At 40.7% G+C, this 114762-nt stretch overlaps 8 protein-coding genes and 1 long non-coding RNA gene across 14 annotated transcripts; 6 read left to right on the top strand and 3 right to left on the bottom strand.

The window, feature by feature from the left end:
- Positions 1–8941: 8941 nt before the first annotated feature.
- On the bottom strand, positions 8942–9338 carry LOC309715611. The gene is made up of 2 exons (XR_014279247.1): positions 9185–9338; positions 8942–9104 (listed from the first exon to the last, which is right to left on the bottom strand). It is a non-coding gene; the product is annotated as an uncharacterized lncRNA (long non-coding RNA).
- Positions 9339–13807: 4469 nt separating this feature from the next.
- Positions 13808–16281, top strand: LOC309715593 (selenoprotein H-like). 2 transcript variants are annotated; one of them, XM_082548847.1, is made up of 5 exons: positions 13808–13891; positions 14228–14336; positions 14905–15047; positions 15605–15771; positions 15970–16281. In XM_082548847.1, the coding sequence occupies exons 1-4, from the start codon at positions 13876–13878 to the stop codon at positions 15760–15762; spliced, it is 426 nt and encodes a 141-aa protein (XP_082404973.1). In that variant the 5' UTR covers positions 13808–13875; the 3' UTR covers positions 15763–15771; positions 15970–16281. The 2 variants fall into 2 exon arrangements, with proteins under 2 accessions (XP_082404973.1, XP_082404974.1); XM_082548848.1 differs by having other exon boundaries at positions 15605–15762.
- Positions 16282–16928: 647 nt separating this feature from the next.
- LOC309715580 (selenoprotein H-like) lies at positions 16929–19408 on the top strand. Of its 2 annotated transcripts, none has more exons than XM_082548829.1 (5): positions 16929–17025; positions 18160–18286; positions 18585–18727; positions 18814–18930; positions 19146–19408. In XM_082548829.1, the coding sequence occupies exons 1-4, from the start codon at positions 17010–17012 to the stop codon at positions 18915–18917; spliced, it is 390 nt and encodes a 129-aa protein (XP_082404955.1). In that variant the 5' UTR covers positions 16929–17009; the 3' UTR covers positions 18918–18930; positions 19146–19408. The 2 variants fall into 2 exon arrangements, with proteins under 2 accessions (XP_082404955.1, XP_082404956.1); XM_082548830.1 differs by lacking the exon at positions 16929–17025 and adding an exon at positions 17134–17170.
- Positions 19409–21628: 2220 nt separating this feature from the next.
- On the top strand, positions 21629–27085 carry clp1 (cleavage factor polyribonucleotide kinase subunit 1). 2 transcript variants are annotated; one of them, XM_082550396.1, is made up of 6 exons: positions 21629–21867; positions 22701–23023; positions 23170–23277; positions 23370–23489; positions 25628–25765; positions 25882–27085. In XM_082550396.1, the coding sequence occupies exons 2-6, from the start codon at positions 22751–22753 to the stop codon at positions 26566–26568; spliced, it is 1326 nt and encodes a 441-aa protein (XP_082406522.1). In that variant the 5' UTR covers positions 21629–21867; positions 22701–22750; the 3' UTR covers positions 26569–27085. The 2 variants fall into 2 exon arrangements, with proteins under 2 accessions (XP_082406522.1, XP_082406521.1); XM_082550395.1 differs by having other exon boundaries at positions 21630–21867; positions 22749–23023.
- A 2421-nt stretch (positions 27086–29506) lies between these two features.
- zdhhc5b (zDHHC palmitoyltransferase 5b) lies at positions 29507–42795 on the top strand. Its single transcript, XM_082506361.1, has 12 exons — positions 29507–29647; positions 31520–33018; positions 33477–33598; positions 33782–33939; positions 34470–34642; positions 34789–34891; positions 35016–35107; positions 35366–35498; positions 38125–38233; positions 38394–38500; positions 39262–40187; positions 40627–42795. The coding sequence occupies exons 2-12, from the start codon at positions 32870–32872 to the stop codon at positions 40730–40732; spliced, it is 2178 nt and encodes a 725-aa protein (XP_082362487.1). The 5' UTR covers positions 29507–29647; positions 31520–32869; the 3' UTR covers positions 40733–42795.
- Positions 42014–47980, bottom strand: tmx2a (thioredoxin-related transmembrane protein 2a). Its single transcript, XM_082506395.1, has 8 exons — positions 47693–47980; positions 47484–47544; positions 46867–46980; positions 45751–45827; positions 45294–45400; positions 43740–43805; positions 43501–43630; positions 42014–43397 (listed from the first exon to the last, which is right to left on the bottom strand). Exons 1-8 carry the CDS (start codon positions 47879–47881, stop codon positions 43218–43220), a joined length of 924 nt encoding a protein of 307 aa, XP_082362521.1. The 5' UTR covers positions 47882–47980; the 3' UTR covers positions 42014–43217.
- pmf1 (polyamine modulated factor 1) lies at positions 47972–51153 on the top strand. Its single transcript, XM_082506432.1, has 5 exons — positions 47972–48273; positions 49391–49496; positions 49855–49955; positions 50300–50495; positions 50991–51153. Exons 1-5 carry the CDS (start codon positions 48062–48064, stop codon positions 51054–51056), a joined length of 681 nt encoding a protein of 226 aa, XP_082362558.1. The 5' UTR covers positions 47972–48061; the 3' UTR covers positions 51057–51153.
- Positions 51154–51233: 80 nt separating this feature from the next.
- On the top strand, positions 51234–55568 carry med19a (mediator complex subunit 19a). 2 transcript variants are annotated; one of them, XM_082506405.1, is made up of 6 exons: positions 51234–51588; positions 51972–52094; positions 53348–53481; positions 53639–53735; positions 53829–53923; positions 55393–55568. In XM_082506405.1, exons 1-6 carry the CDS (start codon positions 51363–51365, stop codon positions 55456–55458), a joined length of 741 nt encoding a protein of 246 aa, XP_082362531.1. In that variant the 5' UTR covers positions 51234–51362; the 3' UTR covers positions 55459–55568. The 2 variants fall into 2 exon arrangements, with proteins under 2 accessions (XP_082362531.1, XP_082362532.1); XM_082506406.1 differs by having other exon boundaries at positions 51234–51582.
- Positions 55569–55816: 248 nt separating this feature from the next.
- Positions 55817–78702, bottom strand: slc43a1a (solute carrier family 43 member 1a). 2 transcript variants are annotated; one of them, XM_082506380.1, is made up of 16 exons: positions 78386–78702; positions 73727–73839; positions 72902–73065; positions 72153–72345; positions 70407–70462; positions 69742–69818; positions 63373–63465; positions 62874–63007; positions 62654–62781; positions 61951–62097; positions 61816–61851; positions 61594–61729; positions 61272–61401; positions 61108–61181; positions 60338–60461; positions 55817–59202 (listed from the first exon to the last, which is right to left on the bottom strand). In XM_082506380.1, exons 3-16 carry the CDS (start codon positions 73053–73055, stop codon positions 59005–59007), a joined length of 1680 nt encoding a protein of 559 aa, XP_082362506.1. In that variant the 5' UTR covers positions 73056–73065; positions 73727–73839; positions 78386–78702; the 3' UTR covers positions 55817–59004. The 2 variants fall into 2 exon arrangements, with proteins under 2 accessions (XP_082362506.1, XP_082362505.1); XM_082506379.1 differs by lacking the exon at positions 73727–73839 and having other exon boundaries at positions 78386–78701.
- Positions 78703–114762: the final 36060 nt, after the last annotated feature.

Below are 114762 nucleotides of genomic sequence, written 5' to 3' on the forward strand. Positions count from 1 at the left end.
TTACATGACACCTGGTGTTACCTGTCCTCCTTTCTCCACAGGTGTGCCAATGCTGGCTCATTTCCCATTGAGAACTTGCGCAAAAGCACGTACAAAAAAAGGAAGAATCTCCCCTTACTGGAATAAAAATTCTAAATATCAGCTGTGAAAAAGTTTGTTCTTGATCTGAAAGGAAGTTAGATGAGAACATTGACACTACTCCCAGATAGCTCTGTGAAATAGCTTAGCTCAAAGACTGAAAAGAGGGGGAAAGGTGTGTAATAATTTAAAAAGTTTGAGGAATAAAACCTGCACTTTTTAAGATCACTAGTAAGAACATCATATCTGGTATGTTTGATTCTTAGAAACACTGTATAAATGTGTGTTTACTGCTTTACAGAGCGATATATGTCAGAGTATTTTTTTGACTAGGCCCAGGCACTTCCTGGAGTCTACTTGTTGCCTGGCAACTGCTCAGAGGCGAAAACTCAGTAAAAACTCAATAAAAAATATCAACGAGCAATTTTCACATGCTTTTACATTTATTTAAAACAAATAATAGTATTAAATTATAGAGCTTCAGAGATGCTGGTAGGTGGATTTTGTTACTGGGTCATTCGTGGAAAAATCCTCAGAGTCAGCAAATTTGTTTCTTTACTAAAACTTTATAGATCAATGCGAAATTTTACTTCATACCATGAATATTTTCAAATAAATTTAGAGGCCTCCAAAGTGTTAATAGGTGAGTCAGACCTTTGGTTACTTTTCAATTAACATTTTTGTTTTCCCCAGACTTTTTAGCTAACAGAATCAAAACTTGTAGAAATTGCAAATGAACCTGTACTTTTAAGCACTTTTACTACACCCATCATTACAAACACTTTTTTCTATGTATTAGTCCCTTATCTAACATTCAGACACTCACTCACAGATATACATCAAGAAACTTCAACATGTAGATTTGAGGAGCCAGGGATTGTTGTTCTGATATATAGATGTCCCTGTCTTCCTACACCTCCACAGCCATAAACCTTGAAAAATATTGGACTTACTTCTATGTAGCTTAAGAGCCTGTAACTAGGAACATTTTATACTGTTTAGGTAAGATTCTACGTGGCTTCATAAATTAAAGTTGTTGTAAAATATTGTAAATAAAAAATAAATCATTTGAGATTTATTACAAGGTTGTTGTTTTTAATTCAATAACCTACTAATAGGCAGAGGTAGGGTTGGGTATCGTCACTGATTTCTAGAATCGATTCGATTCCGATTCACAAGGTCCCGAATTTATTCGATTCGATTCGAATCGGGGAAATTTTGCCTCAGACAGTCATAAATATTATAATTCTGATCACTTATCAGTACATTTCTATATTTTTATATCTATAAAAAGAAAGCTGACACTTGTGAGACTTTATCAAAGGTGTAACCATCACAGCTGATTCCTTTGTGTCAAAGTAACTGAGGATAAAACACAGAAAAACACGAAGGCGGTTTGCTGGGTTTTTATAGCAGATGACCTTAAATACATTGTGCAGTCAAAAACGAAGTGAAGCAAAGCAAAGTTACAGAGGTTTGATTAGAGACACAGCTAAGCATTTTTGCAATTTTGCATAATTTTAAAAAGTTTAAATTTGTTCAGTATTGAACAGCAGAAATTAAGCTTTCTTGTCGGAAGTAAGTTAAAAAAAAACACACACACACACACAAACAAACAAACAAACAGTGGCCGACACCATAGACTGGTGGGTAATAAGTAGGAGTGGGTGACGAAGTTTATGTGAAAAAAGTAGTTTGGATCATCTTTGGCTGCTGGTTCAGTCAATATTGTTTGGAGAGAGATAAAAACCTGCAGCTTCAGAATCTAGTGCAAAAAGGAGGTAAACAAAAAGCGCCCGCTGACGCTTCAAAATCAGTGAGCTGTCGGCTTTCAGCGCCCACGGCGTGTCTGCGTCTGTGTACAGGCCGTCGGGTGAGAAAGGCGACATCTCACTGATTTGGATGCCTTGGGTCCGCGTTTTGTGTTTACGTCTTTGTGCAGAATCCGTGTACCTGCTCTCACTGACTGTTTTAGCTGTTTGGTGGTTGTAGAAATTTCGTGAGGTTTAACCTGAGATTCTGGCATTTCGGGCAAAATAAATTTATATTTAAAAATCGATTTAGGATTTTAATGAATCGATATCACGTTATCCAAGCCAGAATCGATTTTAATCGATAAATAGATAATCAAAACCCACCCCTAGGCAGAGGCAATGTGGATATTTCACCTTGTTTTGGTTTCTTGTTTGTTTTTTAGGTTAGTTAGCTAGCTAGCTAGTTAAGCTAAGCTAATTCATTGCCAATGTGACATGGAAGAAAAACAGGAAAAAGTTACAGTAAATATTTGTGTCTTCTATTTGTAAATGTCTGTGTAAGACTTAAATGCCTCTTAATATAATCAATTCATGTAATCATCATCTTTCATATTTAATCATGCAGCATATATTTATAAGAATTAAGTATGAGTGAAAAAAACATTATGTGGTATAAGAAAATACAAAAGGCCCTGTTTTAATGAGTTAGTGAGTTATATGTATTCACCGGTGCCTTTTTTCAGGTATGCCTTTTCAACTGCTTGTCTAATCAGTCAATCACATGACAGCAGTTCAGTGTATTAATGCATGTAGAGCTCACAAATCTGCAGCAACTATGTGATGCTGTCGTGCGAATATGCAGCAGAATCTCTGATGAATGTTTTTAGCACCTTGTTGAATTTATGTCACAAAGAATTAAGGCCTTTCTGAAGTACCTAATAAAATCACTGGTGAATGTATGTCTCATTAAAATTTGCTGTTGAATACTGAACTGAGAAGTAATACTTTATACTTTTGAATGCAAGAAAGAGAGAAAATAAGGATTTTTTGTAAGTTTAAGGGTTTTTTTTAAAACTCCATTTATAGAGTATTCATGTGTTTTCTTAATTACTTTCATTATTATAAGAAATGTCTCTGCTGTTATGTTCAAAGGAAATACATCTACAATATGTCTAGATGCAGTCAGTTACCAGGTCAGAAAGTATTTCACAGTATAACTGTGACAAAACTACTTTAAAGGCAGTTTTGAGCTTTGGTTATGTAAAAGGACTTTTTACTGTGTGTCACAGTTTCACGCTACTGTTAGAGGAGATGAGATAGCAGTATTAAATTACTCCCCTCAGCTTTTTCCTGCCACTGATAACCACCTGCAGAAAAACTTTCATCGTGACCAATGTAATTACCCTTCCCATATTCTCAAGTCCCAATTTCATGGCAGAACTGTGGGCGGTTGCCCTCCATGGCGGAAAGCAGCTGCCTGGGTGGTCATGGGACATATTTAGTGTTTTTCCGGTGCAGGAACCAAGCCATTAACAGCCAGAATTTCTCTGATCGTCAGACTTTGATGATGTGTGCCCACTCATTCTCCCCCAACTCTCTATCTAACTTCTGCTGCCTCTGCTTTTATTCCTCTCTTTTGTGTGTTTGCATCTTTTTAATTTGCTGTCACTCAGTCTTTGTCTGAAACCCATCGCTCCGGCACTTCTCTCTCCCTGACAGTATCCTCCACGTGGCTGTCTATGCTTGTCTTGAATAAGCCTGCGTGTTGGCCCGAATGAGTTGGCGTTTTAGTTTGCGTTTTGCCGTCGTGTTTGCTGACGTTCACCTTCACACGTGGTATTTGCAGAGGATGAACCGAGACTCACACCCTGACGTCAAAGGAGGCCGGAAGGAAATGAAATGTATGGGGGAAGAATTTCAGAAGGATGGAGCCGATTAATTTCCTCCCACTGCGTGCTGGATATTTACCCTGCAAAAGAATTCAGTCGAATGGTTGAGAGTGCAGGGCTGCAGTCAACAGGAAAGCAAACCTATCACATCCATAATTGACAAACATCATTTGCAGTGCTGCTACACAGCAGTGCCAGCTTCTATTAACCAGCACGTGAAAACCTGAGCCTGCTGGACAGCAAAGCCTTCCTCCTGAACAGAAAAGCAAGACTGAATGAATAAATCATTTTAAGTGGAAACAACGAAAGAGAGAGAGGCTGCCTATGAGTTCACACACTGAACATCAATGTTCCTACTGCCTGTGGGAGTTTCACTAGACGAAGAGCTGCCAAGCAGGAGGGAGTCAACTGGGAAACCTCCCAAACAATTACTAAATATCAAAAAAGAAAGCTTTCGATGAATTTTGAATTAAATATGTCTTCTTTTAACTTTTGCAGTTCTTTGAACAGTTGTCCATGTATTCGGGTTCCTGAGTCAAGTACCCAGTTCCAAGCTTTGGGCTTTTTAAAATAATGTTTCCTGATTGTGTTTCTTTGCATTTGGTTCTTCCCTCTAATTCTGTTCTTGGTTTTAGTTCATATTGTATTCCTTGCTTGGCTTATTTTCCCCTATCTGGTCAAATCCCATCTCTGTGTTTCATCTTATATCACTTTGTCAAGTTTAACTGCCCTCTCATTATCCCTGATTTATTCCTGCTGTGTCTCCCACTTATTTAACCCTCACCTCATTACCATGTGTGTAAACTGTTTACATCTTCCTCTGGTCCTTTGTCGCATCCTCGAACACTGCTGTGTGTTTCCTTGCTCCATGTTTCCTGAAGTTATGTGCTCCCTATCTATGTTACTGTACAAATAATATATTATTAACATAAAACTATGTTTCTAGAATATGTTTATTGGGGCTAAAACAAACAAACTATGCTTGTTCAGTCTTTTTTCTAAATTCTGCCTATAACTGATGCCTGTGGTGTCTCACATGTAACTATTGGGGGTTTTACAGTTTCTTTGGCTTTGTGGTGAGTTTGCTGACACGTCCACTGCTGGATGTTTTCCACTTGTGAATAATCTCTCTCACTGTTTTAAAATTGTTTGAAAATAGCATTAATGTGTCTTTCCCCTCCGTGATTTACCCCAGATTTCTATTGTTTTGTATTCCTGACTCCAGTGCTTCCTTCAATTTGTATGTTTGAGATTTTGAAAAAGCTCCTGCATCAAAGCGGTTTTTGAGTTCACATTTTTCCCTCTCCTCCATACTGGGTCGAAAAGCTGCTGCACAGCACATGATTTTACTTTAAAAAAAAGAAACAAACAAAACAAAAATACTACATAAGGTATAAAATCCATACTTTACTATAAATTCTTTCCCTTATCAAGTTCTGGATCATGGGTGCAAGAGGAGGAGTGCACCGCAAACAGGCTGCCAGTCCCATTAACACCAACAGAGAGAATGCACGAACTCCAACACAGAAATTTGAACCCAAGACCTTTTTGTTGATAACCTATACTAGCTTCTTGTGGATGTAAAATGTAAAGCATTGATAATTTTTTGTTAGACCCTGACCCTAACCCTTCAGAACTTGAGCACTATTACCTCAGCCAAGGCCGTAATAGTTCTGTCCTTAAAACACGACAGCTCCAAAAGTTTTGAACGAATTCTCATAAAATTTGTTGGGGTGTGGAATAGGGTCATGGAAAACATTCTATTAAAATTTGGTTTACATCCACCAAAGTTTTTAAAGACAACTTAATGAGTTAATGGTCAGAAATTGACAGAAAGCCTTATATTTTAGAAACTAAGGCTTCTGTATATAGCAGTTTATCAAAATATTTCTTACTGCGTTTTTATTGACAACATATATTCTAAATATCATGTTATTATGATTTTAAATAAAGTCAAACATTCATAAAATGTCTTTTATATTTAAAACTTTACTTGAAATTCTGCTGCCTTTGACTGTATTGGAAACATTCAGGTATTGCATACTGGTATATGGGTACTCCAAACGTCCAAATGTCATTTTATATTTGACCTCTGATCTCAGTTTTACATTTCGCATTTGTCGTTGTTTCAGGTTGACCCCAAAACGTGTTATATCTTTAAAGGGAGTATTACCTAGTTAGTTAGAAATATACTACACTATATTATTATAGAACAAGCTCAGGTTATTCGTGCCCAGTTATTTACAAATAAATATCTATTATCCATTATCGACTCCTACATAATGTTTGTGTAATCAAAGTAAACATCTCTCATGCTACTCTTGTCTGAGTTTCTTAGCTGAGGTCATAATTACACATTACCAGTATAGTTAAACGCACTCGAGTGTTACGGTAGCTAATCAGTAGGCTGCCCAACTATTATTAAGTATTATTTATTTTTGGAAAACAAACTTGTTTTCACTTTATGTATTTTTATGTATGTTGCTAAACATCAAAATAATTTTTTACTAAACAATGTAATGCATGCTACATATGTAGTATATCCACATAAAAAAAAGGCGGTTTCATAAATAAATTTAATAACAGTCACCGCAGGCACATTTTGGGACCAGGCCTTATGTTTGGCACCCCTGCTCTTAGTTTTCATTAAACTTGAAACAAAGAAACTACAGAGAATTTTTGTCACAGTAAAGCCCTGTGTGCAAAGATAGAACTGATAAGTCATTTTCGTTTCTGACTGACTGTATCGATTTGTTGAATATCTTAGGTTCATCAAAGTTGTACTGTCTGCGTTTTGCAGTATAAAGAGACAGACACAGATTAGTTAAGTGCCATAATAGAGCTTTGACAGCTGAAGAGGTTAGAAGTCAGAACAATAAGATGCAGCCATAAATAAGAATTGGATTCATGAATGAAACGTCAACCTTCTGGCACTGCTCCTCTGCTTGTGTGTGCATGCACAGAAATATCCATGAACATGCATGAGAATTTATGCGATGAGGCTTGCTGCCCTGTGCGTCCGGCCTTGCGTCACTTAGAAGCAAAAAGAGGAGAGCGGGGTGACGACAGGGCACATCTGTCTGAAGATCTGTCCACTCTTCTGAACATTTACGCAGACAGCTAAAAATATACTGCGACAGGCTGCATAGAGAGCCTGCTGGGAGCCAAAGAAGCACTCGAGATTTGATGCCTGCTTCTTTTTTTCCCTCTGCCTTTCTGATTCAGAAAGAGTGAAAGATGTCATCGTATGACAAAGACAACAAGAGTAAAACCCAAGAAGTGTGAGCCTTGAGTTTGTTGTAAGTAGGAGAACAAAAGCACAGTGATTAGATGAGCAGTTGTCGTGAGTCAATCACTCTGCCTCCCACTGGGAGCCTGTATAGCCCATTTTTTTTGGCACAGACGCAACTTGTGACGTCCTTTTGACAATTGCTTTATATGTGCCCAAAAATATGACTTCCAGAGCCACTGTGAGACACACTGCTATTCCGGTAACACCATATTTGCTCCTGACTTTGGAGTAGGCAAACACATCCGTCTGGTGCTCTGCAGGGTTTTTCTCTCACTTTTCTTCTTGTTTGTTTTGGATGCCGTCTCTCAGCCATCCCGCACGAGTCCACATTTGGGAATCGTACAAAACTATTAGAGAATATGGGACACGAGCCCCTGGGACCCGCATTCATCTGTCTCCCTGTTTACAGAGGATAACAGGAAGCGCTTTCTCTGGAAGAGCCAGAAAAGCGGATTTAATAAAAAACTTTGCAGGTTTTAGCAGAACGGGATGACGCAAATACAAGTCCAAAAAGTTAATCAACTTGGGTCCCAACACTTTATCTACGGCTCAGACAGCTCAGTAGGCTGAGCCAGAGATCTGTAGCCATAGATTAGTTATTTAAATTTGTTCATTGCATGAAACAATTTAAAAGCTTTTATTTAATTAAAAAAAAAAAACAGCAAATCTGTTACATGTCTTAAGCCTCTTTGTCTTATCCACTGAGCAACTAGGCCTGCTGAGCCGCTCATTGCACATTGTATGGATCATTGTACATAAACAATGCTCTAATGACCAGCCAACTGTAGAAGATGTACTATTTGAACAAAGTCCAAAAAACATCACAACTGAATTCAACCAGATTGCAGAAGATGTTTCACAGCTATCTCAGCTGACTTCCATTTTCTACACTGACATTATACTATTTATAGAGTGAATGATCATCATCATCTTAATTGTTAATTAGTCTATTACAGCTGATGTAAACCAACACTGACCATGGGCACCACAGATACTGTGCAGCAGTTCATTGCAGTTCTTTACAATAAATCCACCACAGTACGACAAGCTGACCTCTTTATCCCATACAAACTACCCAGGATTTTATACGTGACACTTGAATAACACAAAGTTAGTATATCTTTGTTTGTTTTGCAGAAATATCCAGTCTGTGATTGAAGTGATGACATCACACGCAAGCTTTAAATTTGCAGTTTATAAAGTATCACTGAACAGTTCTTACCTTTAAACCTAGCCTAACACTTGCACTCCTTCCCAAGTATAAATGCTACAGAGGAACCTTTAAGCATTTGTTTAAAAAAAAAAAAAAATGTAAGCAGTAGGAAGTTCAGATATTGTCACGTGGCCGGGTGGCCGGTGTTGTGCCAAAAAGTGATTGTCTGCCAAAAAGTGATTTCCAATGTTTCTGTGTATTTTTTATGTGTAATATCTTTATGTATGTTTGTAAACAGAATTCGGTGAACAGGGTTTACAAAGGGGTTAGACATAGAATTAAAAAAATATCTGTTTTTCAAGTATCTTTACAACTCTGTGTCATTGTACTTACATTATAACCAATTCGGTCCTTTATCCCCACTTAAAATATTTTTACAAAACTATTGTAATAATTGCTGCCATTTCTGCTGTCCTCTTGGCCAGCTTACTCTTACAAAAGACATTTTTAATGTTAATGATATTTTTTAACTGCATAAATAAAGGTTATATAAAAGTCAATGCCAAAAACTGATTGCAGCTTCTACCTTGTTACATGAATGTTGTTTGTGGCTCAAGATGACTTTCTATCATCCATAAGGGATGCATTTGACATATGTTTCACATATTATAGCCCAGCAAGTTACTTATAGCAGTTTAAATACGAGCAATCACTTTTTGGCACAACACCGGTACCGAACAGGACTCAGGTGCAGAAACCCAGAGCGGAGGCAGCAGATGATGCAACAATTTATTAGGTTTAAGTGCAAGAGAAAAACGTGGCAAAGACAAAAAAACAGCGAGACGTGGAGTCTTGGTGCGGCGTGGCCTGGGGAACGTGGCTATGGCGAGGGAATGAGGCCTGAGATGCGGAACGGAGCTGAGTGGGGAACAGTCACACTGAAGGAAGAGGATATAGGAGTTAGGTAGGTAGTGAAGGCAGCTCTGCAGTGGCCAGTTGTAAGAGCAGCAATTCTTACTTGCAGTTAGGGACCTGGAGTGTTGAGAGGGGGGTGATGAAGATCCAGGGGAGGCTGAGTGGCGTGGAAAAGCTGGCCTGAGATCCGGGGCTTCAGATGGAGTGTGATGGCAGGAGGGCAGGCAGGTGAGGCACAGAGAGATTTCCAGAATGATTACTAGTGATGGGACGTTCTGTATCGAGGCTTCGGAGCGTGTGTCGAGTAATGGAGGGGGCGTTTCCGCGAAGCGCGTATCGAGGCTTGCTTCATTTATGGGAGGAGCTGAAAATGATGACGTCCGAAGCCTCGCTGCCCGGCTGTACCACGTGACTGGTTCATGAAGTGGTTCGAACTTTGCCGCGAGATATGACAGCGATATAAACCCCTCAGACTTCATTCAAAAATGTGGGTGTTTGATGGAGAGTTGCGGTTAGTGAGAGTTTGGAGACCGTTTGGAGGTTTATGAGAGTGAGGAAAGTCAGGAGAGAATGGAGCCAGCTAAGAAGAGGAGGATGTCCTCCCCTGTGTGGGAACATTTTGATCTTATTCCTCCCAACAAGGTATGTAAATTTCTACAGAAGATGTATTTTCATGCAGTGGCGTGTCCAGCGGGGTGGCCTGGGGGGGCACAGGCCACCCCCCCAACCAGACTGGCCACCCCAGGTGCCACCCCAAAGGCAAAACAATAAAATTCAATCAAATATCAAATGTCCGATTATGTTTTCACGGTGAAGCTCAGATATCCGAGTGTAAGTGAATGCAGCATCCTTCTGCGCTATGTGCATCACGTTAGCAAAGGTAGGAGAGCCAAGCACAAAAGACACACTGCAGGAAACAATTTTTCGGTGAAAGAAAATGAGGACAGAATAAATGTCCCGGTAAGTAATATTAAGTTTGTTGAGTTTAGTAAACTTCGGTGAAATTAGAATACCAAGGAAAAAATTACACTTAAAGAATTATTGCAGCCGTGGAATATATCAGACAGTATGCTACTGAGGGCAGCTAACATAAGAGTTCTGAGTTATAAGATATAATCTAAGTCGTAACATTGCTGTATGGAGCTGCAGATTTGGTTGCAGGTTAACATAGCTGGACTGGCCATCGGGCATACCGGGCATATCCCCAGTGACTTATTTTTTATTTTTTTTTTGTAACGGCATGAACAATGAGAGGTGGTGGATTGGCCAGATGCAGGTCGATGTGTAAAAATAACTCAGTTGTTTGGTGGTGGCTATGGCGGGGCTTCCACAGAGGCCAGCAGGTGGATGAGGGAAGGGGAGGCAGGAGGAGAGACCCGAAGCAGCCGCCAGTCCGAGTGTCAGGTGAACTGAACTTCAGGTAAGAAGTTATGACCTGCAGTCTATCTGGGTCAGATATAAACCACGTTTAGGTGGAGTTTATTTTCGTTGTGCTGACTTTTTACTGTCAGTTACAATAACTCGTACTGCGTTCTAGCCAGCTTGACGGAGTTTTTATACAGCTGGGTGGGTGCTATGATGTTACTGATAGTGAACTTCTCTCATTCTCCCCCCTCCCTCTCCTGTTGCTACTTCAATCATGAAACTGATCAATGATCAGCTGATCGGCTCTCTTGTTTATCTCCCACTTTGCGCCAGAAAGGAAACCAGCAGATGTCGCGCTAAACAACAGCAGCACGTTTAAGCTTGATCAGCTGTTGTTAGAATTTATTTAATATTAATTTCTAGTATCAGCTGATGTTTGCTGGAGCCACAGCTGTAAAGCTGCTGGTCATGATGTCAGTTTGGATATGTGGTGAGAGGGAAACATGAAGATGAAACCAGGAGATGTCCTTACTGAATCATCAGAGCTGAACAGATGATGGAGAAACAGGTTTACCTTTTAGGTGACATGGATGAGTTGAAGGGAAGTTATGAACTGTTTCTGAGAGACAAATAACACCAGGATCCTTTTTTATGTAGCTGACAGCTGGTAACTGTGCAGGGGCGGGTCTAGGAAAGTTTTGCCAGGGGGGCAGGTAGGGCATTAACAGGGAGAGGGGGGCACAAAGAAATACCTTTCTTTCTTATTCTCATTTAAAATGTCTAGCTTTTATTAAATAATTATCTAAATCTTACAACCAAAGTTTTTATCTGATGTAAAATGTATAGAAATCATACATATACCAACAAGACGGTGTACATATGGAAAAGATATATATAAATTTTATAAAGTTTGTATCTGTCTTGTGTGAAACTTGTATGAAAAGCATACAAGAGTAAAAACAGATATAAGATCCCTTGAAAGATTATATAATGAATCTTGTATGTTTTGGATACTAAAACAACATATGAAAGTAATAAGAAAGTGGCCACTTTCATGAGTAAATCATGTAAGTTTTTACTATTTCTTTTCCATATGGGACTGTCACAACAGCATTTGTTTTCATTCAAAGGCTTTATGGCTTTAATACCTGGTGGGCCGGTCTGTAGTCAAAATGCCCGATTTTCTGTCCCAGTCCAGCCCTGCAGGTTATACTGGCAGTGTCACCATGCCAGCTGACTGTATTTCATCATCAGCCAGTGTTGTTCTTGATCAATATTACCAAAGTTTACCATAAGGCAGCATAGAAAGTATTTACTTGCTTTCAGGTTTCATTCAAATGTTAGTCTTTTCAGTTGTTTCCCCACTTTTTTCCTGTTTCAAAATCACCAGTTTGTGAGAAGATTATCTTCTTTTTTTTAACAGGCAGATAAAGTTTTACATTGGCATTGGCTAATTTGTCAATTGTTTGTTACAAATGTTCGTATTTTAATATTCAAAAATGTTTTTGCCCAAAACATATGTGCACTATATGTCAGTAAAAATACTATGCAAATATTGCTGTCCTTGAATACTGAGTAAACACTGACAAAGCACTGATTGTATCTCTTGTACTTTATCAACACAGTATCTAAAAACTTTGCACCATAGTGGTTAAAATCTCATTCGAATAAGAGTTAAAAGCGCATTCGGTTATTAGGTTTATAGGGTTATTGAATTATGGTTAACGGTTGGTAGGTCTGTGAAGGTTCTCAGTCATCCAGGTCATCGTAGTCAAAGGAGCTTGCAAGCTCCTTTGATTAACGGTTGGTAGAATTTTTTAAACTTTATCTGCCAATTACATCTGCCACCCATCTCCAAATCTGTGCCCCTACCTGGCCCCCCCAACAAAAATTTTCTAGACACGCCACTGTTTTCATGATACTGATGGTGCAATACAATTTATGTTGAGCTGTCTTGACTTTTGTACAAGGTGAAGTGTTTGCTATGTGCCAGGGAGCTGGGATATGACAACAACAACACCTCATCCATGCTTAGGCACTACAGAGCTTTGCATGAGAATAAGGGGGACACCGATTGTGGAGCAAGACCAGGTGAGCCATCAAATGCAATGATAATATAGGATGCAGTAATGTTACTAAATGATATAACAATATTATACAACTGTTATACGTGTGTGATATTTATATTTGTGCTTTATCTTTATTGTCTTTCCTCAGGAGAACAATCTCAAATAGATGAAGACCTGGTCAGCATGGTGATTGAGGACTCCCAGCTATTTAGCATTGTGGAGGACAAAGGATTCAAAAGATTTGTTAAATCATTAAATCCTAGCTATGTTCTCCCCACTAAAAAGGTCATAAAAGCAGTGAAAATTTAGTTTTTACAGAATAAAATGTGAACAGGCAGGACTGAGGCTCAAAGCCTCAGTGTGTAGCTGTCCATACCTCAACGTTACAAAAGCACAACTACTGTCCACACCCCAACCACACCTCACCTCACAGTAAATGATCATTTCCATTTCAAGCATTTCCAAATAATCATTTCCCATACTGCCACTATAAATATACACAGTATACTGCCATCACTACAATATAGATGTTTTACACACTCCTTTTGTTGTTGACATTTACAGGCTGTGTGCAAAATGCCACACTCTTCAAATTCATGCCAGCTATTATTTTTACGTCCAGTAGGTGTCCTGCTAGAGCAAATGAAGCTTCATGAAGCTTCGCGTTGGGGTGAACCAATTGGATGAAAAGCTTCAGTGCTTCATGGGGCTTCATCTGCCCATCACTAATGATTACTAGGTATCCTGAGTCCAGAGGTGGAGTGTGAGCCAAGGTGGATACAGCAACTGTAGCACAAGAGAGTCGTGTTAACAGGATGAATCACAGCAAGAACTTAACGTATACGGCCTGTTACCAACATGTGTTGATGACGAACTGGCAGTGAATGAACATCAGCGTGTGGTTTAAATCCCTCTGGCTTGATTGCCTGCAATAGGCTCCAGGTGTGCGGGAGCTGGAGTTGGCCCTGCCCAGGGGCGGATCCCAGGTCAGTTCAGGAGCCTTATGGAAATTCCAGCCACCCACCGCAGACCATGACAGATATTTTCTGTTATGGTGGCAAAGTGAGGACCTGCTGATTTACAATATGAGAAGCTATTACAGAGTGAGTAGAGATAAACTAAATAACACAATGACAGGCAACACAAAAGGGCTCAGACATTTTAGTGCACGTTTGAGGTTTGGATAATAATAATAATATTTAACACAATTTAGTGGGCTACACACTGAACTTAGAGGGTAAAACAAAGTATCGACCCTGTTGCACTAGTATCGAGCCGATGCCAGTACCAGCACTGGTATCAATACGATCAAAATTTGGGTCGATCCACCCACCTCTAGCTAAAAGCTTTTGTAACAGCGATGGCGCCGAAAGCAGGTAGGTGTGTGAATCCTAAATGCTACACTGCACCACTGAGATAAGTTTGTTTCCAGATCTTACACACACACTGCACGCTGTCTTATACAGTCTATAGCTACAGCAGCTGTCCGGTTTGGATTGGAATTTATCTGCGGAGTTAAAATCAGCAGGAGAAAGTTGGTCAAATGTTTACATTATGCGCTTTTTTTTACGTATTCACATGAAATGTCTGAGCATTTAATAATGTAGCAGGTTAAGTTCACTCCCCTGCCTTATCCAGCATTACATTCTGCAACACAATGCAAGCCCCTTTGTGTTATGAAACCATCACGTAACAGCACGTGCGCTGTTCAGGTCGTCGAGGGAGGAAGCGCAAAGCGGAGGCAGAGGAGCAGCAAACACCAGCAGGGAAGAAGAAGGAGCGAGCAGAGGAGGAAGGCAAAAGAGTGGTCATTGAACACTGGTGAATACACTAATCACATGATTATAAGCGGTGTAGTAAATACCCAGATCAACCACTGCTGTTGTCCACTCACTACTTATTATATGGTTTTATTCATTTTTAGTTTTTCCTTCTGAAATTTCAGTTTAAAAAAATCAGATGCTGTTGACTAGGTCATATAATCGTAAGACATTAATATAAATCCATTTTACAATATAAAAAACATCCATCCATTCTCTTCTGCTTATCCTTGTCAGGGTCGTGAGGTGTGTGGGTGCTTGATTGAAAAAGATTACTTTTAACAATGACAAATGCAACTGAGTATTTCATCTACAAAGTGGTACTTAAACAGTAAATTGTCTGTTTAGATTCTACAACAGTATTCTATGTTATGCAATTATTTTACGACTAATTCATAAATAAAGTAAAATCAAGTATAATTCTTTACTATAAAGAAAGAAAGTATTCTCTCTTTTGCATTCAAAGTTGTCCTTGGGCTTAGTACTTCCTTAAATGTACTTTTCTAATAAAAGCATCTTATCCGCCTGCACAGATGGCTACCTTATAGTTTACCTGTTGTTTCCTGCAGTAAAAGCTGACGAGTGTATAGGCATAATGCTGAGAAGGTGAAATCTGCCCTCCTGGCTGCCTGTCCTGCACTGCCTGTGATCCTCAACCCTGAGAAACCCCGCAAGAAGAGCTTCGAAATCACTCTTATGGATGGAGACAAAGGTTAGGAAGATGAAAAGGAAAATCCAAGATTAATCCACCCCTTTTAGTGTTGCACAGGGAAAATATTAATGTTTATAGTGGCGATTGTGGCTCAATAGTTGGGAGTTCGCCTTGTAATCGGAAGGTTGCCAGTTCGAGCCCCGGCTTGGACAGTAATGGTCGTTGTGTCCTTGGGCAAGACACTTCACCCGCTGCCTACTGGTGGTGGTCAGAGGGCCCGGTGGCGCCAGTGTCCGGCAGCCTCGCCTCTGTCAGTGCGCCCCAGGGTGGCTGTGGCTACAATGTAGCTTGCCATCACCAGTGTGTGAATGTGTGGATGACTGGATGTGTAAAGCGCTTTGGGGTCCTTAGGGACTAGTAAAGTGCTATATAAATACAGGCCATTTACCATATAGTAGCTATATCGACTGTACAGAAATTGTTAAGCATGTGATTTGGTTTTTCACTCACTCTGTATTATCACAGGACTTGCTTTGGATTGCCATGTTCACATCAAAAATATTTCCTACTTGCAGTCTTCTAAATGACATTGTTCCTCTTTTCTCTGATTCCAAAAGAAACATGCCTGTGGACTGGAATAAAGAAGGGTCCGCCTGCTAGGCTGAAGTTTCCTCAGCCTGATGTAGTAGTTGCTGCTCTACAGGAGGCTCTGAAAGTTGAGCGGATGCCAAAGTTTGTCAAAGCTGTTGCACAGAAAACATCAGCTACAGATTAAGTAAGAGATGTACGTTCCCCATAATTTAATCTGGCTGTCAGTTGAAACAGGTTGTAGATATTTCTTCTTTTATAATTATTTTATTTTGAGGCAAACATCCATCCATATTATTTGTGGAAAATCTCAGGCTACGCTGAGCTGTTGATGATGCTTTGCCTGTGTTTATCGGAAAGAACTGACTATTCCTGTCCAATGTTTATGTTTTAGCCCAGCGTTCAGGAGATGTGACCAGTGGAAGCACAAAATGATGAGGAGTGACCAAGGAGATGTTCTCAGTCCCTCCTCTGATGAGTCAAGTGCCAACTGTTGTCATCTTCTGGACACATGAGGTCATCTGGTGGAGCATAATGATGCTAATGATGTTTTTATATGTGTTTTGGTAAATTAGAGATTTTCTTTGTTACTTTTTAGATTTTTTACTTACTCTAGCCAAACACTTAATTGTTTTGTGCAAGTTAATTTTGCTGTGTTCAACTGGATGACTTGATACAACAATAAATCATGTTTTTTTTTTCTGTCCATCCACTTTCTTTATTATGGTCACAGGGGGTCTGAAGCCCATCCCAGTTGTCCTTGGTAGAGGCAGGGTACACCCTTCACAGATCGCCAATCTATTGCAGGGCTAAAATGGAGATACAATCAACCATTCATATTCACATTTATGCCTACAGCCAATTTAGAATCGCCAGTTAGTCTAATTAACTTAACCCAATGAATGTTTTTGGACTTTGGGAGGCTGGAGACTGCTCAATTCAAACACTGGACATTCTTTCTGCAAAGCAACAATGGTAACCATTACTGTGTTGCACTTTTGACCTTTTCCTAAATGTAAATCAGCAGGACCAAGATAAACACAAAAAATATGTTTAATTTACTCAGGCAGGAACACACATAACCCTTTAAATCAGGTAACACACGTTCACTGCTTTAACTTTATATGCTTAAGTGTGTTGCCACCATACAAACACCATGTATTCCTGTTCATGTATAGGTACATACAAAGATAATAAAAGAACACTTATGCTAATGCTGTATGTGTTTAACAAACGGTTTGCATTTTTACTTTAAATGCAGTTTTAGTTAAATTACAGTAATTATATTAACACATTAGAAATAATAACGATAGATCTCATTTTCATTCATGCTCAGAAAACTTCCTACTAATGGTTTCGCCCAGCCAAACTGAAACCCCCTTCCCAAATATATTGGTACAGTCGACATGCGCGCGCCAAAGTTTTGTAACAGCAATGGCGTCCAAAGCAGGTGGGTGTGTGTTATAGGAATGTAAACAATACCGTATTTTTTTTTTCTACAACAAAAGCTGTAACGGAGTTTGTCTGAGGAGGAAGACGGTTGTACCATTTTGATCCAGCGGTTATCATCTCCATGACTGTTTCAGCCTGTCTTTGTAGGTCATTTAGCTGAATGGCTACATGAACCGGAGCAAAGTAGTAACTGCGAAGATATTTACATTATTCACTTTCTAAACTCGTTAAATGTAGCAGGAGTCGGCGCGCTGACCTTTCTGACCATGTTTATTATGCAACGACTCATTAAATGGGTCATTATTATTACTATTCTGTTGGGTTATGAAACTTCTGAGCTTGCACGTGCCCGAGTCCTCCTCTACTCACTCTCCTCCCACCAAGGGCATGACAGGAGGAGTTGGAGCATTAGGCATTTATAAAACAGACTTCTTTACTTCATTTTATAAGGTTATACATTAAATATGACATGTAGCACAGCTGCATCCGAAATTATTTTGTACTCGAGTTCTGTGACAAACTGGCGATCACAGTGTAAACCCCATGTCGCCCTATTTAAGCTGGGAGTCTTACAGCCCAACTGCAATCCTGAACTGAATAAACAGAAGAAGATGGTGGATGGATGATTGCTTTATTTTTGGGCTTTTGTAAGACTCTACTAAGGCCAAAGACACCTCAGGCTAAATAAGTAGGTGGGTGGGCATAGGACCAGCATTCACCAGGAAGGGGCCTATGGTTTTATTTAACCATGGCAAGGGAAGCAACATGTGCCAGCTACTTGCAAAGGATCAAGTAAATCGATGAACTGCATGTATTTTTTCTTTTGGGAAACTGACTTCTTTTGCCTACATACTTCACTTGCACATTGTGCATCACTGGCCTTTTGATTGTGAATTTGAATTTCACTTTTTGACAAGCAGCCACTAAAGATACACCCTTGAGTCCTCAATTGTAGCTTCTTGTGCAGGCCACTGTCTCCTCTGTCTTATTGATGTTTTTAGAAATTTTTCATTCAGTATTGTGCGGCCTGATTGAATTCTGGGTCATGGACAAAAGGACAGAGGATAAATGAGATATGGAGGCACAAATTCAAGAAACAGCCAAACACAAAACTGCGCATGTGTGTTTGTAGGTCGTGGTGGGAAGAAGCGCAAAGCAGAAGTTCAAGCAGAGGAGGAGAAACCCTCAGTGGAGGAAAAGAAGGGCAGAGGAGAGGATGAAAGCAGCCAGGAAGGCCTCAGGGTGGTCATTGAACACTGGTAAAGAAAAAAAAATGTAATCACGTTATAATCAGTGGTGAAGGAAATGCTAATTGTGTTTATTTAAAGTGAGTAAATATAGCCCCCATTTTAAAATACTTAATTAAAAATCAAAATCAAAGTGTTTAAGTATCAGAAGTGAATGCATTGATTAGGTGGAAAAAAAACAATAGTTCTCATGAAATCTGTTTATATTATTATTGAACCAGAACCAAAATAGATAACATCACAGTTCACTGTGTAACTCAACTCTTAAAATCTGCAAAAAGATGTAATCTTGATGTGTCACTTCTGGCAGTAAAAGCTGACGAGTGTACGGGCGTAATGCTGAGGAGGTGAAATCCGCCCTCCTGGCTGCCCACCCTGAACTGACTGTGGTCCTCAACCCTGGGAAACCTCGCAGGAACAGCTTCGAGATCACTCTGCTGGACGGAGGCAAAGGTAAACAGGATTTACTCAGCAATGTGGATCTTTCATTGTAAAAAAAAGAAATGATACAAATGACATTTTCTTCCTGATTCCTAAAGAAACATCTCTGTGGACTGGAATAAAGAAAGGCCCACCTCGTAAGCTGAAGTTTCCACAGCCTGATGTGGTAGTTTCTACTCTGCAAGAGGCTCTGAAGGCTTAGACACCAAGTGAAGGTTTGGCAAAGCGGTTTGACTGAATAATGAATGCATAAAAAAACAGAAAATAAGAAAATCCAGCTTTACTTCTTATTCACAGTAAACTGGTAACTCATGTAGCTTTGTAAATAGAATCAAGTCAAAATGCCTTATGAATTGCAATGCAGCTGTTCAGTGAACAACAGTTGTGTATAAGTGTCTTTTTAACAAAACTTTTCCCATGTTATTTGCAGCCCAACATTCAGATGCAGCCAGTGGAAGCAAAAATGATGAGAAGTGACCAAGGAGACGTTCTCAGTCCCTCCTCTGATGAGCCATGCTCTAACTGCTGCCATCTTCTGGGTGCATGGTGACACCTAGTGGAGCTTAGTCGAGCCAAAGCATTTCTCTGACACATTACTGCTGTTTACTGTTGTGTTTCACAAACGTTCAGTTGTGGTTTTATGTCTGTTTTGTTTTTGGGGTTTTTTGATAAATAAAATCTTTTTTGGGGTAATTGTGTGTATTTTGTTACAACTATCCAAACACTCAGCTGTTATTATGGAAAGGTTTTCTTATTTTTATTCAGGAACCAAGTGTGGAGAAGAAAACTAGAGATACAATTTGTGTGTTGAAACACATTAATGCTCACATGCATTCAGAAAGTGTAGCAATGTTTTTGATTGACTCAATACTATAAAACCCCTATTAGCATTTATATTTTTATTAACAACATATTGCAACTCTTGGCAAATAAAGTACATGTTACTAATTGATAGGATTAATAGTTTTAAACAGCTGGCAAAGCACCTTGTATCATATTTTAGAAGGTTGTGCAATTACATTCACCTAAGTAATGGCCTTAATTAGTAACTTGAGGGCTCTGATCTTAGTCTTGTGCAAAAAAGTCATCTTCCAAACGTGATCGCAAATATTTGCTAAAAACGGTTGCTGGTATTTAAAAAGTTTTAAATCACTCGTTGGCCTTAAGAAATGAGTATATCAGAAGAACAGCTGAGGTTAAGCAGTTTGGAGACAAAGTTAGAGAGGAAAGGAGATGGTTAGAACATGTGCAATGGGTACATTGGATAAAGTATGTTCAATGTGGAGTTTCCAAACAGGAGGAAAGAGGAAGACCACAGAGAAGGTAGTGAAGGAAGACACGCAGAGGGTTTGCGTGACAACGGGGATAGAGTGAGTTGGAGACGCGATCCGTTGTGGCGACCCCAAAAGGAAGCAGCCGAAAGAGGAAGATTTGTTAATCTGTCTGTAATCTATAGTGATGGGACGTTCTGTATCGAGGCTTCGGAGCGTGTGTCGAGTAATGGAGGGGGCGTTTCCGCGAAGCGCGTATCGAGGCTTGCTTCATTTATGGGAGGAGCTGAAAATGATGACGTCCGAAGCCTCGCTGCCCGGCTGTACCACGTGACTGGTTCATGAAGTGGTTCGAACTTTGCCGCGAGATATGACAGCGATATAAACCCTCAGACTTCATTCAAAATGTGGGTGTTTGATGGAGAGTTGCTGTTAGAGAGAGTTTGGAGACCGTTTGGAGGTTTGTGAGAGTGAGGAGAGAAAGTCAGGAGAGAATGGAGCCAGCTAAGAAGAGGAGGATGTCCTCCCCTGTGTGGGAACATTTTGATTTTATTCCTCCCAACAAGGTATGTAAATTTCTACAGAAGATGTATTGTCATGATACTGATGGTGCAATACAATTTATGTTGAGCTGTCTTGACTTTTGTACAAGGTGAAGTGTTTGCTATGTGCCAGGGAGCTGGGATATAACAACAACACCTCATCCATGCTTAGGCACTACAGAGCTTTGCATGAGAATAAGAGGAACACCGATTGTGGAGCAAGACCAGGTGAGCCATCAAATGCAATGATAATATAGCATGCAGTAATGTTACTAAATGATATAACAATATTATACAACTGTTATAAGTTACGTGTGTGATATTTATATTTGTGCTTTGTCTTTATTGTCTTTCCTCAGGAGAACAATCTCAAATAGATGAAGACCTGGTCAGCATGGTGATTGAGGACTCACAGCCATTTAGCATTGTGGAGGACAAAGGATTCAAAAGATTTGTTAAATCATTAAATCCCAGCTATGTTCTCCCCACTAAAAAGGACGTAAAAGCAGTGAAAATTTAGTTTTTACAGAATAAAATGTGAACAGGCAGGACTGAGGCTCAAAGCCTCAGTGTGTAGCTGTCCATACCTCAACGTTACAAAAGCACAACTACTGTCCACACCCCAACCACACCTCACCTCACAGTAAATGATCATTTCCATTTCAAGCATTTCCAAATAATCATTTCCCATACTGCCACTATAAATATACACAGTATACTGCCATCACTACAATATAGATGTTTTACACACTCCTTTTGTTGTTGACATTTACAGGCTGTGTGCAAAATGCCACACTCTTCAAATTCATGCCAGCTATTATTTTTACGTCCAGTAGGTGTCCTGCTAGAGCAAATGAAGCTTCATGAAGCTTCGCGTTGGGGTGAACCAATTGGATGAAAAGCTTCAGTGCTTCATGGGGCTTCATCTGCCCATCACTAGTAATCTATAATCTGTCAAATGTCTCTTGTGTGAATGATATCAAGCCATTTTGATCCCCCCAAAACATTCCTGTCACAAGGTAGAAGCTACAATGAATTTCGTGTCATATGCCAAGCTAATATAAACAAGTCGCGTTGTGAGGACGTCACACAATGACACCGAAAACGCGATCGTCTGCCAAGTGTTTGCGAAATGTTGCTTTGTTTTGTTTTTGCCTTAAATATAAACAAGGATAGCAGACACACAAAAAGGATTCAAAGTCTTCCGTTTTTGGCAGACGAACATTTTGTTTGAATAATTGCCAGGATGTGACGTCATTGTCCCGCGACCAGGCAAGTCGACTCAACGGTTCCTCATGAGCACGGGACCGATTTCCTTCTACAATAAGTCTTGAAATTGGTGCGTAACTTTTATATATTACAAATTAATACGTTTTAGACTTTTGCTTGACGTTGCGAGAATCGTCTAGGCGGGTTTGTAAGCAGTGATTCGACCTTTGCTAATCTTAGAAAGGTCGAATTAGCCGTGGCTCCGCTAGCTGGTTTGTTGATTTAAGGGGTTTCCCTCTTAACTTTACTTGAACCCATCATTGTACGTAATCAGTTGTGTTTTTATAATTTGACTTATCCGTTTCACTTTACAGGTAGCCAAGATTAATTACGCCGCCGTGGTTTTAGGACAAAATCACTGAAGTGTGTTTCCATTTCAGAATATCGTGGGCCTTCTGCTGGAAGGGCTGGAGTTGTGTTGTATTTTATGATTGCTTTTAGCATCGTATATAGAAAACATTTTTCAGAGAATAAATATGTTGAAAATATATGGACCAACTTTGGAGCATAACATTTTTAGGGAAGTCGAAAATGGTCGAGCAGAAAATGTTCAAAAAATGACTCATGATCTCAGATTGACTAATCCTGCAGAGGGAAAACACCGATCACATCACAGTATTTAAACAATTCCATCTTTTACTCTGTGTGATTAAGTTTATCTTTTATGCATACAATGTTAAAACACCAAATTAAAAATAATGTGAGGGGTAATGCTAGAGTTACAATTAGTGTTATTAAAAAGTTGTAAAACTACAGTGGTTAGCTTGTGACTTTAAAATGCAAATACTTAATAAAGATCCATGTTAACACACTTTCCTTTAAGCATTGCTTTATTAGAGAAGCTATGTGGAATGTTTTGTTGTATTACTACGCTATGTATGCATGTAACTTTTTTCTTTTCAGCATGCTACTTCTGCCAAATTATTGCAACCTAAAGTTTCTCGTTGACAGTCATGGCAACAGAGGGGGTGGAAAAGACGAGTGAAGATGCTCCAGCAGCTGGAAAGGCCAGCACCAGGTATGACCTGGAAAAGGAGACTGAACTTCGCTTTGAGGTGGAGTCAGGGGAAGCAGCTGAACAAGTTGAGCTGGAGCTGCTCACAGGAATGGCTGAGGTGTTTGGCTCCGAGCTAAACCGAAACAAAAAGTATACATTTGGACCAGGCTCTAAGATTGCAGTTTTCACTTGGCAAGGCTGTAGTGTGAATCTTTATGGGAAGCCAGAGGTAAGCACGTGGATGAGAATACTTGCAGATTTAGGAGAGTTCAAATGTGTCTGTTGTGTTACATTTAGTCGCATCATTGTGTGTTTCACTTTGGGGGGAAAAAAGACAAAGCCACAAATACCATCATCTTGCTTTCATCACCGCAGGTTGCTTATGTGTCCAAGGATACGCCCATGCTGCTCTACCTAAACACACATGCAGCCCTTGAACAGATGAGAAAACAAGCAGAGCGTGACAATGAGAGGGGGCCAAGGGTATGTTTGAATGGGGAACTACTTCATATAGTAACTTATCAGATCCCATGAGTGCTTCTTGGATTAATGCTAAATTATAAATCGACCCTCAGGTGATGGTGGTGGGACCGACAGATGTTGGGAAGTCAACGGTGTGTCGGCTGCTTCTCAGCTATGCTGTGAGGGTTGGAAGGAGGCCAACATTTGTGGAACTGGATGTTGGACAGAGTGGGGTAAGATCAAGTGGAATTACCATTATAAATATCAAACAGTCGGCTGGTATTTAAAATATTGCATATCACAGCCTGCAGACTCAGCTGTCTTGATTTTGTGCAAAGTGATGCTAAAGCATGTACAGCATCTACTTTGTTTATTTAGCTTTATAGCTGTGATGATCCCCCTGTTGGTCTGCCCATGTGGCTTTTTCTGTTTTATCAGATGCACAAGTTCTGGAAAAAAAATCTTGACATCTGTTTTAATATCTGTACAAAGAAAAAGAACATTAGTCTTTCAGTTGTTTAGTCACTGGTGTTAATTCAAGTCATTGCAGTAAAGAACAAAGAATTCTACACAGGATTGAGAGCACTGAATTCCTCCTTTCATTTATTAAAGGGAAAAACTATCCAAACGTACCTGGTCCTGTGTGAAAAAAGTATTTGCCCCCTAAATCTAGTGACTGGTTATGCCATCATTTTCAGGAAAAAACTACAATCGGGTATTTGCGATATCTGGGAATAACTTTCAGATTACTTTGGAGGAATTGTGGACCACTTTTCTTTGCAGTAGTTTTAATTCAGCCACACTGGAGGGTTTCCAAGCATCTCAATTTGATTTAAGTCCAGGCTTTAAGTAGACCACACCAAAGTCTTCATTTTGTTTTCTTACGAGTCATTCAGAGGTGGACTTGGTGGCATGTTTTGGATCATTGTTATACTGCATAAGCTAAGTCCGCTTGAACTGATCGACACCCTCATTCAGGATTTTCTCATAGAGAGCATAGAGGTTCCATAAATTACAGCACCCTAGACTATCGTACTACCAGCACCATGTTTGCTGATTAAAATAGTTCCACTTTTCTCTCATTAGTCCACAAGTCTTGGGGATTATTAAGTTGTTTTTTGCCAAATGTGAGATGAGCCTTTGTGTTCTTTTTGGTTAGCAGTGGTTTTCTCATTTTAGCAGTGGTTTTCTCATTTTAGCAGTAGTTTTCTTATTTTAGCAGTGGTTTTCTCATTTTAGCAGGGGTTTTCTCATTTGATTTCTCCCATGGATGCCATTTTTGCCCAGACTTTCTTATTGTTAAGTCAAAAACACTGACCTTAACAGAGACAAATGAGGCCTGCAGTTCTTTAGATATTGTTCTGGGTTCTTTTGTGACCTCCTGGATGAGTCATCGATGCGCTCTTGAAGTAATTTTGGTTGGCCAGCCACTCCTGGCAAGGTTCACCAATATACCAAGTGTTCTCCATTTGTGGCTAATGGCTCTCACTGTGGTTTACTTTGCAGTCCCAAAGCCTTAAAAATGAATTTGACCCTTTCCAGACTCATAGAAGTCAGAGAGTTTGTTTCTCAACTGTTTCTTTAGATTGTAGCACAATGTATTTCTTTTAGCCCACTTCACATTGTCATACAGGATCTATATTTCTTGATTCAACAGGTCTTGTAGTAATCAGACCTGGGTGTGGCTAGTAAAATTGAGCTCAGGTTTCCAGAAAATGTGGTTAATCATAGTTGATGATTCAATAAGGGAGCAGATTACTTTTTCACACTGGTAAGTTTAGATAGCTTTTTCCCCTTAATAAATGAAATTGTCAATTTTTTTTTTCATTTACTCAGGTTACCTTTGTCTAATATTAAAATTTGTTTAATCTGAAACATGTAATTGTTTACAATTACAAGAAAAAATTGTCAATATACCAAGTATTTTTTTTAGGAATGGATCACCTAATAAGTATACTTATTGGAACAATAAGGGGATAGGTGTTCGTGCCTTTGTTGGTAATATAGCATATGAAGCAGTTTGGTCAAAGTTTGTAAATTACAGTATGTCTGTTAATAAAGTATCTGTGTTAGTCATTTGATTGCACTCTATGTTGACTGTAAAGATCTGAACAATGCTGAACAGGACATTTGTTTTATGTGGGACACAGACAAAGTGGCTTTCTTCATATGATGCAGCATGATTAGTGCTTCCACAGATGGTATCATGTATCTTGTTTTTTGTTGTTTTTTGGGGGGGTTGTTTGTTTGTTTGTTTTAATCTGCTTTGGGTTTTCTGTTTTTTTGTGGATAATCTAAAGACCTTAATTTTAATTTTAAAAAATGCAGTTGTTATCAGTTTGAGTAGTAAAAGAAAATTCTGCTCCTTCAGGTGTCTGTACCCGGCACAGTGTCAGCGCTCTGCATCGAGCGTCCAGCGGACGTGGAGGAGGGTTTCTCAGTCCAGGCTCCTTTGGTCTACCACTTTGGCTCTACTAGTCCAGGGACCAACATCAAACTTTACAACAAGGTAAAAAAAAGAATGAGTCTAGACCCTTCCTGACATAGTCTGGAGACAAAACTCTAAATTTTTCGTACGTTGTCTTTACCTGTTGAGCATTTAAATCTTTTTGTCACAACATGCAGCTGACATCGTGCCTGGCTGAGGTGTTTTCCCAGCGCTGTGAAGTTAACAGGAAAGCCAGTGTAGGAGGCTGCATCATCAACACCTGTGGCTGGGTGAAGGGCTCTGGATACCAGGCTCTGGTCCACTGTGCGTCAACCTTTCAGGTGGATGTGGTTCTGGTATTGGACCATGAAAGGCTCTACAATGAACTCAAAAGAGACCTCCCTCACTTTGTGCGGGTTGTGCTCCTACCCAAGTCCGGGGGAGTCGTGGAACGCTCCAAGGAGTGTCGGCGGGATACTCGGGATGAGAAGATCCGCGAGTATTTCTACGGCTTCCGTGGAGTCACCTTCTACCCCTTTTCTTACGAAGTGCGTTTCTCAGACGTTCGCATCTATAAAATTGGCGCTCCATCCATCCCGGACTCATGCCTGCCACTGGGAATGTCCCAGGATGACACACAGCTAAAACTGGTGCCTGTTACTCCAGGAAGAGACCTCACATACCACGTCCTAAGCGTGAGCAGTGCTGAAGACGGAGATGAAGGTGCTAGAAAGGGCATAGTGGAGAGTCCTGTGTGTGGCTTTATTGTGGTGACTCATGTAGATACTCAGACACAGGTGATGAAGGTGCTCTCCCCAGCACCTAGACCCCTGCCCAGGCATACTCTGCTCATCATGGACATTCGCTTCATGGATATGAAATGAAGCAGGCCCTCAGAGGAGAGGACTTGGATCGAAGACGTCCTGCTGGGTACCCTTTTTATTTTAAGGCTATCTTGTTTGTACTTTACAGAGAAAACATTTTAAGTGTTGAAATTCGGAATGCATCATTTTTTGTGGTTCATGTGAATCCAGTTTTCAGCCTGTTTCATACATTTTATGATTTAATTTCTACTTATTCAACAATAAGATGATGGGGAGCAGGGTTTTTTATACTGAAGATTTTTCGTCTCATTGCACAGAAGAGGGAATTAAATAAGAAAAAAACATTACTCTCTACACTAGCCGTTGGTCAATTTGTTGTGTTATCAATTTTAGCATGAGCTGGGAATTGGTGCATCCCTAATAGAAATTGAAAGCAGCTGTAAATTCTAGACCACACTGCACAGATGTCTGTAGAAAAGGATTTTTTTTTATCAAAGCAAAGATAAAATATTTTTCTTCATAATCTGTTTCATAGAGATTTTTTTCTCTTGAGTAATAAATTTTTTAAATGTAAAAAGTTGTGTGAGTTTGTTTTTAATTACACTATCTGACTATCTATCAGTATGTTTCCCTTACTAACAAACAATAATTTAATTATCTGCATACCCAATATGTAATGAGCTGAGGATGGAACACACTTAATGAACTTAATTCTAATCCAATCAAACCTGGGAATACTTTGCAGTTTTATAACCTTTCCTAAAGAAATTTAATGTTTTATTCAGTAGGTCTTCTGTTTTGACAAAAGAAAGGCAAATAATAATAACCTGTAGGCTTCATTAAAACACACACAGTACCAGCATGCTAGTGATTGTTTGGGAGCACTACACTAGCAGGTCATTTAATATTTGTTCTGTAAACACTTACCAGCTTACCAAACCATACCAGATGCTCTTTTAATTTTTTAGAGTAACAGCGTTTCTATGTATGACAACATGACTTATAAGCATACACAAAAACAACACTGTGTGATGCATAATACGTGCAAATATCTCAAACTAAGTATATAATAAATAAGTGCAGATATTTAAATGTAAGCACGTGGTTCAAAAAAATAATATTGGATAGATTTGTTGTCTTTGAATCTTTTCTTGCTAATATTTTGTGTTGTTTTTTTTGTTTTTTTTTTCTGAACCTTTTTGTTTTATTAAATTACTTAATTTTTCTTTTCTATTCCCTGCCTGCCATATGTAGTGTTTCTTTGCACCTACTTTATGCATGTCAGTGTTAACCATTTGTCATAACCAGCAGGGTGTGGATTAATCGTAGGTGGGTCTTTTGTGGAGGGTTGAGATGGCCATCTGGAACGTAGATTGTGAATTTTGTGGAAAAGAAACCGTGTAAAACCATTTCAAGTAGGTGTACCGTCAAAATATTTTCACAAACAGCTTATGGCAAATAAAACTCCTTATTAAAAAATATAGAAATCAGTATCTGGTGTGACTGCTGTTTTCTTTTTAAACAGCAGTTGTTCTCTTTGGTGTATAGCATTTTTTTCCCCTAAGGTATGTTCCAGGTGGGTTGTTTTAAGCATTTTCGGTGGATTTGCCACACTAATGTGAATTTAGGTTTTAAAGCTGTTTTCAAGCAAAACTGCCCTTTCTTTCTTTCTTGTTTGTGCTCCTTGCAGCTTCACTGTTACAGCTTTATTCCTCTCATTCATATGCATGTATTCTATCTTGCTTTGTTAACTTTCCTCTTCTCTCTCCAGGCTCTCTTCTATCTGCTTCATACTTTCACTACAGATCACAATGTTATCTGCAAACATTATAGTCCACAGATACTCCTGGCTTACCTCATATATCAAAATGTCCATCACAATTACAAACAAGAAGGGTCTCAGAGCAGATCCCTGATATAAACCCACCCCGACCATGAACCCAACCAACTGATTCACTAACTTTCCGCAAAGCTCTTAAACTCCTTCTATCATCTCAATACACTCTTTCACTGATAAGTATCTTTCCATCTCTATTCTTAACCATCCAAACTGCTGCACATCCTTTCCAGCTTAGTCTCCAGTCTCATAAGCATTTTCCTTTACCAACTAGCCACTAGGAACTCCTGTCTACTGTCTGTCTCCCACTTTTTCTTCGCTACCCTCTTCCATTTGTTGTGCCAAAAGTGATTGCGTGCCAAAAACTGATTTCCAGCGTTTCTGTGTATTTTTACGTGTAATATCTTTATGTATGTTGGTAAATAGACTTCGATGAACACTGTTTATATAAAAAAAATTATAGAATTAAAAATATAGAATTAAAAAATTATCTGTGTTTCAAGTATCTTTATAACTCTATTTTATTGTACTTACTTTATAACCAATCTGGTCCTGTATCCCCACTTAAAGTATTTTTACAGAACTATTGTAATATTTGCTGCTATTTCTGGAGTCCTCTTGGCCAACTTACATTTTTAATGTTAATGAGATTTTTTTTAACTGCATAAATAAAGGTTATATAAAAGTCACTGCCAAAAACTGATTGCGGCTTTACCTTCTTGCACGAATGTTGTTTGTGGCTCAAGATAACTTTATGTCATCCATGAGGGACGCATTTGACATATGTTTCACATATTATAGCCCAACAAGTTACTTAAAGCAGTTTAAATACGAGCAATCAGTTTTTGACAAATACCGGAAATCAGTTTTTGGTAGACGATCACTTTTTGGCACAACATTTTGAACACTTGCCAGTACTTCTTCATTCCACCATTCAAACGCAGCGCTTGTTTGTTTTGTTGCATACAAATAGTACCTTATTGTCTTTTAGAAAGTGTATGAAAGTACTCACATGTTCCTAGAACATAATACATAATCGTTTTAGGGTTAATCTATATAGAATTACTTCTAGTAACAAACAAACAAAAAAATACTGGCCCATCACGCACAGTGTTTTTCTTTTCCCAGAGTCGACGCCTTCCATGTCTGTGATTGGCTGGTTGCCCCACCTGAGGCCTGACGGGCTACTTCCGGGATTCCTACGTCGGCCTAGCAGGCGAGCTAAGTAGGTTGCTAGCGGCTAACTCAAGGAGGACCGAATCGACCCACACCCTACAAGCAACCTCGTGTGTTCATGATTAGGTGTGTGTTTTACCTCTTCTTTTTAGCCATTTTTCAGGTGAAATTCGCCACAGTTGTTTCGTCAGTTGTTAATGAAAATCTATTTGCTACTGTACAGCTCTCATGCTAGCCAGATAACTAATGTTAAGCTAACTCTTATAGCTGTGGTAAAGGATCGTACAGTGTCGCAAAAAAACTTTAGGCTAGGTAAAAAGCTCACTGTATGATTACCTACTCAGTATCTTGTGATTTCCAAGTATGGGTCGTGTTTTAATCGGTTTTTGTAGGTCGCATGGGCTACTACTTTCTCTGCGGCTTTTGGATTTAAAACAGTGGTGTGTGTATTTTTATGAGGTTCACGGTGTTGGCAGCTGATTATGATAACGTTAGCTGGTCTTGACTGAATCCTAGCACTGCCCTGGCCTGCTGTTTAACGGTTGGTATGTGTAACGTTTCATTTTGAGATGAAGTCAAAGTCTGTCTATGGGTGTAGATTTAAAGCAGACGGCAAAAATCAAGCGCGAGTATGTCACTGTTACAAGGAAAATGTATTAAATTTGCTTGACCGGTTGTAGCATGCGATGTGTAGATTGTTGCGGTGACATGATAAGCAATGCTCGACACGGAGATTTTAGGATTAACATGTATTACAGTGGTGGTGGTGGTGGGGGGGGGGGGGGGGGGTAGTTTTGGGGCAAGTGCGATTATTACCTACTGACACCTCTCTCTGCCATTTGTTAGTACGGATGGTTGTTGACGAGAGAGGTGTTTCCAAACGATCAGATTACACTGTTGCTTCGGATCCGTTTTCAGTGTACTCACAGACTAGTTTTTCTACAAGAGTTAAGGAGTATGAGCGTGATTGTGTGTGTGAAAGGCGTGCACCTTTTCCACAGATCGTTGTGTCTGTGTGTTGTTTTCAGTTTCCCTTCGTGGAAGGTATTTCCATCTGACAACCTGAGGTCACTGAGGTGGTGACGGGGTTATGGTGAAATACCCACACTGCTTAAGGCAAGCTTGTAGAGAAAGGAGGAACTTGGTCAGTGAGTCTGGTTTGTTGTGAAATCAAACTAAGACCTTTGGCCTGTGATTTAACAAGGAAATACATTGAAGGCTACCTGCAAAACATTGTAGTATACATGTTTTCAAACATATTTGGTAATTCTATATTCCACGCTTATGGTATGAGATGTATTATGCATTGGCAGTCAGAGATGCAAAGATTTAATTTGCCACCACATAGGACAAAGATAATAAATGTAATGCAAATATAGTGGTTATCAAAAACCCATTACTCTAATCCCGGGTTTCCAAAATGGTATTCCTAAAGGCAGGTAGGACTTCACTTCAGCATTGCAAGGGGGCTAATTCAGAATTAGGAATCAACCTAATCTCATCCTTATCTTTGGACTGTGTGAGGAAGGCAGAGTATCTGGAAAGAGCCCACACAGACACGGGGAGAACATTCAAACTCCACACAGAAAGGTCTCAAACTGGATTTGAACCCAGGACCTTCTTGTCATGAGGCGGAAGTCATCATAAATATTGTTCTAGCGACACAAAAAAATAATAAGATTTTAATTTGCCATATTTCTACAGGTCAGAGGGTCTGATTGATAGCAGGAGGGGCAAAAAGATTACTTTCTGTGTGATTCAAACTGCTAAATTGTAGTTGGCATGCTGTGTTCCAATGAAGCAAAATTGCAGATAGAAGTGCCTTGCTATATAGACTTTGTGGGACTATTAATGTAGGTGTACTGTGGGAACAAACTGGTTGGACACTACTGATCTGAACCAAGGGCTCATTAAAGCTTCAATTATTTGAAACAAATTCGTTCTGGTCCTGTCTTTGTTCTGCTCATTGAGTTTTTGTGTGATTTATTTTTCTTACAGGGTTGTCCAGCAACTTGCACAAAGAACCCAAGTGTGAAAGAAGAAAAGGAGCCAAAGATCTTTTTGGTTTTTTTTGGGGAGGTTTTGGTTTGTTTATTTGAGGGGGGAAAAGGTGTGAATTCCATCTAACCATGTGACATCCAAACTCTACGTGGCTTTCTTTAGGAGACGCAGTATGGGAAAAGAGCTCAACCTGCAGAGAATTTGGAGGTGGAAGACCCAATCCCAGCAAAAAGTGGTGACACCTCGGTGACATACACGGGACTTCCATGTGGAATGAGTTGGTTTTGTGCCCTTAATGACACAGACTGACAACAGGAGTCTCAGAAGATCCAGGGGACTCCACTTGGTTTTTTGAGTTATTTTCCTAGTAAATAAAAGGCTAGACATTTTTTTTTTTTTTTTTAAATGATTTTTATTTTCTTTTTAATAGCAGCTTTTTTTTGAAAACAAATCCCAGCTGGACTTTAGTTTGATGTTAAACGGCTTCCCACAACTGGTTTAAAACTGAATTTGTTTGTTTAGTTGTTTTCCCCTGTGGACTAAGTTTGAAATGCTGGAACTCTCCCTCCTGCCACTATCCTCAGTTTCTTCCACCCACCCAGTGCCTAAATAAGCCTTCTCGGGAGGATCACAGAAGTCATCAGCAGCTGCTGCGCTCAATCCTCTGCCTGTTCTCCTCCATGTGCTTCTGCTCTCGGCCTGTTGACTGTACACCCACTACCTCTTTAATTTTTCTGGTCTTTTCATTTTCACTGAGCGGGATAATCAGAACTGAAGCCCAGTGATGGAGCATTAATGTAAACCCTGAGCTGTTCCAGTGTTTTGTGCGTGAGTGCTGGTCCTTTCGCGTATATGCACAGCAGTGTTACGTTTGCACTGGTGCCAGGGAGTAACAGTAGAAGATTAGATTTATTTATATTGTTGCACCAAATACAGTTCCATTAAAGCCATACAAAAATATTTATGAATTACCTATACATATTTTTGTATCACACTGCTCTTGTATAGTTTTGCTTTTATAAGCTTCTATTAAGATTATGCACACAAATATTTACAACAAGCTGTACACAGCAGTTTGTATATTGCTATGTAAAAATAAATAAATCTGTTTTTAGTGATTATATTAGTACTGGGAGACATTTAGTTTCTGGACACAGAAAACCCCTAATGTTTCCCTTTATTTGCTGCTTTGCATAGTGTTGGTTTTCTTTTCCAGTCAGTAGCTATGGCCCCTCCTCCCAGACGAACGCCACATATGCCATTTTGACCTGGAAAGCACCCCTTTACAGCAGGTAGACAGTAGATAGCTACCTCTCTCTGTCTTCCTCCACCCTCTCTCTATCTCTGATGCCTGGCTTCAGCAGTGGGGGGGTTGGGGGAGGAGTAGGTGGCGTTGCTTCTGCTCCTCCCCGTCCATTTCGACCCAGCCGGTACGTCCCGGTGTCTGCAGCCACCACTTTCCTTGTCGGAGCCACAACGCTCTTCTTCTGCTTCACGTGAGTGTTTCTTGGTTTTGTTTCATATCAAACATGGGTTTTAAAGGGCCTACATGTGTGTACATACACATGTGTTTGTACATGCTGGAGCGATGTGTAAACATCCACATGCATTATGTTCAGTGTTAAAATAAGTAGGGTTTTTTTTTTTTTTTTTTTTGCTGTTCTTTTAATGTTTTTTCAAAGTAAGTTGACAGCTTTTCAGGAACATTTGTTCATAGTTTATCGCAGCCACACCTGTCACCTCCCCAACACAAACACAGTCTCCTATTTCTGCCACTGAGCAACTTCTGTGGGCAGTTGTTTAGCTTGCACATAAGCTTATAAGAAGTTGATGGTGGAGTGTGAAATGTTACTTGGTTACTTTTTTTCCTTTCCACATCTTACCACTAAGTGTGGGGATTGGTGGAAGCTTGTCTAACTGTAATTTTGTTTCCATCCTCCTTAACACTCTCCAGGTGCCCATGGTTGTCAGAGCATTTCTCCTCTGTCATTCCTATATATAATGCCGTAATCTTCCTCTTCACCCTCGCCAACTTCTGCATGGCCACTTTTATGGATCCTGGAATCTTTCCCAGAGGTGAACTTCTAGAAAGTAAAATGTCACGTCCTAATGATGCATGTGCAATACTTTTAAAGTACATGCAAAATAAGACTATTTGTTCGAATACTCACTGCCTATAAAGTAATTTAGAGAGACCGTGTGAGATGGTTATTAGGTGATTATGATACAAGTTTAATCTCAGGTTGTCTGTGTCTGCAGCGGAGGAAGATGAGGACAAAGAGGATGACTTCCGCGCTCCACTCTATAAGACAGTGGAGATCAAAGGCATCCAGGTGCGCATGAAGTGGTGCTCAACATGCCGCTTCTACCGACCACCGCGCTGCTCGCACTGCTCAGTGTGCGACAACTGTGTGGAGGTACATAATTATACATTTATCCCTGCTTAATAATGTTGACTGGGTATTCTTGTGGCTCTAAATTAGAAATGAATTGGTAGTATCATACAGCAATGAGTGAACTTCATTAAAAATTGTATAATGTTTTGTAATTATGTATGCTAAAAATCTTTTAATTAAAATTTCTGTTGTTGCCTTGGTTATGCTATTTCTTTTTAACCTATAAACTAAATGGTAGGGAAACACAATCTTGGAAATCTGATGTTTCCATGAGTTTAAGCACTTAATGTAATAAAATGACCTAAATGACTGTTATATATTCATGTTAAAATGTCTTTCAGTTTTAATAGCAAGTCCTAATTTCACAGTGGGCTTCTATACACTCCTGTGTGGTTTCACTACACAGCCTAGATCTGTCCTATTCTTAGTTTTCATGTGTGAGTGTGGGAGGTGGAAATTGTGTGGACATGCAATATGATGTACTGTAGTTGTTGCTTATTCTTATCGTTTCCCTCTGAGAGATATCTTTTAATCTTTTTATTTATTCTTAGGATTTTGATCACCACTGTCCTTGGGTGAACAACTGCATTGGTCGGAGGAATTATCGTTATTTCTTCCTATTCTTACTTTCTCTCACAACCCACATCATGAACGTATTTGGCTTTGGCTTGGTTTATGTCCTGCACCACCAACAGGAGTTGGACACGCCAGGTGCTGCTGTTACGTATCCTTTACTTGGCATAAGTCTGTCATAGAAATGCACAACACATTATGGAACTCTCAAACACAAAACACATCATTGGAATAGATTTTCCTGTGTCTTATGACAGGGGTTTTTCTTTTTGTGATTTCCTTGACAACCCCCACCAGTATGGGTGTGATGTGTGTGGCTGGCCTGTTTTTTGTCCCAGTCGCTGGTCTGACTGGGTTTCACATAGTGCTGGTGGCTCGCGGTCGAACCACAAATGAACAGGTACATACCAGAGGTGGTTGTGCAAATCACGGTCTGCATCACTGAGATAAGTCAGGCATGCTTTACACTGGTTAATGTGTTTTTGTTAGGTATGCAACTGTTTTATCTCGCTTCCTCTCCGTAGGTGACAGGGAAGTTTCGGGGAGGCGTTAACCCTTTCACCAACGGCTGCTTGAGGAATATTACCCATGTACTCTGCAGCTCCCAAGCCCCCAGGTCAGCAATCTTTCTTCTCTGCACTCATCTATTTACTCCCCCCCGTTTAACACTCAGCTCTGCAGTTATTCCTTTTCCACTACCTCTTTCTTTCCATTGCTCTCTTTCCCCTTCCACTTTTCCACCCTACTCTTTTATAGTTCATTCTGGTCTGTTGAGGTAATTAAATATCTAATGCAGACCTTTGGAGTGAGTGGGTGAGGTGTTGGTCAACAGAGCTGGGTTGTATCTTTTTGAATACGTGTGTGTGTGTTATAGATACATAGGTCGTTGGCGGGGCCGGCAGATGGTGGAAGTTCAGCCACCTTTTCTTAGACCTGCTCTCACTGAAGCTCAACTAGAAGCCAAGGTCTTGGACAACGGCATCCAGAATGACCGACATAGCACTAGGGTGAGTTATAATGAATTGAACAAACACATGCAGTCTGTACAGAGAAGTCTGGATATAAATGGCCTGATAAATGGCCTGTATTTGTATAGCGCTTTATAACAGCTCCACAGATATGCTATATGTCTATATTATTACTGTGGTATGAGTTTTAGAGAAGAGAAATCTGGTGCACAAAATATTTCATCAATTTTAATTTCATGTTTAAATATTAAAAGGTCAGAAGCAACACAAACTCTGGTTGTTAGCAGTCAGCTAATGTAGTTTATATTGGTGCTGCAGCTGCTGGAAAGTAGCAGCAGGTGTAGTTTTTCAGACCATACTATTAGTAGAGATTAAATAACTTAATAGTAGTCTTCTTCTTCTTTGTGTTTTGTCAGTATTTTCCAACAAGAGTGGTTCAAGAGTTGTTGATCACCACTAGCTGAAATGCATGTGAATGGTTTAGGGCTGCATTTCAGCTAGTGGTATTGGAGATTTTGTTATAATTAATGGAATTATGATTGCAGAAAAGAATTGCACGATATTGAGCCACATTGAGCTACTTGTGGAAAGCATCTTAATGGTAGTGGCTTTGTCTGTGATAGTACTCCCAAAAACACTGCAAATACAGTAAAAAATATCTGGATTTAAAAGGAAACAAAAAAACAGCAGTGTGATACTAGAGCTGGGCGATATGAGATTTTTTCATATCACGATATGTTTTTTTCATTTCAGGCGATAACGATATCTATCACGATATAAGCCAAATAACTATATTTGTAAGATTTAAATGTGCCGTTGCTCACAAGTAAAATGTGAAATAATCAGCAGCTTGTTTTTATTTAAATATTTATTTCCCATAATAAGTTCAACAGGGTAGATGTACTTAAGGAACATGAGACTTTTTCAGATAAATAAAGGCAAATATTGCAAACTACACAAAAGGCAGCCGCTAAAGCGTTTAAGTTTCAAAATAGAACAAACGAAACAGACTAAATTGTCAATTCCACTTAGAAACAAAATATTAATTCTAAAAATAAATCTTAGTTTGTTTTACAGAAGAACAGACAAAATTGATTAACTTTTGTCAATATCAAATAAACTGAGAACTAAAAGGAAATTCTCAATCTCTCCTTGTTGTATAGCTGAGCTTTTCAAACAGTTTTAACAGTTACTTTAGTCTGACAAAAGCCGAATGACGAATTAGCGCTTCCAGTCAGAGACTGAGGCTACGTCCACACGTACACGGGTATTTTTGAAAACGGAGATTTTCCGTTTTCGTTTTAAAAAATAATCCGTCCACACATAAAGGCAGAAATGAAGGAAAACGCTGCTATGAACATGCCAAAGCAGCAGGTGGCGCTAGATTCCTAACCGTGCAGAAATGTTGGCCAATCAGAAGTCTAGAAGCCTCGGTGGGAAAAAGTAAACAAAGCTGGGGCATAGAAGCAGAACCGAGTCGTATGTGTGGATGGACAGTAACTGTGTGTATATGTAAGCATTTAAACACTGCAGAGAGTAGAATTAACAGTATTGTAGAAATTCATTTCACCGAAACAATAACGTGGTGCACAGTGTGACGCATGCACCAGTTTATTGTATTTCCAGACTTGCTTTCGGCACAATTTACAGTGCACGCTACTCTGTTTTTTGTCAGACTTGAAATAGCCGAAATACCTTCACACTACGGAACTTCTATGGCTCTTCCGTTCGACAATCTCTCCGGCATTGGAACCATCATCTGTTTTCTCTTTGGTCACGCTCGGTTGATTTTTCTAGTCGGCACACTCATTTCCTCCATTACGCTTCCCAAACAAACACACGTGCGGCTTGGCACTTGTGCTGTACGTAACAAGTCACGCGACGTGACGCTGCGGCTGTGATTGGTTCGGCTCTGCGCTACTTAATTTGGATTGGCTGACCTGTTTTTTTTTTTTGTTTTGTTTTTTTTAAGAGGACAAGAGCGGCGAAGTCTATCGCGATAGTTTAGTTTCTCTATCGAGTAAAAGTTATATCGCGATACATATCGTTATCGTTCTATCGCCCAGCTCTATGTGATACTATGAGTCATGGATTGGTCTCCCCAAAGCCTGGAACACTCTACATGTGTTCGGGATGAGTGGGATCATCTTGACAGAGAACAGATCAAAATGCAGCTAACATGCAAAGAAGAGTCCTTCAAGAAGCCTGGAGAAGTGCTCCTGAAGACTACTTGAAGAACATAGTAGAAAGCTGCCTGTGTTGAAGAATAAAGGTCATTGTATCAAATATTAACTTGTTAGTATTACCATGTATCACCATCTATGTTGTGAAACTGCGTGTTTTGAGAGAGGTGTGTGTCTGTCGTGACTCAATAGCATGGAGGGCAAAACTCAGAACATTCAAGAGTTTGTGTGATGGAAGATGCTTTTTTTTAAAAATTAATTAATTATTTTACATTTTCCCCTCAGTCATTGGGTGTCAAACTTTCTTTTCTTTTTTTAATGTTTGGTTATGAGAAAAGATAATTCACTCCCACAGGATCCTGAAATTGTCTGCAACATTAATCAGATATCAAAACCTGGAAAACGTTACAGATGTAGCCCTCTGTTCCAGGCAGTCTGATTTCACTGAATGGCTTTTTGTTTTCGGTCCTCATCCTTTCCAGTCCAAGAGTAGTCTAGATCAGATGGAGAGCCAGTCAGCGGATGCAGAGGCTCCACCTCCTCCAAAGCCAGAGCTTCGTTACCCTGGCCTTCCCCGTGCTGACACAGAGGGTGAGATGCACATACAAATGCATAATTGAACCTAGGATTCCACTTTGTATGACAGAATATGCAGAGAGAGTTCTTAGCTTTTGTGTAAATAGATGAATATTTGTTTTCTAATCATAAACAGACCTTGTTCAAATGTCACTTTTGGTTTCTTGTCACTCAGAGAGCAGCTTGCTGACTGAAGCACCACCTACGCCATCAATGTATAAGTACCGGCCAACCTTCAACAGCCCAGGGAGAAACCACACTGCACTCACACATCCCAACAAGGTAGATCTTAGTTTACAGACACCTTAAAGTGCTCTGTGTAAACCATGTACGAAAAGGAAAAAATAGCTGAAGTTAATTACATTTAAAACGCAGACATAATCAAATCAAAATACCATCTGCACACAGCCTTGTTGATTTATACATAGCTTAATGAGGAAAAACTCACAGATGTGCTCAAGCTTAATGCGTGAAACAGGGGAAGCGTTGGTGGCTTATATGCCCTGCCCCTCTAAATCCTTAATGGTTAATACATGCCCCTTTTTTTTTTTTTTTTTTACTTTAAATTGTTCATTCAGTGGCCATCGGTTGATCAGTAAGTCTCAGTACGTGTGTATACCTGTATCCCTTTGGCTGTCTCTGTGTGTTTGAATGGATCTGTCCTTTTCCCCTGAGACTGCATTGACTGCAATGTATAGTTCATGTTCCATATGTTTTTGTATTTCCATTCATTTGTTGACACACACAGTCTTTGACATGCAGTGTTAGTGCTTGTTGAAACCAGTCAATATTCCCAATCCAGTAGTGTGATGATTGAGTAGCACACCGGTCAAGCATCCAGTTCTCCCCACCACTCTTTTATTTATTTTTTTCCCTGTTTAAAAATCTCTACAAAATTGCTTTCTGTTCTCTGCTTTCTATTCCCACGGCAAGGTGGTAATTTTCATCTTTCTCCCTCCCCTCTTTACTCCTGCTTTCATCTTCATCACACTTTTCCTTACCCTCTCCCCTTTGGTCTGTTTCTCCTCCTCTCTCCTCTTCAGATGATCCGTGGAGAGAGTCTTGACTCTCCATCTCCTTCCATCCTGCAGTCCAGCCGCCAACCTAGCTACCGCTCTGAGCCGAGCAGCTTGGATGGAACCACAGTGGTGGGGGGAGGTGTAGGGGTGCGCAGAGGGGGAGGGGAAAGGGGCGAGGGCCCCGGAGGCCCTGGCGGGACTGCTGGTGGGGTGTTAGGGGGCATGTCAGGTTACTCCCTGACTGGGCGCTCCTACACCTCCTACCCATCCTCTCTGGTTCTGTCCACTGGTGGCTCACACTCCTCCAGCCTGCGCTCAGCACACACTGCACATAACCCGCTGGCCACGCTCCATTCAGAGGGCACCACAGACACCAGCTACAAAAGCCTGGCCAATCAGACACCTCGGAATGGCAGCCTGTCCTATGATAGCCTGCTGACACCATCCGAGAGCCCAGAGTTCGAGTCAGCCGCCCACGAGCTGTCACCACAGAAGCCTCATGCTCCATTTCTCTCTTCAGCTGTAAGGGGCCAGACTGAGGTGGTGTCACCCAGTACTCCGCTGCAGGGCTACACGTCGCCCTTTCTCTCAGCTCAGATTGCCCAGCAGAGGGAGGGGCAGCTGCTCCAGGGCTCTGCCACTTTCTCCTCCCCCCACAAGGCCTACCTGCGTGCTGTCAGCCCTCCCCTTCCCTCCTCCGCTGGGCCACTTGAGACCCACCACCTGCTTCAGCATAACCAGGACTTCTCTTCCCGTCCCCCTCGTAACCCTTCCTCCTCATCCTCTTCTCCTGGGGCTCGATTGCTCGAGCCCCCTGTCTCCCCGCCTCCTCGTGGCCTCTCCCTAGGCAAGTCCCTGCCTTACAATATGGAGGCAGGGCCTCAGCACAAGCCTCGACTTGCAGGAGGAGGCGCTGTGCTGGGAGGGGGAGGAGGGCAACAGGCTACACAGTGAGTAGTGATCCGTCGCCAGATCCGTCAGCCTGCTACTCTTCTTCCTCCTTTTCCTACTACTCTTCCTTCCTGGTTTGTGTCAGCCCTCCTCTTCTTCCATGATCTGTGTGAGTCTTCCTTTTCCTCCTTCATGTTTTACTTACAGTCTTTACCTGTTTAGTGCTTGAATAGTAAACTGTGTCTGTGTAAGTCTTTTTGGTTTAGTTGTTGGAATGTGACATGTCTGCCCATGCTGCTGTGTTTTGCCTTGTAGCCTTTTGTGTCTTTCCCCTGTCCTCACTCAGTGTAGTTACCGAATGCCTTACAAGATCTCGTGTAAAGAAACTTCTGCGGTTAGTGCTTTATTTTCGAAAAAGAACCACTCACCTGCATCTCCCTCTCTTCTCTCTCCTCTACCCTGATGTGGCTCCTCCCCTCCCGATGGCTGTCCAATCAGATCCACCTCTCGCCCAGTCTTGGCTAATCACACCACATCCAAACCAGGGGGAGGGGTGAAGAAGGTAACCGGTGTCGGAGGGACCACATATGAGATATCAGTTTAAGTGACAAACATCCCACATGATCTGCCACAAGGATGGGAGAAAGTCACTGGACAACTTCCACTTGTCTTTTACCCGAGCTGGATATTATTCATGACTACAGGCTCCTGCTGCGCTGGACTAAGGGAGCAGGCCTGTTTGGTACTCACTTTATTATCTTTGTAATGCCACTGGCCAGTCTTATCTGCCAGCCTTTCAGATTTGAACAAACAATTAGCCACTTTGTGAGCCATAGACTGATGCGACTGTATCATCACAGCTGGGTACAGATTTGTCTATAGAGCACGCATAGCTAGTCAATGATTTGCCATTTTACTTTGGTACATTAGCACAGAGTACTGACAACAGTGTCTGACACTCATAGAAAGGATGGCCTTTATCCAGTGGATGTAAAACTTTAAGAGGGAGGATTTCGGACTGTTGACCAATAATAATGTCTGAACGGACCACACAATCTGTATATTGATAAGAATCATGGAGTAAAGAGTCCAATCTATAAAGACAGTATCATTTTAGTTTTATAAGTCTTTTTTTAAATATTGTTTTATATAAATGTATACAGATTATTATTGGGTGAAATTGTCAGGTATTGGAGATGACTATTGATAACGGTGGCAGTTATACTGTATGTAATTATTCATGAAAGCGATTTAAAAATCAGTTGCCTGTTGAGAAATGATGGCTGCATCAGCTATTCAAAGTTTTTGCTGGAGTTTTCACTGTCCAAAGAAGAAGATGATGATGATCCTTTGGTGGACACCTGAAGTGGCAAAAAATTACAGGTTGTTTTTTTTCTATTCTTTCTTAAAAGCCACAAAGAAATGTTAATTCTCACAATCGCAGCACAAGCATCTTTGTGGAATGTACGCTTGTAATGTTTATGCTAGAGACATTATGCAAAATCTGTTTGTAGCTTTAAGATCATCGTATGTCTTTTTGGTGTTTTTATTCTCTTTTCTTTCTGAGAGGTTTTTGTCTGTCAGTCAGTCAAGATGCTAGCAACCTTATACCTTTAACAGATGGCCAGCCAAATAGGAGCAGCGGGGAAGGGCTTATTTATTTCACCAGTGGAAAGAAACTTTGTAGTTCTGTACATGATTTCAAACCAGTCCCAGATAGTTTGTTTGTTTTTTTTTAAAGAGAAAATAGAAACTATGGTTATATTTCATTAAATTTTAATGCCATGCCACTGAATATGTAAGAGGGACTGGTTTGAAATTGGCCAGTGTGTTCGTTGGGGTTTGTTTATTTTCCTTGCCTTGAGACCATTCGTAGTGAAGCATGTTTTTATTTTTTCTAATTATTTTAATTTTTTTTACACTTTTCTTTAAGTATTTAGAATTTCTTGCTTCATTTGCTTTTTTTTTTTCTTGTTAAAAGGAACACTTCTCACTTTGATACCCACAGCCATGTTAAGAAAGGGATTAATCAGAAGAGGAGTGTGTTTGTTTTTCACGATTGGGCATTACAGAAAGCTTATTTATTTATTTTTTTTCTGTAAAGGCCCACAGCAGTGTTTGCAGAATGTTAAAGGGAACATGGCACATCATTTTGGGGGAGAAAGTACATGCTTGAAGCACACAAATATCACTGTTCAGTACGAGTTTTATACCCTACCAGGCTGTGTCTTCAGTGTGCATGTGACTCTTTAAAAAAAAACTTTCTTTTTCGGTTCATTGCTGCTTCTCTGGCGTGCATTCTTGTGAGATTATTGTCAAACGCCTATCCGGTTTCTGTGCGAGTGGCATCCAGAAAAAAAAAAAAAATCACAAATGGCACAAAGCAGCCGTCGTACAGAGAAATAAAGAGAACCTGTGTTGACTTTTTTTTTTCTTCCCGCTCTGGCCAAGGGATGGTGGCCACTGAACAACCTGAACCTATGTGAGTATAGCAAGTAACTTCTATGTGAGATAAAATATTGCTGTTGTTGGCTGTGATGAATGGAACGAGTTTCAACTATCTGTAATGAGAACATTTAAAAAAAAAAAAAATTCCAAAATGGCCTTATAAAGAATTTTTAAAAAGATGTCGTGTCAGAATAAAAAGGTCAAACTGTTGAAAGAGAATGTGTCTTGGATTTTATCATTGCACGCAGTCTTACTTTGTTTCACCTCAAGCTTTTACTTTGGCTTTTCTGACACAAAAGTACACAAACCAGTCAATAAATACAGGCAGCAAAAGAACCAATGACACGTTGACAAAAGTGGAAAAAAAATTAGCAAAAATCTTTTTTTGTTCGTCAATAACTTAGTGTAATAAAATGCTCCAAAATCGCTGCTGCTTCAATCTGCATCACACACAGATCGTTTAAATAAGATCAGCGGTTATGGGTATTTCCCCACAATAAAGACTTACAGTGTAGAGACTATTTCTTGTGGTAGTGGAGCCTGTTTTCTTCCCTTAAACTAAAAATATTTGGCTGTTACAATAAGGAAAGTAACAGAAATGTTAAGAGCAAAGCAAAGACTTGATGCAGCCCCTCTCCTCTTCACTGGTCTTTCTTGCTCTCTTTTGGCTGCTCCATATTGTCGGTGTCAGGAGGAAGCTCCTCGCCACCCTCTTGTGGCTGAGAGCCATTCTGCTCCTCTTCCTTCGAACCATGGCTTTTGTTCAGCTTCTTGGATTTCTGGAAGAGCTCGTTGAGGTTAAACTCTCGGATGATGTTCTCCTGTGGGTGATATAAAATGTATTTATACTGTCTGCATGTGTAAGCAAGCAGCATCTACTCAGGTCTTATTTCATGTGTTTTCTTACAATCTGAATAGACGTACCTCGTTCATGGTCCAAGATACAGCTCTACCTTTGCTGTCCACCATTGGACGCCTCATAACTTCCCGTCCTCCTCGAAAAAGCAGAACTGAAGGTAGCTGCTTGGCCAGAGGAGAAGTACTAACCCTGTACCTGTTCAGAAAGACAGTTAATACCAGTCAATAGAATTCTAGAAAGAATCGAGCAATACTGGATAATTAAAGACCATTTATTAAAGGCAAAAAAGCCCCCCAAAACTGACTTCTTTGAAACCTCTTCATAGCGACCAATGTCTATCTTCCCAAAGCGGAGTCCAGCACAGTTGTAGCTGCAGAATATAAAGGACGACACATGAGACATTTGAGACAAATATACAGCTGTTTCTCTAACATGAAGTAAATTACATTATCTTGCATTTGAAGTGACTCTACAACAGGGACACCAGCAACAATCAGGCATAATGTATCTGCAAGGGTATTGTTTCAAAATGTTAACTAACATCTTGGATCTTTTTTTTTTTTACTTAGTGTAATTTCTGTTTTCAAATAAGAAACCCTGACTGAGATTAAATATCATCTAGACTCTTCTTCTTTTCTATATCAGCACATAATTAAAAAATAATTTGGTCCTTAGCAAGTCTTAAAATTTAGGTAAATGTTACCTCATATGAACAATACCACATGACGTGTTTTACTGTGTCATTAACAAAAATGCAGAAGCAGTGTGTGATAAACTAAGCACATCCTTACAGCTTCCATAAGAAATTAAGAGGGTAAGTAGCAGTTGGGTAGCAGATCCATAAAAACAGATGTTTTGGCAGCTTTTCTGGTCCGAAGCGTTCAGGTGCGTATCAACACACACCTGTCTTTCCTGCTAAGGAAAGTCTTCACTCAGGGGCTGCTGCTTAGGACTGAACATGCAGTTTGCCCTTCGTGCCTCCCTCTTTGAACTTTTTGTTAAACCCTGTTCATAGTGTTGAACTTTGCTTGTTAACCTTGGTATATGGGTGAACTTAGTTTGATTGGAGTTTTGTGATGCGAATTTGCCTTAGTTAAACCTTAACTTTGACCCTCGTCTGTGTTATCGTATTATATGTTAACTGGTTGCACAGTGGCCTGCAGAATGCAGCCCTGTCGGTTTTCAGTTTGAATTTCTGCAATTAAACCTTTTCTTCATTTAGTTTCCTGTGTATGTATGCTTATGTATGTTATTCCTCCCTGTCCCCTAGCAGTGGGGGTCGTAACAGGCCATAACATGCATCGCCATGTCTGGAGACACCCAAACAAAGCTTATAAGCCACAAACACCTCAAAGCAACTGTCAAGCACGGTAGTGGAGTGCTGATGATTTGGGCTTGTTTTGCAGCCACAGGACTTGGATACTCCACTGAGTGGACCATGAACTCTTCCACATGTATACCCATCTCTCCAAAAAACTAAACTTGGTCAAAAAAAGGGTCTTGTAGCGGGACAATGATCCCAAGCACAGCAGCAAATCTACAACAGAATGACTGCAAAGTGTTCAAAGTGTTCCGATGGCCCAGTCGAATCCAGACCTCAATGCTGTGCATAACTGCCTCACTGCAAACCTCAATGAACTGAAGCAATGCTGTGAAGAACAGTTGTCCAAGCAAAATTCCTGCACAATTTTTATTAAGTATTTAATGACATGGTGTATTATGACACGTGTCTATCTGAAACTGTATTCAAATCATTTTAAACTTGGTAGGAACCAGGTGATTTAAAAAAAATTATGTTCTGAAATATTTAACCTTAGAAAACCTGAATGCGACTGAAGTAAAGAGTGTGATTTCTTACTTGAGAGAAAGGTTTGCAAAGATGGGAGCAAACGACTGACAATCAGAGGACCAGTTGGCGTAGAATTCAACGAGCCATGTGACACGACTGTCCCGCTGCAGCTCCTCCTAATGAGTGAAGAACACAAAGTTACACTCAAACCAACCCACCCCTCTGAGCAGGGCATGATCAGTTAGAGAGTTCACTTTTTTTTGGTATTTTAGTTTAGGAATTTTTAAATGTCAGACATACAATTAATATAATATCATATAACTGGATTTCAGTGTTTGATGGAAACTGCTCTAATTTCAAACAAAATGATTAATAGACTCAATCACTCCATGAACTTTCAAATAAAATAACACTCCCAACTGATTTAACTGTAAGTAATTCCCACCTCTTGTTTTTATCTATCATTACAAAGACCAGTGGCACTACTATACATGCAAATGGTCAGCTGATATCAGACAGGACTCACGTCGATGGTCTTGTCACTGAAGTACTTGATGTACTCTGGGCCCATGTAGAGAGGTGGCTGACAGGTCATGACAAATGCTGCAGAAAATACACAGATAAACAGACTGATGAGCTTAAAAAGGATAAAAACAATGTACATTTTACAGTTTATCCAGTGGTAGTCTCTGTTCACCTATGATACTTTGGTAAAAAACATTTTTATTTGTGTTTTTTCTTATTTAAGTTTTCTCATTTTATGTTTCCTTTCTTAAATTCTGCCATCTTGTCCTATGTTTTTATGTAATTTGATTATTTTAGGTGTACACTTTGGTCAACAGCTGTTTTTAAATGTGCTATAAAGATAAATTTGACTTTGAATGAATTCTTCTTTTGTTGGGGGGTGGGGGGTTGTAAAGGACACCGTTTTTATAAATTACACAATGGCACCACCTGTAGGCCAGTTAATAAAAAGTTCTGATTGCAGAAAGCTCAGAGAAGTTTCTAAACAGGGCTCAGATTGCTGCTTTACCAGGAGAACACTTCACAGAGAAGATGTGAAGCTTTTTCTTAAAATAAATACATAAATCTTTGCCAGATGAAAAATTCAGGACTTCAGAGTAAAAATACTCATTGCACCTCACCTGCATTGGAAAATAATCTAAATATATACAAGAAAACTGGTGATGTCACTTTTCTGTACAGTGATAACACCGACTTCCCACTGGATGGTATTCAGATGAAGAAAAATTTGTCAAAAGTGTGAGGACTTTTATCAGTGGAATGAGCTTCAAGTACATTAGATTAATGATCATTTTTTACAGCAGTAACAGAAATGGGAACTAATTGCTGTTGCACATTATGTCTCAGAAACACTGGCTCAAGGAGAAACCCCTTGATGAGCTTTAGATATCAGTACAAGGTGAATACAGAGGGCTGATTAATTTGGCATGTCAAAACAAAACAAAAGACCACTCCTATTCTCATTAACATATCTCTTTAACTAATGAATGAGTGCAGCATCACTGCCTTAAGACTGGGGATGGTTAATGCAGTAGAGTTGTGCTTTTCTAATTAAGAACCACTGGTAGACACAGTTTACACTACACAATTTTAAAGGTGGTTGTGACAGACCACTGACCGAGGCACAGTGCAAGGTAGAGGATGCCAAACCGAATGTCCATCCTGAAGAAGAGGATACAGTTGGCCACTTTGCTGAACATTAACAAGTTCCCAATGTGCTGCTCCACTGTGACTGAGGAAACAAAGAGCAGGGAACAATGAATGAACAGCAGAGGAACACCTTCATACTGTTGACCTTGCAGTGTGTAAGTGAACCCCTCCCACTCCCTTAATGTTTACACAACAAACCCAAAGTTTACAGTGAATCACTTTACAGATGTGTGTTCTCAGTAGAGTGGGGGTTCCTCTCAAATGGCTTATCAGATCAAGGAGTGGAAACAGTTAAACATCAGACTGTGTGGTTAAAGATTAACAGCAGCATGTAATAAAGACACAAACAAAGCGACCTTCCTGACTTTATCTAAAAAGTTAAGGTCAACAAATAAATCACAACATATCCCGGTGCTTCCTATGATTCACTGAGTGGTTTGGATCATTGGCCACATGGTTGATTGGGCCACTTTTTGTGATGTGACAGTTTATAGTGTAAACACACTTTCATCAGTAGGTTTACACATAAGACAGTGTGTGTGTGTGTGTGTGTGTGTGTGGGGGGGGGGGGGGTAGACTACTCACTAGCTCTCCTGTTCTTCATCATCACTATTGCACTGAGAAACATGAGGATCTCCAGCTCTCTCTGTAAAACAAAAGGAGCAAAATCATTAAAACAAACAAACAACAACTTTGTGTCAAGTTTATTTACTACTTCTATTTATTTCATATTTCAGAGGCTTAATTAGCCCCACCAAAGGTAACCGCAGCTCCCCCACCACCACTATGCTCACCCAGTCAAAGTCACAGGAGTTGCCGTCCTCGCGCTGGGTCACCAGGTGCTCGCAAAGACCTGGAGTCTTTCGCACCACCACGAAGGAGATGGTCAAGAGGAAGGACGTGATATAGTACGGCTTGAGCAGCCATTTGTAAATCTGAGGTAAGTGATACAAGAAAGCGCAGAGTCCCGTGAGTAAACCCATGCTGACGGAGAAGACGAACCACCGCGACAGAGTGTTGGAGGAGAAATGACAGCTGGAGCTGTTGAGCTACGGTGTTACAGTGCGCATGTGCCAAATGGGGGCGGCGGCGTCGTTTCTGGGTCCGGCGGCTCGCCGTAGATTTGGCGGGCGCTGCAAAACATAAACAGAGGCAGCTGAAAAATGGAGAAAAGTAAGTCAGCAACAGAAGTGCACAGTGCAGTTAAAACTGGTGCGGAAGATTCAGCTGAAAGCCAGGCTAATGAAGCGACAGGAGAAGCTTCCTCACAGATGCCGAATAAACCGACAGCGGAGGCGGAGGCTCGGTACAAGAGGATGAAGCTTTTTGACAAAGTCATGCAGAAGAGCCTGAACAGGTTTATCGAAGATGTCAGGTAACGTGTTGGGTGTTGTGTTTATTACCTTGTTTTTACGGTGAACTACACGTATGTCATGATATTACCTCTGCACGAAGGATATAAACAGGGGTGAGAGCTGGTTTGAACGTTTCTCATCAAATAGTTACAAAGGTGGTGGTCATTAAATAAACAGTAAACCAAGTGTGAAGATCTCATTATTAGAACACATACAGTCTTAATTTATCTCAAGTGAGCCAATAAAACTCCAGTATAATAACCTAGAATACCCCAAGAGTATATATAAGATATTTCCTCAATCTAGCCCTAAATTTAGGGGACTCATTGTGTCACAACACCGAGGCATTAAAAACAACATAAAACTTAATAGCTTAAAAACCCTGGAATAGCGAGATTAATTTTAAAAAGTAATACAATAAGGGACTTAAAAAGTAAAACTAACAACTAAGTGTGTTAAAAGCTTCATATTTAATGAACCTCAGCTTTAAAAAAACATTCGATGAACAGCTTACTTGCAGTTTGTGTAGTCTGTTGTCGTTTCTGGGGTAAAACAGAGGGAAGCTTGTTGGGAATTGTGCAAAATCATAGGGTTATTATTATTATTATTATTTTTAACAAATAAATAAAAATAAGGGATGGAGGTTGGGCTGTTTAAGAGCCCTAGCTTTTTTTTTTCATTTTACATTCTTTGTTATCTAGAAGACTACTTATGATCACTTATGATAAATATTGGACTTGAATTTGACATATTTCTTTTTAAGAAGTGTATCTTTCCCATACAGATTTTTTGTCCTTGCACATGTGAGATAGTGAGATAAATTGACAAAGGAATGATCCTGTGGCGTTTGTTAGCAAGAAATCTATAATACGATTATTCAGAACTCTGGTTTGGACAAATCTAACACTTCAGACAGGCACTCTGTTATGATTATTTTTTAAATGTATATTATTTTACTTACAGATGAAAACCAAACAATTCCACTGCCCTCCTGTCCTCCAAAAAAGAAGGCCTATCCAAACGTACTTTTAACATAGCAGTAGTGTCTTATAATGTTAATGATCTACTTATTCCTTAGCTATCATTTTCAGGAAAGGTCATAGTTTACTTTACTTTGTTCACACTGTTCTCTCACAGTTTTAACAGATTCGCCAGCATGTTTCGTCCACTGTACAGTAAGAACCCTCAGAGAATGGAGAGCATTCACAAGCAGTTCATAGAGGAGCTGCGGAGCACCATACAGGTCTGTAGCATTTTACATTAAAACCCTGTATTTAAAAACAAACAAATGGGAGGACTTCTGCCTCCTTTGCATTGTGTATTGCTTAGGCTGTATGTGTGGTACACCTTTTTTTTATACATTGTATATATGACATTTATTACATTTATGACATTTATTGTCAATTTCCTTGCTGATAGCAGTAAAATTAGTATTACAAATGCATTTTGTCATTCAACAGGACAAACCAAATAACTTTCCTGGGCAAAACCAACATTTGTATAGCTGTCCAAATACTCATTGTATGCCATATTCACTGATCTACTACTGGTCTTTATTTAAACTTGTTTACATAAAAGTTTGTGTTTTCCTTCTCATGAAGGAAGATATCAGCAGACTGATTGAAGAAGGCCAGCTAGAGTTAAAACTGAATGAGCTGGACAAACTAGAGAGAGCCACCAAGGACAGTCCAGACCCTGCATGGTCAGTAAACCGCTTTGAAAACACTTGAACTTCTGAAATCTTGAGTATTTAATTATATATGCTTTGTGCATTTTCTTACCAAACTGCTGAAATTCTCTCTTTTCTTATTTTTTATCTAATTAAATAGTGAAACGTAACTAAGTGGAAATATTTTTTCATTAAATGTACTAACTGTATATTTAAGAATTTCATTTAGTCAGTGAATCAGATTGAAAAGGTAACTTTGCATCTTGTATTATAGTTATATTGCCTTCCTTTACTATACTGCATATCACCACTGTGTTATTTCAGCTTTTTAACAATCAAAGCATTTTAATCCCTCATCATCTCAAATGTTGTCTTAGGCGACCAAGCGGGGTCCCTGAGCAGGACTTTTGCAGCTTTTTGATGCCGTACTATCAAAAGCAGGAGGCCTACATGCGACGGGAGCTGAAAAAGATTCAAGCAGAGAATTCTGCTCTAGCACAGAAGGTTCAGGGTGGAAGAGAGAGCATCAGTCAGACTGAACACCGAATTTCTGCTGCTGTTGATGAGTGGAAGGTGAGAGAGAGAGAGAGAGAGAGAGAGAGAGAGAGAGAGATAATTGGCAGAATAGATATGACTTGTCCATAATAAGATCCATGAAAAAACCATATTCAGCATCTTTGTACAGTACATTTATTTTGATGATCACATACAGTCTTTTTTTTAGCTGTTACATGTATATAGACCTTTTTTCTCATATTCTTACATTTGTGTGTATATACATCTTAGGTCCTTTTTTAAGATTTATTTGTTATATTATTATTAAAAGCGAGTCAATGCACTGAAAATGCATTCTAATGCGCACTAACTGATGATCTGAATAACAATAAAGTAGCTATTCTATTGTATTCTATGTTTCTATCATTCCTAATGAGGATGTTCAGTATATTTAGTCTCAGTGTAGCTTTAATGGTTTTATTTGGTAACTTGTTATAGAACTTTTCTACTTGTAACATAAATAAATTGAGTACTAATAGTTTTGTTATGTGTGTTCTTATCTCTCATTTTTAGGTATCAGTGACAGAGTTTGAAAGGCTGGCGTCATCTCTTTGCCCCGCTGATGTTTTTGATGTGTGATTTTCCAAATTACACAATATGTCCACTAACTTAATTGTACATAATGAGTTTGTTTGCTGTGCCTGTTTGTTTGAAAATAAACACGACGTTTTGGAAATTGTTAGTGATTATAGTCCTGTTTACACCGACAGTTACGGTACAGTGCGTGTTTGTTGCCTGCATTACGGTAAGTGGCCATGAAAAGAAGTGAGGAGCAGAGCGCTTGACACTCGAATTCACGGAGAACAGCTTCCTCGCAGATAGCAGGCCATAAGCTTGAAGAGCCCGGCATTTTCTTTCCATATAAATGTATTATTCAAGGTAGATATGACGGAAATGTTTTCAACTCTTTTCGGGTCAAATGAAGCTCAGGGACCACCTGGTTCTTCGTCTCTGGGTTTTGGACCGGGGAAGCCTCCACCGCCAATGCCGCAAAACCAAGTTGCCATGGCGGGTCAGATACCACCGCAGCTCGGGGATGAAGGGCCTGCTCTACGGAAGCCTGGAGCTATGAATGAACCTTTCTATTTACTGCGGGAGCTGCCTGGTACTGGTGAATTCTTGTAACTGTTGGGTGCTTCGTGTTTAATTTGTCCTTTATTTTTAAACTTTAGCCGAAATCTAAAGCTGCTTAAATAGTTTGTAAACAATACTAGCTCACGTAGGTTGACTAGCTGGTTGTGGGCTAACATTGAGTTAGCTGATTGTAGTTAGTAGCGATGTGTTTTTCAGTGAAGCGTTTATATTCAGTGGGTAACACAAATGCTGTAGATTTAACACCTTTTTGTGGCTTAAAAATATGTTGTGTAACTACGGTTATTATGGGAATGAACATCCCTGAAGTAGCCCAGGTTCCCTTTGGAAATGGCCATCTATTTCACAAACATTTATGTACAGATTGGTTACAAATGATATGAATTTGGTGTGTGTGCTTAGTGGGGAACGAGTTAACGGGAAACACCAACCTCATCACGCACTACAACCTGGAGCACGCTTACAATAAGTTCTGCGGGAAGAAGGTGAAGGAGAAGCTCAGCAACTTTCTGCCAGAGTTACCAGGTGGGTGCTACAGTCACAGATGTGGTCAGATAACTGTTTAGTAACAATCTTATAATGATCAGTGTTGGACAGTAGCCGTAAAGCTTTACTTTGATAGCTGTGAAATGCAATATTATAAAAATATTTTAAAACCTGGGTTCTCACTGTCCGTTGGATACCGCTGACTGAGAAAAAGTCTTTAAACTGAGTTTTACTAAAGGACACATTGACAACTGAGAGTTATCAGAACTTGTTCGTATGAGCAACCACTTGGAGAAAGTGGGAAAGGATAACTCCCTTTTAAGTGGACTGACACAAGTGTCAGTGTCAGTTATACAAGTAGTCTATCCTCCACACCAGCCTGTTTCACAAGTTCTGATATCTTAATTGTTTGTCATTTTGGGTCATTTAATAATGCCAAATTAGTTCTGAAATAATAAATTCTAAGTGTAGGTGTCATTCATGGGCCTGAAGATCCCAATTATATTATTGTGTGTTTTGGTTATCTAGTTTTAAGTGTACTATACAGGCCACCTTTTGTTATGAAACTGGCTGCAAAATAAACTCATATTGGAAAAACACTTTGTAGTTTATCTTCAGCCATTTCTTCTGCTACGGCACAGGACATAAACAATGTGATGTGATAGTAAAGATGATTGTAATACTCCAATCACATCTCTTGTTTTGGATCTTTATGAGTACTCAGATAATGGAGCTGTTAAACCATGATCTACAACTAGTTAATACAGATATAACATATTAGTGGGAATCAGTGGGAATTTTATGCGAAGCTACATCATAACTGCAAACTTCTCTTAAAACGTTATGACATAACCTGACATGCACCTCCCATAGAAATTTAACTACATGTCAGGTCGAAGCAGTCCGAAACTATTGTGATTCTGAAACTATTGTGATTCGTCCTGTGCATTTCCAGCTACTTTTCTGCTGCACAATTTATCAGTGAGAGAATCATCATATCGATATAAGGAATAATAATCATAACATCAGTAGAAGGACTCACAAATGTCAGCAAATTCCTGGAGGGATATTGTTGAAACTATCAGAATGGAGTGAATCTACAAAAAAGTGGAAAAACTAGAGGGGTGCATGTGAAAAAAGAACTGATCACACCAAAGAGTGGGTGGGGACCCAGGGGGGAAAAAGTTGCAGCAGTTTATTTGTTTCTTTCTCTTTTGATTTGAATATTTAATTAAATTTACCTGTGAACACAGCTGAGCACTTATGCTTTGACCTTTTCTGCTTCTCTGCAGGTATGATTGACTGTCCGGGCACACAGGACGGCAGCTCATTACGCTCTCTGATTGATAAGCCTCCAGTGTGTGGAAACTCCTTCAGCCCACTGACTGGCGCTCTGCTAACAGGCTTCAGACTACACACAGGACCGGTACATACTACAAAATACAATGCAGTATAAAGTTCACGCAGACATTTTCAACGTCCTGACTGACACTGATTATTCAAATTTAACTGACATTTAAATGATCTTAATTCTCATATTTGCATATTAAGTACGCAACTAATTTTTCATCACATCTTTGCAGCTCCCAGAACAGTACAGACTGATGCACATACAGCCTCCAAAGAAGAAGAGCAAGCACAAGCACAAACACCATCGACCGCAGGATCCATTACCACAAGGTATGATATAAGTTTATCCACATGCATGTCTGCAAAAAGGTACAAATATTATCATTTCAATAACCTTTCTTATTTTGATGTTTGATGTCACAGAAACGCCGTCAGACTCTGATCCCAAGAAAAAGAAGAAAAAGAGAGATGATGATCCCGATCGCAAGAAAAAGAAGAAAGACAAGAAAAAGAAGAAGGTAAGATCATTTGTCAAACTTTACCTGAACTAGTTAGACGGATCTCATTATTATAGTGAATTCAGGTTTATTTTAATTTCTGTATTTAATTTCTTTTATTTTTTTAAAGGCTACTTTTGTCTGATCTCTTATTAACAAGGGATCGACACTTCAAGTAGCTCCTCGTATTTGAGTCGGCAGATATATTTATTTATTTATTTTTAAACCAAAAACCCTTCCTCACACAAAAACAAAGGGATGTGTGTCTCTTATCAAAAGTGAGGATCTTTCACTTTTTAGGCAAATACGTAAACCGTTACATGTTTGCAAATGCATCATTTGATCTTAATTCAGTGGAAAACACCAAATGTGCAAAAAGTCGAGGGATCTGAATGCTTTAACTACATGACCATGATGATACCTGTATGTACACTGCTCAACCAAAAGAAAAAATTGAAATCGCACTATTTTAAAATTTTATTTAACTGGAGCTTTAATGACTAAATTAACTTCCAGAGTTGCGCAGGCTTTTCACCAATGCAGTGGTGGCCAATCCAAGTGTAGAAACGATTTCTCATACACAGTTTGAGCCCATTGAATCCTGGCATTTTCATCTTGGAACAAGAGCCTCCCATCAAAAAATTAATTGGTGGAAAATCCAGTCATTAAGTATATCCAGGTTTTTGGCTGACTTTTTTTTTTTTTTTTTTTTTTTTTTTTTTTTAGAAACTTAAAGTTGCTACATAACATTTGTCAACCTGACCAACTGAACCAACCCCAGATCATAACACTGTCCCCACAGGATTGTGCATTAGGCACCAGGCGTGATTTATGCATCACTTCATCTGCCTCTCTTCTTACACCTGTAAGATGTGCCCATCACTCTGGAACAGATTAAATTTCAGCTCATCACACCACATCACCTTTTTTTCCCACTCCTTCAGATTTTGGTCTTTATTCCTTCCTAGCAAGTTATTTTCTTTCCAGTTAACCTCACCGATAAGTGATTTTCTTAAGGCTACACAGCTGTTTAGCCCCATTCCCTTGAGTTCTCTTAAAAATTGTGCATGTGGAAATGTTCTTAGGTTAAATAAAAAACATAACCATGACTTCTACTGCTGATTTTTGTTTATTAGATTTCATCAAACATTGTGAGTAATCCCTGATCGAAATAATTAAGCTTTTTTGCAATAAAGCATTGACAAGTTCTTAATCTCCTCTGCTTTAACCTGCTAAAACAGTTAACATTAAACAATATTCTGCAAAAACCAGATCCATATTTTCTCCACAGTTTTAGTCCTTTCTGAGACACCAAATCTCTAAACAAGGTCTTTAATTGTGTGTGTGAACCTCAATAATTTTAAAACCATCTGGGGTCCCACTGCAGATGTAGCCTCTCTAAACTCCTGCTTCATGTCACTCAGCAGCAGTGAAGACCACACCTGTATTCATCCTATAAGTGTGACAACTCTGTTTCTGCCCCCCCACAGAACCGCCACAGTCCAGACCACCCCGGCCTCGCTGGATCACAACCCAACAGCAACAGCCTCAGATAGACAGCCCACTGTGTGCATGCCTGTGTTTGAATGCGTGACTTTTGTAAGAGGATGTGTGTGTATTTTACAAGTAATTGTATTATTAAGAGTATGTTTAAAGAGAGAAATAAATGTATGGTGTGCGAAAGAGTGAGCTGTGACAGGATGTGATGGAAAGATTGATTTCAGTACAGTGTAAAAGGCAGATAAGCTGTGTGGTGCTGTGGATGACAACGTGTGTGTGTGTCTCTCTCTTTAAAAATGTTGTAATATCTTTTGACCGTAATGCCAAAATTAAATAAACTTTGGTTACTATCTTGTGTCTTGGTCTGTCTTAGATTACGATCAGGTTTAAAATAATGATCACTCTGGCAATGTCTTGGCATTTGATCATTTATTCATATATCAAATGCACATGCTGGTTATAGTGATGCAAGATTTAATTTAGCTAAGCAGCATTTCAACACTAATCATAGAGGCAGTTCATCTAACAGTCTTTACAGATACAGCAAAGGAGGTTTTCAAGACTGTCAAAGGCACAGATTAAATTCAAGGTGGCAACTACTAATCAAATATAAAGACAAAAGCAGAAGCCATTAGCTTTTCAGACAGCTACTTACACGGAACTATAATACAACAGATGGTTGTTAAATATTTTAACATGACAAGAAGGACATAAAGAAATGGCATAAAGTAGAACCTCAAACTTTCAAATGCTAATCTATACAAAGTAATAAAAATTTCACCCTCTATGAAGATTAAAGGTGAGTTTACAACAAATTGGACTTTACTGCAGAGCTAGTGCATAGTTTATATTAAGGCATTCCTGGTTTACGTTCCTATACTAGCAACTGTTATCATAGTCCCTAAAGATGTCTTTGGTTAAGAGTAGGGTGTGGGGAACGTCAAGCCTGAAGAGCCGGTGTCCTGCAGGTTTTTGATGTGTCGTTGATCCAACACGGATGATTTAAATGAGTAGTTCATTACCAGGCCACTGGAAAAGTTCAAGCCATGTTGAATTTAGCCATTTAAGTCAGCCGTGATGGATCAAGGACACATCTAAAACCTGCAGGACACTGGCCCTTGAGGCCTGGAGTTCCCCCGCCCCTGGTATAGAGTAAGCTGTTTGCTAGAGGCATTAATCTTGCCTTCACTTCCATTGCAAAGATAGCAGCACAGGCACAAAGCTGAAATAAAAACCTCACGTCTAAGCAAGCGTGCAAAGAGTCAAGCAGCTGAACACGTCCTATGACCAGGAAAATGGTGTATAAATAAAATGACAAAACATAACAGAAAATCTACGGAAAGCTGCCCAGGCATTGAAATGGATTGAATTAAAACAATTAAAAATATACATTAAAGCTGATTTGTGCTGTAATTTGTGGACACTTGTGCAGAACAAACATGTACACAACACAATGACACAAGGTCATGTAGATCATGTACACAACACTTTGGAATAAAAATACATTTTGTTTTTGCCAGCCATTGGCTGAGACTACGTGCTGCAGCTAGATGTGTTTTTATCAAGTTAAAAATCACATTTACAACAAACAAGTTTGACCCCAGCCACTTCCTCCTCAGTCTTCACTTAATATACTGTACACAAAAATGTTAAGCAAGCGGCAGATCATAAAATACAAGTCACACCTCACACTTATTTACAAGACAATTTGCTGGAGGACGTTTGCTTTACCTGCAATACAAAACTGAGCAGAATAAACATTAAATCACCCGAGCTTTCTTTAGAATAGGCCCGCTACAAAATAACATTAGCTGATAATGAAGCGCTTCCCTTTTTAATGCTACAGAAATTATAAAAACTACACTTCAATACACATTTTATACACACACTAGTTCATTTCTGTGCATAAAGTAGTATAAAGTAGTCCCCAACACTGACACACTGTGCGTCACAATTACCAAAACCCATCCCGTTCTTTCTTTGTAAAAGTTACAAAATGTGTTCCTATAGATGTTTATATTTATAAAAGAGTTCAGAATGTGAGGGGAAAATAAGCTGGTTAAACTTCATCTCTGAATCACACAAATGCACGAGGAGAAATCTCTCTGTTCAGCTCGGGTATTTTAATTTAAATGAAAATGCTGGATAGGGTGTGTTAAATGCTGGATAGGCAAAGGAGTCTGTTAAAGAGTAACAGTACAAAAAAAAAGAAAAAGTAAATGGAGGTAGATGTGGTGTCCGCCTGTGTGTTTCAATCAGAGAACGTTTGTGAAGAGCTGAAGTTCTCATAAATATTGAAATGTTCAAATCGTCTAGGTCTTTAGGATTTTTTTTTTCATATGCATTAACAGTGTCTTACTGTGTGTGTTTTTTTGTTTTGTTTTTTTGTTAAGAGTTTGTTGGAGACTACAGTAGAAAAAGCACTATTAATCTACACTTTAGACCACCTACACAATACACTTACAGGAGCTTCTTGGCCTGCCACAAAGCTCCTGGCGTACAGTTTTTGTGCTGATGTTAATGCGACAGGAGGTTTGGAACTCCAGAGTTATCAAGTCAGCTTGTTGGCAACATTTACACATTATGCGCCTCAGCACTCAATAGCCCCACTCTATAACTTTATTTGGTTTACCATTTATTAACTGAATTAACTGTGGTTCCTTAATGCTTCTGCTTTGCAATAACCCCTTTTACAACTAATCATGGAATATCTAAGTGAAGAAATCCCACTAACTGACTGGTGGTAACAAAGGCATCCTATTACAGCACTGTGCTTAAATTCAGTGAATTCCATAAAGCGACCCATTATTTCACAAATGTTGGTAAAGGCAGGCAGCTGGTGAGGCACGTAACTTTATACACCTGTGGCAATGGGACTGGAAACACCTGAATTCAATTATTGAAATGAGTCACTTATTACTTTTGTCCATATAGAGAACTAAATGGTTGAGTCCTAAAATACTGAACTGGAAGTCCATCCATCCATCCATCCATCCATCCATCCATCCATTCGCTTCCGCTTATCCTTTTCAGGGTCGCGGGGGATGCTGGAGCCTATCCCAGCTGTCATAGGGCGAGAGGCAGGGTACACCTTGGACAGGTCGCCAGTCTGTCGCAGGGCCAACACACAGGGACAGAAAACCATTCACACTCACATTCATTCGCACATTCACACCTAGTGACAATTTGGATTATCCAATTAACCTATCCCCACAAGCTTGTGAACTGGAAGTGTAACTTAATATCTTCAAGCAGTTCTTTGGTGTTAACTAGTATTGTCATGATTATAAGTCTTAGAAAACTATATCATAGTATTTCAAGTACTGTGATATCAAATGAAATCCATGGCTTTTTAAACACACGAACTTGATCCTTGACCTAGACCAAAATAAATAAAAAAACAAAACAAGTGATGACAAATCTCCCTAAAATACAAACATGTGGGATATCATATTCTTTCTGATGTGGTTTGTTACGAGAACTAGCACCAGCTTAAAAAAACAAAACAAAACAAAACAAAAAACAAAACTTAACATAACTTTATGGTTGCTTATTTCATAGCTAATCCTACTGTCCCCCCCTATCCTAAGCTGTTGTGTTCTCTAAGCATCTATAGCAGCGAAGCCATTAGTGTGAGGTTTGCAGCCATTGGCGTTGGTGTGGTTGAGGGCCTCCATCTCCTGATTGGCAGCCAGCTTTTCTCTGGCCTTCTTTTCCCTCGTCAGCTGTCTGCAGTGGTAGAACAGGTAACCCGGCAACAGGAAGCCAGTAAACGAGAAGATCAGCAGGCCGAGGTTGATCTGCAGGAAAGAAAGATCAGGAAGATGGACAGTTGTAATTATGATTCACATTGTCAGGCCATAATTAAAATTGACAGTTTCAACTGTGACTATTTTTAAACTACAGGAAGAAAACTTTTTGAAACCAACTGAGACAATAACCCATATAAATCAAATTACATTTAACATGTAGCAAGAACCGATCAACTGAAAACAACAACAACAGTTTAAATCTCAAACTTTCTCGCGTCCTATTCTGGCCAATTATGCAGCTTGTTCTTTGAAAACAGCCCTTCTAACTCTTAGTTTGTATTTTTTTTTTAGGGGGGCATTCCTAAAAGCCTACTTTTTTCTGATTGGCTGGCCCCTCATCTGGCTTCCATAAACAGAACCCTAGGCTTGTAAGCCCCTCCTCTTTATCTCAGGCATGTAGAGAGCTTTAACACAATAACCTTAAGGAAAATTCCCTGTTAAGACCAGCCTGAAGCCAGAAGATTTGGCTAAATTTTACTTACCAATGTAAGCAAACACTGCGACAGTAGTGTCTCCTTTAAGCATAGTCATGGTTTGTGCTAAAATGCTAATGTTACAGTGCTAACATTCTCAAAATAACAGTGTTTAATATGTTCACAGGCTAGGTTAGCTGCAGTAAACAAAAGAAGCAGAAGGGAATGTCTTCAGATTTGTAACTCATGTGACACCCAAACTCAGTACAATTCATCCCGAGGGAAGCTCAAATATTTTTGCTATATTATATATATTTTTGCTATATTCATATTATACTTGCTGAATGTCAACCTACTATGTGGCTCTAGATAAAACATTTGCAGGTGATCAGAGTGATTAGGACTCATTATGTTTGAAACCTGAATGATTGTTTTAACATACACTGAGTGGTCATGTGGACATTTCGAGGTGAATCAACATGATGATCCAATTTAGGATTACCATTTGGCCTCTTCAGTCTTCACTTAGTGCACTCATTACCTAATGAAATTAATGTGTATAAAACTGTAGCTAACAAATGCAAATTCATTTCATTTACAATTTCAGTTATCCCATGGATAGTTGGTGGCGCAATAAACAATGCTGAGAGCTTTTTATGGGCGTCTCATTGTGAAGTTCCCAGGCATGCAGAGAAAATGTGTTTTCTCACATAGTAGGGGTCTCCTTTCAATGGTCCAACCATGGCGATGAAGAGTGGCTGCTGCAGCAGGGCGATCACAGCGCTAATCATGGACTGGAGGCCTGTCAGCGTGCCAAAGTGGTTGGACGGGTAGCTGTGGGAAAGATTTAGTGGTTAGCGTGAAATACCAAGTGACAATAGGCTGACAATACATAAAATAAAAACAGCTGATTTAGTGTTGGAGACATAACATCTATGTTGAAATGCAGGATTTAGTGCCAGAGAGAGCTTGTTTTCATGCTGATGTGGCTCTGGAGGGCACTCATAACCAACAAGTTGAATGTTTGCCCACACGATGTTGGGTGATAATGAACAATCAGATATGTACCAATCCTACAATGACATAATTATGCATGTCATACTGAATAAGTATAAAATGTATAAAGCAATGCATAAGCTGAAAGGTTGCAGTTTGTGGTCTCCGGGCACACAATACAGGATCCCCCCTCCTTTTGTTACCACATCTGGTTGCTTTTATCACACTGTAAAGCCGCGCTTTTTGGTGTTTATATGGTGTTAGATAATCACACTAAATGGGTCAGAAAAGAGTTCATTGTCTCATTTCCAAGATTAAGTGATATCCCAGTTGTCGTATTAATGAACTGGAAACTCAACATATGTTCACTTTGATGAGCACTTCTTCCAGTTATTACGTCACTTAAATGCCATGTGATTTAAAAATTAGGTTTTTGTGAAACTTTGCATGTAATTGTGTTGTACAAAGATTTATCAGCACTTACACAGCAGCATAAAGTCCTCCACAGCAGGAGTGGATGAAGCCTCGGACCATAGTGTGGAGGATGAAGGTCAAGATCTAAGGTTGAAAAGAGATGGAAAAAGTCAGGGAATTAATGCATCACACTAATTACTGTTGTATCGTTGTTGTCACAGAATAAGGCATTACCTGTAGAGGCAGGTTGTCGATGAGGCAGCAGACTCCAAATGCAATTAGCAGCAGGTTAGTGAGGATGAACGCCCTCATTGCATTTGTCACCTTCTGAATCTTACGGTCTCTTTTGGGTCCACTGGTGAGCCTGTTGAGGACACAGGCAAAGAAGTTCCCATCACAACATACAGTGTGTGCTTCTCATATATAAATGGCCTCGTCAGTCTAGTCAGTCCTTCTCCATCATCCTATATTCATGTCTTTACTGTCAAACTACCCAATAAAGGCGAAAAATAAATGAATGTTTATTCCCAAATCTGTCAAGTTTCTCTGCACATACCTCTCTTGTCTGCCTGAGGGGACTGTCTGATCCTCTTCACACTCCTTCATCTTCCAGTCCATGATGTAGCCAATCAGAGGACATGTGGCCAGACACAACAGCTGTAGCATGCCAAAGGTGGACGAGTAGAAACCCACTGAAAGACAAAACATTAAATTAAGAGAAGACAAAATAACAAAGATAACAAGTTTCAGTTTAAAGCCTTATTACTACAGTGCTCACCATTGTCTTCTGCCTCCTTGGCTAGCTTGCCAGACGCTGGAAGATACATATAATAAAGAGCATTTCTGTCAGTACTGCTCAAAGGTTTTTCACAGTACTGTAAATACTGACTGTGTTTGAGGGTTGGACACTCACGGTGCTCTTCTCCATGGGTGATCAGGAACTCCAGCATCTTGTTCATTGCCCCCATATAAAAGATGATTCTCAACTGGGACATCCCCATGGTAACCAGACTCCAGAGGAAGATGGGAGAAAACACAGACCGACGGAAAGGAACCGCATCTGTGAGAGGACGAGTGTTTTTATTTTCCTGTAATGATTGTGATGGAAATTCAGGAGAAGTGGTTCAGATTTCTAACTTTTACCGTAAACCTTGCGGGAGATCCAGTCTCTCAGTAATATCACACAAAATAAATCAGTGGTTCTCAGCCTGACATGTGCAAGACGTGAGGCACTTTTCTAGTTTGTCTACAATTTTATAATTTGAGGGGTTGCAAGATGATTAATGGGACAGAATTTTATTGTGGCCACAATACAAAAGGTGCATGACTGCGAGCATTGTGGCTGTGTGTGTGGGTACACTTGCATTACTCATTTTGGGGGACCTATATCCGTACAGTCACACATGTGTGGGGACTCTGTATCTTTTGGGGTCAAAAAGCAAGACCCCATAAGACAAATCTTAAAATTTTACAGTATGTAAAACATACAGTATGTTTAGTAGATGACTTGCTCTATATCCAATCTATTTACCTCAATATAGATTGGCACTTGTATAGTGCACCATTCACATTCACACAAACTGCAGAAGGAAAAGAGGACAGATTTGTTGACCTACTGGGTGCAACCTCATGTCCATTAGCAAGCTTCTCTGTGGAGCGTCGGATGTCTCCGTTTTGGTGGCTCAGTCTCTCACCAACAACCTTCTGCTCAGATGAAGGTGGCTCTTGAACATGGAGGATCTTACTGTTATCAATAAACAGGAGGGTTTCAATTACGGAGTTACGGTTGTCATCAACAGTTACTGTATCAATATTAAAAAACAAAAACAAACAGACCTGTAGTCCACCTCTTCGGGTGTTGGAAAACCTTCTTTGGGCCAGTTAACAAAACAATTTATGAAGACACATGTGGCAAGACCCGCCCACGTCCACATGATCACCGTGAACGACACGCCTGCGTCGTAGATGGCCTGGGAGGGAAAAGAAGTTATGTTTTTACACTCATGTTTCACTTGTGTTTAAAGGTGTGCTCGCTCACTGTTTTTTTTTTTAAACCACATGGCGGAAACAGAACAAGCTGTAAACACAACACAGACATTATCACCTTGTAAAGTTTTTACGGTGAGCGTGCTTAGAAACCATCCAGACACATTTATGCATTTATTTACAGTGGCGTACCTCAATGTTTATGCCTTATAACTCCATCCATAACATTTCTAACATTTCAAAGGCACTCTGAAGTAGACTCACAGTTACAACTCCACCCGGTTTATGTGAGAAATTCATCTAAGCGTGTAACTTTAACGATGTATTTGTTAACATATCCTTAATTTACCTTGACTCCAGGGAAGGTGACTGCAGAGGAAGCGTAGGAGCCGATCATCAGAGACATTATGGTGGAGCTCAGGGCACCAAACATGTTGGGGAGCTGCAGGCACAGGGACATGTAGACAAAACAGACATGGTCACATATAAAAACATTCACAGTGGTCCATGGACTACCCGGAGTTCATCATTTATTCTAGTGAAGGTTCACTATGTTATTTTGCCAGCAGAGGGCAGTGGTCTGCTTTGTGTTAGCAGGACGAAATACTGAACACTGATGAGGTTGCTCCTAACAGCAACGGTTCACTGCTCTAGCCTGCAGCGTTTGCACCCAGTAACACTTCTCTCTTCCCGCAGAGCAGACTCATTAAAAATATTAGTTTCCATGTCAAAACAAAGAAGAAATGAAGACATGGCCCCATGGCTCATTAATGGATTATGCTATACTTAGAAACATTGTTATCCTTGCAATTAAAACAAAAAAATAAAATTCAAACTAGTTCAGACTTGACTAGTTTCCTCTGACCTAGCATGAGGGGGGAAAGGTGGTGGGCATTAGGCACTAGGACACCATATATTAGGTCAACCTATTTACAGTGACAAGGAGCTTAGCAAACACAACAGTGACCTATTGTGCTTGTAGCACAGTAAGTGTCCTTTTAATTAGAGTTTTAAATGGGTTAATCGTGATTATAAAAATCACATGTGTAGGATTTTAATTGTGCTGGATGACAAGCTTACTATTCTCTCTCTCTCTCTCTTTCTCTTTCTCCCAATGACCACAGTTTTCCAAAACTCCTGCAAACGTCACCTAATCTCCCTACGCCGTCAGTGCCACTGTTGTCTCCCAGACAGTTTCCACACCCTTACACTGACGTTATCGAGGCAGAGAGCATTTATTAAACATAAAGGAGCACAACGTTGACCTCCTAACATTTTTATTGGGAGATGATGTATAGAGATATAGAATTTTTTTATGCGAAAAATCATTATCTATTTAAGTTATTTAAACCTCTATTAATTAAGAATGAGCTGAAAACAACACCAGCTTAGGCTACTTAGAAAGTTGATACGGCTGACTTGGACACAACTTGCTTCAGTTTGCACAACCAGTCAACATGGTGCAACATCAGCATTTTATTTGGAGTCCTGTGTTACAAGCCTATACGTTTAAATGCAATATTCACTCTACTTTCCCTACCCTCTCCACCAAATCCTTAGTGAAATATCAAGCGATGTTTGCTAGTGTAACTTCGCTTTGTATTTGCTAGTGTATCAGCAAGTGTACACAAGTCTTTTCATTGGAAACAGCTGCACCGAGATAGCGGTGAGAACCAAAGCAGTAAAGTTGTGGGTTGGGAAAACCTAAAATAATTTGTAAGAAGAGTATAAACCTCTGTAGAGCTAAGAAAACCGCAGTTTGTTTAATCTTACATTATACATAGTTATTTGAGCAAATGTTGGTTAAAAATATTAATTATAGTACCTTTAACAGATTACAGATCCCTTCTAATTACTATAAATATTTCTTATAGCACATTCTGCAGTCCTTAATTTTCCCATCACTTAGACACACTGGGATTCAGAGCTGCATAGAAAAGGGTTTCCAGGAGTGTTATTACCAAATATCAAAATTCCTACAAACATTTTTGGCCTTTGTGCCAAACAAGATGTAAGGTGGAAGGTGTGGGTGAGAGGTGTGCTTTTTCATCCATGTATGAATTTTGTCTGCTGTCCTGAGATTACATAACTGTGACGATGTGCAAGCTGTGGTGCCTGCGCTTTATCGAGGAAGCATGAGGTCACTTCAGTTGCTGACACTGAAGTGAGATGTTGGCAGGTAAACAGGAAAGAAAAGCTTTCCTGAGGATGTTCGAGGAGAGAGTCTGCCTGTCTGAGTGAGAGGAGAAAAACAACCGCAAGAACACCCGTCCTCATTCAGCACTTCTGAGAACTGAATTACAGCTCGTCTATGAACATAAGGTCTGCAGTGCTGTGGAAGTTTATGGAATGTGGGAAACGGGGCCCTCCGAGCTTGCATCTCATGTTGTAAGATGTCAGGTTACCAAATATGGAAAGTGCAAATGTCTATCCTCTACCTCTGTGTTCTGTCAGATCCTATTAAATAAATATTTTTTTACAGGGCCTTGCAACACTTATGCATGCGAATGCTGCTAGGGGGATGTGGACACAAACGCATGACTGTATGGACGCACACACAGGGTCAAAATCACACACATAAAAAAAAGGATTTAGCCATTCACTTGCCACAGCTAATGAGTTCAGGCTCTACTCCTGCCGTGCTCACTCACTTGGGTGTTGTAAGGCTTTGGCACTGAGTTTAATTAAGACTTTCACTGGGAGAATGGGCCAAATAGCAGATTAATGAGCAGTGAAATTTTGAAAGACAGGACGCAAGAAGGGAAAGTGGGAAAGGAAAAAAAGGAGAGGAAGAAAGACAGATAGGAGTATAAAATCAGCAAGGACATCTGTGACAAAGACACGGGCATTCTCACACTCACACACACTATAAGAAGATTGTTGGCTTATGTATCTGTGTATTTTCTCATTTTTGTGTTCCAGGTTCTGTATGTTTGTTTTGTCTTTTGTGTCTTACAGGTGCGGCAGTTGTGCATTCACCCCCCACCTGTCTTGCCTCTGCATTGTCATACCAAACCACATATAATGTAATTCACATGAAGAAGAGCTGTTCTTTCACCACTGTACATTCAGATCACAATTCTGATTGCAAAATCTGCCAGACAGGACAAGCCACAAGAAAAAAATAAATAAATAAAAAATCAGCAAGGTAAGAAAAAAAAAAGACAGGTAGCAGGAGTAAAACTTTTTGTGTTTGATCTCCCAACGCTACATTTGCAGAGCCTCCCTCTGTGGAGATCCCAGCAGGAAACCCTAAACTGGAGCCGATTAGCACAGACTTCTTTTTGCTCCCTCCCTCAGTGTTCGCAGTTTGGTCAAACTGTCAACTTCAGAGTGTTAGCAAAGCCGTCAAAAGCCTGCTGTAGTGGACTTGTATAAAGACTAGGGACTTTTTAATATTAGGGTATGTACGATAATTACCTTTCCCCCCCAATTCCCTGAAGTTGCTTCTATTCACTGAGTAAATTTAAAAGTAGGTCAGAAGCAGACTGACAACTTTCACAGTCATTACAAGGAACATGATTAACAGAAGTAGCTGCATTGTCTAATCGCATGCCAGTGGTAAAGTATTTGCATTGTCAGTTGCAGGCCAGGCTTCATTCCTTTTAAAATGACATGATACTGGGAGCAGAAAAACTTTCATTCTGTACATAGAGAACATAGGGCGTTCAAAGGACCTCATGCATTCCTAACAATGTGACTCACTGGAAAAGAAGGTGTCTGTGAATCACCTTGTTGTCATTTAAGGCTTTAATTAGTTGGTAAAACCAAATAAACTAAAGGTGTGTTTGCATATTGAGCACAGTAATGAGTCAAACTAAATAAATAAAAATAATAAAAATAATAAAAATAAAAATAAAATAATTTCCCCCAGGGATCAATAAAGTATTCTGATTCTGATTAAATATTTAATGAAGGAAAGAAATCAGAAAACGGAAAACTACAGGGCGTCACAATTGCAGCTTTTGGCGCCTGTTGTTGTTCTTTTACATCACCCACACAGGATCTCAGCTCATTGTGCAAGATACTGCACCTCAAATGTCCCAGTGTTCAGTTGTTTTTATTTAATATTCAACCAAACTCAATTATGTCACTCCTCCTTGAAATAAAACCCACAATCTTTTAACCTGTTGTTGTAATTGACAGCATCTCTTCAAACGATTTTACAATTTTCTGCCAATCTTGTGTTATTGTTGGCAACATGAATGTATTATTACAAAATAACACTGAACATGTACGGACATCACAGGGGGACCAAGAGTACCTGTGAAAGTGAGGCAGAGTTAATTACCCTGATCAAGGTTATGGAGTTAAAAATGTTAAAACTTTCATCAACGTCAAACGTCCAGTCCACTTTTGGAAAATGTGAAAACTGTAAAGAATGAGGATAAAATGTGGACGTTCATCAGTGCTTCTGTCAGCTTTACAGTCTTCTTACTGACAAAGACATCAGCGGTTCCTACAGACATTTCTATAGGAAATCCATCCATAGAATTTCCATCCCAATTAGGACCGGCCCGCCAAGGGAGTCTGATATTCCCAGTTTAAAGAATCTGAAGTTATAATGTCTGTCTAAATGAATTACTATATTTATGTATTGTATAAAAATCCAATGATGGGCTTTGTATTGGGAGTTTCCCCCCAGTAACTGACTCATAGAGCACAATACCGCAAAACGACTGAGATGGTCTTGTTTAACTCTCGACCACATGGTATAAATTATGATGGCATTTGTGAATTTACGTCTGTGTGTGTCTGCCCTTGCACTCTTTAGAAAAGCAGCAGCATTGAGGTCACTCGGTGTTGGTAAACCTCACCCTGATTAGAAGTGTCGACAGAGGGAAGGAACGAGGGACACGGAGGTCAGTCAGGGACAAACAACAGGGGGCAGCTGATCATTACTCAACAGTGTGTGTGTGTGTGTGTGTGTGTGTGTGTGTGTGTGTGTGTGTTATTGACCGTGTTTGTCTGATAGGCTTGAAAGAACATTCTGTGTCGGCGTGAGCTAACACTAAAAGGAGCTCCACGTTCCTGCATGTGTTATGCCTGTTTCCTTAATGCAATGTTAGCCATGCGAGTATTAAAGGTAGCTACATTCTTAATTTTGCATTCATTTCTGCTTTTAAAATTAGTGTTGTTTTTGTACACCTCTACCTGGGGGGGAAGAAGTGCTAATTAAACATCTTTCACTGTTGTGTAAAAAAAAAAAAAAAAGATGAGTCAGCATCTGTAAAAACCTGAACGAACGAACCACTCTGTCGATGTGCTGCTGCACTACTTCCAAAACATTTCATCAAAATTCAAAGCTGCGATTTTGTTCACTGTAGAAACAAGAAAAAAGTCTACCTGCTGAGTCACCACCAACAGGTCCCTGCAAGTTACACTTTTTTTTTTAAACATCTGCACTGTTTGTCTGGTTTATATCACCCTAAACATCTTTCATACCCAATGGCATCCAGTTTCATAATAGACTCCTCTAACGCTTTTCTTTCTGTAAAAACACCCACGTAAGCAGTTTGCAAGCTTAAAGAGAAAAAGGTCCCAGGATAAGGTCATCTGTCCACAGTCAGTCTTTAACTTCAGCATTTAAACAGCTGTTTCTTGTTCATCTCCCCGTGCGCGCACATTTGCGCATCCGCATGTGTGCACAGTCATGCAGAGTTTAAAAGGTTGTGTAGTGATTATTCTGCTGACTGCTGAGCGGAGAAACTGAAGAGAGCAGGAAGAAGGTCGCGAGGAAGAGCTCAATGTGTGCTCAATGTGTCCTTGAGTATCTTTGATTAGAGGTAAAGGGGCCGAGCACTAGGGAGGGTGTGTAGTCACCCTTGGGCTGCAATTGGTGGAAACTTTCCATGTGGTAGAAGTCATGTGCACTCTGACGAAAACACTGTACCAAGACTAAGCACCAACCTAAATACTTGCCAGGACAATGATTTTTTTAAAAACACACTTGCTGATAGAGCACACGCCTGATGTGGACATCACACACCGTACCACCACCACCCCTTACCCCCACCCAGTCAGAACAACACATGCCATTTTGTCAGCTGAGAGACCAACCATGCTACTAAAATGTTTCTGCTCATTTGTTCCAGGAAGAATAAAAAAATAAAACCCTGTCACTACTTTCTTAGAAAGAGTTATGTAAATAGATGGTGTTAAATTATATTATAGGACATAGAGTTACTGACTGACTACCAGATGACTAATAGCATTTAATGTTACTGATTGTACTGCACAGGATTACCAGTCATACTACTATCAACTGTTAAGAAATACAAGATATGGTGTCCATGCAAAGGCTCCCTTCTTTTAATTTAGGGGTTTTGTAAAGTTGACCACATGGAATAAGACCTTTGCCACCCAAAAATAAATCCAAACTGGTACTGAGAGGAGTGATTGTCTTGTTCTAACAACATCACAAAAGACACAACGATACCAGTAAATGAGATGTGAACATGAAACCAACTGCACTGGAACTGGCCGTTGACAAGACAAGACAAGCTTTATTAGTCCCACACGTGGGAAATTTGTTTTGTCACAGCAGAAAGAACTGAACTGAAACAACTGATGAGGGCTCTATATATATATATATATATATATATATATATATATATATATATATATATATATATATATATATATATCACACTATTCCCCTCAATTAATCAGCCAGACTGCATGTCTTATCCCTTCGCCTGTTAGCCGTGTGTCTTACCGTGATGGAGGTGAAGGTCAGGCAGATGCCTCCGAAGCCATTCAGAGAAAGAGCCAGGAAGATGAGCGCTGAGAGGACTGCAGAGAAAGCAAGAGAAACATTAAAACTCGCTTTGGTAAACTGGAGGACTTCATTTTACAAGAAGTCAGTTTAAGTTAACATTTCAGGAGACCGCCTTCAAAAACAAGCAAATTACCATGGGCCTTAAAATTTAACCGCAGCAGATATTCACTAAAGCAGTTGGCTTTTAACTTGTGAAGTGGTGTAAAGATGAGGGTGTGGTGAAACACATTGATGCAGCTGCAACTCCGTCACTTTCTCTGTGGTTTAAGTGTAACATTGAGCAACACAGACAGCAGCTTAAATAAACAAGCTGGTACATAAAATGGTTCCAGCCAGTGTGACAGACACTTTCATATAACCCTAAAATTAATCTAAATTTTAATTAGGCTTAAAATTATAAGTTATGAGTGACAGGTAGGAACAATTTTTTTTAAATAACTCATTTGTCATGCAAATAGATAGATACTTTATTGATCAGTGATAAAAATCAGTTTGTTTGTTTTTACAGTGATTAAAAAAAATCCAGGTATACAGACTTCTGTAAAGCCTGTGTGCCATTTTGCATCGATTATCTCATTAATATCTTGTCTGTTTTTACTCACCGTCGGTCTTGTAGGCAGAGGTGGCCATCATAATACAGGACAGACCAAAGCATGAGCTGCAACAAAGAGAGAGAAAAATAATGAAACCTCCAAGTAGCTAGCTGCTGGTGACATCGTCGGCAGTAATAAAAAGCTACTTTCTGCTGCCATCTTATCCACAAGGGGTCGCCACAGTGGGTAGCTTGGTGACTTGGAGAGATTGTTGATTCGTTCCAGCTAGAGACACAAAACCCCTTTGAAGTTGCGACAGGAACTCAGGTGTAAAATCTGTCATCTGCCAAATCAAATTTTATCAGTTTCCATCGAGGCTGACACATAAAACTGACAACGGTGTCAGCCACTTATGGAGGTTATGTTGAAACGTCTACAAAGACTAAGACCAGAAGTCTAAATCAGCTATAAAAAGTCTGGTTTATAAAACAGTTGGTCAATGATTTAACAGCCTGAATGCTTTTTGAATCAGATACGTTCAAATCCGATAAGTGTCACGCTTGACTTTTAAAAGTCAAGTAAAGTCAAACTGTGGATGAGAAAGGCAGAAACCATGTGTGTTTGTTTACGTAACGTGACTTTTTACCCTTCTGTTTTGAAGATAACCCAACCTCTAACTGAAGTTTTCCAGTGAACATCTAAATGATTCTGAGTATGCTTTGGAGAAAGAGTGCTGTTGTCAGGTATAACCAAAAATTCAGCCCTCTGGGACCAACTCGATCTGTCGTGTTTGGAGCAAGAAAATTGCTGAATATGACCCACAAAATACCATCCCTACAGACAAGCAGGAAATGAAAACATGCTTGGGGGTTGTTTTTCTGCTAAGCGTGCAGGACGACTTCATAGGACTGAGAGGCCAATGGATGGGACCATGTACCCTAAAATCATGAGAATCTCCTTTCCCGCAGCCAGAAGACTGAAGGTGGATCACAGATGGGTCTTTAGGCAATGACCAATAACCCCCCAAAAATACAGACAATACAACACAACAAAGGAGCAGCTAGCCAACCCCCAGACCTACCCTATTAAAAAAAAAGTACCTATGGAGGGAGCTTAAGCTTCGAGTTGCTGAGCAGCCAAGAAACCTCAAGCATTCCTGTAAAGAGGAGTGGGTCATAATCCCTCCTGAGACGTATGCAAATGTGGTACCAAACTACAGGAAACATCTTATGCACAAATGCACTTGCCAAAAAGGGTTTCTCCACCAAGTACAAAGTCATGTTTTACTTGAGGATCAAACGTTTATTTCATGCAAGTATAACTTTTATGTAATGTGTTGTTGTTTTTTTATCTTATGTCTCTCGATTAAACTGAAACTACCATAAAAACATGAGACTGTTCTTCTCAAAGTTAAAAATTTAGCAGATCATCAAATAATTATTTCTTCTACTGTATCTCTAAGAGTCTGGCTCTGAAGTCAGTCCAAGCTCTACCTTACAGAACACATCCTGTAATTACATGAACGGTTGTAGACTAACTACACGTGTACTGAGAAAAGGTGCACACATACAAACGAGGACTGCCTACTCAGTAATTTGCAGAAACTGGATCAACTTCTCGTTCCTGCTGTGGGAATGTGATCCATCTACTTTTTGTACTAGAACACAATTACCAGTAAATGAATTGATTGAATATCAAGTTTTCCTTCCTCGTCTCCACATGTGCCAAGGTAGATTTTTTTATGATTAAGCCAAACATACAAGGATCATTTATGAGCCACACATACAAATACATTCTCAAATGTTACAATATTACCTTCCAACCAGTCGAATGGGACGTGGTCCAAACTTATCCATCAGGATACCAAGCGGGAGGGTGGTGGCACTAAGCAAGAAGGAACCGATGGTGAAGCCCAGATTCAGCATCTCTTCCTGGTCCACACAGCTGACCCACTCCTCAACCTTCTGGCCAGAGGAGTTACCCAAAGACGCGTGCGCTGTGTCATTTTCTGTGGGAACAAGTGTGTAGGCTTGATGAGAGATCGCTCAAGAACTATTTGAGTCTTTCAGGTTTTTTGTGGGCTCTGACTTGACTCCAAAACTAAGCATTATTTTCCCCATTTTCTAAACTTGTCTTAAAGGTGACTTTTCTGCAATTTCCAAAACAAGACAATCTCATGCTTTATAGATTGCAATGACACATTTGAACACAATACATATGTTTCCCGAAAAGTAATTCCAAGTGATGAGGCCTTAAAACCTGCAGTTCCTCAAATGGCCACTCAAGGGACGTTTCTAAAATGAGTCAGTCCTCATGGACTCCAATGTTAAAATGTACTTGAGCATTGTCTCTATGCCTTCATAGGAACTGTTGATGGGGTGAATTGTTAGGATTTAATCAGGGCTTAAAGTTAGAAGCCTCCCAAAACAAAAAACTGTAGCAAGCTTGCGAACACATAATTTGGCTGCTGGTATTTTGGGTACGTCTATCTTCTATTTACAATCTATGCAAATGTCTAATAGATGTGTTATCTCCATATCAAGGTTCAGAGATTCTGATCTTACCTGAGCACAGGTGAGAGTAGAAGCCTTCCCTCTTTAACATGATGAGCAAGGAGCCCCATCCCAGCAGCACAGCCGAACACAGCAGGTTTTCAATTACCGCTGTCACCGCCATCCACCAGCGCCTCCTGTAGGCCTGGACGAGAGTGGGCGCCATCGCTGCTGCTCTGTGATTGAGGAGCAACAAAGAGGGAGGGGGAGGATAAATTGAAATGACTTTAGGCAAACATGGAGGGTTTTTTTTTTTTTTTTCTAACAAGTAAAAAAAGATAGTTGATGCATCCAATGTAAATGCGAAGGGTTTTCCATTTGTTTAACACCTTTGAAAAACTTCCAGACACACTAAATAAGCTGAACAGATTTTATTAAATAATATTACACACTGATGTGAGTCATTACTGATGCTAAACCACCTCCTCCAAAGGTTTGATTACCCGGTGTCTTAGTTTGAAGTAACAACATTAATTACTTGAAGCCCTTATTTAGTTTTAGCTCAAAAACATTCAGTAATGTTTTCCCAATGTTCCCATATTTATTAAGGACCAGGAAATTCTTTAGCGACGTGAATGTTAGGATTTTTGCTAAACCAGTTTGTTGTTTCAGGGAAGAAAAAAAAAGGCACAAACTGTAACCATAAGTCTGAGTGACTCACACCACTTTCCATGACTTTGGGTTTGTGAAATTATTCCAGTCCGGATTTACTTCCTGTGAACTTAAGCTTTCATTCACATTGACATTTGAAACCTGATGAGTACATCTAATAAGTGTCCATGTGGAGAGTCACTGTTTTGTAAATCCTAGGCCAGATAGCTTCAGATGTTCACCTACTGTGCTGTGAACAAAGCACTTGAGTTTGACTCCCAGAAACACTGCAGAGTGCTGAATTGGTCTGCTTTCCTTATGGAAATTGGGGTGGCACCTTAAAGTGCTGCTGTTTCCATCTAAAAGCAAAAGGGAGTGGGATTAAATGAGTATGGAAACCAAATGGAACTACAGCTTGGCTTTGGTTTTAAGTCACAGGATAATCAGGCTGCTTTTACATAAACACACATGGGCAAAAACACAGCAGCTGTGATTTGACTGACTAAATAAAGTCATCTTAGTCACGGCCACCTGAAAAGTACACACAGACACAGACACACACACACATAGACACACAAAGTACAGGTCACTGGTCACAATGATCTGCAACATGAGCGCCCAACACAGTCATGAATCTGATAACACACATATGAAAAACATCTAAACAAGAAGCAATGATCCAAATATGACCAGCTATTCCATTTGGCAGCCAAACCACAAAAGGGGGCAGAGGGGAACAGCGAGAGAAGAGGCCTACAGTTAAGGCCTCAAATAGGAAATCAGTTTCAGTGCTTCTTAATGGCGGCATCCTTTAAGCATGTGTCATACAGGAGAACCAGAGAGGCCCTAATGGGACAGATTTGTCTCCGCTTGTGCTCACAAGCTTGCGTGTGCCTTCACGAGGCGTGTGTGTAATGCGATTATCCACTGCCCGCTGAACCGCCTTTGTGCTGAAAAGAGTGTTTGAAAAGCGGGATTTCGTTGTAACTGACACCCCACGACAAAAACCCCTTCAACACACACTCACTCAACAATGAGGTGACAGCAGAAGACGGTGCTTATTCACGCTGTCGTGTAAATGCCCAATCCACACATTAACCCGTTAATTAAGTCTGAGCACACAAACAGTAAAGAGGCTAACTTTTAGCCAAACTTCTACAAACACTTGAGTTACAACCATTCATATCATCTTTAAGTTAGGAATTTTGTTGTCGATCCATTACCATTTTCAAACCGATTGTTTTATCCACCCAGCACGCCAGAGAGAACCAAAGTTATTAGATCCACTGTTACAAAGGCCTAAGATGTTCATATTTGAGCTTTTAAAATGTGTCAGAGATCCACCTGCTTACAAAAACGGACTCCAGCTATCAATCAAAGGGCAAAATGATAACCAAATTTTCTGTCCATAGAGTTTATTATCATTTACAACCAAATTTATAAATGATAATAAAAACAGACTCCAGCTATCAATCACAGGGCAAAAATGAAGGAAGGAGTTCATTTCCCCTTTGGATCCTGCATGATGTGTCATATATGCTTTGTATTTTATTTTTAGCCTGGAGGAAAAAAACAAACAAAAAAACCCCAACCATTACAGTTATCCCATGTGTCCTTGTATATAAGAGATAACTGTACACAGATAAAAATTTGTTGCTTAGCTGTTGCTACAGTCAACAACTGAACTGCTATTTTGATGATCCTGATAGGGTGTCTGTCGATATGCACACATTACTTCTTTAATCTAGCGTAAATCTAAATCTTGTTAATTTCAGCCAAAGCTGATGTGAAGTAAGGACAGCCTAACCTAGTTAGTATCTCGCTGAGGAAATCTGTCGTTTAATTAACCTCAATGTGCACTTTTAAAAAAATCTTTTAGCGTATATCATTAACTTCAAAGGTCAAATGAGTACAAGGAGTTGAACATACAAGTTTTCATTGTTGCGCTTATGACTTTCCTACTTTCAGCTGCTTCCTTGTCAGAACAGGTCACCACAGCAGGTAGCAAATGTAACTCTGCCAAGTCAAACATGATTGATTTGGCTAATCTTTACACCTGCTGCCCTTCATGACACGGCCCCTGAAAGGATTTGTGTCTCTGGCTAGAATTGAGCCAGCAACCTTTTGCTTGTCAAGCACATATATACACCACTACACTATGCACAAAATTTAACTCTAAAAAACAGCCACTTAAAGTCCATAAAAGTCATTAACTTAAAATTTTTTAAATTATTTAAAAAAATCAGTAACTCCTAAGTAGTGTCAGAGTTTCCACATATACAAACTAAAATGTTAAAGTAACACAGAGACCATTAAAGGTCTAAGTATACAAGTTACAGTCACATGTATTTGATTTACCGCGGGGGCTGAATTAGGGGCATCAACACACACATGGTGAAATATGTGTGTGCATGAAAATATCGTGCACACACATCGCTCAGGAGGCAAAGCAGTAAATGAAAATGGGAGTTCATGGCTTCTTGGTATCACAAACACATGTCTGTTACTGTAAAAAAAGGCTGTGGTGTCATCTGCTTCGCTTTCACACAAACTGATGCAGGGCACGGATCCATTCGGACTAACTACTACTTATCACACATCCCTCGTCACCGTTTTTCCGCCCATTTCCAGGTGCCTGTTACTACTGCAGTAAACTGCACGCTGTCAATAAAGGGAACAGGAGTGCTACTGTGTTACCGTGCAGGAAGGTCAACACATGACAGACATGTGGCAACAACTTAAAACATGAATGCCCGGCTTTTTGTGTTGTTGGCAGGCAGTTGTGAGTCCCTGTCACAACACTGTGAAGTGTGTGCTTTTAAAGTTAAAGCAGGTGAAGCTTGCTTTGGGATAAATCCCACAAAAGGAGGGTGTTTCCTGAAATACCGGAGCAGTAGCAGCTGAATGATGCAATAACTTCAGGACTTACTCTACTCCTCTTTGCCACTGGCAGCCTGGATAAGCGGATGGGGTTTTAATGGGTTTTGAATTATTGAACAGGGCCTTCCTTCTCAATCAACAACTGAGTGAACATATAGGCTCAATTATCCCTATCATGCTTACTTTCAAGTCTCCCTGTTGCTGCTTACTTCCAGCCATGCTCTTTTTTTCCCTGCTGGTGATATAGATGACCTTGACCAGACGTGTTTATCAAACTCTGCGGGACTAAAAGAACCGCAGGAAAAATGTTTCCAAATAAAATAAACCACAAAGCCCTGGGCCTCTCTGTTCTGAGTCCAAAAGTTGCCCGGCCGGCGAGCAGCTGTCTCTCCATGGGTGTGACAGTCAGCCTCCGCTTACCAGGCAGGGCAGAAGAGGAGACGCGTTCATGTGCTGCTCCAAATGTCAAAATCTGGAGTTCTCCCCTGGCCTCCAGATCCCATCAAAGCGTGACACAATTAAGAAATAAATGAAGAAGGCAAACGAGCAATAAATACATAAAATATAGGCATACTGGCTGGATAAAGGGAAACAAATATATAATTAGGCTGTTTAAAGATCAAGATTATTTTTAATCTGCTTTTCAAGGGTTTTGTGACCATTAATCACCCAAAAACATCCACTGATTATGAACGCCAGCGCCCCAGTTCTGAGAGAAATGGGGAGCTCTGCTCTATTTGATGCTTTAGACTGGGTGTTAGAGGCTACACCCAGTGACTTGGGGACATGCTGCATTTAAAATCCACACGTATTAAACATACAGTTGCTTCAGCCATCGTTCTCCCCATTTTTCTTATATTCTTTAATTTAAGGGGTTGTCATTTTATTTTGTTTTATTTGATTCCTCATCAATGAAACCAACCAACTTTTGGTTTTTCAGGATGCAAACAAGATTTTCATCATGTCATCCCAGCAAGTTTTCACTGACTGACATAAACCAACTTAATAACTCATACATTAAATGCACAACAAATTCATCAGACTACTACCCAATGTAAAGTTTCTTCCAGGTGTTACATATGGTTAAAAAGATTCAAATGCAGTAAGTATACATGTTTCATATAAATATCGTCTATAGCCTACTTATTTTCTTTAGCCCACATAATTAAACATTTCAGTTACATAAAACGTGATTTTGATTTGATGTACTGTATAGCATGTGACACAAGGCAATACAGTCTCTGGCACAATCATAAGCATCGGTTGCTACTGAAAACAAGAAAAATTTTGTGTGTTAATGGTGGGGGAGGGGTACACTATGCAATATATTCAGTTTTAGAATTTATATTTAGTGTTAACTGTAGCTAGGTTATCTGTAGCTAGGCTCAAAGTGTTAATGCAATCTTATTTTAATATGCAATACTGTCATATGCAAAACCAGGGTGGCATTAGGGGTCTATGCCAGCACATTCCACCACATGCCACCGCTCTAGATCCGCCCCTGTTATGCTGTAATTGGGCTATAATAAAACAAACGCCTAACTTAAGACATTTGTGCGCATTTATGGCTTCCCAGGGGTTTTATAAATATTATAAATGAGTCATAACAGGCAGGACTCCGATGCTCCGTGAAATGAAGGCTCAGGTTTCACTGAGCGTATTGTACACATTTTAATCGTCACTTCCGAAACTTTCTCAACATCTGCCGCTCGCGCCGATTCTCACATTTTTACTCTCCCTTTGTGAGCGCCCGTACTTTGCGCCATTTCTCCCCTCACCAGGCCACGGACGCACAAACACACGTGGACACACACACATATTGTGAGTTTAATACGCAGCGTTTGGTCTGTATCGTGAAAGCTGACACTGTCCATCTCATGCCACGTGTATCAGAGGTCGATTGTTCCTCCTGCTGTTTCAAGCCGCCGCTTACGTCTTTTATTTTATTTTTTTTACATATAACACTAAACTCGTGAACACAACAGCGGCAAAACGTGGAAATGTAAGTAAACATCATATACTTACTTCAGTTGTGTGTCCTCTCACAGGGGCTCGAAATAAAGGTTCCTTATTGAATAACAAAATAAGAATTTAAGCTCAACTTTAACTAATTGTTGTCCTAATAGCAAAGTTGAGCCCGAGTCCCCTAAATAAAACTTTTCCCCCTCCCTCTGTCCTGTCCCTTTCTTCCTGGTTGAAGACTGATGTTCCTTGCCTGTAAGTCCACGTTTTTTCTCCCTTTCTCTCTTCGGTTACACCACACACTTCCCCCTTCAATTTGACTTCTCCCTCCCATCTAGTTTACCGCCTGTTGAGGGGAGGAGAAAAGTCACTACGCCACACACATTCATGCTGGTCTTTCCTTCCATGCAAATGTCCTCCAGCATGACGCATGGAAGTTTTAAAGAGCCCTTGACCTCGTAGGACCTGGGGTCCACATATGTGGACATCACATTTTGAGTTGTCCAGACCAAAATACTAAATTTTGCTCTTCAGGGGCCTGATATCCACTTACAAGGAATTTATACTACCACTGTGAATTTCCTCATATGTGGATTGCATTTTTCTCAGAAACAAAAATCAGGTAAAAAAAAAAAAATCAGGTAATTCTTTTTCTTCTTTTTCTTTTTACAGTCATCAGGTCCCAATCAGGCCAAACAGCAAAGAGAAATTAAAAATGCATGCCATGAAAGAGTCCGGGTCTTGGGAGGTTAAAGGAAAGTCACTGCAATACGGGATCACATAGAATAACTGATTCAGCACATATGTGGTTAATGTTTCATACCAAGCTGAAAATACATTTAATAGGACAACAGTTTATCAGCTCAAACATCAAACGACATGAGTGCTTTAAAAGCATCTCTGACAGCATGGTGGGAGTTCCTAAAAATGACGGAGTCTTCATTAATCCCATGCAAACATACACCTATCTGGAACAACCCTGACATATTACAAAACAATAATATGATTAACTTCCCTGATTGGAGTGGAATCAAATACTTGGAACATATATTAGAAGGAACAGACTTCATTCCGTTTGACAGAATAGTTGTATTCAGGCCCATCCTGGTCCGGATGGGCCTGGGCCTCCTGGTCTTGGTGGATTCCAGAGAGTATTGGTGCCTACTGGGGTCAGCGGAGGAGCTGGCCCTTCCTTCCCTCCCCATCCCCAGCTGCCTCCCTCTTCCCGCTACACTAACATAAACACACACACCCGCCCTCTCACATCATCTACAATTGACTGAGTCAGGACTCTTCCAGACGCTAAACCAAGGCACAATGTACATTTCAATTCCTTTAATTTTAAATATGTTTATATTGTCTATCCTGTAAAATAGTCAGATGTCTATTCATATTAATGTACAGAATTCACCTGCTTGCTGCTACTACTGCACATTCACCCAATGTATATACTACATATATATATATATATATATATATATATATATATAATGTTTTTCCTCTACACCCCCCCCCCAATTTTTTTTTTTTTTTGCACATGTCGAGGAGCTTGTCAGGCTACATTTCACTGTGTGTTATACTTGTATAACTATGCATGTGACAAATAAAGAACCTTGAACTGTCACGGCTGGGGGAGGGAGCCGTGTGGTGTGGAGGAAAAGGAGGACCCAAAATGCAGCAAACTGATGATACGAATGACGTTTTATTTACAGGGTGGTAGTGGCAAAAACAGGCAATGAAGCACGAGTAATTACAAACGGAAACCTAAACTGGGAGAAACTAAGTGACAAACCTGGGACCATACAAAGGGGTGCGGGGCAGAGAGACGCAGAGACAGGAACACCATAGAACGCAGATGAATGTAGATTAACGCAGTGATACATGGATGAACGCAGACGAGCCGACAACGAACACAGACCGACACCCACTAAATATACACACACAAGGTAATCAGGTAATCACACACAGGAGGGAAGAACAGCTGAACCTAATACACCTGGGGACCGGAGGAGACAAGCTGAACACAATAACAACAGACACAGACCTTCAGAACAGAACAGGAAATCCAGAACACGAGCCTTCAAAATAAAACAGGAAACAGACTGATGTACAACACAACACGGGGACATGAACAGAGCACCAAGGACAGACACAGGTAGGGCTGACAATACACCAAACTTCAGGTTAACCCTAACTAATACAGATCAGAAAAAACGCAAAACGCTGGGTCAACGACCCAGGACCATGACATGAACCTTGAACCTTGAACATTCAATATTTAGTATTTACTGTTATTTATACTTAGCTAGATTATTGTGATGGCGTTGTGTTAATCCACTGGGTATTTTTCTTGGCCTTCAGACAATAATTCTGATGGCTAAAGAACCAAATGGGATAGGCAAGAAGGCAGCACGGTGGCACGGTGGTTAGCACTGTTGCCGCACAGCAAGAAGGTCCTGAGTTCAATTCCACCATCAGGCCGGGGTCTTTCTGTGTGGAGTTTGCATGTTCTCCCCGTGTTTGCGTGGGTTCTCTCCGGGTACTCCGGCTTCCTCCCACCGTCCAAAGACATGCAGTTTGTGGGGATAGGTTAATTGGAAAATCCAAATTGCCACTAGGTGTGAGTGTGAATGGTTGTCTGTCCCTGTGTGTTGGCCCTGCGACAGACTGGCGACCTGTCCAGGGTGTACCCTGCCTTTCGCCCTATGACAGCTGGGATAGGCTCCAGCGCCCCCCGCGACCCTGAAAAGGATAAGCGGATGGATGGGATAGGCAAGAAAAAAAAAGACAACCAAAAGAAAACAAACAAAAGAAAATTAATTTGGCAATGAAGGACTTCACCACATAATGTGGAGATGTCTCACATTTAAGGTAATTTAACAGAGAAAGTCATAACTATTAAAAGACTGAAAGAGTGTTTCTGAAGGTTGTTGTAACAATCCAACTCTTTTGGCGTCTGAAACTGTGAAATGTAGGTTGTTCTCATACAGTTTTGTTTATAAATTGCAAACATTTCCCCAGATACATCATGTCTGAAGACAAAGAAGACAAAAATGAAAACTAACAAAGTCTGACAGAGTCAAATCTGAAAGCTTAAAAATATACCTCAAACATGCACTATGAAACATATCTGAATCTTTTTTGTTCACTGTCATGTCTTTTATTTATAGTCGGTGTCATATTTAAACAATAGAACTCGCCCCACAGTGCTTTAGAGTCGGGGACATTTAAATTCCAGGTCTCCAAGAAGCTCAGTTTCAAAATACATGATTTGCTAAAAGGTTTCTTTTATTATGTTAACAAATTATTGTAAAAATGAAAATCACAGGGATTTAGTTTTCAAACTGATGATGATTCATCATATAAATTATTACACATTGCTCTCCCCTGCTGCCTTTATAAAGTAAACATGTCAGTGCTGGTAATTGTATCTGCAATACTGGCCCTGTATTTACTTGGTATTGAAACAATAGAAAATCATGTCCTCAAGAAATAGGAAAAAATTGAGCAAAGACCTGACACAGGACCTGAGAGAGTCATCTGGTCCTTTAGTTGATTCATTTACTATTTGCTGAAGTCTCATCAGAAATGATCTCAGTGTAAGGGTGGATGTCGAGAGGCTATTCTTAAGGAACTGAAACAGGAAAAAAGGTATGTGGAATACCAAGAACTGGACTGATAATCACTGTCAACATGGAGTGATGAATTCAAATTTGACATTTTTGGTTCAAAATGTCATCAGTATGTATCGAGGAGGTCAGCAGAGAGGTACAGCAGTGAGTGTCCACTGTTCATCCATCCGTGAAGCTTGGTGGAGGCTCTGTCATGGTTTTGGTCTTTTCAAAAACAAAAAGGTACTGTCAGCTTTGAGCCACCATGGCATACAATCTGAAAAGCATCTGATTGGTATCACTCTTGTCAGCAATGATCCCAAACACACTGTGAATGAGGAAGTTTCAGAGGGCTGGCCAATCAGAAGCACGCTAGCTTAACGGTAGAGGAACTACACAGCCGCACACAGCTGTATTTGGCACATTATGCCGTGGCTACTATAGTTGAGGCCAAGAATTAAAACAGGGAGCTAATTTATATAGCGCCATATCACAACAGCAGTTGCTTCAAGGGCCTTTATTTTGGAAGGTAAAGACCCTACAATAATTAATTATAAATTAACCACCAGCAATAAATATAACGTGAAACTAATATTCTTCAAACAGGAGTTACTTGCATAGAAGAAAGTCATTTTGGACACACAGATCAGATCAACCCTCCTGTATATAGAAAACCAAGCATTATTAATATCTTGCAGTGAGCCAAAATCTGGTAATTCCCTATTAATTCTGGCTCCAACACAAAAGCATTAGTTCTGCTTAGTCATGAGTCTGACAGGGCTCACATCGCAAAGCAAATCTGCACCCCGCAGGGCTCCACAGGGAACTGTCCAGTTTTCCATTTCAGATATATAGCAAGTGTAGTCTGATTAGTCACAGCTTTACAGCCAATTGCCAAACATTTGTTCCAACTGCAGGTGTAAATCTAAGAACTCTGCCCCTCCAGTTTCTTAATAAAATAATCCCATTGGAATTTGAGTGAGCTCTCTCCAGCTGTGGACACCCGGAAATGTCACCTTTAACCCCACCTGCAAAGTCCAGGGCCTGTGTGAACAAGATAAAAGTGAGGTCGGACTGTGCTTCACAGCAGGGAAGTCTATATGTTGCTGAGGGATTAGACATAAAGTGGAAACAACGCAGAAAATGTGCAGTTTTCGACACTGAAACAGATTAAAAACTAAATCTAAATATTTTGAATACAATAAAGTAAAACAAGGAAACCCACTATGGAAACTTTCTGAAACTAAGCCAAAATTTACCTAATTAGAAAACATAAAACTATAATAATTATAATAAAACTGGAAAGTTTTTTAATGAAGCAAATTTTACCACGTTGCAGTCTGGAGAATCCTGATAGAGGACTCCACCTGCTGGACGTCCCGCAATCGTGGCAAACGATGTCATTTTTAAAAGAGAGAGAGAGAAAAGAAAAAAGGAAGTTGAAGTTTAGTTTAGAGACAGCAGCACTGAAAAAAGACAGGAGACTGAGCTGAAGATAATAAGATTTTCATTGGGACTGACCCAGATGGACAAGTTTAGAAATGAGCGCATCGGAGGGACGGCTAAGGACATAAAGTTATAGAGACAAGGCTGAGATGGCTTGGGCATGTGCAGAGGAGATTTTTCAAATGGAGCTGCCAGGAAGGAGGAAAAAAAGGAAGACCTCAGCATATTTAGCAAAAAAAACAAAAAAAAACCCCATAATATTATTGCAGTATTTATTGTAATATGTTTCAGTTTATATTTTTCTACATTTCATATTCGCACTGAGCACCTGTCCAAGATGGAGCTTCCCCTGTGACTGATAAAGTATCCTGATTCTGATTGGATCAAAAATCTTTGCCTTTTTTCTCATGTCTCAGCGACTGGAGGGTACTCTTTGCTCGCCGTGTCACCTTAACCAAAGCAGAACGTTAAGTGGCGCATGTATTGCATTACCGAATGGGTGACACATTAAGGATCAACATAAGGAAACAGTCAGCGGCTAAATAGACTAATGAAACTTTGCTGTGCAGCCACAAGTCAGCGTGATCTCAGGCTTTAAAAAGGGCGGATTAGGTTCTGTAGCTCCTATTAAAAAGTGACAGTCCACTCTCACAACAGCCAATTACAATGGATCATCAAAGAAGCTTCTTTACTGCAGATTACTGGTAGTTTACTTGCTTGGAGGAGGAAAGCACATTTTGATCCTTCCCAGCAGATGTTTCAGTGAAAGAAACTGAACAAACAGTACAGAGTCTGAGTTAAACGACGTTATCTGACCTGTAAATAGAGTGAACAACTCTACAGATTTCACAGATTCAGTGAATAAATATCCATGTTTAAACTAAGGAATTATAGAATAAGAAGAAAGGAATACAGCTTGAATGTGCTGCATCAAAGAATCTAAAACCTGCTTTTAGTTTGTCAAAGGTTGAGTCGTGTATGGAGGTTCCAGTGAGCCAAAGTTTAAATAATACTGCCTCATGCTCAAAAAATGAAACACTTGATCATCACAGTATGACACAGTTAAATTTCAGGGATATCAATCTGTCCACTTAGGAAGCGTAAATTGCAGTGGATCAGTTTCGGCTGCTTTGGGGAAACTTAAAGTGACAACGGGTGAACAGGAGAGAAAACAAGTCAAACTCCACAAAGCGAATGGTTCTGCAGGTGGTGGCCACGGACCATTGTTATCCCATCATCGCCCCTGACTGATTTTTATCTACTTTTTCCTCTTGCTAGTGTGCTCGTCATGCTGGTATCATGAGACAGAACCAGGAGCCCATTCAGGCTGCATTGATAGATCAGCACCTCCAGGACTTCACGTGTGCCGTCACAAAAAGCGTGTGGAGTAAGATGTGCTGTAAAGAGCTGAAAAGAGCCAGAGAAGGGTATGAACGTAGAAGCAGAGATGATATCTGCTTCTTTGTGCTGGAGGAACATGAGGAAGACTCCTAGAGCTCTACAAACTGACCACCAGCAGGCTACTCACATGCATGTTTCTGAACAAACTGTCGGAACCATTTAATACACATACTATATGTATTCATTATTCTCTCCACATTACATCCCTCATCTGCCCATCTGTCCCACAACACCCCTCCGCCACCCGCATGTGGTGCACGATTTCTCCAATTGTTCAGTAGTAGGAGCTAAAATGGTTGTCTTCATGTTGAAGGTTGTCGAACCTTCGTCTAGACGTATCAGGATGATAAAGATGCCTGCCTGCAACATCATCAAGCATGGCCGATTTAGTAGTGTGCCAGTAATGATTTGGGAAGGTATATCCTTTGAGGGTTGCAGAGATCTACAGCACTGCTGATAAAAACCTCAGACTCTTTGGTATATGTTATGTTGTTACAGTGGGCCCTAGGATCCTCTTGGTGCAGGACAATGTCTGCCCTGATATGGACGGAGCATGCAGGCATTTCCTGGATGACAAAGCCATTGATATCACTGACTGACCCTCACATTCTCAAGACCTGAATTCATTTGAGAACCTTTGGGATAGTATATAGCTGTACATCCAATGCTGCCAGCTGCACTACAGAGAATCCAGGAACTCTGATGCTCTGATCTGGGTCTGGGAAGAGATCCTCCCAGGATAGCATGCATTGTCTCTTCAGGAATGTGCCCCTTGTCTCTTTCTATGAGCAGTGACAAAGATGCTAATAAAAATCCAAGCTAGAGAAATATCAGCATGGAGGGATAAAGAGAGAGCAGTGATCTGTGGCCACCACCTGCTAAACCATTCGTCAACCCGTCTCGGGGTTGTCTTGTTGTTTCCTCTCTGGTGCACCTGTTCTCGCTTTGATTTGCACCAAAGCAACTGAAACTGATATACAATGGCTTATGCTTCCTAACTTTATACTTAACTTTACATATTGTGTTCCTTTAATTTTTTGAGTAGTGTAGTTTGCAGCAACATTGTATTTAGCTTTCTGGCCCAGCATTCCTGTAACCTCATTCAGCATTGTATGTTCTTGTTCTTCTTATTTTTGGAAGAAAATCCACCTGTAGACTATTGATCCACACTGACATTCTCACCTTTAATACCTAACCTACTACCATATTTATATGGGGATATTACATTTGGCTTTTCTACACGTTATCATTGTTCTGCTCAACACGAACAAGAGCTTGGATCTCAGGAAGCTAAGTTAATCTCAGTGTTAAACACATTGGCTGGAATATATGTACAACATGCACGTCTGATGTCCGTATGCAATAATGAAATGTAGGCTATGCACAGTTGTAACTTTGTGTGCTAACACGTGAAATTTAAAAGACTGCAATAAGATGAGGGTGTTCCAATGCAGCTTAGGCTTAGTGCTGTAGAAGGAAGCATTTAGTAAGACAGATTTGTCGGTTTAAGAGACACATTTCTTAAATGGCTCAGGCAGTTAGTGTCAGCTCTAACAGGAATAAAGTCAGTCTGTAAAACAAAAGAAGTATCCGAACTGCTAACCACAATTCATTACCTAATTATGCTGCAAACAATTTACTCGTTACCAAAACATTGTTTCTCTTGCCTTAGCCAGGATCTCATGCTTTTTATATAACAAAAAATAAAATTCCTGCTGTTGTCAGGATTTTTAGGCTGAAGCCGTGAGAAAAGAAGCTGTTTTGCTTAAGGTCTCACAGCGAGCTATATCTGAAACAGAGCAGAAAAATGTGTGTCAGTGATGTCACAGACCAGATGTACATTTACATCTGAAACCCAAACAGAAAACTAAGAGTTTCTGAGCAACTCACACAGGTTGTTTATGTCAAAACAGCTAAAGCTTTGAATTCTACACATCATAAATGCATTTCAGCTTTAGGTGTCTTTCTTATTGCATGTTGACCTTTCCACCACAGTCTCCTCTCCACTGGCCGTTCTTGTAATTAGCATAAATTTGTTTTGAAGCTGTCATTGAGAGTTTTGAGAAATCATATGTGGAGAAATAGATTCCAGATTTAACTTTCTGCCCTGCCTTTCTCAAGCAACTTCATGTAACTTTAAGTGAAGAAACAGAGCTGGTTGTGAATTCCTCTTTTCATTTCAGATGGCAATATTTCTGCAAGATGGTAACGTTGACTACTTTGGAATATACCCAAAAGCCCCATTAAATCAGAAAGTCACATTAACCCCTTAAACCCTAGACCAGTCATTCTCAAACTCATCCCAGTCTGGAATATTAAAAACACACCCAGACCTTCACTCACATTTCTGATCATTACACAAGCAGGAAATGAAGACACAAAGTATTTCCTTTTTGTTTCCTTCCGTCTTTTTGATCTTCTGATGATTTACTTTTGTAACTTGATTCCCCATCAACAGCTTAATGCCCAAGTTAAGATCTTACCCACTAACAACCCGACATAAGAGTCCAGAGATCTGTCATGGCATTCAAAGGTAAAACCAGTCTGCAGACTCAGAAACTGGATAGCTTATAATTCAAAGGCTTTATTTGTTTGAGGTTTGGGAATGATGAAACTCGCAACTGGGGTGACTCAGGAGAACTGGTCAGCAACTCCAGGAGATGGAAGACAAAAAGTCCAAACAAAGTTATGAGTCAACAGCTGTTATAAGGTGCTGGTGAGTATTTTTACTTGGGAGCAGCGTGACGGGAGGACCAACCGGTCAGGCTTCTGTGAGGAGTTTGTGCTGTAGGCGAGTTAGAGAGGTGAGTGTTTGTCCAGAATCTTCCAGAAATGAACCAGCTTGGTGGAAACAAGTAAGAAGTTTTTGCAAGAAGCATATTTTTCAGCCAAACAGAAATCTGTGGACAGCAAGAGATTGAGGGCAGTAGTACTAGATAGTACGGTAGTAATAGATAATAACTAGTACTAAAGCCATAAATGAGCCTGACTATCAATCCACAATCCATGGCAATCTAGCAGAGACTGGCTGCTGGAGCTTGTCCTTAAATGCAGGTAGAGGATGAGTCTGATTGGAAGCCAATGGGATGGGCTCTTGCAGATCCAACCCATCATTAAACTGCAGTGTTAGAACAGGGCAACTACCAACCAGGATAAAGACTAACAGCAGGTAATGTTAAGTAATTTTTAAATCCAATTGTTACGTTCTGTGAGGCTGTGGGAGTGTGTGGATGGGGTGTTTGCCCACTCTCCCCGCCTCCACCCCTCTTGCCACTCCTACCCCTCTCTGTCTCTCTCACTCTCCTCTCTCCCCAGGACACAGCTGCTGCTGATTAGCCTCGTTTGCCACCTGACTCCAGTCAGCAATCATCCTCTGAGGCTATTTAAACTGGGGATGAGCTGTGAGCAGGGTGGCTTTTTCCTCGGTGGCTCTTTCCTCGGTGGCTCTACGCGTTTCTGTGCTAGATTTTGGACAGACAGCCTCTTTCTGACCAGTGAGCAGACGGGCTTGTGGGCCCTGAGAGTGTCTCCCCATGGTGGGGAGTAGGGTAGGAAGTGTGGGAAGTGCCTCCTTTTTTATTGTGTTTGTTTGGTAGTCTTCCTGCCTTTCGTGGCTGCGAGCGTTTTCTTTGTTTCTTTGGCGTTGTTGGTAAGACGGCGTTGCCGGCCCTTTAAGTTAACGTTAATGTCGTTTGTAATCCACCTGTACCATTTCGTAATAAAGTTCTATTAATACAGAACAACTCTGTCTGTTTTCCTTTTCATTCTGATTCCGGACTCATTTGTTACTGGTCCCCTCACTCACATGCCTAGACCCCTTCGGGGGGAACGTAACAATGTGGGGGCTCGTCCGGGATATGAATGGAAGGAAAATTGAGTTTTTGTGAGTTGTTTGCCGGTGGCCTGGTTAGTTGTATTGTATCGGCTGCGCTCCCTCTCCAGTTAGCAAAAGGGGAGTGTCTAGCTGAGCGTAAGCTCCTCCTTCAGGCACTCATTTTTTATTTTTCCTTTATTATTTTCGGAGTAATCCCGGGTGGGGATTAGTTCCCTGTCGGGGGTAGGCTTGTCGGTGCTTTGTGCACTTGATGCTTAGCCTTTAAAGTTGCCTCGAGCCTGGTACACTCCAGAAGCTAACTAGGCTAAGATTTTAGTAGGCAGGTCTGGGGAGAGGGTCGGCGGTACTTTTATTTATTGGTTAACCTCTGGCCACACTTTTCCCGCCTGTTTTCTCATTTGTGTATTGGAGGTGGTGCTTCTTTGTTGTTATTGTTAGCCTCAGGTAGGTTTTTGTTTTTAGAGTTGATGGCTACCTTTGATATTGCTGTGTTTAAGAAAAACCCCTCGCTTGTCCAACTGGACGCCTGTAGGAAGAGGGATTTGCATGAGGTGGCATCAGGTTATAGCATTTCTGTTTCCACAGCTCTGCGTAAGGCTGAGCTGAAAGCTGCTCTTGTGTCTGGCTTGGTGGAGAAAGGGATAGTGGCCTTGCCAGTATCTGCCAGTCCACTTGAGCATGGGGCAGCGTCTCAGCCTGTTCCGCAGGCGTCAGCTCAAGCTGTAGGTCCATTGGTGTCGACACCTGTTGATCAGGGGCTGCCTGAGGACAAACCCATGACATTGCCTCGCTTCGAACCCCTCTCCATTGAATCAAGTGAAGGCTCGAAGCAGGATGCTAAGCTCCGTGTACGCCTGGCTCGTCTCCAGTTAGAAAAGGAGGACCGTGAGAGGGAGTTCCAGCTAAAGAAAGAGCTGGAGCTTAGGCGTTTAGACGCAGAGCTTGCTAGAGCCAGAGAGGTCGAATTGAGGAAGGTGGAGGTGGAGGCAGAGACAGCTGTGAGGTTGCGACAGCTGGAACTCCGGCAGGTTTCCCTTCCTCCGACTGCCTCCATTCGTCAGGCAGACACCCCGTTTGACGTAGGGAAAAACAGTCATCTGGTTCCGATGTTCCGTGACACTGAGGTCGACAGCTACTTCGAGTCGTTTGAACGAATAGCCACGGCCTTGCACTGGCCACGGGATTCATGGGCCATTTTGCTCCAATGTAAGCTGGCGGGTAAGGCTCAAGAAGTTTGTTCCTCGTTGTCAGCTGAGGACAGCTTGGACTATGACAAGCTGAAAAGGGCTATCCTGCTGGCCTATGAGCTGGTCCCAGAAGCCTATAGGCAGCGTTTCCAGGGGTTGAGAAGAGGTCAGGGTCAGTCCTATCTTGATTTCGCCAGGGAAAAAGGTGTTCTTTTCGATCGGTGGTGTGCGGCCTGCAAAGCCACTGACCTGGCTTCGATCCGGGAACTAATGCTCATAGAGGAATTTAAGAACTGCATTGCTGAGCGCATCGCGGTATATATTAATGAACAGAAGGTTTCCTCGCTACAGCAGGCTGCGACGCTGGCTGATGAGTTCGCGCTCGTCCATAAAACCAGTGTCAGTAGGTATGACCGGCGCGATGCCCCAGTGAAGGCTAGCGAGGTGCCAGTTGCACAGCACCCAAAGAGTGAGGTACTTGTGTTTCGTCCCAAGGCAGACCGAAAGTGTTTTTTCTGTTTTAAGTCTGGCCACCTGATCGCAGATTGTGAAGCTTACAGACGGAAACAATCAGTCTCGTCTTCACGTAAACCAAAAGGGGTTGGGCTGATTAAAACCATGCCTCCTGTCAGTAGGCCCCCTTCCCCTGAGACCCCGGATGAGTGTTTTAAGCCCTTCATTTTTAAGGGGATAGTTTCGCTTTCTGGTAAGACCGAGGATAAGCGTGAAGTGACCATTCTGCGTGATACTGGTGGCTCACAGTCCCTCATACTAGCTAGTGTGCTTGAATTTAATGAGAAGTCTGACTGTGACTCTAGCATCATTGTAAGAGGTGTTGGGATGAGTTTTGTGCCTGCTCCCCTCCATCGTATCTGGGTACAGAGTGAGCTGGTGAGTGGTTTCTTCTCAGTGGGTGTGCGGCCTTCTCTCCCGATTAATGGGGTGGATTTTATAATGGGAAATGATATCGCGGGTGGGAAAGTTTACCCTACCCCTGAGGTGACCAACAATCCTGTTATAGAGCCTGTGTTAGATGCCCTCAGCCTGCAGCACCCGGATGTGTTCCCGGTGAGCGTTCTGACTTGTTCACGTGCCCAGCAACAAGGTGGGGGGGGTTGATTTGTCAGAATCAGTGATCGGCTCTATTCTAGAGAAGGATGTGATGCCCTGCACTGATGAGGGAGATAATGGAGCCTTAGAGTTAGCTCACAGTGTGGTTGAGCCAGCTCCTGTGTCTGGAGCTCCTTTTCTGCTCACCCGGGAAGCACTTGTGAAGGCTCAGAAAGAAGACCCTTCATTAGTTCAGTGTTTTACCGCAGCAGCTCAGGATAAGGGAGGTGAGGGGAGCAAGAGGCAGACATTTTTCGTTTGGGAAGGTTTATTGATGCGCAAGTGGACCCCAAGGCCTGGAGAAGACTGGAGCGTAGTGCGGCAGTTGGTGGTTCCGACCAGTCTGCGGTGGCATGTGCTGCAGTTAGCACATGATCACGCATGGTCAGGTCATTTGGGTGTCACTAAAACATATGACCGTATACTGCAGCATTTCTTTTGGCCGGCAATGAAAGCAGATGTAGTGCAGTTTTGTAACACCTGTCACACTTGCCAGCTTGTGGGTAAACCGAACCAGGCGGTGCCCCCCGCCCCCCTACGTCCTATCCCTGCTGTCGGTGAACCTTTTGAGCATATCCTGGTAGACTGTGTTGGCCCCTTACCAAAGACGCGGGCAGGGAATCAGTTCTTGTTAACCATAATGTGTGTGTCCACTCAATACCCAGAGGCGATTCCTCTGTGGAAAATCACGACAGCAAGCATTACCAAAGCACTAGTCAAATTCTTTACCACCTTTGGCCTCCCGAAAACCGTGCAGACAGATCAGGGTACCAATTTCATGTCCAGGGATTTTAATCGGACTCTACGGTCCTTTGGAGTTTCTCATTCTGTGTCTAGTGCTTATCACCCAGAGTCACAAGGTGCACTGGAGCGGTGGCATCAAACTCTCAAGGCGATGTTGAGTAAGTATTGCCACGACACCGGAAAAAGCTGGGATGAAGGGGTCCCTTTTGTATTGTTCGCTATACGTGATGCGAAGCAGGAGTCTTTGGGGTTCAGCCCAGCTACCCTGGTGTTTGGACATGACGTGCGGGGTCCGCTAAAGGTGCTGAAGTAGAGTTTTCTCAGTGGTTGTGTGCCTAAAACTACTGTGGTGGAGTTTGTAAAAACCTGCAAGGACAGGTGGCAACGGGCTACTTTGTTAGCAAAAGAGGCTCTCTGTGTATCCCAGGCAAACATGAAAAAACGATGGGATCAAAAAGCAGTGGAAAGACAGTTCCAGCCTGGGGACAAAGTTCTTGTGTTGTTGCCCGTGCCCAGTTCTGCCCTCATGGCTCGTTTCTCAGGCCCCTATGTGATAGTGAAAAAAGTGTCTGACACAAACTATATTCTCAACACCCCAAAACGCAGAAGGAAGACTCGCCTATGCCATGTCAACATGTTGAAACCATACCATACCAGAGACACCAGCATGACAGAATCATCAGACACTGCTGGGACGGCTGTCCCCGGTTCAGTCCCTGTTGCCCTGCTAAGTGTTGAAGTTAAGGGTGATGATGATCTGGGTACCCTTTCTGAGGGACAGCAATGTGGGCGGTTGTCAAATTCTGTTTTTTTAGCTAAGGCCGAGGCCAACCTATCTCACCTTCCTCCGTCCCAGTGTAAAGAGGTACTTGACTTGCTGCACTCCTACCTGTCTCTTTTTAGTGACGTACCCTCGCGTACCCACGTTTGTGAGCATGACATTGACGTTGGAGACGCAGTCCCAATCAAGCAGCATGCATATCGTTGCCCCTTCGCCAAACGTGAGGTCATGAAAGAAGAAGTTGAGTACTTAGTAGAAAACGGCTTGGCACAACCTAGTTGTAGCCCCTGGAGCTCCCCATGTCTACTAACACCTAAGTCTGATGGCACACCCCGTTTCTGCACAGATTATCGGAAGGTAAACGCTGTAACGGTCTCTGACTCTTTTCCGCTTCCTCGTATGGAAGACTGCATTGACAGCATCGGCCCTGCCAAATTCATCACCAAACTCGATCTCCTTAAAGGCTACTGGCAGGTGCCTCTCACTCCCAGAGCTTCAGAGATTTCTGCATTTGTCACCCCTGACCACTTCATGCAATACACAGTAATGGCCTTTGGCATGAAAAATGCCCCAGCTACTTTTCAACGACTGATGCAGTTGGTGTTGGGAGATGTGCCCCAGTGCAATGTGTATCTAGATGACGTGGTGCTATACACAGACACATGGGCAGATCATATGTCCCTTCTGAGGACAGTGTTTCAGCGGCTAGCCGTGGCCTCGTTGACCCTCAATCTCGCTAAGTGTGAGTTTGGTAAGGCAACCGTCACTTACCTAGGTAAGGCGGTTCCTAGGGATGACCGGATATTACCGGTGTTTCTGTAAGAACTTTTCTGTGGTCGTGACCCCGCTAACCAAACTGTGTAGCCCAAAGGTGCCTTTTGAATGGTCAGTTGAATGCCAGCATGCCTTTGAGTCGGCAAAATCTCTTCTGTGCAGCACCCCTGTATTGGCAGCTCCAAACTTCTCTCGCCCCTTTAAGCTAGAGGTCGATGCCAGTGCCACCGGAGCCAGGGCAGTCCTGCTGCAGGATGATGAGGAAGGTGTGTGCCATCCGGTCTGTTATTTCTCTGGAAAGTTCAAACCCCATCAACTGAACTACTCTACCATAGAGAAGGAAGCCTTAGCTCTGCTTCTAGCTCTGCAGCACTTTGAAGTGTATGTGGGCTCCAGCGCTTCCCCGGTGACCGTGTTCACAGACCACAACCCCCTCGTTTTTCTGAACCGGATGTACAATCACAACCAGCGACTGATGCGCTGGGCACTCCTGGCCCAGGATTACAATCTGATGATCATACACAAGAAAGGTACTGACAATATAGTGGCTGATGCACTCTCACGCAGCTCGCAATAGGGTGTTGTTGTTGTTGTTGTTGTTGTTTTGGTAGGGCTTCAATGTAAGGGGGGGGGGGGGAATGTTACGTTCTGTGAGGCTGTGGGAGTGTGTGGGTGGGGTGTTTGCCCACTCTCCCCGCCTCCACCCCTCTTGCCACTCCTACCCCTCTCTGTCTCTCTCACTCTCCTCTCTCCCCAGGACACAGCTGCTGCTGATTAGCCTCGTTTGCCACCTGACTCCAGTCAGCAATCATCCTCTGAGGCTATTTAAACTGGGGATGAGCTGTGAGCAGGGTGGTTTTTTCCTCGGTGGCTCTACGCGTTTCTGTGCTAGATTTTGGACAGACAGCCTCTTTCTGACCAGTGAGCAGACGGGCTTGTGGGCCCTGAGAGTGTCTCCCCATGGTGGGGAGTAGGGTAGGAAGTGTGGGAAGTGCCTCCTTTTTTATTGTGTTTGTTTGGTAGTCTTCCTGCCTTTCGTGGCTGCGAGCGTTTTCTTTGTTTCTTTGGCGGTGTTGGTAAGACGGCGTTGCCGGCCCTTTAAGTTAACGTTAATGTCGTTTGTAATCCACCTGTACCATTTCGTAATAAAGTTCTATTAATACAGAACAACTCTGTCTGTTTTCCTTTTCATTCTGATTCCGGACTCATTTGTTACTGGTCCCCTCACTCACATGCCTAGACCCCTTCGGGGGGAACGTAACACCAATGGTTTTGTTTCGTGAATTCAGTTTCTTCTTAAAATGTAAATATTTGATTGCATTTTTAAGATAAACTGATAGAAATCAGAGTCAAAAAGTCCTGCAGAATCCCAAAAGAAGGTTTTAATAGAAAACTAGGATTTTTGGAAAGGACTGGTTCCTGTGATTAATTTACCCTATAATCCCATTTTATTCTAAAGTATTATCCTACAGAATTAACTTGTACCAAAGTTTAAATCTATTTTTATCTAAATAACTTATCTCTGCTCAACTGCAGTATATTCACAGCCCGTTAGAGGGCTGCAGCCCACACTTTGGGAATCACTGCCCTGGGCTATTTTTTGAAAGAAGAAAACTATATGCAATCTGTAGTTTCTACACAATAGTAAGGCCAAGATGAAGAACCCTGGATATTATGGATAAGTAACATATAGGAGAATTTTGAAAAAGAATAATTCTCATTTTGTCCTAACACTGGGCCGGAATGAGATTTCAAACTCACTAACTCCAAAAGAAATAAAAAATTTTAACTTCTATAATATCCCAAATGGGTTATTGTAACCCTAAGACAATTTAAGTCAGTGAGGACTCGTGCTGTGGTGGCCTGGATTTAAAAAAGCAAATTAGTTGTTGTCACTGCATCACACCCATATCAGTGAGATTGTTTTAAAACAGTTTACAAACCTCTGTAAGACAAAGTATAGAGCTTAATGTTTTGTGTGGTAACTATTTAAAAAATGATCTGCTCTGAATATTCACATGAATACCACAAGGCAGTCTTTAGGGGGCAAACACTAAAAAACATTCTCGAAAACCACAAAGCACTTACTGCACTTCAGCAGTGGAATTGCAGCTCTTCCTGCTTTCAAGTCGTGTTTTCAGTGAAAAACACTGACAACAAACATAGGGGGGGGGGGGAGACAAAGAATGCGACAGCTCTTGGCAGCTAAACATAAACTGATGCTTTTCGCAGCCCCAGAGAAGTTTGTGGTTTTCACTTCCTTCCAACTTTTTGGTGCATAATATAGCCTCCTTTTTCCACTGATAATGTGTTGGCATGTCACAGAGGGAAAAGTGCAGGCGAAACATATTTCCTTAACAATCATTCAGATCCATTAATCTATGACAGTGTCTCAGTGGTTTGGCATCAGGACCAAAAAGTGCCTAAAAGTGTAATGCAATAATTGTACGTGTAACAGAAATGGGAAATATTCCAATGATATGGTGAGAATTGACTTCCTGCTCTTTTTATATTTAATATAAATGAAAATATAAATGAAATTTTGTCGTAACATCTCGTATTGGTAACACTTCCATGTTAGTCTCAACAGATGCTGTCACAGATTGATTGATGTAACCGCTCTTTACAAGTTTGAAACGTGTAATTAACTACAGTATGACATAAATACTGCTACAACATGCCAAACTGTCTGCTTTCTAAAAAGGCTTGTTGTGTTAGTGGTGTGGTACATTTCTATGTGACTTCAAACACTTTTGCTTTTGTAGCTGTCAGAATGAAAAACATCAGGCCTGATAAAAAGGAACAAAAATAACTGAGCTTATCGTGCGTCCAGATTTATTACGAAAGTTCTTGGCTTAAGTAGGATCATTTACAGGCTTTCACATTGGCGTTATGTGCAGGGAAGCTTAATTAAATCCTGATGCATCCAGATCCACTGACAAAACAGAAACAACAACAATGCAACTCATATTGTGTTTGACTGTTCATGTACAGTCATGTTCTCACAGGACTCCGAAAGTCCAGTAAAAAACTAAGTGCACCCCATGATTCAGTAGCCTGTAGACTCACCTTTTGCAGCAATAACTTAAATTGTTTTCTGTATGATTTCACGAGTCTCTCACGTCGTTATGGAGGAATTTTGGCCCATTATTCTTTACAGCATTGCTCCAGTTCTTTGATTTTTATGGGCATTTGTTTATGCACAGCACTCTGAAGGTCCTACCACAGCAATTCATTCAGACTAAAGTCAGGACTTCTTTTCTGGAATTCTATTGCAGATTTGCTGCTATGCTTGGGATTATTGTCCTGTTACATGACTCAGTCTGGGCCATGCATTAACTGTTGGACAGATGGCTTCACATCTCACTCTAGAGTACTTTGGAATAGAGAGGAGGTCATAGCTGATTCAGTGACTGAAAGGCGCTCAAGTCCTGTAGCTGCAAAACAAGCTGGACTCATCACCCCTCCACCGCCATGCTTGACACTTGGCATGAAGTGTTTGTGCTGATATGCTGATCTGATGAATGTGGAGCTGTGCATTATGTTCCAACATAATTTGGTCTTACTTTGGTCACATCTGTCCAAAGGACGTTGTTCCAGAAGTCTTGTGGTTTATTCAGATACAGCTTTGCAAACTTAAGGTGCGCTGCCATGTTCTCTTTAGAGAGAAGAGGATTTCGCCTGGCAGTCCTTCCAAAGAAACCATCCTTTTTCAGGGTTTTTCTATTTGTACTCTCATGAACTTTAACATTTAAGATGCCAATCGAGGCCTGTAAAATCTGAATGTAGCTTTTTGCAGTTTCTCTGAGGATCTCACAGTCTGACCTTGGGGTGAATTTGATGGGACGTCCACTCGTGGGACTCCTTGGCATCTGTCTTTAATGTTTTCCACTTGTGACTATTTCTTACTATACAAATTGGTTTTTAAATTGTTTGGAAAATGATCTTAACCCTTCCCATCCCAACAACTGACTGAATGTCCTCTTTGGCCTTGGTGCTAACACACACCTGAATGCTTCAGACCTGTACTTAACTTCTGCTTTTATAGCATGCTGATGATCATTAATTAAGCACATCTGATCATTAGCACCTGGCTGCAACTTAGCATCTTAATTCATCTGGAAGCAATGTGAAAAAAGCCTTTTTCATATTGTTGCACATGTGAGATGAATGTCCTCCTTGTTTTTGAGTGATATGGAACAGGTCAAAGGTCAAGCCCAAGTCCAACTTGTTCTAAATTTTATTGAATGCATGATGCCAAAAAAGAAGGTTTCTGTCCTGAGGATCACATACTAGGTGATATTTGGCAAACCACAGAGAATGAATTTTTCTTGCTAGTGACCAGTGGACTCTGTCTTGGCATCTCGCCATAGATCTCACTTTACTTCAGCCTCTTTCTGGCCTCATGATACTCATGATGACTGACTGAAGCCAAGGACAAAAAGAAGCCAGCAGACCTCTGGATGCTGAAAAGAGGGATTCTTTTAACTTCCTCTGATTCTTCAGTTCTTGGAGAGGTTTAGGCAGGACCACTTCTTGGCAGATTCAGTGCTGTCCCAGACTTTTTCCCGCTTGTAGTTGGCTGATATTCAGTGGAGCCCCGTAGTTTTTGAGAATGACTCTGGAAACATTTCCAGACTGATAGGCGTCAACATCATCTCGCAGGACATGCTGATGTATTAACTTTGATTGTGATATAATGTGAAATATGTGTGATGATATTTTTTCTCTCTTGGTGAAGGTTGTCACATGTTTAATGCTTTCACCCTAATGGTCTCACAAAAGATCTTGTGAAGTTGAAGAGTAAAAAGTCTGTGTAGAAACAATTTAGTGGCCAGGTAGATTTACCTTAAGAAGAAACAGTTTAGTGTAGAGTAAAGTCCAGTTTTTGTATAGCTGCTGCTACAATTTCACACCCAACAGCTGTCAGGACAGTGTTGATGTTGATGTTAATGTCTCACATTAACATCAGCATTAAAACTGTGCACCAGGTGCTTCACAGCATGGCCCAGCAGCTCCTGTAGGTGTAATGTATAGGTTTATGTAGGAGACAGAGTATGACAAAATGTTGAATCATTGCCTCAAGATTATAGTCATTTTTCAATTCTTTATTTTTTTGTAAATAAGCAGAAAATTTATAGGTGTCATATTACTCTTGTGTATACGAGTGTGTGGTTCCAACTGACCTGAAGCCCCTTTAAAAAAAATCAACTCTGTGATACAACTGCCGTTTGACATAGTCAGGGAAATTCCATCTTATTAGCCCTAATTATCATTCTTCAATCTGTTTCTAGTTAAATAAGGTCCAGACAGTAATCAGTGAATGCACACACACACACACACACACACACACACACACACACACACACACACACACACACGCACACAAATTCAATGTGGTCTTAATTTTCATTAACAAGAGGATGGTTGGTGGGTTGGCAGGGGAGAGGGCGAGTCGCACGGTACTTGAAACATAAAACATTTAATCCTGTGATTCCATTAGAAGAAGACCATAACACATCATTTTTCTCAGTTTAAAACTACACACAGGTGGTCAAACACACTCACAACTCCTGAGAAGGCATGAACTGATAATAGTAACGTCTACTGCTCGCCACAGGGAGGCATTAGAGGCATATAAAAAACTTTTACAAGAGAAGTCTATTTAACCTCTTTAACAACTGGCCAATCATTTAGGAAACAGTGCTGTTGGCTGAAGCAAAACAGTTTCCAGTGGGCTTATTTACCTCCGGCAAGATCTGGAGCAGGAGCTCTAGCCTTAATGTAATCCAGCGCTCTCCTGTAACACAGAAAACAAAGCAGGAGTGCTTTTTTGACACATCTATTTGATTCGAGCCAAGCTTGGAGGCATTTCTACTGCTTCTCAATCCTGAACCTCAATAATGCTATAACTCTTATCCAACTTGGAAAGTAGGTTCCCATTATTCAACACACCAATTCTGCAGAGCTTCATATATCTTCCTTAAGTGGGTGCGGCCCTCTGGTCCTGTAACAGTAGTATCAAAAGAATGAACCCCAAGAACAGCCAGGACATGTGTTTTTCAACAGGCGTGCAGTGTAATGTACCATGCATAGAAGCACAAATGTCCATATAACATGAAAACTATACAAAGAACATATATTTAATGAGTCTAGATGAAATTAAAGTGATTTTTTTTATTTAAAAAATCCCCATATATTTTACTAAGGATTGCACTTTTTAAAATGTTGGTCTAAATTTTGTGTAACTTTTGAAAATACCATCAATCACAAATCATTTAATTTCTGCAGCTGCGTACTGGTTTATAGTATCACAAACACATGTGCAGAAAATCAGCTGCAGCGGATCCCTTTGTGTTTCAAAAAGACAGCAAAGCCATAATGGCTGTAGTTAAACCGGCATGAAATACCAGGTTGAATTCTCAATTTGCTTAAATGAATAGGGGGCATATACTATCTATATATAATAATTTGATTGCTGATTTTGAATATGTGTTTTACTACATCTATAAAAAAGAGCCAGCCGACCCTTGATGGTGAGAATCAGGATTACGTGTTTTCCAGAGGGAAAGTGGGAAAGTCAGTTTGGTGTTTAATACTCAAATAAACAGAAAACTTCAAAAGCTAAAGGTTCAACCAAATCCTGTGAGCTGCTACATTTGGATAACTCGTGAGATGTTGCTTTTGACACTAGCGTTGGGTGAATTTCTGACTTCACCATTCACAAAACTTGAGAACCAGCTTGTTGTCAGCCTGACCGATCGTCAATGAGGATAATCACAAATGGCATGAATGCGATCTCTTTCAGGAGCATGAACAGGTGCAAATTAGGGTTTTAAGACATGAATTCATCCCTGGGGTTACTGTGTCAACATACAGAGCTTTTGCTTGAAGAGACCTGAGGAGCGTGACACTTTTTCAGCGACCACACCACTTACACTCATCCCCAGTATGATATTGAAAGGTTGCTGTTACCAAGGAAAAGATCCAGGATGTATTTCAAATGTGCACTTCCAGGCACCATTCTAAAAATTTCTGGAGATCAGGTAAGGTTTTTGATTTGGTAGATATTTTGGAGTCGTGGAGCTTGCAGACCTATGCAAAGCTCCAGTCTGTTATCCACCACTGAAGTTCATGCTGCCCATAAGATGTCATTCGGAGATACTTAAATTAGTTCCTGCAGATTAAGAACAGTTTCCTCAAAAATGTGCAGAATAGCAGCATTATACTTTGAATTTTCTTTCAGAAAAAGTAAAAAAAACAAAAAACAAAACATTCACACATTCATTGCACTCTAAATGTTTTGCATTATCTGCCATTAGAGATGAAGAAAAGCCTGGAGGTTGTTTGTTGGAACAAGGAGCCCGGCATGTTGACAAGAATACATGGTCTACATGAGATGAGTTATTTTTTTATATATCTAATAAGACTTTGTTTAGAATTGAAAGAAGATGTGAAAATGGAGTCCAGATCAAACATTGACTGATTTATCCTCGGGAGGGCATTAAGACTTTGAGGGCATTGTGTGTAGGTAGTAATTACCCTCCCTGCTGTTTCTCCGCACGCTCCTGCTCTGAAGTTCAATGGGCAGAGCATGGCGTGGCCATTCTGTGGTTAGGGGTTAGACTCCCGCTGTGGCTCCACAAATCGAAACTGCATGTTTGCACAGCACTGAAACACCAGTAATAAGAAGGATCCTTCAAATTGCTTATGATGCATTTGTACCCTGTGAGGCAAGTAGGTGCCTAAAAGTAATTAGCACATTCAGTTTTTTTTCCACAAGGACTCCTGCTGTCTTAAAATGGTTTGCTACTCCTGAAGTCGGCGAATAATCAACGAGATCCCGCTGTGCAGTTGAGCCCATGGGCCAATCAAAAGTCTACTCCTGGCTTGAGTTATGACATGAAGCTCTTGAAACTAGACGCATTGGGCTGAAAGGAGCCCTGAGTGTGCATTAAACCAACGCGGCAGTAGCTCAGGACAAGCATATTCGCATAAATATGAGATAATTACACGACAGCGTTACAACCGCCGGCGACAGCACATGATGGATGAGCCAGGGAAAGAAAACATGAACAGGGCGAGCAGAGAAAGAGACAGGGCTACTGGTGTAACACTAACTCTCGATGGAGGGATGGGAACGAAAGCCAAAACAAAAGCTAGATTGAAGGACGGACAGGGAATGGCGGAGGTCTTAGTGGCTCAGGCCTCAAGTATTACCCGCTCCTCTTGCCCTTCTTCTATTTCTGCCTTTTAAGGAGCTCCATAACTTCAAGTAGATAATGAGTGCCTTCAAGCAGGCGGAGTAAATCAGACAGAGCACGACGAAGGGTAAGTGAAAAGGTGAGTGTGTGTTAAGGCGGGAGGGGGATGAGGGTGGATTGAGAGAAGCAGTGGGAGACAGTGGAAGGAAGAAGAAGATTAGAAGTGATAACAAATAGAGCGAGAGAGGCAGAGAGAGGAGCTGAGCTGAATGGAGATGCACGATAAGATCATGCATTAACTTAAAAGCATACTTTAATGAAACTCCAACGAGAGCTTAAGAGAGGGAGATGCGAGGATGGGTTTTTGCGTAGGTTAGGAAAACACACGATCTCTCTAGATGTTTTGAGATCCCCGATTTTGTGTTTGACCCCAAATCCCTCTTCTTGCTATTCTTCACGCTCATCACGTTACTCTATTTACAGTCTGAACAGGCCATACGCGGATTCCTGTCTTTCTTCACTCATTCACTCCAAAACTTCAGGTTCTTGGTAGGAATGTTGTGACTTTGAAGGAACCTCGAGTGCACTGCGGCAGCTTCACATTTCAGACTGCCACCTGGTTTCAAATTAGCAGCAACCCAGTCAACTTTAAACTTTCACCCTTACTTTAACCGAAAAGGTCTGATCAGAGTAATGAAGTCAGCGTGCTTTAGAAAGACAGCTCGTCAGGTTGTCTTTTTCAATCTTTTTCACGTCCTCAACAGCACAGGACATCTATCGAACACCCTTCGGCTTGGACGCTGAAAAATACCAAAAAAACCTCCACCTTTAATGGATTAGCACAGGTGAGACCCCTCTTACAAACAAACATATCGATGTTTCGACATAATGTCATCACGTTTCTGAGCACAAAAGGGGACTTTAAGAAAAGAGTGTTTGAATTCGCTTGCTGTTATCGTACCTTTCGTACCTTTCACCAAGTCGAGACACGTGAAATACGCAGAATACGGGAGATAGGGAGGCATTGCGATGCAGCCAGATAGAGGCTATGATGACAGACTTTCTTTCGTGTTTAGTGATACAAATAGCTACACGTTTGTCCTTAGACGCCATCGAGCGGCTCCTCGCACAGCCTAGGCTGGTTTAAGCCAACCGAACCCTTAAAGATGCTCTCGACAGATGACTGCGGGTAATGTGATAGGGACACTTGAAGCAAACCCCAATCATCACCCAACTTCATTTCGCTCGCATCTACAGACTTTCCCACGTATTTGTTGTTGTGGTTGTTGTGGTCTGTAACTTTACCTTTCTGACTCGACACATGAACTCTGCACAGAGTTGGAAGATTCGGGTCCAAAGTTTCTCGGATGTTACATGCCACAGGACGCTGCTGGAATCACTCTGTTTGGTTTAGGCGAGGTGCAACTCCTGGAATGAACATGCAAGAGACAGCATGACACTTACTGTGAACTTTAGTGTAACCTGCATATTCCTACATGGGTGCAACTGAATATTACACTGGCTTTGTACTAGGGAGCTGTCTCATCTGACTGAGTTGAACATTTGTGATTTCACATGCAGCTCCATTGGGGAATGTTTAGAAAGGATCATTGCTGCAGTGCGTGTATAAAAACAGCTGTAGTATTATTTTCCGCTCACTGGGTTGAGCAGGTAACCCATGTGCCATAAGGCTTGCGCAGAGACCTCTCACAGCTATCAAAATAAAAGCTTAAAAAACCCATAAAGAATACTTTTTAAAAATTGTGACTAGAAGGTGGGTGGAGATGTTTTTAAAAAAGTACTAGTAATGTATTGCGTTACTAGTTTACTCCTTCTAAAAAGTAATTCACAACCTAACACAACTCATTACATAACCTATGTGTTACCCTGGAACATGCCCCGAGATGTACTGTCACATATTTACTGTTTAACAATAAAATCCAGAGGCTACATTCCCACCCCACTGGCATAAATCCCAGACCTAATGAGGACACTCACAAGATCTTTCTTTTAGTGTTTAAGTTTAAACACAAAGAGGACAGCAAAATTGGAAACCAGCCCAAAGAGCACTTCGGAGAAAAATGTTTTGGCCTCAGCGACTCTACTGTAGAAACAGGTACGGGTAGAAAAAAAGGCTCCTTTTCTCACCTGTTAAAAATCAAGCTGCTGGTCTGTGATTGGCTTACACTCAGTTTTAACCTCATTCTGGGTCCAGTTATCTTTAAACTCAGTTGTTTTTATGTAGCATCAATCGAAGAGTCCTGCAGGAGTCTGAGCCAATAGCAGCACAACTAAGCGATGGTTCAGCATCATCTGATCCAGCCTCGACTTGAGCTTTACCAGAAAGAAAAGTTTTAAGTCTAATCTTAAAAGTAGAGAGGCCAACTATATCCTGAATCCTAAGTGCAAGCAGGCTCCAGAGCAGAGGGGCCTGATAGCTGAAGGCGTCCCATTCACCTTCGCATGTTGTCTTTGCAGATTTTGGAAAAAGTTGATGTGGTGTTAGCAGCAGTGCACAGCTGTTTCTGGCCTGAGTTTGCACTTGATAGTCGTGTTCTGTACCTTTCAAGCAGAAAAAAATAAAGTATGTCCATATGTCCAGGTTTCTCGAAAACTGCTTATGGGGATGTTTAGCAGAGAAAGAGCTTTTATTTTATTGATCTTAGTGGATAGCCAAGAGCAAAACAAAGATAAATAAAGGATAAAAAAAAGAGGAAGATTGAGATGTGATGCATGAGTCCAAGTTAATGTGAATAGGCAACTGTCTACTAACATGTTTATCAAATAATCCTTACAGGGTGTCAAAATGTTGTGTTGTCTCCAAGTGGCTAAAAATCAAAGTAGCTCTAAAGCTGCCCTAAGTGAAACTTCAGTCCAATGCATTCATCTTAAACTAATTAGAACATCAATATTTCATTAATAACAGCTTTCCTGCCAGCTTCTCTGACTGTATTTGTAGAATGTGACACTATATCTGAGCATCTCTGCGGTAAGTTCAATTTCTCACATTTCTGCCTCCCATACTGGTCAAAAATAACAACCATCAGTTTAATAGAAAACAAATATTGCCCAAGAAAACCCATTCTTTACCCACATTTCTCCATTTTCCTCTGTTTCTCTGGATTTTGCTTTGCCATCCGTTCATCTTTGTGTCTCTAAACCACAACCGTTTGTGGAAATCAGTCCCAGCTGTCAGCACTTTGATCTGATTGTAGAACGTGTCAATCAAGCCGGGCCGCATTGAACAAAATCTAATTCTAGTCACTCGTTATTTTAGCTCCCACTGAGGTCTTTGAGGAGGAATTAACTCTGACTGTCACACAGAACTAAGAAAGCCGTGGGCAAAACTGACCAGTGCATCTGATCTTTGTTCCATCTGCCAAGCAAACTGTAGATGAAAGCACAAACTTATTCAAAACAACTTGTTCTGGATTTCTTTGAATGTTCTTGCTCCTAGCACTAAATAGCTTCATGGCGGGGTTGCACGGCAGATGTGAAATTATTCCTTTTTTGTAAGCATAAAAAAATACAAATCTGCCAGCATTAATAGAAACTGGGGATCAGCCCTGCTACACATCGTGGGAATCATTCCTCTGGATAGGTAAAGTGATGTTTTTGCAGGTTCGAGATGAAAAGTTCAGATTTTAAACAAGGCGTCAAAAAGAGGATGTGAATTCCCCCCCTCCACTTTTCATTCATCTGGTCAGGACTCCCGCTCTTTCCCTAAACTTTTTCCTACTCGCTCATCCTTGTCCGCACTTTCAGGCAGACACAAGCATGCCCAGCTTGAGTTTGCTTTGGTCCATTCTTGTCTTTATATGCTCAAATGGTAAAACACCACAAAGCAATTAAAGAAAACTCAGACAGCGTGACGGAATGAAGAAACAGCATCATGTTACGGTGAGGTTTGTAAGAGGCCCTGTGTACTCTCCAGGCCTGGACCACTATTCGGTTCTGCCTTTAGAAATGGTGCATGGTGGGGGAGAAAAAAAAAGTTCAGGGTCAGTGAGAATGTAAGAAAGCAAAAGAGGAAGCCACGAACAGGTGTGTGAGGAAATGTGTTGTGTCTGTGAAGCAGGAGTTAAATGAGGTAGCAAAGTGGGAACCAAGAACCACTTGAACCAAGGACACTTAAAAATTGTTGGTTATTCAGATGTCAGTATAAGATTTAATAAATAAGCATAAATAAAAGTAATTACAACACTTGGAAAAACAATTTTAAAAGACAGTCAAAAAAATTAAGTATGACATCATATAAAAGGAAGGTCTATAAACAGGAATGATTTAAGGGAAATCACTGATTCTGCGAGCCTTATCTCCTCAGACTGGTCGTTCTAGAGTTGAGGGGCCCTGATGGGGTGTGATCTCCTTTTGATTTAAACCTGGATTTTTTTTAAAGCCAAAAGAAAGCCAATAAAATGAAGCCTGGATTAAGGGGACGTGATGCTGCCTGCTCAAGCCAGCAAGAAACCGAGGTGCTACCTTCTGAACCAGATGCAAGAGCGACTTCTGATTTATTCCAGAAAAAAAAGGTCTTGCAGTCAAATCTAGAGAAAAGAAAGACATCCTGTGTGCTACATCAGGTTTCAGCTGGATGAGGAAGGCTAAATTTGGTGTCTTTTGTGTGTTTCACGAGACTTGTTTGCATTTAAAAACACAGTATAAACACAGTAATTTTAAAGGTTAAAGGCAGGGATGTAGCATGGACTTGTTAGGACTAAAGTTGGGGTAAGTCTCCAGGGCATGAATGTAATGTCTCCCCTTGAGTGACAAAAAACAAGTGTGCGACGTTGTGTGTATCTGTGAGGGAGTCTGTAGTTCTTCCATAATCTCCTGTCTTTTTGTGTCATGCAGACAGTTTAAAAGCCTTCTATTTACCTTTAGCACCATTCTCCCATTTTCAAGTCACAGGATAGAGATGTGTGTGTGGGTGTGTGTGTGTGTGTGTAAGAGAGAGACAGAGAGAGCACTGTAAGTCTTCTTTGCGTGGGTGGACAGCCGGTCCAAAACAGGCGTTTTAGTCTCTAACAAACCGTGACACGTCAAACATGTAACGTAGACCGCGACACAGCAACATGTAAAACGCCTCATTGACTCTCACCCAAACCCTCGAGGGAAAGAAAAGAGAAAAAAAACTTTTTGCTCAAACACTCCCAACTGTAGCCATTAATCATAAATGAGATTTTACGAGGGATGGGGAGGAATATGATTGTCATAAAATGAGCAAAACAAATGCACAGAGGGAAGTTCCTGGCTGTGGTTGCTGGAATCACCTCAGGATAGCTTGGCTCTGGGAACAAAGGTGCATACCTTGTCATACCTTGGGTTTGGATGCATGTGTCTACCTCCCCCACCCGTCCGTCCCGCTGCTGCTGCTGCTGCACCCTCTGTTTTGCATTTGTTCATCTCTGCTTTTTGCCAGGATGGATGTCAGTTATCGGACTTATTAGACGCCATCAAACGTCTCTTTTATCATCTGTTTGTCATCTGGCTCCTTCTGCTTTCCCCCAGTCTTTTCTCTCTAAAGTAGCTTTCGCTTGTTTTCCCTTTTCATCACTCTCTCACCACATACGCACACAAACATACATTAAATGTAAACCCCCAGAAAGACGGACAAGCAGAAGGAAAAACACAGAGAGAGTTGGGGGGGAGAGCAAAGAAAATACACAACACTACGTGGAAACATGCAAAGGTTCTCTGAAGCTGAAATCTGCTGATAAAAAGCAACATCCTGTGGGTAGGAGGACATCTAAACACCGTTTCTGATTGGCCAGGTGTTCAGATCATGTTGCTTGACACCTTGTTCTGGTATAACTGCTCTTCTTAATGATTGTTTAATCTGTAACCATTAAAACATAACCTCAGCTTAACTACAGTACTTTCTGCTTTGGTGTTACAACGTCTGAAAAATGGGGACTTTACCATCACTTTTCTGCTGGACTTGCTGGACATGGAGGTGCATGGGTTTGTTACTTTTACACAGCTGACTTTGTGCTCTTGTGATGATTTTCTTGGAGCAAAAATGAGGCACTGGTAGGATACAGTTCCTACTGCATTGTCAGTCACATTAGATATTACTTAACCGACATGCTTATTCATAATCCATGAGATTATCAACAAACAGTTTCAGGATCTGATTCAAGTCATTGTTTACTTGCCGCACTCCATTTCCATCTTCACATCTTCGATATTACCTGAGGCAGGGATTTTGTCCTCCCTCATGAATCACTAGAGACCCTTATATCCATAGACTGTATGTAAAAGATGGACACAGCCACCATTCAGTTGTAAAATCCCAACTTGAAGCCTTAAGCGGAGGCCATTATCTCCACTACTGTAGCGCTCTCTAACAAGACATGCGAGGAGACGTGCAGATCAACGCGGTTAATAATTATTATTGATTAATAACAATTATTAAGGTCAGGTTTATTTATATAGCACATCATAACAACAGCATTGACCAAAGTACCGTACATTAAAAGTATATAGCCTCAAGAAAAATGACACGAAAATCCAGAAAGGTTGAGCTCAATATACACCATTAAAAGACAAATCAAATCAAATAAAAACAATAAATAAATAATGAACACTTTTTACAGGGGAGTTTCCTGAACAACCTACTAACACCTCAGTCAAGGTAGCAGAAATGAGACTGAGTGAGAGACCCTAAAAAATCTGGAGAGACAAAAACCTTTTACCATTTTTACCTCCAGATATATTCACTAAATGTTCTGTTCTGTCTTCTCTGCATCTTGTTTTGGTATAATTATACCTAATAATTACTATAATTACTGTTCGAGTTTGAGCTGAACAAACCTGTTGAAAAGCAAAAGGGTGTGTTTGAGGTAATATGTCCTGAATTTAAAGAATTAATTTTTTTTAATGTAACTTAATGTAAATTTAATATAAATAAATTTTGTGATTGTTAAATGTCACATTTATGACTGAAAATATGTTAGCAACTTGCCAATTAATTAATTAATTAAAAGATAAATATAACACTGTATTTAATAAGAATGACATTTAAACTAATGGGAAAATAAAATAATGGGGAAAATGTTTACAGAGGCCTGAGGTCAGGTGAGCTCAAGGGTCCCATCCACTTCTATGCATCCAGAGTCACACCCTAATGGTAATTTTTGATGCTTTGTGTGCATTTTTTTTAAATATTAAATTCAATTAAATTCAATTGGATTTTATTTTTTACAGCTCCAGATCACAAGGTGCCACCTCAAGGTGCATTATATTGTAAGGTAAAGACCCTACAATAATATATGGAGTCTGTTGAGGAAGATTTCGATGGATCGTGCTTTGCCATGCCAGCATACTGCCACAAAGTAAAAATAGTTTTACATTAGCCTCAATTTCATCAAGTGCAGAAGAGCACTGGCTTGAAATTGGCTGTGAGGATTATAAAAATGGCAGTAACTGGCTAATCTAGCATTGGAGTTACTGTTTTAACTAAGAAACCATTATATTACATCACAGAGCAGTCAACTCGTTCAAAGATTTCGACCCGGGCAAAACAAGAATGCATTATTTTTAAACTGTATATGATTTTAGTTTTCCACTCAAGAGGAGTCGAGTGTTCAGGTCACTCCTATTATCAGTCCTTAGGGCATCAACTCCCAGCTTATAAGCTCCCATGAGCTAAATTCATGCAGCTTGTATGACAGACAGATGATGTAAAGGAGTGATGACTCTTTCCACCACTCCTTTACACTCCTTTAAACCAGCTCTCATCATTTATCAAGTGACAAAGTCAAAGGTCGTTTTCTTTCACAAACCAAAGTAGAGTAAAAGTGGATTCAGAGATAAGCAAATGTCCTGGATCAGCTGCTTAGATGTCTTTAAATTAGTACACTGTCTGAAAAAATCTGTGAGCAGTTGTGAATCTGAACAATGGAGCTGAATGGCAGCTGTGTAAGCTGCTCACAATTGATGAGACAGTATAAACACAACTTTCTGTGATCTCTGCCTTCTTGTCAGATCAGTCATCTAAAGCTGAACAAGCAGAACCGCTGTTGTCATTGATCTGTTTTTGTGTTTATTTTGGCACATGACATTCACACCATAAAATAACGATTCGGACAGAATTCTCCCCGCCGATGCACAAACGTGATGTCAGGGCTTTTCACGGTCAGGTGAGGCTTCTGTAAGACCTTAACACCATACACCAACATCCACACAGACGAGGCATTCAACCATCAAGGTGAATGAAAACCCAGCCCCATTTCTCCGTAATTGCTTTTGAAAACATGTCGAGGAGCTGAACAACATGGGGAGTGACAGCTCCTGCTGTTTTCCTAAGGGACTGAGTCAACAAGCACAGACAGTAACATGAAAGAGCTCACACACCTCTGCGGTTTTACTCACTCACACGGACGACCGATTGATTAACTCATAAATCAACCTCTTCCCAGGCCCCAGGCCCTGAAGCGCCCCCTCCATCTTCCACCCCCACCAACCCCTAAACAGCAGTGAGAACCTGCAGCCCAACCCAACGCCCTCCAGCTAAGTAAGTGGAGGCGTGATGTTCCAGGTCATGGAAGAAACCCAGCAGGAGGGAGAGGCTAGGTGTAGCAGGTAGAGTGGGTGCTCCAGAGGAGAAAAAGAAAGGGTGTGGTCGTGGAATCAACAGGTATAGGATTAGTATGTGTTAAAGACAGGAAGGGATGGAGAAAGAAAGCACAGATGGACTTAAAGAGGGATATAAATGTGTTAAAAAGACAAAGGACAAGATAGGCTGAATCCACTGCTGTGTTGTGCTGCCAAAACAGAGAGAAACAAGGGGAGACAGATATGGAGACAAAGAGGGAGCAAAAGCATAGAGGAATGCAGTAAATCCCACAGTGACTGAACTATCCTCTGGAGAGAGAAAAGAGGAATTTTTATGTGCTGCAGGTGAGCAGAAGAGAGAGGGAGGGAGAGGGAAGAGACTGAGAGAAGAAGAAGAAGAAGAAGAAGAAGAAGAAGAGGAAGGAGATAGACAGATGGAAAAAGGCGGAGAGAACGCGGGGGTGGCCGAGGGAATTTGAGGGAAGGGTGAAAGGGTTTGATTGTAGCCGAGAAAAGTGGGACACATGGGGAGAAAATGAAACAAAACTGACATGAAATGACACAAAATGGCTTCTGGTGTGGTTAGAGAGGATGCCATACGGATGGACGCTGCAAAGGGAGGCAGTGGGACATATGGAAAAAAGATTAGGAAACAAAAAAAGCATGGCGAGCAAACACGAGAACTACAGACAGAGGGGGGGGGGGGGGGGGAGATGAGAACCGTGAAGAGCTTGAAAAATGCATGTATATAATTTACAGGGATACACTGGATTTCTTGGAGACTTTAGCCTTTATTTCACACACTGTTGATGGTTTACGATTAGCTAGTAATATCTTGGAGAGGAGGATGTACTCTGGTTGTATTTTACAACATTCAAACCACCACAAGTGACTTTCTGATGCCAGTAATGTATTTTGAATTTGACACACCACACACACACATTTGGATCTAGCATGTCCACAGAGGAACCTCACCTCTTAAGGGCAAAGAGGAATTGCACTCTCTTCTACATCCAAGCACTCAGGAAGTAACCAGGACTGCATTTATCACCATTTAAAGTATTATTGTCCTGAACAAAAGATGTGACAAATTTATTTTTGAGGAAGATCTTAGGAGTATTTTTACTGCTGCAAAGATCCTTTGACAATTTTCTTTCACGATTCTGATCCTAAAAATAATAAAGTCACACGTATAAAGACTAAAAATAGGTCCATTGCAGGGTGGCTTCTGTTGTCTCTGACATTAAATAAAAGTTTTAGTATTTAGTATTTAGTATTTATTTATTTATTGTCATTGTCAAGAACAATGAAATTGCATTTGGGGCTTCCATACAACCCAAAAAAAAGAAGAAAATAATAAATACCCCTTAAAACCCAAGTGTACATATTTAACCCAGTGTAACTTTTTATAAGTGCATATAAGTTAAACTCGTCATTTTAGGCTTGCTAAGTGGTTGCTAGGCAACAAGATGACATCATAAAATCTGATATAGATAAGTACCTTCAGGGGACTAAGATGTACCTGTGCGTCAAGTTTGGTTGCTCAACTCCTGATTGTGTAGGAGTTCACAGACAAAGAAACAAAGAAACACCCAGACAGACAGAGATTATATGTATTACAGTAAGATAACAATGGAAAAAATAAACACCGCAAATGGCAAAGTTCTTCAAAGAATTTGAAACGTGTTCATGGGAATCGGGCCTTAGTGAAAAATTTATGTGTTTACAGGCTTAACGCTGTGTAATCCTCACTGCCAGGATTTTGGAAAAATGTATCCAATCAACAAATGTTTAGTCTTTTGTCAAAATGAAGGTAAACAACATAAATATGCTGTTCTTGTTACAATGTAATCTTTCAGGATGTGCGGTTACCTAGATTTGAATGAACACACTAGTGGATGACGTCATCGTTATTTACCTCAGCAGTTGGACCTGATCCAACCTTTTTTTCTCCTCTGGGGTGACCCTGCATTGTTTTGCTGCAGTCCCGTTTCTTTGGCACACATCAGCAGGGAGGTTATTTTCAAATGAAACTGTTTAACTCTGCATTAAGCTGGGATTTCAAGCATGTGGCCTGGGAGCCTGAATCGGACTCCCAAAGATGGCCGACTGGATGACTTTGCAAAAAATGACAAAGAAAGACATAAATCCTGGGCTGTATGTTTCACCAGAAATTATTGACGGTCGCCCTTAAAGAAAAAAACTGTTTCCCACTCCTTTCTTTCTTTATATATTGTCTGGTATACTACTGCAAAGTAAGGAGGTAAAAGGTTAAAAAGGTAAAAAACGGAGACAACTTACTTTTCTTATGCCTCATTCACACAGGCCCAAGTTACTTTTAAAATGTATTCCACTACAGATTACAGAATACATGCCCCAAAATGTATTTTGTAACGTATTCCGTTACGTTACTCAATGACAGTAACGTATTCTGAATACTTTGGATTACTTAATATATTATCATGCTTTTTACAACTACATGAATGTACTATTGCTGTGTGATTTATTACTATTACGGGAGGTCCGCGGCTCTGAACGCAGTAAAGGACCTCTGGCTAATACGTCAGGTTCGTGTCGGGCTCGTAGCTGAAAACTAGCTTTACTTTGTTGTCTGGGTCAACTTTACTAGCGAGAGGCAGAGAGAGGCTTTGAAAGGCTGCTCCAACGGAACTTATTGTTTCGGAGGAAAACATGAACACAGTGTACAGTCGAGTCTTAGTAGCTTACTTACAACTGGGCTCGTCAGGCACTCTTCTTGGCTGCAGTAGTTATTATTATATTTACATGCTTCCAGCTCCCGTTTCTGCTCGATGACAGCTCGTACTTTTCTACTCTCCTTTTTCTTCCTCCTCGCGCTCACAGACACATAACGAGTATGGCAGTCCATTCTCCCTGCAGCACAGACTACACTGCCCATGAGGCTAAATTCTTTAGGGCTATGCCTGTAGCATTCTGCCTATTAGCTTAGCACAACAACAACAACAAAAAGGCGCTCTGTCACCCAGGAAACACACAGTTCCAGAGAGCGTCACCCTGTAACCATGACAACCATGACACCCATAACGCTGCCGCCCCGCCTGGAATAACAGCATTATTTCAACAAAGTAACTGTATTCTAAATACCACCGTTTTAAACGGTAACTGTAACGGAATACAGTTACTCATATTTTGTATTTTAAATACGTAACGGCGGTACATGTATTCCGTTACTCCCCAACACTGCGCAGGCCTAAAGACTGATCAGCAACCCGCCCGTGACCACCAGTCACTGGGGAAAAATGTGTATTCGCTGACTGGTAATCACACGGAAAAATTTGTCACAAAGAGGTCTGCAATACTACACTGGCAAATGTCTTCAGTAGTCCGTAGTTTGGAAGACAACAACTTATCTGCACTCGCTAAGTATTCTCCAAGTAGTAGCAAAAGTGTGAAAATTGCAACACAAACCAGAAACAGATAAACTATGTGTGACCCTGGCAATCAACCAGCAACTACAGCAACTGCAAGGGGGTCTTCTTGCTTTTGAAATGGTTGCTTCCAAGGTAGGGACCAGGTCTGCAACCAGTCACAGGCGGTTGCTGTCCTTGAAGCAAGTTTGAGGACAGCAATAAAATGGCAGTTTGTCTTCCCGCCAGGTGACCCATGCAATGGTCTTCTGATTGAAAGTTGGTCCAACAAATGTGAAAAAATCAATACAATAACTGGGACGACAACCAGATGTCTTTCTAGTCACAAAGAGGTTGCTTTCCTATTTTTAATGCAGTGTGACTGAGCCATGAGACAACTTAAGTTGTTCAGAGTCAGTTTTATAAAGGGTTTAAATTAAACGTGAATTTTTTGAAGCTGTACCTAAACTTCTTTATAGTAAAAGCAAATAAAATAAAAGCAAAACAATGGAGGGGGGATCAATTTATTTTGGATTTCAGTGGTTTGGCCATTAAAAATCAAACTAAGCTGCATGTGTCCCAAAAACAACAATGAATTTCACACCCCTGCCCTTAAGTTCCCACCCAGCCGGATAACTGAAATTCTTCATATGACTTACACATTTTGTCATATATTTCAGATCTCAGTTGTTCATTGATCTTTTTGTTACGTACCTTTAGTTATATTTCAAATGAACTTAAAAAGTGCTATTACAGAAAAGTGGAATCTGGCACAGCTTCACCCACTTCATAGAGTGGGTGAAGCAACTTTATTGCTCTATCATTGTGTCTTGGCTTGTCAACATGTGACCCTGATGAAGGCCCCGAGCCAAAACAAGCTTGAGTTTTGACTTTTACTATTACCCTGCTATTCTTTGAGGGAGAAAATTGATATTGATATTTCCAAACTTATATACACGGATAATCCCTCTAAATGGTAAATGGCTGGAAAAAAAAAACGAGCCACCAGGGGCGTTTGAACTCAAAACGGAGATAAAGGAGAGGAAAAGCTTGGTTTTCCTTGGAGTGGAAAGGAGTAAAGGGAGCAATGAAACCAGAAAACCAAACAAAAAGAAAAGAAAAGGAGAGCTCTCCAAGAGGAAATAAAAACAACTTCTTCTTCAAAAAAGATGGCCCAAAATTGAGCTCCTCCACTGTATTAGATCACAGCTCTGTCAGTCACACAGACAGGCCTGTGTGAGCAGTAACTGCCTGATAGATGAAACAAGCCAATAATGTCGATGCCTTGTCACTCAGTATCTGTTCACGTCGAAGGACCTGCCAACTGAGTCATACTAACAGGGCTCGGCTATCCTGTTATGTATTAGTTACAGCAATTTGTCTCTGCATCGCTGACAGGCAG

Source organism: Aulonocara stuartgranti (genome assembly GCF_965226115.1).
Source record: "Aulonocara stuartgranti genome assembly, chromosome: 2".
In the NCBI taxonomy this organism is placed as follows: Eukaryota; Metazoa; Chordata; class Actinopteri; order Cichliformes; family Cichlidae; genus Aulonocara; species Aulonocara stuartgranti.

Excerpts from the sequence above, each read along its gene's own strand:
- med19a (XM_082506405.1), top strand. The coding sequence starts at position 51,363 with ATGACGGAAATGTTTTCAACTCTTTTCGGGTCAAATGAAGCTCAGGGA. Across the intron at positions 51,589-51,971 it reads GCGGGAGCTGCCTGGTACTG|TGGGGAACGAGTTAACGGGA; the intron begins GTGAATTCTTGT and ends GTGTGTGCTTAG. Across the intron at positions 53,924-55,392 it reads AAGACAAGAAAAAGAAGAAG|AACCGCCACAGTCCAGACCA; the intron begins GTAAGATCATTT and ends GCCCCCCCACAG.
- pmf1 (XM_082506432.1), top strand. The coding sequence starts at position 48,062 with ATGGAGAAAAGTAAGTCAGCAACAGAAGTGCACAGTGCAGTTAAAACT. Across the intron at positions 48,274-49,390 it reads AGGTTTATCGAAGATGTCAG|TTTTAACAGATTCGCCAGCA; the intron begins GTAACGTGTTGG and ends GTTCTCTCACAG. Across the intron at positions 49,956-50,299 it reads GACAGTCCAGACCCTGCATG|GCGACCAAGCGGGGTCCCTG; the intron begins GTCAGTAAACCG and ends ATGTTGTCTTAG.
- clp1 (XM_082550396.1), top strand. The coding sequence starts at position 22,751 with ATGGCAACAGAGGGGGTGGAAAAGACGAGTGAAGATGCTCCAGCAGCT. Across the intron at positions 23,024-23,169 it reads ATCTTTATGGGAAGCCAGAG|GTTGCTTATGTGTCCAAGGA; the intron begins GTAAGCACGTGG and ends TCATCACCGCAG. Across the intron at positions 23,490-25,627 it reads TGGATGTTGGACAGAGTGGG|GTGTCTGTACCCGGCACAGT; the intron begins GTAAGATCAAGT and ends CTGCTCCTTCAG.
- slc43a1a (XM_082506380.1), bottom strand. The coding sequence starts at position 73,055 with ATGGCGCCCACTCTCGTCCAGGCCTACAGGAGGCGCTGGTGGATGGCG. Across the intron at positions 63,008-63,372 it reads TCACCTTCCCTGGAGTCAAG|GCCATCTACGACGCAGGCGT; the intron begins GTAAATTAAGGA and ends TTTCCCTCCCAG. Across the intron at positions 61,730-61,815 it reads CAAGGAGGCAGAAGACAATG|TGGGTTTCTACTCGTCCACC; the intron begins GTGAGCACTGTA and ends TTTGTCTTTCAG.
- zdhhc5b (XM_082506361.1), top strand. The coding sequence starts at position 32,870 with ATGCCTGGCTTCAGCAGTGGGGGGGTTGGGGGAGGAGTAGGTGGCGTT. Across the intron at positions 34,892-35,015 it reads GTCGAACCACAAATGAACAG|GTGACAGGGAAGTTTCGGGG; the intron begins GTACATACCAGA and ends TCCTCTCCGTAG. Across the intron at positions 35,108-35,365 it reads TGCAGCTCCCAAGCCCCCAG|ATACATAGGTCGTTGGCGGG; the intron begins GTCAGCAATCTT and ends TGTGTGTTATAG.
- tmx2a (XM_082506395.1), bottom strand. The coding sequence starts at position 47,881 with ATGGGTTTACTCACGGGACTCTGCGCTTTCTTGTATCACTTACCTCAG. Across the intron at positions 43,631-43,739 it reads TATGAAGAGGTTTCAAAGAA|GTACAGGGTTAGTACTTCTC; the intron begins GTCAGTTTTGGG and ends CTTTCTGAACAG. Across the intron at positions 43,398-43,500 it reads TATCTTGGACCATGAACGAG|GAGAACATCATCCGAGAGTT; the intron begins GTACGTCTATTC and ends TATCACCCACAG.